Here is a 112371-nt window from a genome sequence, read left to right as displayed (position 1 = left end):
ATCTGTGATTTTTGCATGCCCCAATTGTTCCCACATGCCAAATGATTCGATCAAGCAACTATGCCACCAAAATTTAGCACTCACTCATCCCAGAAACTAGAAACACACTTTTTCTTCCATTAGAACAAATGGGGACTAGCCTAATCTCAAACAGCAGTGAATCAACTTATACATCAGGTTTTCGACAGATTTTCTTATAATTTTTTCACAAGAGACAATATCAAATTTTAGCCAAATTTGCATATTTATGATAGAATAACTCTAGCATTTTCTTTATTGCCGAGTCCTATTTCAAGTGGTAAAATAACTCTAGCATTTTCTTTATTGTCAAGTCTTATTTCAAGTATGTTACTATATCGGGTATAATGCTCGAATTAGGATTAGGGAATCATATCCTATATATAGTTTATAAAGGATAGTCTTTTGAGATATTAAAAAAATTAAAGAATTTTCTCTACCAAATGAAGGATTTTTTTTTTCAAATCAATTTCCTTTTATTTGCATGTTGATTCTCGAAGCATAACTTCATCGATCAAATTGTTCCTTCTTTCCCACTGCATCCGATTGTGTGCAAAACTTGTACTAGGGAGTTTTGTAATTGTGCCTGAAATTCTTATATTATTGCTTTATAGTAGAAATCTCGTTGTTGGCAATAAAGAACAAATTTAGAGAACAGTGCTGCTTGTTGACAAGCAGAATTGCTAGAGATGGTGGGCCGACACTGTTGATGTGCTCCCACACTAAATGAATTTGTAAAGATGAGCATTCATCATCATCTGGTACCATATTATGTTGTTTTCAGCTACACTATCCTGATTCTGCAATGATATCTGATGCGGAGAAAGATATCACATGACTGACGTATGCATGAAAGGAGGCTAAGAAGTCTCAAGGTGAATACATCTTTTTTATGGAAGAGTAATCCAAAGGGTGTAAGTTGTGAAAAACATAGTTGTGAAAAACATGGATTTGAGTCTGGTGGTGAACTAATGAGCAGCTAATTCTTGAACTCATAAAGATCGGACATGAGCCAGACCATTAGAGGGAACAAAGCTGCATCTTTTTGCAAACCTCTTCATCGCTGGATTCTCATCATTTTTTTCTACATAATCCATCATTATCTCTGTTCTATCCGCTTTTGGCTGTTCATTCTACTTGCAGTGTTGTGAGCTGCATTGTTTTTTTTTTTTTTTTCCAGTCACGCCAACGTCATATCAGCCTTGTTCCATTTTGTCCACCTGGATCACTACTTCACCTCCTTTTTTCCTTTTTTTTTTTTCTTTTTCTTTTTCTTTTGGTATACGGTACTTCACTTTGAAGTCATGCTTCGAGCTTCTAAAGAGCTTGTATGGCTTTCTACAAAAAATAATAATAATAATAACTTGCAGGGCCTAGTCCCTGGCCTACAGGGAAGCTACTTTAGTCTCATCGGGTTTCCTCTACCAGTAGACGAAAATCACCGGACGCATTAAGCCATGCCACAATTTCCAAACAATCTGAGAGCTTCTTTGACTGCTAGGCAGAAAATTTTTTCATTAAAATATTTTTTCTACGAGTTGATATCTGAGCATATAATATCTTAAAAAATAATTTTGATATATTAAATTAATCATAAAAAAATAATATATTTCAAAATATTTTATATTTAATTGAGCATCTATTTTTCTAAAAAAATTATATAAAATATCTATTATATCTTTAATAAAAAATCTTTATGTCATTTTGGATATTTTTGAATAAAAAAGATCCCTTTTTTTTTATGAAAAAACTAACAATCTATATCATATGATTTTTTATAAAATATAAAAAATTTATTTTTATAAAAATATCACTTCTCAATTTTTATTGTTTGAAACTTCAACCAAATAAGAAAGGTTCCTCCAATTTCTCACTGGCCATACTTTTCCTCCTACTCCCATCAACCAAACTAGTACATTGTGCTTACATTAATCCAACCATCTTCATATATATAACTTCTACATCCCTTCCTATCATCTCACTGGAGGACATCCTCTGACCACGATCATTTCTACTTAATTTGTAATTATTAATTAATCCATCCGAAATGATAAACCTGAGTACTAATCTGGTGTGTTTGACCAGCTTCGATTATTACCGATTTTGAAACATCATTAAAAAAAAGAACGTAGTGGTGGACAAGGCCCCGTGACCACCAATAGAGATAGTGGGATTACATAGCTAAGATAATGAGAGCATGGCAAGCTGCAGAGGTGGATCACACTAAGAAACCAGGATAAGCGCATGGTGTCACTGATGGAGCGTGAGTGATTTAGTGGGGAGGGGGTGTGGGTGTTGAGAGAGAGAGAGAGAGCCATCCACATGCACGCGGAGGGATGAAGTGCAGTGCAAGCTATGCCTCCAATTCCATTCCCACCACCCCTCCACCTTTCCCTGTCTCTCACTGCTGCCAAGCTCTCCCCATGATTGCTACCACAACCACTGCCACCACTGTGCTGTTATAAAAGAAAGAGATGGGGAGTGTTCGTGGCTCCAAGGAAGTATCACGAGCTAATCAAAGGAAGAGGTAATAGATTGGATTAGGAGAGGACTAAGAGAGGGTCAATGGGGGTCTCCTCTCAGACGACCCCTTGGTGGGGTTTTGTCTTTGCTGCAGCTGCTGCCTCCCTTCTGGTGGTCCGTGCTGCTGCCGCTCGTGTGGAAGAGAGATCATCATTCCATCATAGCAATAACACTGTCGCTACCACCATCAGAAGCAGCAGCCTTGACATGGGAATTGGAGCTCAATCAAACAGTGCAGTCGATTCCAAGTTCGGTGGTCATAACCAACGTGGTGGTGGTAATGGTGGGGGTGGGGGTGGTGGTGGAGAAAATGGAGGCGGAGGTGGCGGTGGAGGTGGTGGGGGTTATGGATGGGGATGGGGCAGCGGGCGTGGTGGTGGTGGCGGAGGTGGTGGCGGGAGGGGTGGCGGCGGCGGCGGCGGCGGTAATGGCAATGGTGGTGGAGGAGGTGGTGGTAGTGGTGGTAGGGGTGGTGGTGGTCATGGTGGCAGTGGGGGAGGCGGAGGTAGTGCTGGTGGTGGAGGCAAAGGCGGCGGCAATGGCAAAGGTGGTGGTGGTGGAAGAGGAAATGGAGGCAGTGGTAGTGGTGGTGGTGCTAATGGTAATGGTAATGGCAAAAGAGGAGGAGGTGGTAGCGGTAGTGGCAGTGGTGGTGGCACTGGTAAAGAAGATGGCAGCAACCATGGTAGTGGCAATGGTAGTGAGGGTGGTAGTGGTGGCCGAGGTGGTAACGGCAAAGAGGGTGGTGGCGGCGGTGGAAATAGTAGCGGTGGTGGTCATGGTAAATATGGTGGCGGTGGCCGTCACAGAGGTAGGAGAGGTCATTATGGGATCAGCAGAAAAACAAGGAGTGGCGGTCGAATTCACACAAATGGACAATTCTGAAATCATTTGCATGGCCAATAAAGTCTGGTTGACGTCGAGGGTAAGTAAAACCATATAGATAATAGAGGTAAAAATCTCTGTTTTGTGGTGTGGAATTATGTTGTCTTCCTCAGTGTTAGAAGGTGGGTATTTGGTTTTGTCGGTTTGGTTTGAAGGGCAGTGTTGCCTCGTGTTTCCACATATATTGTCATGTCTTCATTCAAATTTCCAAGGGATTGGCTACGAAGATTGTAGCTGGAAAAAGAGGGTGTCTTTCCGTTAATTAATTGTAGCTGGAAAATTTATAATAAAAGTGATTTTCAAAGAAAAGATCTCGTAATGAAATGAATTACTCGTTGCACTTTATTCATTTATTAATAATCTATTTATTGTTCAAAAGGATAGCTAGTCTATCAAGCAATCAGAGGACCGATAACCCAAGACTGACAATTAAAGATCAATCTCCTGGTTCTCCCAAACTGGTTATCCACTCAGCAGCTGCATTAGCTTCTGTATTTTGTGAAGTATATTTTAACTAATAGATGCATGAAGCTATGAGGCGTAAAAGCTTTGAAAGATTAGGAAAGATAAGGATCCACGTTCTGGATGCTAGAGAGAATGCTTCTAGACTCATAATCTGACAATAACTAGAAAGAAAAAAAAAAAAAGAGGACTCCTTGCTTTGCAAGACTTTCATGCATGAACTTTTACTGAAGGATGTTCATATAATATCTGGTTTGAGACAATTGGCCAGAAAGCCAGGTTTTGAAGTATTCAAACGAAAAGTTCTTGTTAATTGCTCGACAGATGATAATTACAAGGCTACTGAAAACAGTGAGCAAAAACAAGCCACTGATGGACTTGATTGATTTGCAAAGACAACAGGAATTCGGACATAGGACAAGCTAAATTTTTACAGGGTGTATGTGCCTGATTTCTGCTGGCTTGTGTCTACTAAATTTGCATTCCACTCTCCCAAGCTCTCAGCTCACCACCGCCGCCCTCACTTCGTTTCCAAAGCAAAACGATGTGAAATTTTGGAGGAAGCAAGAAGGGTGCCCTTCCCATTTTGTATCTGTTCCATTAGATTTTCCAGCAACTGAGGTAATCCCTCCTAATATCCTAGAGGCTTACACTGGAGTTCTGCCCTGGGAAAGGAGAGCAAGTAACATCGAAGTCTAGTTCCTTTCTCTGGTGGGCATGGACCATTGTTAGATATATATTCCAACAAGATTCAGTAGCTAATTACCGAGTGCCGGTGAGCTGCTACTGTGTATAGAGCTGCTCTCTATAACACCATATTTAAATACCGGCCAAAGAATTCTACCCCTGTTAACTCCTTTAAATATAATAAAGCTTTGCTCCTTATTCTACCAAAAAAACAAAAGTACAGACCTACTCTCCTTCATAAACTTCATACCATACCGACCCTGCAATTTTACTCCCCCCCACGACTTTTCTCATCCCCCTCATCTCTCATTTTCTTTCTTTTACGTTCCTGAAGGCTTATGATGGTTCACATTAAGTTAATAAGCTGCTCTACTTATCCCATGCATCAGCGATGCCCACAAAGAATTGCCATTCCTCGATGTAGTTTCTAAATCCACCTACTGTATCCTTACACTCGTTTGTCATTAGAAATACCGGTTAGGCCTTCCGATTTAGGGTCTCTGGACTCCAAATGCAGAGAAGAGGAGAGGAGGTTCTCTAAACTGGACGCAGCAACCAACATTGTACTTTGAAGACAAGGGGATTAGACCTGGCAAGAGATTGACCGATATGCGAGCTGGGAAGGAAGCATCCTCCCAAGGGTATAGAAACCTTCTACATTATATGCTAGCATATATCTATATCTTGTTCGATATTGTATTTCAAAAAACAGTAGAAAAAGGAAAAGCAAAAGGTACTATAGCATATATCCAAAATGAAAGCTTGCGTAGAACTCCCTACACAACGTATGAACACCAATATTAATGATAATAATATTAATATATGCGACCATGCGACCATCATTAAAATTTTATATTTTCTATTTATATTTCACACACACACACACACACACACGGATACACACACTCCAGTTGTATAGAGCTTTACATATGGCATGTAAACATCAATATTAATGATGTTTGCATTAATATACTCCATCATCAATAAAAATTTAATGTTTCACATGTAATGAATATTAATGAAATCAGCATTAATGTACTCAACTATCAAAGCTTATTGCTTAATATATAACACAAATTAGACTATTGAAACATTTTATTTATTACAATTTGTTACATTATCATTTCAAGGACAATCAGAAAAGAAGGAAGAAAATCATACCCAACATTTTATTTATACATAGCTAGGGCAGAGCAAATAATCGAAATCCGAAGAAACCCACCCAATCCGACCTAATAAATATTGGTTTCAATCAGTTAAAAAAAAATAAATCGGATGGAATCGGGTTGTGATTTATAAAAAATCGATTATTTATAGTCGGATTCAATTCATATATTTTTAATCCATATGAAACCGAACCCGACCAATATAGTATTTCACAAACTCACTTTCATTTTGGGACGGTACCATTTAAACTTCAATACTTCATTCTAAAAAATATCCCGTCATCAATTTGGATTCATGAAAATATTAATGTTGAATTATTGATAGAAGCACGTCAATTTGAAATAATTCTGAAGTAAAAACTTTCAAATGTAGTTGCTTTCAAATAAATATTTTTTTTTATTTTTTTTGTTTTGTATAAGTTCAAAAATAAGTCCAAAATTTGTAACTTATAAAATTTAAATTTTTTTTTACATTAAATTGATAAAAATAATAAATAAGCTTAAGTGGATCGATATTGGACTTAAAATCAATATAGGATCAACATTGAAGTCCAAACTGACACAATCCATCCGAATCCGTTACAAACCGTTCACTTCAGTTTCAAACAGTTTATACATGATAAATGATCGACAGCGGATTGAATTTTCTTCAATCCAGTTGAGTTCGGTTGGATGAATTTTTTTCTCAATCCAGTCGAATCCGATCCATGCTCAGCCCTATACATAACTTTCTAACGCCAATATTAGTGATGCCAGTATTAACAAGAGAAATTTCTACTCAACTATTATTGAAGTTCATTACTTAAAGTACAACAAAAATTTAGCTACTAAAGTTTTCTACTTATTACATTGCTAAGAACAATCCAAAACAAAAAAAAAAAAGAAAAAGGAAAGACCATATCCCACGTATAGCACAAGGTATATGCTAGTTAGTCAAGCAAACTAATTTAGAAGAAATTGATCATTGTATAAATAGATGCATTTTTTCCCTTGAATTCGACCACTGGAGGGTTCATCCTAAATAGGAAAAGAAATAAGAATGAGTCGAGAAAATGGATTTAGAAGAAATTGATCATTATATTACATGTGATAACCCGGCCCACTGGGCCTAAAGCCACAAAGCCCACCCAAAAAAAAAAAAAAACAGAGAAGAAGACTCCCGATCGGAGTCTTCCCCTTCTCCGGTTTCGATCAAAAATCGGAGTCCTAGGGCCATTAAAAGACCCTAGGACGAGCCCTATAAGAACCCCCCTCCTCTCCTCTAAGAAAGGACATAATAGTCACCGACGATCGCCGGAGTTCTTCTCTGATTTTCTCGATTGAAGTCGCGGCCCCTCAACTCGTGCTCGCCGCGAGTTCACGTCGGTGGGGGTCATCGGAGGTTGTGGTAAGTCCTTCCTCCTCTTCCTCTCTTCTCTCTCTTCTTTTCCATGCCTGTGGACACGACCGCTGGCGACAGGAGCCGTCGGATTTTATCGGAGAAGAAAGTCCTGTTCTTCTCTCTCTTTTTCTGATTTTTTATGGCACCGACAGTCACCGCCGACTGCCGGCTTCGGCCTCCGAGCACGGGAGGGTCGTCCCTTGCCGCCGGCCACCGTCGGGCGGAGAATGGCCGTGATCGGCCGGTCAAAGGCATGGGGACCTCTAGGTCCCCTGTTTCGGCCAAAGAAGGTCACGAGAACAAGAAAAAGAAAAGAAAAAGAAAAAAGAAAAAGAAAAGAAAAAGAAAAAGAAAAGAAAAAGAAAAAGAAAAGAAAAAGAAAAAAAAAAGAAAAAGAAAAGAAAAAAGAAAAAATAATAATAATAATAATAAATATATGTGAGAGAAAGTTTCTCTCATCTCTCTCTCTTAAGTCTTTCTCTCTTTAGAATTGAATTTTCTCTCTCTAAATTCTTTCTCTATTTTCTCTCTCTAGAATTTTTATCTCTTTTTATATATTTTATCTCTCGAGGATCATTCTCTCTCTCTAATTGTATCACAGATCCTAGGATAAACTTGAGATAAAAATATGATAACCTGAAATTACTCCGAAATTCATGCAGAATTGGATCCCGATCCGATCTTTATTCGAAATTGATAACATCAATCATGGTTAATTCATATTAAGTCATCCTGATATGACTTCTGATGATCTCAATCATAATTGCCACTTTTGAAGGATACGAAGATTCTCTCTCCACTTTCTCTCTCATGATTGACTTTCTCTCTCTAAGAAGGTCTATGAATCCTGTATCAAGTCATGCCTTCATCTTTTAGGGGCTCATGTTGACTCTAACAAGATGATCCAAAGTTACTTTGATATTCGCGCTGTATGTCAACCTCATTTGATCATATCAAGGATCTTTCAAATTCATTATTAATGAACTCTATTGATTGATCTGGATCTAATCTATGCTTCACAATTTCTTGATCAAGTCACTTGAATCTGATCCTCAGATCAGAGATCCTGAATTACCCTGGTATCTGGATGGTCCGACACATCCGGTCAACAGTCTTCTTTCCTTATGATTTAATCTTGTTATATTTATGGAATAGAATTTGATAATGATTTGATATTTTAAATAGGATTAGCTGATTCTTCTAAGGAAGTCTGAAGATCTAAGATGAACGAGGTAAGTAGATCTTATGCTCTTTATTTATTTTTAAATGATCATGTTTTTATGCAAAGAATTGCTATTGATGAAATCATAATTTTTCATAAAATAAGAATCGACATATGTGATATGAAAAAGCATGTTTTATTATGAGCATTGATTTCATGAATATGTCTTATGAAAATAGCATGATTATGAAGCATGAATTTCATTATTTTTCCATCTATGTATATGTATGCTTTAAAAAAAAGATATAATGATTTCAAAGGCTCTCAGATGGCTATGAATGAATCTCTTCGGGAAGGTCGACATCCAGAGCTAGCATCCACACGAAACATGGCCCTGCCAGCGGGTATAAAGTTGGCACATGAATTAAGAACTCTATCGATTAAGAAATATGGCCCTGTCACGGATATAATAGTGACCTTAGCACGAATATCTATGAGCAATATTTTAAAACATGACATGAATACATGATGAAAATGATTTACGATTCATGATAGTGAAATATACATGATTTATGCATGCATGATGAGCTTATAACTTATTTTATTATATGCTCTATGAAATATTTATTTGTATAATAATTATTATTTGCTAAATGATGCATTATTATAGAAAACTTATGCTTGATCCGGTAAGAAAGCGGAAGTCTACTTACTGAGCTGGTGTAGCTCATATTCTTTTTGTTTTCTTTTTCATGTACAGAGAAATAAGGCTAGGACTAATGAAAAGGAAATTCAGACTTGGAGATCAGCAAAACAAACTTGAAAATTTTGCACTGAGAATTCAGTTTATGTTTATGGATTGTAATCATTATGAATTTTAAGACTTAGATTATTTCATCTTTGAATTTAGATGCTCTGAACCAGTTTTGGTTTAATTAAATATTTGAATTGAACTTTATTATTATATTTATTTATGATACACCTGTTATTATATTTAAGAAAATAAATTTTGACTTCGTGTTATCGTGAATCTATCTTTTGATAGCATGATCGTATTATGTTTCAAATTTGAGATGTGATGTTACACGAACATATTATGCAAATTTGATGATTTGAATAAAGACGGTAAACAGGAAAGAAATAAGACCACACGCTCTTATCACAAACATTTGCTCAAAAATGTAAGTGCCCAACCCTGCGGAATCTTCTCCCACTTTATTTCGTTTGTATTCGTGCGCGGGCCCCCGCGCGGGTGTGTACGGGTGTCGGGGCCGGGATGCGGAGATTTTTTGGGGGGTGGGGGGTATGTGGGGTGGGATTTACATCATCTCAAAATTTACAATAATACAAAATCGTAAAAACACCCCAAAGAATGTGATTTTTTATCTGCCATTTATCCCTATGCAAATTAGCGTCATCATCTCGTGTAACATCAAGACGAAAAAGTTTTAAAATTTACATCCTCTTTCATTTCTGGTCCGATTGAGGATGAACACGTGTCCAAAGTAGTGCCCACCGGGCAGCCTTTCGACCTCAACCACATATAATTTTAGTTAAGTTTCAGAAGGCCTATTTACATTTCCCGTGCCCCAGGCGTGTCCATCAGGACTAGTCATAAGTTATGGTTAAATAGCACAAAAACAAATAGCCCAACAACTAAAATAACAAGAAGCCTGTGTCGTCAAACCTAGAACGTGAGACACGTTTACGAAGAAACTAACCATGTTGCGGTTCAGGACAGCACCCAGGCGGTACCCTTCAGAAAAAACTGCTCGAAGGGAATTGTAAGGATTTGCAGCCCTTTACTGCCCAAGCAGTATGCCTTTCAAGTAAAGAACAACTCTTGTTGGCACACTGTACTTGCTTTATCAATGTTGATCCAGCCTCTTGGGAAGCAACGCCATTCCTTCAATCCCACACCCTTGGTTTGCAATACAGAAATACCATCCGCCAACCTAAAATTACATTGAAAAAAAAAAAATTGCAGCACAGACAAGAAAGACTCCTTCCTCGGACCACAATCAAACTGTTCAATTCTGATAGACCTCCAGTTTGATGTTGATATTTATTCTCAAAACTAGACTCTAATTAAGGTTATTCATCCTACTGTTATGACACCATCATCTAGCACATGACTGATCAAGCAGATATTCATCATATAGCATCTAACATTACATTGACCTCCCCTTCAACAGCCCCCAAGTCCAAAATTGACCGTCTTAGCACTGCTGTTAGTTAGAATAAATTTTATGGACACACAGCAAGTGCATTCTAACACAGATTAACCACAGGACCTACATACACTTGGTCCCCTGCCCTTCCATTCTTTGAGCTGTTTTCCTTCTTTTCCCCTCCCTCTAAATCCAAGGGGTGAGGCGCACTACAATCTTTCAAAGCAAACCCTTCCAAGATCAACAGTAACACAATCCCAGAGATCAGCAGATGTGCGGCACGTGCCTTGACCACAATAGACAGCCCTGTGTCAGGAAACCTGTCCCCTGAGCTGTTACTTCTTCAGCCATCTACAAATCTACCACTCTTAGGTAACAAACCAGAATACTTACAAATCAGAATGAACTTAAGATCACCTTTACTAGCTTATCTAGAAAAGATAAAATCAGGTTATGATCAGGAACTGCTGCATTTCAATGATTACCCAATAAAGGATCATACAGCAACACGTGATAACCAAATGACATGGACTAGAATCTGGTTACATTTTTCAGTGGATGACTACATGAAAGCTGTCTCAGGTCAGAGGCAGGTCCATACATATTTCTTCACCCTAACTGAGCTGCACTAGCAAGTTTCAGACTCAAAGATAAGGTTCATGAGTAGGAATCCACCACACTGTTGGATCAAACAAAATAGATTGTTCAAGTTTGTGCATGAACTCAAAATAGTATAAAAATCATCTCAGCAGCATGACAAGTTCAAAGGCCTGAGAAAAGAAAAGTTAGAAGTATTCAGAAAAAGGTATCCATTTAACATGTTGCAAGTATCAAAAATTATTTCTAACCAGGTTTCACACAAGTCAGAAGGCAAAACCTGCAGAACATCCTCACATGTTTGTTTCTATTTCTTCATTATATTAGACAGCGGGCTTTGGAAGTGAGACCAAGAGTGCTATAGATCTGACTGATCGAAGGGTGCACGTACAAACAGCTGGCCATGAAGGGTGACCACTGCTGAAGTCTGATGTGGATCAATTCGTGAAGGCAAAGTTATGACCTGCAATAGAAGTTCATTTCATTTACCAAAAATTGGTTAAAGTTATGGTCTAGATTGCCTGGAAATTATAAATATACCAACCTTTTTAAAGGGTGTAACACCCCAAGGATTATCAGGCTGCTCTGGTTCTCCAGATATGATTAAACGGCCAGCAGGATCTGATTGAACTTGTACCTGAGTTCATCCAAGAATGAGCTACGTCAAGAATTATAAGATCTGCTTGCAAGAGATTCAAGCAACAAATTCACAAATTTTTGTTCATACAAAATACTGTGGTAGTCTGTCTGTGTCATGACACATCAGTGAGATAGAACCTTTTTTTTTCCAAACCACAACAGCAATGCCAAAAAAAAAAAAAACCCTTAAAAAGTAGCAGAGAACAGTATTCATCCTTTACCTCTTCACGCAGAAGCCCAGGAACCAAAGCATAGACTTCAAAGCAATCTTTCTACACAACAATATATAGTTGCTTTGGATAAATAAAAGTTAATTGAAATCAAAAGTGCTGAGCATGCTCTTATTGTTAAGTAATAATTACAGATTGAGTGCAGAAAAATATGATCTATCCTGCAGTTCATGCAATAGAGTAAATATATATGGAAATCAGAAAAAATCGGAGTCCCGCTTTATATAAGCTAAACTTACAGTTTGCCGCACATTTATTTTCACCCAATCAGCAGGAGCCCCAACATCAACAACTGTTGTATCCGCTCTGCCAACAGAGAGCCCAAACTTATTATACTTGGTGAATGCAGCATCAATTGGTAAGGCAAGAGATTTCCAAACAACAGTATAATAAATAACATAATTCATAAAAACCATAAAAGCATTAACAAAAAAGTACGACAAACATGATGCCAAGAACTCTGTTGAGGATAGTACAAATATATGAATGCATTCCCCTCTCAACTATCAAAGAATTCAACCATAAGAACCCCAGCACAAGCTGTCTTTAGACAGCTTTTAAAAAAAAAAAAAAAAAAAAGTAATTATGATATTTATCTAAAGAGAAAAATGGGATTAGTTTAAAGGGAAAAATGTCAAAGAAGACAAAGTAGGAAATAAATGAATCGAGAAGATTTTGTCTTCGTGCCCAGATCAAGAACAATTTTGTCACTGCTCGCCCTCCTCAGCAATAATATCTGCTCCTTATTTGCAGCCTTATGGAGAACAAAGAAGATATTAACAACACCATCAACATCTTGACTAAGCAATATCCAAGGCAAACCACTGGCTAGGAAGCATGATAGGGTATATGGATATGCCAATATATCAAACCTTCAAAAACTAGGACATGATACAGCTAGGATAGCCTATATATATATATATATATATAGAGAGAGAGAGAGAGAGACTATGTATATATGTGTGTATAGACTATGTATGTCTGTATGTATGTATGTCTAGACTCTGTGTGTGTGTGTGTGTGTGTGTTTATATATTCATACATGTATATACACAAGTATCTATACATATGTATGTATGTAAAAATAGAAGAAGAAACATCTATAAAGCATAGTAAGCCATTACACGATAATATCAACCATTACAAGCTTATCATTTAATCATCATTCAAATTCTGACCTCAATCCCAACTTCATATTTAAATATTAAAACATCACAGACTACGAATTGATCATTCAATATTAAAAAGTTAACATCGACAAAAGAAAAGAAAGGAAAAGAAAAGCATCCTCTCCCTCATGTAAGACCTGTTAACATCCTCTCCATCATTAAAAAGTTAACATCAACATGAACCAGATGCCATCTGATTGGAAGGATAACAAAACCCAACCTAGTCTAGCTTAAATACGGAGAAATCTAGACCAAAAGTCTTACTACTACTACTCGGAAGCGAGAGTCAGACTCATGGTTCACCCGAACACATATCCAGCCATATGAAACCTTGAATAAGTAGAGACAAATGTGTTATATGAATTCCCATGCTAGGTCACAATCTTAAAAATTCAAGAAGAATGCTAACATAAAAAGACGAAGAACCTCATACTCAGACTAATGCTCAGGCAATGATATTGACATGGACAAATCTAGCTTGTCACTACTCTTCCCTGCTGTAAATACATGACTTGAGTTACATGGATATCAACTAATATAAAGAGAATATATATTACAGTAATACACAGTTCAGACATATTGCAAAAGGATAAACAGAATAATGATTTGAGAATATAAACCTTAAAAAAAATATGAGGTAGTAAATTTTTAACTACACTAGAAAACACTTTCTGGTGCCCTAAGTTATGACAATATTCTGAATATATTGAGGTTGAAAACATAGAGACGCCTTCGCTAAGTCTAAAACAAAAATATTGTATCTAGCTGTAACTGGCACAGCATCAAATTTATTTTAAAGATCTTTAATTATAAAAGGCATAGGCAACTAGTTCTTAAGTAAAAGGGAAGAAAAAGCCAATGAGCGGAAAGAAGGAGACTTAACTGTGTCTGAATATCCTTTATACGTGCAACTTTAGATTCAGGCTCCATGTTTGATGATTTTTTCCTCTTGTGTGCACCTAAACAAATTGTTAGCAACACGAATATACAAAGAAGCTACTGATATCAAGAGGTAGAATTCTTGAGAAGCCATACCGTTGCTTTTAAGATGTTTGTCCCGCTTCAGAAGAGAAATTGAACTCTTATCCTACACACAAACAACAAGATTTAATATATAAACAAATAAAAAAGCACATGGGCACAGATGCATTTGACAAATAAACGATTGTCGACACACCTTAATTATTGGGTCCCCCACTTCACCATTGCCAAGCAGTCGCTGAGAGTGCCAGCCCTGCATAGCACGAGCTGCAGCATCCCTTCTTGCCCTACCTGAGCCTGATGCCTGATTTACACCCCCCTGCAAAGATGACAAGAATCATAAAGCCAGATAAAATTCACCCATATCCTAAAATTCGCATTGAATTTATTTAATGTTAGTTTTTCCATTAGTATCATTATTGTGAACTGGGTCATTTTCCTCGACACAATCATGCCTATTCAACAAAATTTGTGATGCTAGATCCATGAGTTCTTTAGATAAGCCAAACTCATGGACTCATGGTTGTATGTTCTGCAATGACTACCCAGCACCAGAAAAGAAATTTTGAAGTGCTAGATTGAAATGATCCTCCTAGAGTACCTTCAAGAGTAATTTGTGTATATGCAAACAATGTTATGTATCCATGCCTGAGTGCCAATGTCAACAGAACATAGTATGATCACTAGGCAGATCCTCATGCAGATATGGCCATAACACAGTATTTTAAAATCATGCAATTTACAGGATTCTATTCATATTAAAAATTTTACTAATGATACCTTCACGAAGCAAAAGTGGCTAGAGAAAATACCATTCAATCCAACCACACTATCTACAACCTTAGATAATGTGTCTCTATTGGCAAAGGGAACAAAATAAATGATGAATACAACAAGGAAACAGATGCACTGAATGGAAAATGACACTTCCCAAAAGTCAATGTTAACGCATGAACAAAACATGTGATTAGAAGAATCATATTTGTAAGCAAGGTTCCTTTTCCAATACTAGAGCCCAGACCAGTCGGCTAGCGACATAGTTCAATACACCCTCTGTGCCATTCCATGCCGGACCAGAACCGACATAGCAAAGAGAGCGGAGGGAGAACAAAAGAGAGGAAAAAAGAGAGAGAGGGGAAGGAGAGGAAGAGAGGGCCATCGGAGAGTTGCCGTGCCTGTTGGAGGGCCGGAAGAGGGGCCCCACCCTCCTCCCGATCAGAATAGCCCCTATTTTGTTTTCTATTTTGGCAATTTCGAGTGAAGGCAGCAACACAACATTGTTGCCAAACTCACCTTCCTTTTTTATTTTGGCGATTTCAAGTGAAGTTGGCAATCGCCAAAATAAAAAAGGTAATAGAGATGGATGCCCCTGTTTTGATTGGGCGGGCAGCACCCCTCCTCCAGCCCTACAGGCATAGTAGCCCTCCAACGAGCTTGGTGGCCCTCTGGCGGCCTCTAGATGCCTCTCTCTCTCTCTCTCTCCTCTTTTCTCCCTCTCCACTGATTTCTCATTTCAATTGCCAAAACCATCCCAGTCCGCCACCGACACAACTCAACATGCCCTAAAGCAGGCAATTCAGCATCGTTCCACAATTCTTGTTTGTTAAGGATTATATTGTTGGGACAAGGTTTGGTGATTGTAGTGGGACCGTTCTATAACTGGAACAGAATCTATTCGTAATTTAGGTTGAGCAGGTAGTATCCTCACAATCAAAAAGGTTGAATTCTAACCAAAAGAGCATTCCTCAACATGGAACTAGAAAACTCTTCCATTGTGAGAGAGAGAGAGAGAGAGCAGAAATGGGAGCTTTGTCCAATTTTGCCACATAAAACTAATTATAATGAGGTTGTTCCCTTTTTCTTTCCGACTTATAATCAACAAAGACCATTCCCACACAATTACATTTAACTTATGATACATCAGCTGATTTTAAAGTAAATAGATGAACCAATAAGCTCTTTTGGTAACTAAAACAGTAGGCTCTTTGATATGTCTTTCTAGCAAATTATTTATGTGGTATTGCACGCATGTTAGATTAATTTACAAGGAATACACTATATAGATGGCAGCTTGACAAGTGAGCCCAACTTTGGAAATGCACAAGGATGTCACAATCTCAACATATCCTACAAACCATGCCGAAAAGGGGTACCATCTTTAAAACACCATGCAGATTTTATGTGAGCTAACATCACTTTGGCAAGCAGGGAAAAGCACTTCAGTCAAAAGAAACTTCCTTCACACCATTCACAACCAAAAAAATTCTGCAACCAAAGAACAAGTCCCAAACCTAAAAAATCAAGTTCAAAAAGCTTCTTTGACCAGGACAAGGGATGTGGCTTTACAAGTTTATCTCCTTAAGACTCAAGAACTAGACATTTTCCTAGGGTTGATAATTGTGTCATTTAAAGTTGACGGTATACATTACCTCTAATAAATGGCCTTAGTATGAATAGCTCTTTAGTGCCTCCAGTTTGCCTTCACTTTGTGAATTCGCAAATTTAACAAATTCTTTTTCCATCTATACCCTTTGATCAGCTTGCTCAACATATTCTCGTACATATGTTCTGCTCATTCTTTGTCCATAATAAAGCAAGCTACTTACAGCCTAGATGGGTGCTCAACTTCTTCAAAATTGAAGACAAGTTGAAAATAAGGACATTCTATCCTTGTTCCAACTGGTTCAGTTGGCTGCACTAAAAGGATATCATTATGCCTGCATATAAGCATAATTTAGTCAAACAACTAGGACTACCGTTCAACAACTACACATGTATAAGTACCATATGTGTACATGTTGTACCTAAATTACTTGCCTCAGAATGAATAAAATCCCCCCATTCTTATTTCAATAGCAGTAGGTACATCAGTCCTCAAGTGGTGGACTAATGGAAAAAAGGCACCTTAACAATGACTTAGAAATATTGTACCATGCCCTCGAATAATTTCACAAGATTTTTAAAATACAAGGTTATTCAGGTTATACCAAGTGGGTCAAAAACTCTTATCAGAGTTCTAATTGTATCCGGACATACATGTCATGATAAAATGCGAGTACACCAAAGTTCTATAGCTCATTAGCTCGTAATGATTTGTTTTTTTATAGAATTTACTTCTTCTTTGATTCAACTATGATACTTAAAATTTCTAAAGATTCAAATGATAGTTCAAGAACTAGATGCCAAGCTTCATTTTTAAGTCAGAGATACATGAAAGTCTCATTAAATTGTGACAATTCGATTGACAACCTTGAAGTTCAAGCCTAGACAGAAACACCTTCCATGCAGCTATTGACAATATAGGAAAAAAAAATGAAGAAACAATAGAAAGCCATTCTGAATGTCCAAACGAAGCCACCAGACAGTTTTGGAGGATCTTAAACATGGCCTTGATCTCATTTTCTGCTGAAATGATTCTTGCAGCAGACTGTATCTTTCATCTGATTGGATATACTAATATGTAAATGCTTGCCCAACCAGCCAACTAAAAATTTGGCCTGCTATTGTTACAGTATCCCACCCATATTAAGGGATATGAGGTGCAACATATGCAGATTAGCATTCCATGGAATCAGAAAAAAAAAATTAAAGGAAAAAAAGAAAAAAAAAAACAGAGAGAGAGAGAGAGAGAGAGATGCCAATTGCCAACAATTTTACATCGTGTGTATAATAAAGTGAAGAACATGAAATTACAGAAAACAATAAATGAACATGCCCAGACAGACTGCTTATAAGACCAAAAGAAATGGTTGAGCTATGTACAACAAAAGTGGATCTAAAAGTTGCTCTCAGGAAAAAGAACAATGGAAAACCAATTGAGATGATGAAGTCTCAACAGCAGCAATAAGAGATCCTGGTAAAATGAGGGGCTTGATTTGTTGAAATAAAAACAGAAAAGGAGAGAGAAGCCATGTTTCTCTGGATGAAAGCTAAAACATGAATAATTTGATGTGCCAAAAAGCCTAAGTTTTCCAAGAAATTTGCTGAAGAATGATCAATAAAGCTGACCTCACACTGATACAATGGCAATCATAAACAACAACAATAACAGTAGCACTTCGTACCCAAACATTGCAAAGGTGGATTCAAGCAATCGATAAGGAAAGAAATTCACCTGGTTATCAATAACCATAGCCTCAGGAAGATCAGATATAGGTATTTGGAGCTCGCCAGTACGAATTTTATGTTTTTCATACTCAAGTAGAGCCTGTAGAATAAGGACAAAATAGTTGTGAAAAGCAAAAACAAAATAAGCCATAAGAGGGTAATTATCAGAACACTGTAGGATCATAAAAAGGCAGAGCACAAGCTCCAGTACACTTAACAAACAAAAGGAGGATTAACACTAGTTATTGATAATCATTCAGTACCATATGATTCATATTGATGTTAAAGTTAAACAGACATTAGGGAGGAAAAATAACCACCTGAATTGAAAAACTATAAACTCAAATTCACAGGATAGATGACAACATGCAGTAACATTATACAGTCCAAATGTTGATTAAAAAATAAAATTAACAGATGGCTACATGATTCTACTGATTTGACAGTTTAGCACCTCTCTTAAAATTGAAATACAAGAATAAGTTATATCACTCTTTCCTCATATATGGAAGTTTGGTGGTGAATTGTCCCTTTTACCAGAGCTAAAATAGGGATATTCACTCATGAATCATAAAACACGAATGACCTTTGATGAGCCAAAGCCTCCAAAAGGCCCCTATCACAATTCTTTATGGATAAACATGAATGTCTAAATACAAGCCACAATTATTGACAGTAACAAAATCTTTTCTGCATAAGAAACTATAATAGTTTATAACTACATGCACTAATTATACAGCCTCTTAACCTCACAAATATGAGAAAGAACTCGTTGAATTCAATATATTTGCAAGTTATACTGAAAATGTCACGAAAAAAGCTTGAATACTTGGCATTGAAAAGCTTCAAACCTGTTCGACATTATGACTACCTAAAAGAAGGCAAGCCTATGCATTAAGCTTGTTCTTTCAAGCAAAGCCCAAGCCAGCTGTATGTATACCATCTTTGAGGTACAACCAAAAAAAGTGCCGGTTACAGTTTGCATAGATATGAATTCAGGGTGAATTCTAGTTCCAAGCATTTGGCAAAGCGGAGGGTGGGGTCTGAGAGTGACGTAGTCAGTCATGGACAATCACGGATTTGCAGCAGACAGTCATCCAAGAACAGCCATATATTGTTATGGATAAACATGCTTTCAAATTCTTACTATACAAACAAGAAGCTGTCTAGGTACTAAAAAACATTTGGTACACCTAGTGTAACATCACATTGACGTTGAGTCATGATTCACACATAATAAGAAACACTTATAACACCCTATGTTTCTCACTGAGTTAAGCCGAATTCTGTTTTCTTCAAAATTCCAATCATTTAATTAAATTTTCAACGGATCACTTCATCCTCACAGCAGAAAATAATGACTTTGACCACATCTTAAATATCAAGGGCATCTCAACAAGTTTGCTATCTAAGAATACTTTTATTGTATACAAGGTAAAGCAGATGAAAAAGATGAAAGGAAAAAGCACCTCAAACTTCGTATCTTGTATTACAAGGAAAGAGACGAAAGGAACATCGTGAGATATGTAATAATGAAAGGATGATACATAATATTTTAACATCTACTCAGAAATTCATTAAGTTTCAGAAACTACCTTCTCATAGAAACCTCGAAATGACCAAGAGACTGTTGTACAGGTCCTGCATTAACATTGCCATCCAAGAGGTCAGTCGAACATGACAACAGTCATAGCTAATGCTACTTCTTTGTTCAAGATTCTGACTGTTGATTGTCCCGTAGAGGACTTGAGCACAATGATCACATATGTTAGATATTACACATTGTCAAGCATGAGAAAACATAAATTACCATCCCTGTACAGATTTTCTTGGTTGGTTGACATGAAAACAAACAACTGCAATGGGTGAGAGTGGCCGGATTTCTCAACTAGTCTAGAGCTGTGTAACTAAAGCAGAAATGCAGAATTTTAAACGTAAACATTTTGTCCCGTTTTACCGAAAGTTAATTATTGAAAATCAGGTCAATCCACCCACTGTGGGATTTGAAAACAGAACTTTGCAGAACGATAAACTTGTGATGTCTACTAGAACAAGCAACCAAAGACCTAATTCTATCATCCTGTGCTTATGGAAGTCATTATATCTATGGTTGAGCCTTCATTTACTTAGTTACTTATAGGTCAAGCAACATACTAAAATCCATGAACTTCTGATGCTCATCCTTCTTGTTCCTTGTTGCTGCATTTGTTTATCCCCTCTTGAACATTTTTCTATTGATTAAATATCACATGAACAAGCAGTTTTTAGTATAAACATCCTATTGGTGAATAGTTCTACATATTGCTAATGTCATTTTTATTATGAACAACATTTTGTTTACGGTAATTTTTCATTTTTTGCCACTTGAATTATATTATGAATGCAACAATATTTCATATATCAAACATACTCAGTATTTTAGGACTTGTCCAGATTGTAATTGGTTTTACATATTGCTCATGTCATATTTACAATGAATTGTGTACCATAATTTTTGATAGTTTTTTGCCACTTGATTTACATTATATGAATGCTACAAAATTTCGAGTATCAAACACAGGTATGGTATTTTAGGACTGTTTCCAGATTATAGTTATACTTGTCGAAGCAAGAAGGATCTTTCACAAAAAGGGAAGAAACAATAACGTCACCCTTGCAATCTGCTCCTCCAGCCCAAGATCTTAGCAAATAATAACATGCTTGATTAACAAATCCTAGAAGCAACCAGTCTGATTTTTATCACTCTGATTGGCCTAAGAATTCTAATTTTATTGGTTCAACCAGTTAACAATAACTCACAAACAGTTTAGAGGATTTTATATGGAGAAAAATTATTTTAATCCTAACATAATTTTAAAAACTAAAAAGGCAGTTGGTTCAGTTCAGCTATTAATATGGTTTACATGATTCAGTTCAGCTTTATATTTAGAACATGAATATCTTAGGTGCATGCAAACATATGCACATGTGCAAAAAAAACAAAGAAAAATTATGGAGAAAGATACAAAATGAATAAAATCTTACTTTGGAGGTTTGAAGGACTCCCCAACTTGACGCCATAATTTGCATGATGTCACCTAGAGATACAATTTGAAGAAAATGGCATTAGCCAGAATTCACATACAGGGACTAAGTGCATGGAGATAAATCAAATATTGAAATTTCTATAGCAAGTAACAGGTCATATACGTCTCATGAACGTCATTTACCTTCCCAAATTTTCCATATTTGTTTGATGGTTCCTTTAAAATATAGATACATGATCACATTTGCACATGAAACACAATTGAAAAGAACACGGAAAGGAGGCAGGATTGTGCTAAAAAAAGAGGATGGCAATGAGAAGCATAGTGCTGCTACCTGGAGATGCGCAATGAATGCATGAGCAGTGGCTATAAATTGTGAATGTTCACAGAAAGAACACTTAAAACCAGTCATTGGCATCCAGCTAGCAGGAACGGACACATGCATATGCACTAATTATGTGTGTAAGCATCCAACTATGGATCATACCTAATCCCCCTTGGCATTCCATGAATTTCAGCCACAAAATCATGGTGCTAGATGTGTAAATCCAAACAAATACTCAAAAACTGTGAGTTCTTTCAAGATCAGGCAATTTACCTCTACCAATATATAAATCAATCGAAAGTAAACAAATTTAAAAATTCAAGAATTAATGGCATAGCACCAATTCAACAATAATTGGCTGCCAGTGTTTCACATAATCAATATGGAAAAAAGCACTACAACTCAAAGCTCCCACTGAAAAGAAAAAAGTTTTGAGGCAAAAGAAATCTCTTATACACAGCCACTGACACCCTAGTTAATTTGTATTCCACTCCAGAGTGGCATTTCCCACAAATATCATTAACATGCATATTCCTTGTGAGATTATATGCCATTGCTTCCAAAAATTATCATAAAGATAACCCATGTATCACCCTATACAAATACCTCAATCTCAGATGATGGATGATGATTGGTAGAAACTAAGTTATGCTGTACCTTCTACAGAAAATTTTTGTGGTAAAATGATAAATAGAAGAAACAGTAGCATGCTTACCCTGTCATAACCACCTAGTTTAGTTACTGCTCTCCACAACCTGACCAAAGAGAAGTTTGAAGAAACTTATGTCAGTGAAACCTTGGGCAAAGTTATTCAAAAGAAAGGCTGGAGGTAATTGTCAGAAACTTACTTGAGACAATTCAACCCTTCCCCGTAAAACTTAGGTGGCTTGAACTCCATGCTCCTCTCCCTAAAGAAATTCTCCAGCTCCTTCATGAAAGCAGCTTGTTCCTCCTCAGTCCCAGAATCATCCCCATCCAAGAAATAGTCAAATGTAAAAGACTGGTTAGAACTCTCGATGGGAGCTGGTTGTTCTCCTTCGGCTCTTTCCTTTTTCAAGGGGGTCTCAGTGCTGTAATTATTTTCTGAATGAGCTGCCTTCACATCTGACTCTAATGAATTACTGCCGTCGTCCAATGATGTGTTCATCATCTCACTCTCCATTTCATTCTTGACATCAAGAGCATCATTTCGTTCAGAATCATTCTCCGCCCGATTCATAAAGAATGGAACTTCATCACTGGTTTTTTCAGAATTGTTCTCTGTCTGATTCAGAGAAATAGGACCTCCATCACCAGTTTTTTCAGAATCACTCTGTGTCTGATTCATAAAAGCATGAAGTTCATCACCAGTTTTTTCAGAACCATTCTGTGTCTGATTCCTAAAAGCAGGAACTTCATCACTAGTTTTTTCAGAATCACTCTCTGTCTGATTCATAAACACAGTAATTTCATCACCAGGTTTTTCAGAATCATTCTGTGTCTGATTCATAGAAACAGGAACTTCATCCCCAGGTTTTTCAGAATCCTTATCTGTCTGATTCATAGAAATAGAAACTTCAGCACCAGTTTGCAATTCTGATGGTATGGCAGTCTCTTTGATGTTCTGCTTAGCTGAATCAGGTTCCAGAGGATTTCCTGAAAACCTAGAGTCGTTAATGAAATTAACCTCTGTTTGAAACTGAGAGCTTTGCTCAGCTACATGGTTTTGCAGCAGAGACTGAAGGTCGTCGTCTTCAACATCCGCACCTATGTGCTCCTTGCTAGGAACTTCCGGCATTTCTTGCTCCGGATCATTGTGATCTTTCGGCTCGCTCATGTTAAACACTAGACTCTTCAACAAGTCGAACCAAGAGATTAAGAACTTTATAGGAACTAATAAACCTGACAAGGGAAAAAGACAGCTTTTAAGAGGCACTAAGAAATTTGATCCCCGTTCCTCTTTCTCTTGCTTTCCACTCCTACAACCGGATTCGCTGCAAAAGCGTAACAGAGAATCTCTAACTTGTTTGATGAAACAGGGAAACGTTCAAAGATTTGGCCCAGAGGTATACTAAATTTCAACCACAACCCTAATTTTTCCCCATTCCAAACTACCCGCTTCCAAGACCGATAAAGCCCTAAGAGATCTTCCCACGGAACCAACTTTTTGAGATCGAAACAAATGCCTCCTACAGTAATAGAACGCTAACGTTTATTTCAATGAAAAACCCTAGCTCCCGAAAGAGAAGAAGAGGAAAGAACTTAGCTTTCTCGAGACGCCGTCCCTCGCGATGCTCTCAGCAGCCCCTCGGCCCCGAAGAAAGCTGGCTCTCGCTACTTTTGCAAGAAACAAAGCTCGTTCCGAGCTCCAATGGCGTTTAGGGTTTTGCTCCAAAAAACAACCCCCTTCCCTTCCGTCAAAATAGAGAGAGACCCACGAAGATAAAAACTAAAAAGGAACAGGCACCGATCCGGGCGCTTCACGGCCTTTGAATGCCGCAAAATGTGAAGGTCTGGTCACCATCCGGTAATCTGACCTCCTCGCTATGGTCGGTTGCTCCCCGCGATGAACCGGTCCGTTAAAGGCTTTATCTGAGTCCCCGACATGACTCATTCTGGCCGTGTTTTTCTGCTAAACGGCGTGGGGAGCGGAGAAGTGCGATGGTGAAGCCGGAAGGGTACTTCCGAACGCGAGTGACAATAACTACGTACGCCAAGGCGGCTCATGTAAATGGGGCCGCAACTGGCTCTGACTCGAGGGGCCGCACGGTCAAGTATGGGGCCCACACCTAGAGGCTGATCTCATGTGAACTTTGTGTTAAAAAAAGCATTGCTACCTTTTCATGGAAGTGGTTGCTGGTTGAACGAGATCGATCGTTTAGTTAATGGATCAATCCATTCATGGAGCAGCTGGTGGATCAGGTCGACCACTCAACTAGTAGACCATAATAACCACGAAACGACGCAAATGGAAAAATTAGAAAAAGGTATAATGCACACATTTTTATACATACTTTATCACAAAAAATCAAACCTTTCGTGAGGATAAAAAACTATACCATATTCCACATAACGATACACCATACTAACTGTTGGGATATACCGACCGATCGCTCTCACGTCGACTCACCATCGGATCCACCTAATCGGCGCCCGACTCTACCGACCGCACCAACCGACACCGTCCGACCGAAGATATGTCGGTCGGGAAGACCCGTCCCGTTCCCGACTGGCCGAACGACGCGGTCTGACCCCCGACTTTGGCAACACATCAGACTGGCCATCGGGGGTGGTGGCCGATGTCCGATCCCTGCGATGCACCGCTCCAGCCGACGGTGTCCCTAGGTCTTCACCCGACATCCTACGACCTAATGCCAACGTATGGTCAGTCGGCTCCTCCGAACACCGTACAACTGCTGAGGACCGCCGTCCTGACAAGGGCATGAGGCGTAGCCGCCCTGGGACATCGTCCCACCCAAGATATGGGTCAACCCTGGTGATTTGACAGCCCCACGGCGATTTGACAGTCCCCACGGTGACTCTGACAGCCTCCAACGATTTGACAACTCTCCCATTGTCTGCGTCATTAATGACGGTGCCATACCGCGCTCTACTATAAAAAGGGGGAAGGCAACAGTGCTAGAGGAAGTTTCTTCGAAATCCTTGGGCTTACTTTCTCTCTCTCTCTCTCACTGAGCTCCTTGATTCTTTCCTACTGTTGCCTAGTCTCCTCTCTGACTTGACCGTCGGAGGGTCCCCGCCAGAGTCACCTCCGGTCAATGTGGACTTCTTTTACAGGCGCTCGGTCCCGGCAACCAGGCGACGAGGGGATTGGCCGCAACAGGTTTGGCGCACCAGGTAGGGGGCAGTAGCAGCGGGGATCATGACCCCCACAGAACTCGAAACACCCTTTCGAAATGACAAGAACCAGGGCTCAACGATCGAGGGCCACCGGATCGGCGAGGCACTCTTCCCGCCGGGAAGAGGCCTCTCCTCCACCGTCCATGGCGGAACCTAGCTCTCCGCATCCTGTGGTGACCATGGAGATGCAGATCGCGGCGATCGTGCGGCAGATGACCGTACTGACGGACGCGGTCAAGAGCCTTCAACAACAATCAATTCGGTTGCCACACTCACCAGTGGAGCAACCAGTGGCACACCCGATGCTCTCCAGGAGCAGCCGCCGATGCCCGCGTCGGTCTCTGTCCCCTCCTCGGGAGCAGTTGTCACAACACTCCCACTAAGGGGAGGAAAGGCGGCCGCGGCATGATACCCATCGATCTCGACGACTGTCTCCTTCCCAGCTGGAACGAGCAAGGAAGGAGAAGCGGCCACGAACACTGTCCGCCTCCCTCTCAGATTCGTCGGGAGACTCCACCCCCGGGGTCTCTCAGCACCGACGGGCCGACGACTACGAACGCAGGTTCGAAAAAATCGACCGTCGGCTTGCCCAGCTGCAGGTGGATGGACAGAAGTCCTCGAACGACATCGACTTCCAGACCGCCCAACCTTTCTCCCGACTCATCCTCGACGAGCCGATCCCTAATCGGTTCAAGATGCCCCATGTGGAGCCCTATGACGGCTCCACCGACCCAGTTGACCATCTGGAGAGCTACAAGGCTCTCATGACAATTCAAGAGGCGACCGATGCTCTTCTCTGTATCGGCTTCCCCGCTACACTCCGCAAGGCCGTCAGGGCCTGGTACTCCGGCCTCCGCTCAGGAAGCATCCACTCCTTCGGACAGCTCGAACATGCTTCCGTGGCCCATTTCAGCACCAACCGAAAGCCTCCACAAACCTCCGACAGCCTTTTTTCCCTCAAGCAGGGAGAACGAGACGCTCCGATACTTCGTGACGCGATTCAACGCGGCCATGCTTGAGGTTCTGGATCTCAACGAGGACATGGCTATCTCAGCCATGAAGAGGGGACTAAGGGGGTCTCGATTTACATACTCCTTGGATAAGACCCTCCCCCGGACATACGCCGAACTGCTGGAGCACACGTACAAATACATGCGCGCAGACGAAGGAGCTTCCGACCGGTGCCTGACCGAAGCCAAGGGCCCGAAGGAGAATCGAAGGAAAGGTCGGGCCCCCATCGAGCCTAGCGGGGCCCCGACCAATACACATGTCTCACCTGAACGACGGAGCCCGAGACCACCTCGACGGCGGAGTCTGAGGCCGACGCATCCCAGGTATGACTCTTATACCCCTCTCTCTGCTCTTCGTGTGCAGATTTTGATGGAGATCGAAGGAGAAGAATATCTGCGACGGCCTCCGCCTTTGAAGGCAAAGGGCCTCGACCGGCGAAAGTACTGTCGATTTTATCGGGGCCACGGTCATAACACCGAGCAGTGCATCCAACTCAAGGATGAAATCGAGGCCCTCATACGTCGAGGATATCTAAAAAAATTTCGTAGGAACCCGCTGACTCGATCCGTCCCTGGCCGACGACTCCAACCGACTGAGGAGGCGACAAACAATCAGCCCACGGCGGGGGTCATCAACATGATCTCCAAACGAGTGGACCCAGGGACGACTGCTGGAGGGGAGCCGACGAAGAAGCTACGCTAAGATAATGTAATTACCTTCACAGATGAAGATGCTCGAAGAATCCAAACCCTCCATGACGATGCTGTTGTTGTCTCGACAACAATAGCAAATTATGATGTAAGAAGAATCTTTGTTGATAATGAAAGTTCGACCAATATTTTATTTTACTCGACCTTCTCTCGAATGCGACTGTCGGCTGATCGACTTGAAAGAGTCTCCACGCCCCTGGTGGGTTTCGTCGGGGAAACCATCATGGTGGAAGGAGAAGTTACTCTCCCCGTGACAGCTGAAACCGAACCCCGACAAAGCACCATTCACCTAACCTTTGCGGTCGTCCGAGTACCTTCGACCTACAATGCCATACTTGGAAGATCCGGACTAAACGCCCTCAAAGCTGTAGTCTCGACTTACCACTTGCTGGTTCGGTTTCCGACCAAAAATGGGGTCAGAGAGATGCGCGGAGATCAACAACTCGTTCAGCGATGCTTCCAAATCTCTGCTTGAAGTAATGAAGCGAAGGACTCCTTGACAGCCGACAAGCTGGACCAGCGGGGAGAGAAAGAATGGGGCGAACCGACCGAACAACTCGTTCCCATCCCGATAGCGGAGCATCCCGAACGAGTGGTCTGGGTCGGCTCTCAATTACCCGACCCCGAGCAACGACAGCTGGTGGAACTGCTGAAGGCCAACACCGACGTATTCGCTTGGTCGGCGGCGGATATGTCCGGCATCCCTCCGGAGATGATGACTCACCGACTCAACGTCAGCCCTGGAGTGAGGCCGGTGAGGCAGAAGAAGCAGACTTTTGCTCTCGAAAGACAGAAGGCCATCGACGAGGAAGTGGACAAGCTACTCGAGGCAGGCTTCATCAGAGAAATCACGTACCCCGATTGGCTCGTCAATGTTGTCATGGTGAAAAAAACCAATGAGAGCTGGAGAATCTGCATCGACTATACAGACCTAAACCGTATCTACCCGAAGGATAGCTTCCCACTTCCAAAAATCGATCAGCTAGTAGATGCGACGTCCGGCCATCGACTGCTCAGCTTCATGGATGCTTTTGTTGGATACAATCAGATCTGGATGGCGCCTGAAGACGAGGAGCACACAGCCTTTGTGACCGTGAATGGCCTTTACTGCTACAGGGTAATGCCTTTCGGACTGAAGAATGCCAGGGCCACCTACCAGCGACTCGTCAATAAGATCTTCAAGGACCAAATCGGATGCAACATGGAGGTGTACGTGGACGACATGCTGGTGAAAAGTGCGCAGACCTCAAACCATGTCCAAGACCTCAAAGAGACTTTTCGCACTCTTCGACGACATCGGATGAGGTTAAATCCGACTAAGTGCGCCTTCGGGGTGACTTTAGAAAAGTTTCTCAGGTTCTTCATTTCTCAACAAGGAATTGAGGCCAACCCTGAGAAGATAAAGGCAATCATCGACAAGCGGCACCCAGGCACCAAGAAGGAAGTCCAGCAGCTTAACGGAAGGATCATCGCACTCAGCCGATTCATCTCTCGATCGGCAGAGAGATGCCTCCCGTTCTTCGAGACCCTGAGACAAGCGAAGGACTTCTCTTGGCCGGACGAGTGCCGGCAGGCCTTTGAGGATCTGAAAAGATACCTGGCCTCCCCGTCGTTGCTTGTAAAGTCGGTAGTCGGAGAAATATTGTACCTCTATTTGGCAACCTCCCCAGAGGTGGTTAGCTCGGTGCTCGTCCGGGAGAATGAGAGCCGAGTTCACCAACCCATATATTACACCAGCAAAGTGCTCCACGAAGCTGAAGCCCGATACTCAAGGATGGAAAAAATGATATTCGTCTTGATTGTGTCTGTACAACGACTCCGTCCGTATTTTCAAGCGCATGCTATCGTGGTCCTCACCGACCAACCCCTGAGGGCGATCTTGCACCGCCCCGACACGTCAGGGCGACTGGTGAAATGGGCAATGAAGCTCAGTGAGTTCGACATTCAGTACCGACCACGACTGGCCTTGAAAGCCCAGGTCCTGGCCGACTTTATCACAGAGTGCCCGACGACCGACCAAGGATCGGAAGGCAGGAGCCCCGAGGAAGTTGCAATCTCCGAACCTGACCCCAGGTTTACCTGGGTGCTGCGCATCGACGGAGCTTCCAATGCTCGAGGGAGCGGGGCCAGGTTCCTGCTCACCAACTCGGAGGGAGTGGTCATCGAGTACGCCCTCCGGTTAGACTTTAAAGCCTCCAACAATCAAGCCGAGTATGAGACGCTCCTTGCTGGCTTGAGGATGGCAAAGGAGCTTGGGATCGATAGCCTCAAAGTCTTCTCCGACTCCCAGCTGATCGTAGGACAAGTTAAAGGTGACTTTGAGGTGCGAGACCCGACCATGGCGAGATATCTCCAGAAGGTGAGAGATCTCGTGGCAAACCTCAAGTATTTTGAGATCTCTCACATTCCCAGATCGGAGAACGCTCGGACCGATGCACTCTCCAGGCTTGCGACATCAGCCTACGATGCCTTGGGTCGGACATTGGTGGAGAGTCTTGAGCAGCCGAGCATCGATAGGGGCGAGGAGGTGCTGCAGTTAGCGGCCGAACCAAACTGGATGGATCCGATTGTTCGATATCTGACCGACGGAATCAGTCCTGAAGATCCCACGAAAGCCAAGCAACTCCGATGGGCGGCCTCTCAATATGTGATAATGGATGGCCGACTCTACAAAAGGTCATTTTTCCTCCCCTTGCTCAGGTGCTTGGGACCGACTGACACGGATTACGCACTCAGAAAAGTACATGAAGGGATTTGCGAAAACCACTTGGGGGGCAAATCCTTGACCTACAAAGTCCTACGATAAGGTTATTACTGGCCCACTATGAGAAAAGATGCGGTCGAGTTGGTCCGGAGGTGTAAACCGTGTCAAAGGTATGCTAACCTACAACATCGATCGGCCAACCAAATCACTCCTGTTGTCGCCCCATGGCCTTTCGCCCAGTGGGGGATCGACATACTCGGTCCTTTCCCTCTGGCATTTGGCCAAAGAAAGTTCATAGTCGTCGCAATTGACTACTTCACTAAATGGGTGGAAGTCGAACCTCTGGCGTAGATCACTGAGCGAAAAATGAAAGACTTCGTTCAGAAGTCTATCATCTTTAGGTTCGGACTACCGCATACCATTATTACCGACAATGGACGATAATTCGACAATCGAGACTTCCGAAAGTTCTGTGCAAGATTTCATATCACGCACCGACTGACCTCGGTCGGGCACCCACAGTCCAACGGCGAAGTCGAGGTCACCAACCAGACTATTCTGCATGGACTAAAGACCCGATTAATGAAGCCAAAGGCCTCTGGGTCGAAGAATTGAATTCCATCCTATAGGCGTACCGAACGACACCCCATGTCCCGACCAGAGAATCTCCTTTCAGCTTGATCTATGGGACGGAGATGATGATCCCGCTCGAGATCGGACTACCATCAACCAGAGTCGAGCAGTACAGCGAATCGGACAACTTCGAGTACCGGAGAGCCGACTTGGACCTCCTATCTGAGCTCCGGTGCGAGGCTCAACTCCGCATGGCTTCCTACCGACAGAGAGTAGCCCGATACTACAATGCTAAGGTTAAGCCGAAGCTTTTCAGGCCTGGGGACCTAGTCTTAAAAAAGGCAGAAGTTTCGAGGCCTCTAGACCAAAGAAAGCTGGCTCCAAACTAGGAAGGACCCTACAAGATAGTAGACGCCTATAGGCCGAGAGCTTACCGACTGGAGACTCTAGAAGGAAGCATCATTCTTCGAACTTGAAATGCCGACAATCTAAGGTTGTACCATCAGTAAATTCTGTGTGCCCTTGTTCGGAATACAAACTTAGCTTCAAAACTTCGAAGTCTACAATCTCGACTCTCCAACGGTGCGTCGGCGCTCGCTAGTAGTGCGAACCTCGATGCCACGACTTGGACCCAGCATTCTACTAGAAATCTATGGTCCAATCGCCGACGGTGCGTCAGGCTCTTACGATGACCGACACATCTGCTTTGGCGGAAGGCTGGCGACGGTGACGGGACCCCCCTGAGTCTGAGCCGCGCCACTTCCCCAGCCAGCACCCGAGCAAGGCGACTGGCCAACTTGCCGACTTGGCTCCGGCCAAAAAAGGCAAAAGGCCAATGCAACTAATGTCGCGTTCGCAACCCATCGACCAGATCACGGTCGGTCGAAGGGTATTCGGCTTACCACCGTTTACCACACGTCTCGACGCATACGCCCGACAGAGGATTAGGCAACAGATGACCGACTTGTGATCCACCAAACACATCGGACATTGTTCAACTATCGGACCTTACAATGCGGTCGGCTCAAAGAGCTATGCCCGACTCGACGAATATGTCCGACTCAGGCCTGGGCAACGGGCACTCGACTTAAACTCTCGACTATCGGGTTATACGACAGTCGGGAAGCTGATCGAAAATCAGGGTTCGCTCCACCTTTAAATGGCGCGCGCACTACCGACTGTCCCGACTAGCTATCTGGGACCTTACCTAGTGCGTCGGGCCTACGACTTATACGTTCAAAGGTGTTTCGACGAGACATACATTCCAAACACACTAAGCAATTCAAGTAAGAAAGAAAGTTAGGAAAATATATTTTTGATTTCATTCAGACTTAAAATTGAGATTACAAAAATAGATCGAAGCCCGACTATAAGTACATCAAACAAAAACAAAACTCCGACTATTCACCGGAGTCGGCTTCTTCCATCGGGAGAAGATTGGGGGCGATCGGCGTATCCGCTCGGGTCGGGGTAGCTTCAGGGGTCAGCGTCGCCTGACCATCGCCAGCTTGGTCTGCGTCGGCCTCCACCACGGTGGTGCGATCTCCCGACGATGGGTCGGCCATCTCTCCCATGGCTTGGGTCTCCGACTCTGGCGGGATGATGCTACCGAGATCGAGCTCTGGATACAGGCCCCGGACGGCTTCCCGAGCGTCCTCGTACTCCAGTCGGTATGAGAGGAAGCCGCTCTCCAGAAATTCTTCCCGGTATTCCTCGGAGTCGCAGAAGTCCTCCACGGCCCGACCCATGGCTTCTTTCGCCGACTCCACCTCCGCCCTTGCTATGTCCGCGTCGGCTTGAGCGGTGGACAGGTTCTCTTCGGCCTTAGCGAGATTCCCTAAGCTTATTCGGAGCTGCTCGCGTTTGGCCTTGAGTTCCTTGGTGAAGTCGTCCTGCTCGCGATGCAGCTGACGAACAGTGTGGGACTTTCGCTTGGCATCCTCGTGAGCAGACTGCAGCTCGGTCTCCGAAGCGGCCAAAGCGCCGTTAAGTCGGGAGACCTCCTCGGTGAGGCGGGAGATCTCCCCCTCAAGTCGGGCCTCCTGATCGACCGACTGCCTCAGCTGGTCGACCAATATCACCTTATCAGCCTCGACAACCATGGCCTTATCTTTCCAGGCCACACACAGATCGTCGAATCTCCGATATTCGGCCTCCAACTCGGATATATTATAAATCAGCTGCAAAAAACAAAGCCGACCGTCAGAAGACCGAACTTATGAAAAATGATAAAAACGAAAAGGAGAGAGACTTATCCGAATCATAGTCGAGTAGAAAGAGGACAGCATATCAGACACCTGCTGATTCTTCATGACCTCAATGTCGGTCGGGAGGATGACCGCCTAGCATAGCCTCCTAGCCAAATCATGGTTGGCCAGGGCCGACGCTCCTTCGAAAAATGGGGAGTCGATTGACGCTCCACCGCTGGCTGACCTCCTGTCGTCGCTAGGAGCCATCGGGGCCTTCCCTCGTGCGGACACCCAGGCCCTGACATCAGAAAGGGAGGGTATGCTTGAGCCCGACTGGGTCCCTCCCGAAGGAACGACAGCCACCGACGCAGGTTGTTCGGGCTCGCGCGCCTCTGCCCGAACCTCTTCTGCTGGCTGAGCGACCGGCACATCCTCGATCGATTCCTCGACCGTCCGTCCCTCGGATGGAGCTGCTCCCTCGGTCGATCGTTTCTTGGATGGGGCTTCAATGGGCACTGTCGGCACCGACAGTGCGATGATCGGCTCCCGGTCCGACTCCGCTCCCGCTACCGCCGGCTCGCTCGGCGATGCTACTTGAGGCCTCTTGGAAGGCCGTGATGGTTCGGCTCCAGGCACCGGCCTCTTTCGAGCCACGTGTTACCGAATGTCGGCTTCCGTCAACCTCACCCTCGACGGCATGTCTGCAATATCAACAGCGAATCAGCACCAAAAAATAGAGAAAATGAGAAAGAAGAAAAATAGACCTAGGCGAGGAACCGAGCTCAGACCGGCGTCGTACAGGGCTTGCTCGATGACAAGCTCCTTCTACTTCGGCACCGAGATATCCTTCAGACAATGGAAGTCTTCTCGGTCCCCAGCCTCCACCCAACTGTTCTCATTTGGTTGGGTTCGGGGGTCCCTCCAGCGGGAAGGGAACCCCCAGGGAATGAGAGAAGAGACGAAGAAAAACTGGTTCTTCCATCCATTAATCGACGATGGAAGACCAGTGATAAAGGAGAGACCCTTTCGAGGGTTGAAATACCACCACCCTCGGACTTTAGAGTGGGGTCGGAGAACAAAAAAAGCTCGAAAGAGCGAAATACGAGGATTGGTCGGCAAAAGCCGACACAATAAAGCAAAGCTGACTACCAGTCGGATCGAGTTCGGCGCAAGCTGCGCCGGACACAACCCGTAGTAGTCCAGCACATTCCGGACAAACTCTGGAGCTGAAAAGCGAAGACCGACCCAGAGGTCCTCGATGTAGAAGGCCACCTGGCCCGCAGGCGTGTTGTTGACCCGACCATCGGCTCCAAGGGTGAACAGCTGAAACTGCTCTGGGATGCAGTACTGCTCCCGGAGCCGATCAACGTTCGGCCCCGAAAGTGAAGAGACCTCCACCTCCGGGGTCGATCGAGAATCATCCGTCGGGTTCTCCGACCAACTTTCTCGTGGAGATGTTCTAGCCATTACGCTAGAACCGAAGCCAAAGAATGAGAAGAAGAAGGAAGAGAACTATGAGAAAATGAGGAGAAGACGAAGGACGACGATGAAGGCTCCTAGGGAAAAAGACTTTCCTAGGGAGAAAACGGGGATGATTACCTGAGGCAAGGGACCACACGGCCAGGGTCTCGGCAACAGATTTGAAAGGTAGGGTTTTGGATGCTGGTGGCCCTGTATATATAGCGCTCCTCAAAGGTTGAGATGAAAGCACGACTAGCGAGGATCTCCCAGATCGTGATACGTGGCGGCATCTGGGCCTTCCTTCGGCCCGACGATTCGATGCACCGGCCACAGATCAGGCCACGTCGCCTTCATCCGCCTGAAATAATCCGACCCAATGGCCTCCTGCCATGCGGCGGAGAGGTCGTGGCGGTTTGAGTTTTCGAAGAGACGGCAAAAACGGCGGTTTCTATTTCTGATGGGATGCCTGACACCGATGGGATGCCTGACACCGACGGGATGTCTGACACCGACGAGTCGCCTGACATCCATAAGACGTCTGGCGCCGGACCGAACGTTGATACGATCGTCAGAGTCAGAGCATAATGCGATGGATATCCACTCCTTTCGCCCGACGCCACCGCCCACGCAAGGACGCTGGCCAACACGCCATCCGACTCAGAAGTGGGGGGGCAACTGTTGGAATATACCGACCGGTCGCTCTCATGCTGACTCACTGTCGGGCCCACCTAACCGGTGCCCGACTCTACCGATCGCACTAACCGACATCGTTCGATCGAAGGTATGTCGGTCGGGAAGACCCTTCCCATTCTCGATTGGCCGAACGACGTGGCCCGACCCCCGACTTTGGCAACACATCAGACTGGCCATGGGGGGTGGTGGCCGATGTCCGATCCCTGCGATGCACCGCTCCAGCCGACGGTGTCCCTAGGTCTTCACCCGACATCCTACGACCTAATACTGACGTATGGTCGGTCGGCTCCTCCGAACACCGTACAATTGTTGAGGGCCGCCATCTTGACAAGGGCATGCGACGTAGCCGCCCTAGGACATCGTCCCACCCAAGACATGGGTCAACCCTGGTGATTTGACAGCTCCACGATGATTTGACAGCCCCCACGGTGACTCTGACAACCTCCGACGATTTGACAACTCTCCCATTGTCTGCGCCATTAATGACGGTGCCATACCGCGCTCTACTATAAAAAGGGAGAAGGCAACAGTGCTGGAGGAGGTTCCTTCGAAACTCTTGTGCTTACTCTCTCTCTCTCGCTGAGCTCCTTGATTCTTTCCTACTGTTGCTTAGTCTCCTCTCTGACTTGACCGTCGGAGGGTCCCCGCCGGAGTCACTTCCGGTCAGTGCGGACTTCTTTTGTAGGCGTTCGTTTCCGACGATCAGACGATGAGGGGATTGGCCACAACACTAATCATACGTGCATGTTCCTATAAGCCAATGGCTAAGACAAGCATATATGATTGGCCTACAAGAACGCATGTATGTAATTGATATGGTGCATGGTAGTATAGTACAAGATATAATTTCTTCCATGGGAATAGATCCAAAATCTTGGGCTGAATATTTTTATAATATTTTTTAATTTCAAAATTATATTTTTATCATTTCTCAAATAATCATGAGTCTGTGACTTGTCTCCAACCACGACATCAACAAGAGCAATGTGGATTTTTTTTTGGTGAGAGAGCAATGGGGATTGAAGGTGACTGGAGAGCATTGTTGGTGCGGACACCAGAGCCATCAAAAATCGACAACATAATTTAAGTTCGATTTGGATCGAAGAAGCCTCATTAAATTGATTCTACTTCAGTTATTTATTTTCAGTCAATAAATTTTAATGCATTTGGCTTTGGATCCATAGGGCCATACTTGGATTTGTCCACGTCACCTTTGGAGCCACCACTCTCCACATGCCAAGAGAAGAAATATGCATGCCAGCATGTGCCGTGCTCATGCCAAGTTGTGTCAAGCATCAAGCACCCACATGAAATTCCATTTCTTCCTTAGAATTCTTTAAGAGTTCTTGGCTACTTACTTATTTTGTTGAAGGCTGATTTCTTTCCTATGGTAGATTATAATGCTTTACTTTTTTGTGGAGGGTTGATTTCTTCCTTGTAAAAATAAGAGATTCCTAAACAAATAGGACCCTTAGAGTCCTATATAAATCCTTGTATCTTTCATGAAAAAAATAATGAATGATTTTACAAACTCCACAAATACTTGTGTCAATCGCTCCGAGAGGGAGAGGGTGTGAGACCCAAAATCGCCCCACAAGGGGAGGGTGTGAGGCCCACTTTCTATCCTATTCCTTCTACTTAAGATTCAGTGTTCCTGCGACTCTGATCGACTCCACCATCTACCCACGCAAGCCTATTCCGTCAAGAGAAGATCTGTCTCCTCCAGAATTTTTATCTGTCGTGCTGAGAGAATGAGTGATTTCTTATTCTACAGATCATATGCTGTCAAGGACCTTCGTTCCTTAACAGTTGATCTTTGATTTTTTTTTTTAATCCGATGTTGGTAAAGACCTAGTTCTTTATCGATGGATCTGTTTGGTTAAAAGATTAAGAACCCTAATCAGAGTAGTTTCTTAACTACCACGATCCGAATTCTTATCATCTTCTTGGATTTTCTCACGGGTTTAATGTTTTATTTTCTCTCGTTCCATTCTTATTTCTTTTTTTTGCATCTACTCGTGAGCATGTTTAATTTCTGCTATCTGTTTATAAAATTTTCTATTACTAATTGTTTACTGATCTCTCGAATGGCATTCGTCTGTATCATTTAGATTGATCTCGCTTTAGTCTCGTATCAATCAATCACACCTCCTGAGCAGAGTATAGGCAACTATACTGTCTGTCCTGAGAATAATGAGCCCCTGGCCGGATGTGATTTGTTGTTGATGAACAGAAGAGAGCTTGATTATTAGGATTGATTTTCTTTTTAGGATTGTCCCGCATCAATTTGGTATCAGAGCAGGTTGATTAGGGCTTTAGTTTAAATTCAGCAATTTAAATTTTCGCAAGTTAAATTTTCGCACTCTAAATTTCGTACTTTACTTTCAAGCATTTTAATTTTATTGCACCTTATTTCTGCATCTTAGAGTTGCATGACCACTAGATCAGGTACCTGGTACCAACATCCTACTTCCCCACCCAATACCAATATGGATCCCAATATAGCAGCCATCATTAATGCTCTGACTGAAAAGTTTGATGACATGAAAAATTTTATGAAAGCCATGGATGAGAGAATAGTGGTATTAGAAGAAGCTAGACAGAAACAACCTGAACCTGAGTCTCTCCGACTACCTATAGGACAAAGAGGTAGGAATCTAGAACTTGATCGACCTATAGGGGCACGTCCGCACCATAACCAGTTCGATCAAGATGAGCATATTCTTAGGAATATGAAAGTCGAAGCCCCAAGTTTTGATGGTTGTCTAGATCCGAGAGAGTACCTAGATTGGGAATCAGGTATGGACCACTATTTTGGATGGTATGAAATGTCTGAAGCAAGGAGAGTTAGATTTGCTAGGATGAAATTGATGAGGCAAGCCCGACTTTATTGGGAAAGTGTAGAGCGTCTTCTCAATCAGAGAAGACAAGATCCGATAGAAACCTGGGATGAGATGAAAGAAAAACTCAGAGAGAAGTACCTCCCCATCTCTTACCAACAAAGACTTTTAGATCAATGGCAGAGGCTTACTCAAGGGAATAGATCAGTCACCGAGTATATCATGAGATTTGATGAATACCTCATGAGATGTGGAGTAGCCGAAGATAGAGTTGTTACCTTATCTCGATTTAGAGCTGGATTACGAGAGGATATTCAGCGTGAGCTCTTTCTGCGAGAGGTAACCACGTTGGAACAAGCTTATCAACTTGCCTTAGATTTTGAAAGATTTTCTAGATATTCGACTCTCCGTCGTCCTGAACCCAACCGAGTAACCCCTTCTGGATCGAGACCTAATATTAATCAAACTCCTAGTAACAGACCTCCACTTACAAATCCTATTGGGAGAAAAGAAGATAAAGGAAAAGAAACTATAGGAGAGTTATCAAAAGGAAGTAGTTCTCGATCTCATTGCTTCAAGTGCCATGGTTACGGTCACTTTGCTGCACAATGCCCCAACCGATCATTATTCGTAGAAGAATTAGAAGGAGAAACTCTAGAAAATATTGAGGAGAAAGTTTATGAAGCTGATCCAGATTTAGCCGAGCAATTTGAGAGTACTGAGGACATCCTAGGTTATGCCACACCTGAGTCAGACCTTAGGCTTGGAGTCGTTAGGTATGTCCTAGCCCAAACTAAGGAAAGTGAAGACTGGCGTAGGATCTCTATTTTCCATACCTTCATAAAATTTGGCGATAAAATTTGTAAGGTGATCATTGATAGCGGTAGCTGTATCAACGCCATCTCCACCGACACGGTTAAGCGATTAGGATTAACTCCTGTAGATCATCCTAGTCCATACCGTGTGTCTTGGATTGATTCCTCCTCTATTCCCATCAAATTTAGATGTCGTGTGCCCATCCAGCTTCATTCCTATCAGGATCATGTGTGGTGCGATGTCTTACCCATGGAAGTCGAAAGTATCATATTAGGTCAGCTTTGGCTATTCGACAATGATGTTACGATTTATGGCCGTACCAACTCCTGCAGCTTTACTCATCAGGGTAAGAAGATCACGATTAATCCTTCCCCACCTAAGGCTACTAATAGAAAGATAGGCGATGGACCAAAAGAAAATCTTAAGAAGAAAAGCCTCAATCTGATAGGTGCTAAAGAATTAGAGACGATCATGAGTGAAGGATCACCAGTTTGGATGCTTGTTGCTAGAGAAGTTCGTGAGGATTCTAAGGTGGATTATCCTAAGGAAGTAGCTAGCCTTCTTGCTGAGTTTCATGATGTCTTTCCTGAGGATCTTCCAGATTACTTACCGCCTATGAGAAACATTCAACATGCCATTGATTTAGTTCCTGGATCTACCCTACCCAACTTGCCCCACTATAGGTTGAACCCTAATGAGCATGCTGAGCTACAAAGACAAGTTGGAGAGCTGATAAAAAAAGGATTTGTGAGGGAGAGTTTGAGTCCTTGTGCGGTTCCTGCACTACTGACTCCAAAGAAGGATGGTACATGGAGGATGTGCATAGATAGCCGTGCCATTAATAAGATCACCATTAAGTACCGCTTTCCCATCCCTATGTTAGATGACATGTTAGATATGATGGCCGGATCCACTATCTTTTCTAAGATCGATCTTAAGAGTGGTTACCATCAAGTAAGGATTAGACCGGGAGATGAGTGGAAAACTGCTTTCAAGACAAAAAATGGTTTATATGAGTGGATGATGATGCCATTTGGATTATCTAATGCCCCTAGTACCTTCATGAGGTTGATGACCCAAGTACTACGACCATTTATAGGAGTATTTGTAGTCGTATATTTTGATGACATTTTGATCTATAGTCGAACTAGAAAAGATCATTTAGATCACCTCCAAAGAATGTGTCAAGTTCTTAAAACAGAAAGCTTGTATGCTAATCCTAAGAAGTGCGCTTTTATGACAGACCATATCATCTTTTTAGGTTTTGTTGTTACCCCCAATGGTGTATCTGCTGATCCTGAAAAGATTAGAGCAATAGTTGAATGGCCGGTGCCCAAGAGTGTGCATGACGTGCGGAGTTTTCATAGATTAGCAACTTTTTATCGTAGGTTCATAAAAGGGTTTAGCACCATAGTCGCTCCCATCACTGACTGCATTAGAAAGGAAAATTTTGAATGGACTAGGGCAGCCAATAGAGCCTTTCTAGACATTAAGGACAAGATGACTCATGCCCCAATCTTACATCTCCCTGATTTTTCTAAGGTTTTTGAAGTAGCGTGCGATGCGTCAGGAGTTGGGATTGGTGGTGTCCTTAGTCAAGAAGGTCATCCGGTAGCATACTTTAGCGAGAAACTTAACGATTCTAAACTCAAGTATTCTACCTATGATAAGGAGTTTTATGCGGTAATTCAAGCTTTAAGATATTGGAGGCATTACCTGCTACCGCAAGAATTTATTTTGTACTCTGACCATGAGGCCCTTAGATTCCTGAATTCTCAAAAGAAATTGAATCATAGACACGGTAGGTGGGTCGAGTTTTTGCAAGCCTATACTTTTGTTTTGAAACACCGTGCAGGTGTAGAGAATCGTGCTGCTGATGCCCTGAGTCGTCGTCATACTTTGCTGTCCACCGTTAGTATAGAAGTTGTTGGTTTTGATAAGATTAAAGAAAATTATGAGGAGTGTCCAGATTTTGGTGACATACTTACCGCTTTACGTAAGGGGCCATCTAGAGAACGTAGTGAATATACCCTTCAGGATGGTTACCTATTTAGAGAAACTAGGCTGTGTATCCCCCGTACATCTTTGAGAGATTTTTTAGTTTGGGAATTACATGCTGGAGGATTAGCTGGACACTTTGGTAGGAATAAAACTATAGAGTTGGTAGAAGCCCAGTTCTTTTGGCCAAGCTTGAAAAGAGATGTCGCCCGAATTGTTGTCCAATGTAGAACATGTGCCGTGGCCAAGCAGAGAAAACAAAACACCGGCTTATATACACCCTTACCTATACCAGACTGTCCTTGGCAAGATGTTAGTATGGATTTTGTTTTGGGATTACCTAGGACAGCCAGGAAGCATGATTCCATTCTAGTGGTTGTAGATAGATTTTCAAAAATGGCCCATTTCTTGCCCTGTTGCCAAACGTCTGATGCGTCGAAAGTTGCAAGGATATACTTTGATGAGATTGTTAGACTACATGGATTGCCTAAAACTATTATTTCTGATAGGGATGTTAGATTTATGAGCTACTTTTGGAAAACCCTATGGCATCTTTTAGGCACAAAACTAAAATTTTCTTCTGCCTATCATCCGCAAACAGACGGTCAGACCGAAGTGGTTAATAGGAGTCTTGGAAATCTTTTGCGTTGCTTGATTGGGGAACATATGGGTAACTGGGATCTTTTGCTGCCCCGAGCCGAATTTGCATATAATAGCTCTGTTAATAGGTCCATTGGCATGAGTCCTTTTGAAGTAGTTCATGGATATCAACCTAGAAAACCAATAGACCTCATCCCACTACCCATGCATGCTAGGATTTTCGAATCTGCAGAGTCATTTGCACAGCATGTCAAGAGTCTGCATAAAGAGATCAGTAAAAAAATTAGTATGAGTAATAAAGTTTATAAACAGAATGCAGATTCTCATCGACGTGTTCAAGAGTTTGCAGAGGGAGACTATGTGATGGTTTGATTGAGGCCTGAACGGTTTCCTTCCGGAACCGTGAAGAAGTTACATGCCCGAGGAGCAGGTCCGTTTAAGATCATAAAAAAAATCAGATCAAATACGTATGTTGTGGACCTACCTTCTGATTTTGGAATTAGCTCTACTTTTAACATTACAGATCTTGTCGCCTATAAAAAACCAACTCGGATACCTAGTGAGCCATTTGAGCCTGAACCAACCTTTGAGAGCGAACCTATCTCTGAGTGTCCACCAGCCAAAATGTCAGCAAAACACGATCAGATTGAGAGAATTTTGGATGAGCAGATCCTTTCCACCCGGAGTCGAGGCTATCAGCGGTATCTGGTCAGATGGCGAGGTCGACCGGAGTCTGAAGATACCTGGATCACTCGAGAAGAGCTGCAACGCATTGATCCCGATCTACTTGAGCGTCACCAGAGCGAAATCGACCCACACTCGACAGGGTCAAGTTTTTCCCACCTCGAGAGAATTGGTGCGGACACCAGAGCCATCAAAAATCGGCAACATAATTTAAGTTCGATTTGGATCGAAGAAGCCTCATTAAATTGATTCTACTTCAGTTATTTATTTTCAGTCAATAAATTTTAATGCATTTGGCTTTGGGTCCATAGGGCATACTTGGATTTGTCCACGTCACCTTTGGAGCCACCACTCTCCACATGCCAAGAGAAGAAATATGCATGCCAGCATGTGTCGTGCTCATGCCAAATTGTGTCAAGCATCAAGCACCCACATGAAATTCCATTTCTTCCTTAGAATTCCTTAAGAGTTCTTGGCTACTTACTTATTTTGTTGAAGGCTGATTTCTTTCCTATGGTAGATTATAATGCTTTACTTTTTTGTGGAGGGTTGATTTCTTCCTTGTAAAAATAAGAGATTCCTAAACAAATAGGACCCTTAGAGTCCTATATAAATCCTTGTATCTTTCATGAAAAAAATAATGAATGATTTTACAAACTCCACAAATACTTGTGTCAATCGCTCCGAGAGGGAGAGGGTGTGAGACCCAAAATCGCCCCACAAGGGGAGGGTGTGAGGTCCACTTTCTATCCTATTCCTTCTACTTAAGATTCAGTGTTCCTGCGACTCTAATCGACTCCACCATCTACCCACGCAAGCCTATTCCGTCAAGAGAAGATCTGTCTCCTCCAGAATTTTCATCTGTCGTGCTGAGAGAAGGAGTGATTTCTTATTCTACAGATCATATGCTGTCAAGGACCTTCGTTCCTTAACAGTTGATCTTTGATTTTTTTTTTTAATCCGATGTTGGTAAAGACCTAGTTCTTTATCGATGGATCTGTTTGGCTAAAAGATTAAGAACCCTAATCAGAGTAGTTTCTTAACTACCACGATCCGGATTTTTATCATCTTCTTGGATTTTCTCACGGGTTTAATGTTTTATTTTCTCTCGTTCCATTCTTATTTCTTTTTTTTGCATCTACTCGTGAGCATGTTTAATTTCTGCTATCTATTTATGAAATTTTTTATTACTAATTGTTTACTGATCTCTCGAATGGCATTCGTCTGTATCATTTAGATTGATCTCGCTTTAGTCTCGTATCAATCAATCACGCCTTCTGAGCAGAGTATAGGCAACTATACTGTCTGTCCTGGGAATAATGAGCCCCTGACCGGACGTGATTTGTTGTTGATGAACAGAAGAGAGCTTGATTATTAGGATTGATTTTCTTTTTAGGATTGTCCCGCATCAATTGTGTCCAGACCAGGGCATCAATAAATCATTCGATAGTTTTGAGTAATCATTCGGTAGTTTTGAGCTTGAAGAATTTGTGGTTATCCGGATATTTATGATAGAGATTCATCTTATCATATATAAAATATTGTTTGTATCTTTTTTGGATAATCAAAAATATGTCTTTGCATCGTACAAAATAAGGGATAGAGACCTTAAAATAAATCTTATTTGATTTACACTAAATACATGGAGGAAATTGAGCGTGGGGCAACACAAAAAAAGAGCTCTGAAAATGACCACAAAAGTTGATAGGGAGGACATCCCATTGCCAAGAATTTGTGGCTATTTTGATATTTATGGTAGAGATTCATTTTATCATAAATAAAATATTATTTATATCTTTTTCGGACAATCAAGAACATGTCTTTGCATCATACAAAACAAGGGATGGAGACCTTAAAACAAATCCTATTTGATTTACACTAAATACATGGAGGAAATTGAGCGAGGGGCGACACAAGAAAAAGAGCTCTGGAAATGATCACAAAAGTTGATAGGAAGGACATCCCATTGCCAAGAATTTGTGGCTATCCGGATATTTATGGTAGAGATTCATTTTATCATAAATAAAATATTATTTATATCTTTCTCGGACAATCAAGAACATGTCTTTGCATCATATAAAACAAGGGATGGAGATCTTAAAACAAATCTTATTTGATTTACACTAAATACATGGAGGAAATTGAGCGAGGGGTGACACAAGAAAAAGAGCTCTAGAAATGACCACAAAAGTTGATGGGGAGGACACCCCATTGCCGCGCCTTGGAAACTATCTTTACTAACCATGCTGATGTTTCTTCATGTATCAATCATGATAGGTTATACTTCTGCTATATGCATCACATATGCCCAATATTATATATTATGACAGTTCATGTTTTTTTGACACACCCCTTTCACGAAAAACAAGAAGTACGAGATGAAGAACAAAGAATAACAATACTGTCTGTTAGGACAATCAAATCTACTCTTCATTGATTCACTATTATTTTTCTGACTATATATCGATAATAGATGATGGACTGTCAAAATCGAACCGTCAAAAGAGATACGGTTCGACTACAATGTCTATAAGGCTCATCACCCAACGTTCTATCGATGCTATAGATACGGACAATCAACTATCAATCGATAAGCCGACCGACTGTCGATAACTTTCAATCGACTTTTCTGATGGCTATAAACCAACTATAACGACTCGATCGACTATATGATCGATGATCAGTTGGTATATCAGAGTCACTGACTGATAGTTAGTTGGTATATCAAAAGCATCGACATAAAATCGGTATGCCAAGATCACCGACAAACAGTCCGTATAACAGAATCTACCGTTATGATACTATAATCGTGAGAAACTACTCCACACCATGATTATTTAGTTGGTATAAACCACCTACTAATTTCATAATCATGGTCCGATAATGGGGGTTAACTATCCTTTTGTGCCACAATAAGCAGGATCTCACGTGTTCGACGGTTACACCCAAATTGCCTATAAAGAGAAGATAAAGGAGACAACATTGGTAAGACACATTTGGACTAAAATTCTATCGAATTCTACACTAAATATCATATTCATTACTCTCTGCTGACTTAGGCATCGAAGAATTTATGCCAAACATAATTCCGACCAGTGGACTTGTTTTGTAAGTTGCTTTTCATCAGAGTCAGATGCACTCAGAGATTAGTCACAATAGATTGGCATGCCAGATAGGGGAGAAAATTCAATCATCATAGTAAAAATGAGAGCCCATAACGTTTCCACCAGCTCCGTCCGACAATCTTTGAGCCAGAAAAATCTTCCACCTCCATTGGTAGAGTCCAAATCCTCACGTTCAGTCATCATCATGGATGCTTAGCAATTCACTATCTTAGTGCAGCAAAAAAAGACACTGACGAAGGCAGTTCATAGCCTTCAGTAAACACAGCCAACAATCGATGGTGACCAACCTCGATGACAGTCTCATCGATGGGATGAGCCATACCGCTCAGCCCATCACTCACAATGTGACCGACGGAGGTAGTTCATAGCATCCAGTAAATATAGTCAACAATCGATGGTGGCGCAACCTCGACAACAGTCTCATCGACGGGATGGACCATACCACTCAACTCATCACTCTCAACACATCAATTACCATCTATTTTTTCCCCACAAAGTTGATAAGGGAAAACGACGATATTCTTTTTCCTTTATCTAATGAAAGTTCTACTCCTAGGTACTCTCTCCGAGAGGATTCCCAGCATATGGACATCTACGAGCAGAAACTTCAGTAGCTAGATCGCCAAATCAAAAGGCTACAAAATGACTAAGTGATGAGACTTTTGGAAGCAAATGATTCAGAAAATTTCTCCAAACAATGAATTGATCTTGATCTATAATTCGAAAAGCTTCTTTAAATGACGAATCAATCATGATCTATGATTTTGAAAGCTCTTTCCAAACAACGACTATGTTCTTCTATAACGGAACGACCTACGATAATGTTTCAATCCAACAAAACAATGTTCCTCTACGATAGAACGACTATCTCTTGGATGTAGAATGCCGACAATCTACGAATATTTTCAGTAAAGTTGTCCTTATAATATATTCAAAATGGCATGATCAGCATTCAACTTTCAACTATACTTAGCTATCTACGAATATGATGTTTGACTGACGACCTATCGATTAAATCTACAAACTGACTCCAATCAATCAAATCTACATACCGACACAGGTCAGATGACTATATATGAAGATCTAATTATGATCGGGTAGAATAATATGCCGATCTGACTACGATCGAACGAAATGAAAAAATATCGATCCGACTACAATCGGATGGAATAAAATATCGATTCAACTATGGTTAGATGAAACAATATACCAATCTGACTACGGTCGAATGAAATGAAATGCCGACTTGATTATAATCAGACGAAATAATATGCCGACCCAACTACAGTCAGACGAAATGAAATGGCGAACCGACTACGGTCAGACAGAACGAAATGCCTATGGTTGAGCTGAACATGTCGACTCGACTATAGTCGAGTGCAATAATGTGCCGAAGGATGTTCGACAATCTCTACAACAATAACTACCGATTGATATTCGTCTACATTAGCAACAATTATCTACTACGAATAATGATCATATTCCAAAAGTTCAACATTTTTAGGAAAAAATTCTTTCATTTATCTAACCAAAGATTATAAAAATTGAACTAAAATTCGGTTGCAAAGGAAAGAAATTTCATTGCTAAGAGCTACAAAAATCAGACTTAAGTTTGATAACAAAAGAGAACACCTATCTACACCAACTACTGTTCGATTGCACCAGTCGATCGCAGCTGCTGCTTTGACCACCGTCACTGCTTTGGACTCTCTTACTTCGATAATAGTCGGCTTTGCTTCAATTGACTCTAACGCAACTTCTTCAGTGGCTGGAGCAGTCTCCACGACTGTCAGAGCTGCTTCTACTATCTGTTCTTTAGGAGTCGAGACGATGATGCTACTCAAATTAAGGTCTGGATAAAGATCGCCAACGGCATTTCTGCCATCCCCATATCCAACCCAGTAAGCTTCATCATTGCCTTCGAGGACTTCATTTTTGAAATCTTTGAATTTTTTATAGTCCTCGATAGCCCAAATAAGGGTCTCTTGAGCCCGACTAAGGGCATCCTGTGCAGTCTTCGCCTCCTCTTTGACGGACACTGACTCTGCATCGATCAGTGCCAACTTTAACTTAGTGGCCCAATATCTCTGTGGCTCACCCTCCAGCTCGCGGTAGCAGTCATCGCGTTCCCCTCGGAGTCAGCTGATGGTATTTTTCTTCTGTTGAATGCAGGTATCATGGGAGGCAATTTTCTCTGGTGCTGACGATAATTCAACCTTCAGTCGGGAGATATCTTCTTTGTATTTCCTCTTTCGATCTTCCACCACCTTTAGGAGCTCATCGACGATCTCCTTATCAGCTTTGGCAATCATAACTTGATCCGTCCATATTCGATCGAGCTCCATCAGCCCGTCGAACCTATTCTCTACGGCTGACATATCATGCACCAGTTGAAAAAGATAATACTCAATAGTTAATATCACAAAGCAAGCAAACAAAAAATAAGAAGATAATGAAACGCCAACTTATGCTGAGGATGATGGGATAGAAGGATGAGAAGATGTCGGGTATGGTTTGATTCTTCCTATTCTCCCTGTCAGTTCGGAGAAGCATAGCCTCCAAAAGCTGCTTAGCCAGCTTCGGATTTGTCAATGCCGACTCACCAATGAAAACTCAAATATCGCAGTACTCCGTAAAATCTTTCGGAGCCTCACCATCGAGCGAAACTTATGGTGCTTTCCCTCGATCCTGAGTAGATGGCTGATCGACTGGAGCTTCCATCCATTCGGATGTTGGAGGTGCCTGAGACACTATTGGCGCCATGCTAGTAGGTGGTGAATCAACAATCATGATGCCGTCATGATCGCTCGATTGCGCAACTGACGGAGATGCTTCGAGTGGTGGAAGGACCACTGGCGCCGACAATGCAACGATCGATCTAGTGCTGGCCTCAGTGACGACCATCGATGGTGCATCGGGCCGATTCTTCTTCGGACCACGAGAGGGACTGGCACCGACAGCGGGCCTTTTTTGGATAGCAGCCCGTCGAATCTCATCTGCTGAAGGCTACATGGCTATAGATGGAAAATGACAGGCTTAGTAACAAATTTGAGATTTAGTAGAAAATGTTAAGTGAAAAATGAAAGACCGACTATGTTATACCTACGGCAAGTGTCGAACTAAGTCTGACATTGTATAAACTCTACTCCATCAGCAGCTTTCATTGCTAGGGAACTTTCATATCCTTCAAACAGAGGAAGTCATCTCTATTAGCAGCATCAACTTTGCTATTTTCATTTGGACTCATCCTCGAATTTCTCTAAGTGGAAGAAAAGTCCCATGGCAAAGAAGAAGAAACAAAGAAGAATTGATTCTTCCATCCATGGATGGAAGAAGATAGACCGATAATGAAAGATAGGCCTTTCACCACCAACACTCAATCTTAGAATGGTGGCGAAGTACAAAGAAGGATCGAAAAAGGGACACCCTAAAGGTGGTCGGAAGCATATGACATAACAAGACAAAACTGATAAGAAGTCGAATAAAATTCAGAGCAAGTTAGGCCGAACAAATTCTATAATAATCAAAAATATTTCAAACAAAATCCAGAATCGAAAAGCGAAGGCCGGCCCGAAGATTCTCTACATAGAAGGCTATTTGATCCGGAGGAGAAAAAACCACCCGACCATCCAGATTGGGTGCGGATAGCCGAAACTGTTTCGAGATATGATACTACTCTCGGAGGCATATAACGGCGAATTCGATCAAAGAGGAAGCCTCTATGGCCAGATCCAGACGAGGATTGTCAACCATAGTAGTTGATCGACTACCCCAAGAAGGTTTCGGACTGAAAATCCTATCTACAGGTCTTTCTTCTTCCCTAACCTTAACCTTTCCGTTTCTACTACTACTAGCCATTGACAAAAGCAGAAAAGAAATTGAAAGAAAAGTAAAAAAGGAAATGGGGGAAGGAGAAAGGGCCAACCTAAAAGCTAATGGAATCCTAGCGGCCATGAAAATGCAGAGAAGAAGAAGAAGATGCTCTCGACACCCACGAAAATCCTCTAATAGAGCTCTCGATACCCACAGGAATCACTCGGGCACTCAGAGTTACAGCAAAAGATCCAAACAAATCCAAATGGAGGAGGAAGACAACCCTTATATATAGCCCATCAACGATCGAGTAGGGATGGCAAAATATGATCCGACCCGCAGTCTAACCCGCATTCGACTCATCATAAGTAGGTTTGGATTTGGATTAAACAGGTTCGAATCATAAATGGATCGACATGTTTAATCTATTTATTAAATGGGTCAGATTTGGGTTTAAAGTTTTTCACCTGCCCAATCTATTTAACCTATTTAAAGTTTTTATTTATTTGGGCCTGTGGTCCTGTGGGCTTTTGGTCTATTCCCACGATGATCCACGAGGGCTTGAAGTGTGGAGCACGCGTGTTTATTTCCTCCAAATTTGCCTGTTCGTGCATTTATTTTCTCGCTCCGATAGACTTTAACCCCATCGCCCTCAAAACCCTCTCCCAATGATTCCTCCAGTCCCTCTCCCCTGACCTTGAACCTCAATGCCGCACGAAATCTTCCCTCTCCACTGTCGCTGCCTCATCCAACTTCACCCTCGTCGTCCTCAATCTTGTCGCCACTGACCCCATCGACGAGCAGATCTGCCTCGCTGTCATCGTCCACTTTAAGAACCACCTTCACTCTCGTTGGTCACCCTCCTCCTCTGATGACCTTCCCACTCCCTTTGTCACCTCACCCACTCAGCCCCTCCCTCTGCCTCACCTAGATCTATTCATCGGTGCCACTCCTGCAGAGTGAAGTAGTGAACCCCTCCTCCTACTATCCCGCATGTGCTCCGGCTCTGAAATGATGAGCCTGTCAGAGAAGATCTAGTCGTTCTCCTCCTCATCGCCATACACCTTCCTGTTGGAGTCTGGCATCCCCAAGAGAGAGGGCGCCGTGGCATAGCCCTATTGCGGATCTTTGTGGAAGCTGTAGCCCACGGGGATGTCCTCGATGGCTCCACCGTCGAAGTCTTCGACATCGCTGGAGCCGATCGAGAGCATGGGGGTGGAAGCTGGAGAGATGGTTGGGTGGAGATACGGCGAGGGTGAAGGCGGAGATGGTTGGCCACAAAGAGTCGAAGACAGAACATGTATTTTTGTATTATTTTTTTTATAAATGGGTGATTAAATGGGTTGAGTTTTATTTTTTTTAAAAGGGTTATAAATGGGTTGTAAACAGGTCGGGCCGAGTAACCTATTTATTAAGTGGGTTGGGTTCGAATTTTAGAATTTGATCTGTTTAAATAAACAGGTCGGGTCTGGATTCAGAGTTTTTTTATCCGATTCGTTTATACCTGATCCGATCCGTTTATACCTGATCTGATCTGATTGCCATCATTACGATCGAGATGTATTTATTCAAATCAAGACTTCCTAGATCTTGGCACTTGGTGGTATGAGGGCCGAACATCATTCGGATCTTTCGACATAATCTACCGTCTGATCATAATATGTCAGCACTATCCGCATGAGTCATCAAGAGCCAATTATCATTGGACATGTAGTGGAACTCGACTGGTTAAAATCAAATCAATCGAATCGTTCGGCAGTCTAACCGACTGTAATATTAATAACCGTCCCTTCGACTAGACGTCCTAATGTTGATCGCACAACCATCGAAACGATAAAATAGCTGGAAACTTTCGATTTTCAAAAAAATTATTAATACCTGTAGCAGAAATGACCGCAGAATTGGGGCTCAAAAAGACACATGGTAACTCCCATTGTCTAACGTGCTGAGCCACTTCGGACTTGGGAGTGGGGGCAACTATTGGGATAAACAAACCTACTCCTCCCGATTCGTTATCGGTCTCTCGACTATGTGTCGGCAATGGATGGTGGACCGTCAAGGCCGGACCACCAAAGGAGATGCGGTTTGACTACAGTATCTATAAAGCTCATCACCCGATGTTCTATCGGTGCCATTGATATGGACAGCCAACTATCAATTGATAAGCCGACGGACTGTCGGTAACTTCTAATCGACTTTTCTGATAGCTACAAACCAATCATAATGACTTGATCGACTACATGATTAATGGCCAGTCGGTATATTAGAGTCATCGACTGATAGTCAGTCGGTATATCAAAAACACCGACATTCAATCGGTACGTCAAAATTACCGACACACAGTCGGTATAACAGAATCTACAGTTATGATACTACAATCGTGGAAAACTACTCCACACTACGACTGTTAGTGGGCATAAACCGCTCATTAACTCTATGATCATAGTCCGATAATGGGGGTTAACTATTCTTTCGTACCACAATAAGCGGGATCCCACGTGTTCGATGACCACCTAAATTGCCTATAAAGAGGAGGTAAGGGGGATAGTGTTGGTAAAATACATCTGAACTAAAACTCTGCCGAATTCTATATTAAATATCATGTTCACCACTTTCCACTGACTTAAGCATCGGAGGGTCTCATCGGATATAATTCTGATCAGTGGATTTGTTTTGCAGATTGCTCTTCACTAGAGTCGGGCATACTTAGAGATTGACCACAATACCGTCTTTTAAGATTTGTTTGGATGATTGAGCTAAAAATCTTATTTGATTTGTTGGTTGGACCAATACAACTAATAAGATCATGAGATTATAAACCGAGTTAGATCTATTCTTATAAATACCAAAAAACAGCCTTGAAAAAACTAGATAACATGTGCTTTTGGCACTGATTTGCCACACAAAGACAAGTGTATTATTTCAGAAAACCAAGTCAAATGCATCAAACCACATTATTACATACACAGACCAACTTCAGTGTTTATTTTCGCTAGGCGGACTCATCTTCAGCATATCGTAATGCATAACCTCAAATATTTACATACACTACAAACTGACCCCAATATATCATAAGTACACGGAATCGGAGCTTGAGATCGAATCACTGCAGGAAAGGAGAACTTGAAGATGGGTCTGACAACTCTGTCGAGGCAGAACATAAACGCGGTGCGATGTTACATCGAGGTGGATCAGGCCTGAAATAGTGCTTCGCCATTGTCTTAACATATACACCGATGGCAGAAAGAAAACTACTGCTACTACGTCCATGAAATCCACCAAACCTGACACCCGTCTGGAAGTTGAAACGGAATGGGATACCCTCTTCTCGACCGTATGGTCCGTAAGTGGTCCGGTTGCTTTCTAACGTGAGTGATCGTACGACCGTAGGACCTTTGTGCTCGATGGGCCCATAATATCCAGTTAAGGATGTCAAATACTCCCACGATTCAAAATTGATCTGAAAATAAACAGATAAGCAGCATCAGAGTCTGAAAGTAAGCATCAATTGCGAGTTTTATTACATCAAACTTGGTTTGATTGTATGGATCCTACTTCACCATTTGTTAGAATTTCTCAGAATCCGGGTTCACCATTTGACCATTTGTAAAGTAGGACTCCAGATATATGTATGCATGCATGTATGTATTTATGTATATGTGTATTTAGATACAAATATTGGAATGACGGGAAGATGGAGGAATTTTTGTTGTTAGAAAAAGAAAAGGAGGCAGTCATAAATCAAGTTTTATGGTTTTAGTCCAAGGACTGTTTATGGCAGCTATTTCTTGAAATGGTTATGCATGGCATAAGCAAGTTTGAGGTATAGATATTAATTGCTAATGTCTGGTTTTCAGAAAGATGTTTGGCAAGTATAAGGCTAAATCCAAGCCTTATACCTGCTTTATTCCCAAACCGGACACTGTTCAAGATTGTAACCATCAGATTGTAAGAGGAGTCATCATAGAATTGGCAATCGATCGATATCCTGAAAGAGTTCAATTTGGTTTAATTGACAAATATTTAATTAATCTTGTATATCTAGTTATGAAATGCAAAATTCCCTCATCCTAAACTATTCTACGACGCACATAACAAATAAAAGCATTACTCATAAAAAATCGTCTCGCGACACTCTGCCGGATGAGAATAAACCTCATAAAAGTGAATGCATAAATTTCACCAGAAACTACTGAATAAAACAGCTAAAAGAAATGTGTAAGAGAATGTGAATATATGGATTACTCACACAGACAAAGTTATCTCCATCCCCTCCATGCCTGTGTGCAAGCGCTAAATTTCCATTGAAGTCATACAACATTTGAATGGAATTTATGGCATTTCCATGAGTTATAAAGATCTGCCTCACATTTCCATAACTTGATTCATCCCATTCTGTATTTCGGCTCAGAAAATCCCCTCGTGGCCCGACTTTAATAAGAATCGCATCATTCAATATTGAACTCTGTCAAGCACAAAAAATAAAAAATAAAAAATAAAATCCAAGAAACTTCAGGAGAACTGTCTGATTGTCTCAGTTTTGAAATTTTTTTTGAAGACAACATTCTATGCAAGTAAGACTCCCTCTAGTGACTCACCATCCTCAAGCTTAGCGGTTTGTTTGGCCCAAGATGCTAAGGACTGCAAATCTCCGACAGCTCTGACACCAAAGAGACACCAAAAACGATGTGAAGTGTTGGAGCACGTCATGTCTCTGTCACGGATAGCCCATTTTATAGTAGTAGTGTAATGGTTAATATACTTTTCTTCGTGAAAGCATCGAGGGCATTGCTTCTTTCCTGCCTGACCCCGTATGGCAAGGATTGGAGTACCAAAACAAGGGATTCTCTTATTCTATACCTTGGAGTTTCCTTTACAATAGCCCGTATTTGATCCTTGGCTTCACTAGCTGGCGACATTCAGCGCCATCACCCAGTTGATAACGTCTTCTAGTTTTGGATTCGAGGATATGTATCCGTTCACTAAAATGTAGACTTGGTTAGATATCTGATCTCCTACTCTTAGGGTATGCAGAAGGAATCGTTGATTATTGGACAGCCATAAGCACTAATTATATACTCATCCATCTGTTATTTGCCACCGAGATTTAAGCCATCTACTAAAGACAGCTAGAAATAAAAATGAACGGATGTCCGGCTTAGAATTGAGCCTCTGACTTTTATGAAGCTTATGTTTAAACCAGAAAAAAATTTGAACATTGCTTTATTAATAAATAAAGGAGATATTACTGTTCAAAAAAAGAGGAGGATATATTTTCACGCCTCCCGAAAAATATTTGGTTGGCTCTTAATTACAACACTCGGGATTGGTTCGTGATTTTATTTTATTTTTATTTTTAAATTTAAAGAAGCGACAATAACAATGATAACACTTGGGATTCGTTCATCAAAAGAAAAAAAAAAAATCTAGATTGAATTCTTTGGATATAGTCGATAAATAAAAAAAATAAAAATATCTAATGATTTTCAGTGCGGAAATCTTCTTGAGAAATAGTTAAAAGACTATGGATCCATTGTAGTAAGACATGCATTTAAGCTAATATACTACTTTTTGTCTCACCTGTCTAATTCTATTCAAATATCATCTACAATGAGCCTAACATTAAGCATATGCATATAACTTAAACGAGCTATGTATTTGAAGTGCGGTTATTTTGTCCGCAATACAAAAGTTTGGATCCTGATTCAACCTTTTTATTCTTTAGTTTTTGGTAGCTATTTGATGTTTTTGTTGGTAGTGGGAGAGCAATGCTAGGGGCTATAATTAAGCTCCTTTTAAGGATTGTAGTTTATATTGTTTGTGTGCAAGTATTTGTTAATGTGAATTATTTGAACTAATTAATGGGATTGGCACTGGCATATATAGATCTAAATTTAGATTTGATAATTTTTATGTTAACACGAGGACATGTATGTATAATTTATGCAACTTGAATTTTATGGATATTTTTATTGTACCATATCCATCAAAATAAAATTTAAATATGATTGTGGGATCTGAATCCGATGCAATAGTTTCTTGAGCCTTTTTATCAAATCCTGATCCTAAATTTTGAATAGAGAGAGTAAGCTATTAGAGCTAATCATGTTGGAAAATACAATCAAGAAAGAACAATATCACAAGCTCTTTTTGCCTCTTTGCATAATTAGATAGAATATCACAATAATTCACCAAATAACGTTAATAAAATCTGGATTTAATGGTCTTGGATCCCTGAAATGTGGATATCCAAGCTATATTCAATGAAATGTGGATCCATTGTTATAAAAAAAAAAAAGGCAATATTCATAGATTATCAAGATCCTCGACCAAATACACAGTTTGCAAAATTAGATATCATATCATTAAACCTATATCTATATATATATATATGTGTGTATATGTGTATGTATTATGTATAAGGATGAGCAAAATTCAAGATAGATAATGTCGAACCCGACAAAAAAATGTTCTGGAAATCAGCATGCACCCTTTGAACTTTCGACCGGGTTCAATTTGTTTTAGTCGCTCTCAACTTGCGAAATCGAGTCATAGCGGAATTCAATGGGACCAGGCCTAGTCGACTCAACTGGAGATGCACGCATAAATATTTTCATGCGATCTCGCTCGTTAGCCCATGGTGCCTCCCCACTCCCCTAGTCCCCGGGATGCACGGGTAACTGGGTAAGGTAGGCGTGGCCGTCGATGGACGTCCGCATAATAACGAGTTGACTTGCTGCGTCGGAACCCCCGAGCCTTTGCCCATCGTGTACATATAGCCTCCCTGTCACCTCGCGAGCTCAAAGCGAAGGTGAAATTTCCCCTTTTTTTTAAAAAAAGAGCGAAGGCGAGTACGAGATGGAGGAGAGTCGAAGGCCTCGAGCTGTTTTCATGGCCTTCGGCACCAAGGGCGACGTCTTTCCCATTGCGGTATTCTCTCTCTTTCTCCATCTCGATTCTTTCGAACACCTTTAGCTCCTTTTCGTTTCATCTCTCTCCTTCATTCTTCTTTGTAACGATATCACTGGATCAAGAAATCGATCAAGAACCTAGAAGTTCATCAAGAACCCTAGAAATCGATCAAGAACCCCAGAATTGCAACGCCTATTAGGTTCTCGGACAGGGTTCCGAGATTCTGGTGATGGGGTTCTTTTCTCCGGTCTTGCGTAGTATGGACTCTCAATAGTTTGAGTTCTAGTTTATTGAATAGATTAGGGACTTTCTTTGTTCCTTTTCTTTCTTTCTATTAAGGTTCCGGGTGGAGTTCTTCATTGTATCATGGGATTACAAGTGGTGTCAATGTCTTCTGGTTTGAATTTTAATTTGTTGAAAGTTTAGGTTCTATCTCACTATCCATTGCTGAGTGGTCTTTATTGTTTCGATTGTGCTTTGTTTGTTGAAAGGATTGGGTTCCGGGCAGAGTTCTCGGATTCTTGCGAGGAGTCTCTGTTTCAGAAGCTTGACAGGACCATGGGTTTGCAAGCAGTGTCAATGTCGTCTAGTTTGAATGCTACTTTGCTAGAAAGATTAGTTTCTCTCTCTATTGGATGATCTTTACTGTTTTAGTTCTGGTTTGTGTGAAAAGATTAGATGCTTTTTACTTTTCATTTTTTTAAACATAGGACAGAGTTCTTGGATTCTCGTGTGGTGTCTATGTTTTAGCACTTATTGCTAAGTTTTAAAACTGTTGGTTGAAAATATCTGGGTTGAAAAGATCAGCGTTTTTTGCCAGGGTTTCTGGCAGAGTATTCAGGTTCTTTGTTTCACAATCTTGATAAGATCATGGGATTGCTTGTGGTGTTAATGGTCTTATAGTTCGAACTCCAGTTTGTTGAAAATATTGACTTTTCTTTTTCTTCTCCTTTATATTGGGGTTCAGATAGACTCTCAGATTCTTCTGGGGCTTTCTGTTTCTCGATCTTGGTTAGCCTAGGATTTATTAGTGGTGGTAATGATCATTTAGTTTGCATTCCAGTTCTGTTGTCAAGAATATGGTTTTTCTTTTTGCTTTTTCTTTCTGTTAAGAGTATTAAACCTCATTTATTGGCTGTGCTATTGGAAATAAATTACTAGATTGTCTCAGGGGACCAGGATTATTGTTGTTTGGGTTTTGGATAGAACTTTTGGATGCAGGCAAGAACTCTATGTGCATTCATTTCATTTCTAATATGGCTTAATAACCTGCAGTTCCATATTTTTAATAGGCATGATATAATCAGTGAAGGCCATCTGACAAACAGATACTAGAGGATGAACTTCTGTGGTATAATCATGATTATGAAAAAATGGAGGACTCTTACTCTTGCCTAAGGAAAGAATGCAATACTTTGTGCTTTATTGATTTCATTTTCATCTATCATGTGCCATGTGCTGTTGCATAACTCTTTATTTGTCAAGACCTTTGCATTGATGCATTGGACATTATTAAAATGGAAAATGCTCAGTATTTGTGAATTTGTATGAGTTGTCGAAACTTGTTTTCAGAACAGCTATTTAAACAATGGCATTAGGTCTTGAAGCAATTTCAAAATGAGCTTCCAGCATGTAGAAGCTGTTCTGCACTTAAATACAAATTACCATCATAACCATCATTGAAATCCATTTCAATGGGGAAGTCTGTGCATCCTGAAGAGTGAAGACAATGGACACTTCAACTAATTGGCTTCTTTCTCTCTTTGTTTGTGGCTTTGGCTGCCACAAATGATTATTTTTAGTTTACCTAGCATGTCTATGAAGTAATAAGTAAAACTGAAACCCAGCTAGTTATTCTAACCAAAAAAAAAAAAAAAAAGAAAATCCCACTCACTATTTCATCAAAATGACATCATGCATAACCCAACATTACGCTTTAATTTGAAGGCTGATCCTTCCTTTTTGCCATCTGCAGTATTCGTGTTTGAAAAGTATCATTAAGTACATTGCTCATCTTTGTGGTGTACTAGAAAGTAATGATAGTAATTTTAGCTACTGAAAAGAAATCCTCATTTTTTAGTGATTTTTTTCAACTGGTAAGTACAGAAGCTAATTGTTTTTTGCCCCACAAAAGTTTATACATGTCTATGGCTTGTCGAGACTAGTAATCAGAAAATTACCAGTTATATAAGAAAAAAAATTAATTTAATAGATAGTACTATCTTGTTTGACAATACAAGCTGGCATAGACAAATAAATATGATACACAACAATACTTCTACTTATAAAAGCAATCGTTGCATCAAGGTCTGTCATACCAGTTGGTACTATAAATTAGGCTATAATGTGCATACTTTGCCATACGGACACCGAACTAGTATGTTGTACCATATCGTACCGACACTCGGTACACCAAGTTATACCATACCGAATGATGTACCGATATGCTAGTAGGATGGTATTGGTCTAAGGTTTGGTGTTGAGATGACAAACTTTGCTTTGTATTGTTTTAACAAATCTTTGACTCTGACTGGAAGGAGGTTTATAACACGTTTCTCATGCCAGTTGGCCAGTGGTATGATTTGGTACACCTCCGTACCATTACGTAACTGATCCGAACCGACATGAGAAAGTAAGTAGGGGAAAGAGAGAACTGGAGAGAGATAGAGAGAGAAAGGGAAGGAGAGGAACAGAAGGAGGGGGAGTGGGTGGGGAGGCCGGCGGTGTCCGTTGGAGGGCCACAAAGGCCCCCAAAGAGCGGGATTTTCCTCTTTGCCCTCTATCAAGTTGAAATAAGGGCAATCGCTCTTGTTTGGATATGATTCTATTTTTTTTATCACGACCCACAGTAAAATTGGCAACCCTATTGCGGGCTTCAAGTGAAGTCGCAATAGGGTTGCCAACTTCACTATGGATCGTGAAAAAAATAAAATAGATCGTGATCAAAACATGGGTGGTCGCCCCTATTTCAATCCAATGAAGGGTGGGGAGGAAGATCTCGCCCACTGGAAGCCTGTGTGGCTCTCCGACAGCCATCGCTAGCCTCCCCGCTCACTCCCTTTCCTTCCGTTCCTCTCACTCCCTCCCTCCCTCTCTCTATCTCTTTGTCTCCCTCTATTTTTCACTCTATAGAGGGTGGAGTTGTAGAGGCCTCGACGGGCCTCTCATGCCTTTCCTTCCCTCCCCGCATCTCTCTCTTTTCCTCTCCCTCCTCACTAGTGTGCCATTTTTGATGCTGGAACCATGCTGGTCAGTTGCCAATACAGTTTGGCATGCCTCAAATTGATCGGTTCGGGATGGTTCAATGAACATTGGTTTATACTTTGTACCACATCTTAAATTACTGAAATTGGAACATGCTGACTTATTTGTTAATTCTACTTTCAGAAGCAATGTTTGCGAAGTTCCATCCAATTATAGTACCAATTGAAAATAGTTCATAGCTGCATTGTAGTTTAGTGCTCTTAACATATTTTAATTTTTGAAGGGAGAGAAGGAATACAAATAGACAAGCTATCATTCTCTCAAAAAGGTAGATGTAGGTACTTCTTCTCAAAATAGTCATGTAACATACTCTGATAACTTGACATTTGACATGGACCTCATCTCAAGGATTTAAATATCGTGCGATGGGGTCATCCAGCTTTCTCTATGGAAGGGGACATGTGTCTTGGTCCATTTTTTGACTCATCCTAACACTCAGGATAGTGGGATGTCCCGCTATCCTATCTGCATATAAACCTTGTCTCATCTTGTAAATCATTTTGCTCTACCACTATCAGGAAGGTTGGCTTAGATGCTGGAATCAAGGGTCAGCATTTGTAGATTTAGACCTTCTACATTGTATTCTGACTTGCCCTTGGAATATCTATGCATTATATTTTTGTGCTCCAGTGGATTTTACCTCTATATATGAATGATCTGGAATAAAAACATCATTTCTGGCTTTCTAGTTTTTATGGTTCCAGTTTTTCCAAGGTGTTATACTGGAATTTTTTTCTAGTTTTTAGTTTTTATATATGAATTTTTCTAAGCTATTTAGGGATTCCATTTCAATTATAGTTTCTCGGATCATGACCAGCCTAACAGGTTTCTTTTCCATTCATACAAATGTAAAATCTGTGTTGGCTCATTGCAGATTTATAGTCAGAAAGTGGAATGCATAGGCTTCTAGTCCACAGTCATTGTAGTAATTTTGCAGGACATTCTGAATGTTCATTTCCAATGACTTGTATTTGGCAACAAAATTCTGTCCAGATGACCTATTTTCAAGCATTGGATCACATTTTAAGCAGCATATTGTTTTTTCTTGTAGGCCATTGCTACAGCTTTTGCTTGTGACCAACAATGGTACCACGTGCTGTTTATCACTCATTTGGCTCATCAGGTTTGTGCTTGATGACTTTACTCTCACAGCCCCAACTGTGATCTTGTTGAATGTCCATCTCCTGTGTTTGAATTTCTGTTAAATTGCAGAGTTTAGGTATGCACTTGGAAGCAAAAAATATCACCTATGTGCCAGTTTCCACTCCCCCTGTGCTTGCTGTTCATCAGGATGGGAATATCTCAGGTTAGATCCCAAGGAAGAACCTGACTGTCATCTTTGGATAAAATTTATAATTGGATACAGTCAATTTTAATGGCAGCTATAGGAAGAAACTTGTTGATAGCACTCTACCTGGGTGGTTTTGACGGTGCTTCTTTTTTGTCAGATTCTGACCAAGTGTTCTTTTCTCTACACAAAAAGATGATTCAACAAGAACACAGGAAAGAATGCTTATCTGCAATTGAAAGAGTTTTTGGAGATTGTCCGAGCATCGAGGGTGATTTTATAGTGATCAATTTCTTTTCGTTGGTATTGATTAAAAGAATAAAATGTGCACCTTTTGCCTTTTTTATTCTATCTTATTATATCTTGACTTGACATGCTGATCTGAGTTGAGATGTCTATATTGCTTCTGTTTACTAATAACCATTACTGTGCAGCTTGTTAATGATTTCATTTAACTTGATGTTCGTTCCAGGAGGGCTGGAATCTTGCAGAGCTTTTTCAAGTTCAATGTGTTATTGTTGCTCCTTATGTTGTTCCTTATAGGTATAAAGTCTTTTGCTTGTTCCTGGAAATGCTTCGTATGTGCTTCGCATGAAACAAATGCTGCATGCTTTATGGTACACTTGTATATTCTGCTGCAATCTTCCACCGTGTAGTATCTTCTATGATTATTCAGGCATGTTTTAGGTTTTTAATGTTTCTCCTTTCAACTCTATAATTCAATTAATATAGGAAGGAATACTTTAGGAATCTGTTTTGCTTACCTAACGAGAACTAGTGTCTGGCAAAGTGGTTGGCATGACATTGATGTGAGAAGAAATCACTTTATCATGCCATATTTATTGTATGGTTCTACTAATAGAAAAAAGTCTGCCTTAATGTGGAGTGCACTGGGAAGGTGTGGGAATTGCTGGTGTTGGGAAAAGAAATATTTGATATTGTTTTTTAAAAATTCAATTTTGGCTAGATTTGCTACCAAGGTTAACTTTTAACTACTAGGACTGGATTAGTGTTTGTCTGCGGCTTGCCGTTCTGATTAAAGTCATCCAGGGGTTGGGACTAGGCTTGAATCTTTCTAGCTTGAGATGCATTTTCACCATGCAAGTCTTCCCTTGACCCCAACCAGGTCTGGAATGAAGCTTGGGTTACATGAAATGAGATGAGATGATAGAGTATAATATAATGTCTCGTTGTGTTTTCTTAAATTAAAATCCCTAACCCTTACCTAACCCATGCCCTTTCCATTGTGGATCTCCACCTCTTGTTTCCTTTCCTCCTCCTCTTCTCTCCACGGCCTCCACATTGCCTGGATATTTCCAGTTGCCACATCTTCTCTTACCATGTAATGACCTTAACGGCCTCAATGCTTGTTCAATTGCAGCCCTAGGCCTATTTCTTTTGCGACTTCTGCCCCTAGTGTTTGCTGCAGCCCTAATTAGCCTAGGGCGCTGCTTGATGCGTAATTCTACCTCATGCCTGTAGTGTGCTTATTGATCTTCCCCTCCTTTAAGATGGTAAAGCACTCAAGTTGAGTGCTTGGCCATGGTCTTAGGAACGAGGGAATTAGCATGGCTTAGTCTTGGGCATGATTTGAATTTTTTATTGAGGTTATGTCTGTTTTGAGCATACTGTGGACAATTTGAATTAATCTTAGGCTACAGATGGACTAACTTTAGCCACCCAGCTTGTTACCAGCCCTGTTGGCCATGTAACTCATTAAAAACAGTACTGGTTTTGCTTATAGTATCTTTTCATATAATTATTGTTGTTGTGATATATTTCATGTGTTTCAGTATTTTGGTGATGAAAAGTAGTAGTACCACTGTGACATGGGACAACAAAGGCTTCACTTTTTGATATCAAAAGATCAAAGTAATCTTGGGTGACAAACATATGAAATGACTAATTTTTAAATTTGTTCACAGTCTTTCATTTCTTTCAACTCTGGCAGATGGACATTGTAGGAGGTTTGTGGGACTAACCAAAGCGGCCATATATATTATGAGTGGAAAGCTAATTCCAATTGTAATTTTATGTCTCTCTCTTTGCTAGATGATAAAATTGATAATGGTTGACCTAATCCAAGAACTGGATGTCTATCAACATGATTTGCCCCAAGTAGACAGAATTTTGATGACAAATCAAGTTGATATCATAACCTTGACCATAATTAAAATGAGTTACATCCAAAGTTGACTTCAGGCTATTGATGAATGGTTGCAGCTAACAGTGGAAGAGGTGCCTTTTTTTAAAAAAAATTGATACCTATTTTTTTTTTCCTGAATTTCTTACTTGGGCACCTTGGCCCCTTTTTCTCATCATTAGACTTGTCAATCGGTTAGGTTCAGATAGGATTGTGGCTGATCCAAGTCCAACCAGAAATTAAAACTTTGTGTCAGTCTTGTTTGATAGCCTGATAGATCAGTGAAAAGAAAATCTGAATCCAACCAGGTTAAATATACTGTTTTCCCTAATCTTTTGGAGCCATATAAGATTTAACTGTTGCATCAATCTAACAGTGCCCTTAAATAAAAAGTATGAAAACTTTATAAACATAATCTATCTAATATACTTTCCTTTCTGGTCATTAACAAGTTGGTTCAAGCCAAACTGAGTTTGGTCTGATTGTGGAGTCAGCTTATTAGATTTGATTATTGGGTCATTGAACCTGATTGATTTGGTTGAGCCACTGATGCAGCTGAGATGTAACAATAATCATCAGGCTTTAAGGGTTTTAAAGAGCAGATCAAGTTGTAATGATCCATGTTAAATACTTTAATGCATAAGTTATCTCACTTGATGTGCTTTTCAATCCATTCAAGACTTCATCAAGATAGGGAACTTTTTACTTACTGAAGAGATGATGCCCTAGGCATTTTTTGTTAACCTCACTCAAAGTCTTTGTTATGTTGCTATGACCGTGAGCTGGAGGTTAAGGAGGAGAAGTACTTTTTTCTCTGTTTTGCTTTTTTTTTTTTTGTTTTTATCAGGGTTGTTATATGGGGTAAGCAGCAGCAACTCTGACAAAGGCGAATGATATCTAAGGTTTTTGATTCTTTTAATTTGGTTTGCATCTTGAACAGAGGTTTTTACTAAACATGTCTTGAACAGTGTTATCCAAGGCATATGCCTCTATTTCTTTCCAAACATTAGGTCTTATTTGTAACTTGATCTGATGTTTCAGTGAAGCCTTAACTTCTTAATGTTTCAAAATTTGATTGGGGCTGAAAGGACATTACATTAAATCTAAAATTGGATTTCTAGTTTGTCCTAGACTCCTAGTACTTTACAATATATCATGTTTGTTTCACGATTTAAATTATGTGGTTTTTTGATGCCGAAAAGATTCCTGCTTTGTTTTGTAGCTTTTTGGTGTACGCTAATGTGTGGTATACACTTTATTTTTCTTCATTTAGATATTATAGTGCACTATAGCATGTACAAGTTATCACCCATTCTTGCAGTCTTTAGAGGTGCATTTTGTACATGCTATCCTTTGTTTGGCTTCTTTTGCATAGCATGAGCTTAATTAAATTTTGTTTTATGCTATATAACTAGAGGCAGATGTTCTTGTGAACTTCCTTTATGAGCGTGAATCTTTGTTGCATTTTGTTACTTATTAGAAGGTGCTGGCTTGTTCTTGTTATATTGCAGAAATGTGTGCTTATTGGATGGATTATAAGTTTCGTCTTGTCATATTGTTAGTTTCACATGCATGTTCTCTAATTAATGAATTGATATCATTCTGGCTGAACTGTACTATTTATCATTTCAACTACTGAACAGTGCACATAATGTTTTTAACCAATCATCTCTAGACTATCATAAGAATTGTGTCCACCCATTATCTTCTTGTAGTCTTCCAAGTGTACTTATAGAACATCATTGATGCTACCTACTGGCTTCACTCATACTCTAATGTGGTCTGGTTTGGTTTTCCCTGTTTCATCTTTAATTTAAACTAAATTAAAGGTGCATTATTATATGGGCTTTGACATCCCTTGCAGATGCTCTTAGGGCCTCTTTTTAATTTTTCACTTATATTTTTATTTTAGTCTCTTTTGACCTTCTATCTTGTTTATTTGAATCCTAGTCATCATACATATGTTTCGTTCCTGTCAACTTTCTCCAAAACCTTTACAGAACTGTCCCTCGCTTACTCTTGCAGCTTGATTTCTACTGGTATGTCCATCTAGCAGACTCCGTTTCCTTTTAGAGGTGATTTGGAACATGTCAGCATTGTGGATTATAACTTTGAAATTGTATTGCAGCATAGTCATGAACATATAAAGCATGAATACATCCTTATGAGTGACAGTAGTGGGTACCTATCAGATATGGCTGATACATGTTGCATACTTCCTATAAGCATTGGTTTTAGTTTCAATTGGTAAAAGATGTGACATAGATAATTAGATATTATTCAGATACTTCCCAGGTATATCCTAGATACTTCCAGTTATGATTTATGTATGAATTTTACCTGTAATTTCATTCATCTTTAGTTCTTTATATTTTATACTTGTTTTGATGTTGTGTCAATGATAGCCTCTTTCTGAATGAATAAATTGGAATTCTCCTGTGATTAGTATTTATCACAAATTACAACTATGACAGAAGTTTCAGAGCTCTTACTAAACTGAGCAAAACTTATAATTTGTAATATATGAAAATAAAGTTATGTATAGAAATATTTAATTCCAAGTCTCCATGGGATTTCCTATCCCTTTTTTCCAATACATGCCCTATCATTGTGTCTGTGATCCTTTGTTGTGTCATATCCATATATCGCATTTATGTCCATGCTTATAATAGACAAAGTTTGGTGCTGACTATTTTTATAGTGTAATTTATGTGGGTTCTATGCAAAAGTGTTGTAGTTTCGGAGTCTTATTCTTAAGTTGAGTCTTCCATTTTATTCGTTTTGCATCTTGCCCTAATGGAAACATCTTCCCCTCTTTAAGTCTGCATTTTTTTGTTAGTTCTGAAAGGATTGCTTGTTTGAGAAAACCATGTTAACTTTTTGTTATTCTGAAAGGATTGTTACATGTCGTGTTTTGCATTTATGTTTGCCTTTTTGTTTTAACATCTTTCATATCATCTATAGTGCACCTTCATCATTTGAATGCCAATTCAAGCACAAACTTCCTCTTTTATACAAGTATTTTCAAGAACCTCCAGCAAACATGGTATGCCATTTCTGTTCTTTTAATTAGATGTAATTATTTATAGTTTTGTATTCCAGTTTGGATGTTACAGATGTTATAAGTTCAGTTCTTGTTTTTGTCATCCTTTCTTTTGATTTATATCAAAGCTTGTATGCTGTAATCTTGTTATGTGTTTTTTTGTTGGTTGGATGTGAATTACTGTAACATGTGCATATATGACTTTTATGCCTTGAGAAATTTGCTTTAGCAATTGCTCTATATGATGTCATAACGTAAATCATAGCTCGAGAATTTTTTGTAAGTGATCCTCATTATTGGAATATATCACCATGCCACAAGTGCTAGTAAGCCGTTTTTTAAATGAGAATTTTTTGATTATTGCTAAAATCTGGTTAACTAGATGATGGGTAGCAATAGTTAATAAATATGTATTTTCCAGCAGTTTTATTTAGGTCACTGACTTTCCATTTGATCATTATTTAACTAAAGTCTAGTCATGAAAGCTTTGTGCATACACTCCCAACCATGGTTTGCCATACCATCCCATACCGGACCGTATTTGTACAGTATATTGTACGATATCAATACTTGATATGCTGTCTCATACCATATTGAACCGTGTACTGATACTATAATAGGATGGTATAGGTACAAGATCCAGTACTAAGATGGTGAGCCTTGCTCCCAACCATTCCTGAGGGTTAGATGATGCTTTTGTGGCCTTCTTTGTTATTGTTGCTTCTTCTCCCAATGGTATCAAATATCAGCCAACTCAAGGATTTTAATATTATCAAAACAGGATGGTACCTTGTTATTGTGCCTTTCCAGTGCAAAGATCACTAAGATGGGTGTCGGGTCACCAAAACGAGCAAAATCGGGACCTATTGACTATCGGACTGGTACGATGGCAACATTTTGTTTTCAAATCATGAGCATGGGACAAAGCAGTCGTCCCAAGTGGTTTAGACCGATACGAGCCGATACCAAGCCTGTTGTAATCGCGACAACAATTTTTTATAGAAGGGTGAAGGGACATGTTGGCTAACCCATATTGAACTATGAAAGACAAAATGATCAAGAATTAAATCCAGTACAAAATCATACTAGAAATAGAATTATCTGACTCAATAATGAAAGGAAAAATGCTAAAATTATTCAACTGTATAAATATGGAAATCCAATGAAAATAATGCCATTTCTAATGGAAAATCTATAGAGCTTTTGACCAAAAATTATTCATCGGCCCACTCACTCATGGGATGGAAATAAGGATCTTGAAATTCTTGGCTCTGAATCATTTAGATTTTGCATCCATTTATTTAAATAGTTATAAGTTTTGACATAGGGACTATGGAACAAGATTTATTCCTTGTGCTAGTGGCAATTCACTGCAACAGTTGATTGTGCTACGAGACAACAAATGCCAATGAGATCAATACAATAGGTAATCATATGCATACTTCAAATCACAAAAAACAAAACAAGATCGACTTAAATATATCAAAAACCCAAAAAAATTGAAAAATCGAAAAGAAAACAAAAATGCTCCTCAAATTTGCGTATCGATAAGCTACCAGTATGCACCACTTATCCAAGAGTCATGTTAAGGGCCAGTGCCTTAGTATTCCTTGGAAAAATCGATACCACCCTTGGTACTGGTATTCAATCCTTGAGCCACCTCGTTTTGATTGTGATCATATGCTTTCATCCTTCTATGTTCCAACTATCTTATAGGCTTGTGCAAAGGTCAATTTTTTTTTTCACCATACTCCATCTGCATATATTATATCTTTTTTTTAGGTGGGTTTTTGATCTTGTCATTTCTGAAATTTCTATTGTATCAAACTACAATATGTGGTGGACTCCTCCGAAAATGGTACATTTAAGATGTAAAGAAGAATGCAAAAACAATCATGGAATCATTCAGGGGGTTGGGTGCATAGTCATATTGAAGTTGAGAGGCGGAGAAGCACTCCATAGGGTTTGCATTATATAATAGAGAAGATATTATCTCCAGGAGATGAATGACTTATGGTTGAGAAATCTGATGCACTCTAAGATAGGAAGTTACTCATTAATGGCATGAACACAACCATAGAATGGAATATGTATTGTAGCGAATATTGGTCAATATATGAAAAGGCTTCTCTACCCTAGAATGGCTTTGTTTGAACTTGGAACTCAGTTGTGGTTGCCTATAGGCCTAAACCCTGGTGTGCTGCTGTGCTTTAATATAGTAAATACAATTATCTTCCACAAAACCATTAAATAATTCTTAGATTAATCAACTAAAATTTGTTTTCTTTTTTCTGTTGTTATACTTCTCTATATCTTGTCAACCATGCGAAAAACTCAATCAATTTGTTGTATTAAATTATTGAGAGTGCCAGTTGTTTGCATGAAAGTGAATTCTCACCTTCATATATTGATAGGTTTGCTGGAAGGATGTCATCCACTGGATGTGGCCACTCTTCACAGAAGATTGGGGGTCGTGGAGAAGTGATTGTTTGAATCTTAGTCCTCTTCCTTTCACAGTGGGTGTAACCATGTAGTGACATGTTTGTCTGCTGAATATTTGTTCTTATACATAATTTTTCATTGGTTAGAGGGATGCATGTCTGGTTGGTTTTGAAAAAGTTTAAGTTGCTCTTGTGATGATTGCTTTTGTAACAATTGCAGGATCCAGTAACAAATCTCCCTATGTGGCATTCTCGGTTACCATCACCATTATTGCTGTAAGATTCACATACTTTTTCAACTTTAAGGAAACATTCTCTGACGACTACATTCTGATTAAAGAAGATATATTTGGTAACTTGACTTTTTATACTCTGAAATTAATGAACTGATTTGAGATGTTAATTTCCTTTAATTAAGATATTATAACCTAAGTTGTAACAATTATCTAAAGTTATCAATTAAAAGGGGTTCATTATAATCAATATTCTTCCCACCATTTCAAAGATTAAACTTGCATTTGGTAACTCAGTTATGGTCCAGATTATTTGAGAAATTCATCATACATAATTCACTGTTGGGAAAGGAGTAAATCTATCAGCTTTTCCTGCCACATTATTCATTCTGTGTATTTCCTGTTCATTATCTTGGGTCGTCAGTTTTTTTTAGCTTGCTCAAGGAAGTGTTTTGTTGGAAATTTTCTTACGTATCTAGTAGTGTTAGTATTCTTATTGTCATTATGGAGGGACTCCATTCTGCTCAAGGTGAATTTCAGGTTTATGAAAGTTGAGAGATGTTGAAATCACGCATTAACTTTCCAGGCCATTGTATTGTTTTCCAATGAGTTCCAAACTTCCTGTCCTTCTTAATTTGCCAGGTAGAAGGAAAAAAAGGAGAAAGTATTTAAACCTAGATGAAAGAATATAGAAAGGGAAATAGTGAACCAATTGGGTGACACTTTTATTTATTTATTTTTTAAATTCTAATTTGCAATGGCTGGATGGAAGAGTTGTTACCTTTAGAGCAGCACAACAGTCCAAGGAAATATTATTATTTAAGAATAGGATCATTAATAGGTGCTATAATTTCCTTCCGCAGTCAAATACTTCTTATGGACCCATCAGTGAAAATAATTTTCTATACTACTATATTTGTGTTGTTCTGTACCTACTTTGGTTCTCATGTGAGTTAGGCATGATTGCCATGATGATTCTTTCTACCTGGTAATGTAAAGAAAATACCTCTAGACAAAGTGAAGGATATTTTCCAAATTAAAGAAAGAAAGCTGATTGCTGCATCATTAATGGAAACATAGTTTTTAGATGGCACATTTGTCAGGGATTTACTCTTATGAATAATGAATAAAGTAAATGATAAGGACAAGATCCAAAATTTACTAGTTTATATGGAGATCAACATGCAATAATGGTGCTTTTTCTTACTACTTAGTCTCCTTATCCAATGGACTGAGCCATCATTTCTTGAAATCAGCTGTTTTGTTAGTGATGAAAATCAAGAGATATTAAGACTGGGAAAACTACATGGGATATGATAGCTCCAATGAATTTCCTTCTATAAAATAGTTTATTGAAGTTGAGGGAAAGGAACAAAAAAAATGCTTGTATCATTTTCATTCAGCGGGATCGTATATAACAACCATCAAAAAGGAGGGTTCAAATTGGAATATGCGTATACAGCATCTGTTATCATCGATTCTTATGTTGGGCTTTGTAAACAGGGCAGGCTTAAGATGAGCAGGGGTTGAGTTGAACCTACCAATCATTATAAATTACAATCTGGATTTGACCTGATAAACTTAAGGCTTTACTAAACCATTCTGCAAACCTAACTAGATAAATAGGTAGAGTTAGGGTCAGTTTGGGAATGGCCGCAAAAGCTGGGTATAGGGACCCGATCTGTCGAGTCATGTGGTCAGATGGGGAGAAGTTGTGGTGATTGGAGTTAAGGAGGGGTGGTGTGGACAGTGGGAGGAAAGAAGTAGATGGGGTGGATGAGGATTAGGAGCCTGTGTGTGTGTGAGAGAGTTGGGGGGGAGGGGGGCACTATGTTGGAGGCTCTTGGCAGTAGATGAGATCAAGTGAAAGCCAATGACAGATGTAGAGTGACTAGAGGTGGACAATAGGGGTTTTGATTGGAGAGAAGGTTATCCAGATAGCAGGACCATTGCAGATATACATGTATTTAGAGGTGGAGAAAAGAAAATTGCAGATTGGGAGAGAAGGGTTTCAGGAGAGCAGGACTATGGGAGATATACACACAAGTATTATATGATGCTTATTGTATAAAATATCAAATTTGGGTCAACCTAAACATGGCCATGTTGGTTTATTGAGTTGGGTCAGAGTTTTAATGCAGAATCAGGTTATGTTTAGAATCCAACCAAGTGACAAGCCTGCTCTTTATTTCTCTATAATAAAATTAAAGGATCAAGATTCCTTAATATTCAATAATTTTAAGCAAGGTCCGCTGTACTGGTATCCGTACCAGCATCAGGTTGGTACGGTACCGGTACCATACCGTATCGACAAACGGTACGTTTTGATGTACCGATTTGGTACTGGTACAATTTTTTTTTTTGTTTATGTTTTTTGAATTTTTAAGTTATTAATTCATAATTATAACCTCAAAATTATATTATATTGCATATTATTGACATATTTGGATTCAATTTTTGAATTCAGTAGCGGTACAGAGAATCTTGATCCAAAATTTTAAATATATATTTATTTATATTATATTATAACTCTATCATCTTAAAATTTAAAAAAATATATATAAATGTGCATTAAAATGTATCTAAATTTTTAAAGTACAAAGCACAAAAAATGATATACTAACCTCGAGATCTGCTCTGCATTTAATATCTCGTCAAGTGTCTGTGACACTCGTAGATATTTGGATCATTGGCATAGTCTGGAAGAACATCAGTCCATCCTTCTAACCAAGAAGCACTGCACTCCTGAATATTATCCCATAAGGCATCCTTTTTGGATTGTAAGACATCTCAGATCTCTCACTCAAATTCTGACTCTGAGAAGTATCTTCGAGATGATGGTATGGTTGTGGAGGAGTCCATCCAAATATGTCGGTAGCAAAATCTGATCCGTAAGATGCTCCAGGCTGCATAGGGTAGTAACCACTAGAAGACGATGCCTCAGATGCATCATATCTATATAAATCATAAGGTGACTACGGGTAATAGGATCCATAATGTGAGGATGATCCAGATACATCCATGAATCTTACTTCACATGCAAGATCGTCTGCAGCTATATCGTATGCTGGACGATTTCTAAGAGTCCATCGTCTATATGAAAGTAGCTCCCTATGGTCTCTACCGACTCGTCTACCATGGTTCCTATTTTATGTAGCCTGTGTAAACTGAAACTCATCGATGAATCGAATATCATCCTGCGGCTGTCTCATAAGCAGTGGTCTCCTGTCCTCTAGTTCTTTCCTAATCATCAGATCCATGACTATTACTACTAGTACCATCATCACTCTCTCTGATCTCCGAATCTGAGTCAGATAGTTCTTGTATTCTCGAAAGTGATGCACGTGCAACTACCTTTTCTTTTTTTCTCTTTGTGCCTCTCTGTGATTGAGTTTCTTGTGATTGAGAGGATGGATGTCTTGTTGTTGACCGTTGATATTGTCTAAATATTTCTCGCTCAAACCTCTGCGAGGATGTATTGGACATCGAGTCATGTGATGAATGAATCCTCTGTGTCTCCTTAGGCTGTGGTTGATCAGCTGGAACCTTATGTGGAATATTTCTTTCTGCCCATTGTTTTGGATCCATCCTGATCTTCCTAGCTACTGCACTGGCTGGTCATAGAGGGGACTCCGGCTCATCAAGCTCTAGCTCCTGTTGCTGATCTGCAAGCTATTCGATGATCGGATCGTCGTCTTCGTCAGCATAATCATCTAGTATCGGATTAGTGTATTTTAATTGTACTTCCTCCTGAATGTATTTTAGTCTCAATCTTAGATTATAGTGAACATATACAAGATCATTAAAGTACTTTTATGTCAGATGATTTCTCTGTTTGCTGTGGATAAGGACAAAAGTCGATCAATTGTGCTCACAGCCACTAGCAGAGATCGTTTGAGAAAGAATAGAGACAGCCACACCTCTCAAATGGTTTGCGGACATTCCAAAATGAATCTATCATTCAGCTGTAAAAGCAAAATTACATATCAAATTTCATGATATTATTAGGCATATGATGTCAATTTATGCTGCTCATTATTGATATATAATTTATCTGGATTCATCTGCTTTGTGTTTATGACAGCTGATGGGACTCCAAAGCTGTCTGATCCCTCTCTAAACTGTTTCGTCTGTAAAAAATATATTTATTAAATTTATAAATATATCGTTGAGTACAGATCGAATTCAGTTGAATAATCACATTTATTTTAAACTAGTATACCTCTTGCAGACATAAGGATGCGATTTTTGGATCGGACACCATCTTATATATTACATTACGAAGAGTAGCAAGAAGCTCGTTATCCATATCACAAAATTTTGACATAAATTTCTCTTATTTTCTTACTTCTTCGTTCTTATTTTTTTAGCCACAAAAATATAAAAAATAAAATATTTATTAAAAAAATAATACATTACATTACTCCCGATCGAAAATCAGCATCTTCTTGAAGAAGTGCTGCAACTTGATGGAATTTTTTCGGCTCGTGTCATGGAATGCTTGAGAGGTGAGAGCGCTTGGGAGTTCTCTGAGAGAGCTCTCGGGTTTCTCTCAGAGAAAGAATCTGTGCTGCCACTAAATGATAGCCCAGATCCCACCACACCCCCCCACACCCCCCACCCCCACATGTTATTGTCGGTACAGTTCGGTTCAATGCTGAACCGTATCGAACCGAGCCATACTGTTCGGTTTTGGGTGGTATGGCTCCGAACCGTGTCGGACTGCCCGGTTCGGTGTGGTTCAGGTATTGTTTCAGAAAAAATGGCTGAACTGGATCGGCTGGCTGCTGGTCCGATTTGGTACGCCCAGTACTGGGCGGTTCGGCCCGGTACGGCATTCTTTGGTTTTAAGTGATTAGATAGACTAGGGGGTGGATATAAAGTCTAGGAACAAGTAACTGCTGCAACACTGTAATCTGCTGTTTGGGTCTGACATGCATGTGAGTTCATGGGTGCATGTCACTTAATATTGGTCTCCTTTTTTGTGAATTTAAATGGTACATTTTATTCATGGGAGATAAAAGATTCGTCTTTCTTTGTAAAACCTCCTGGCATCTTGTTTTCTGACAATTAGTTTATCCTCACGTACTGTTGAAAACATCTATGAAGATTTAATAAAAGGCGCTCTTAGCAATGTTGTTTCTTTATTGAATCTCGTACTTCAGACTAATATCTTCTTTTACATTCATAGTCACTGAAATTTTAAGTATTTATCTTACGATAAACAGGTATGGATTCAGTAAAGAAATCGTGGAGTGGCCAGGTATTCCTTTTTTATTCTTTTACTGATCTTAGGTGATTGGTCTTTGATTATTTGATAGTAAGAAAATAAGACATGGACACATGATGCTTGGAAGGTCTTTGGATATATTAGCTAAATATATTGTATGACTACTATATGCCAATTCCTCCAGCTATATCGTTGTTTACAAGTCTTAGCCTATGAGATATGTTTTGAGTTGGCAGTGAAATGAGCTAGAGGTTGTTTTACAAAAGGTTGGAGTGAGCTTATTGGTAATTGGTTGGTCCCAAACAATCAATCTTGTTTTGATTTTTTAAAGGATTGATCCTAGGAGCTAACTCCTAACTTGTTTTTGACTGCAGTTGGGTGGGATACTGTGTGCGCAGACTGCAGAGTATTTATGAAGAGTTTATTTAGGTCCGTGTAAGACAAATATAAAAAGAGTGGGTTATATTGTTAACTTAAAAGATTGATCGTGCAAGATAGATGATGAAAGACTAATGAAAGAATTTGGAGACAATTTGTCTGTTGTCAGGTCATCTTTATTTTGATCAACAATGGCATCAGGTTTGCTTCTCAAAAGGAAGTTTGGATGTTTCACTTGCTTTCTAATGTTGTAAGAATATGAATATCATATTGATTAAGGGTCTGGTTGGATGTTTTGCATCCATGAGTGGTAATTAACTTACCATTTGCAGGAGGTTAGAAGGGTGGAAGCGAAACAATGAAAGGAAACTTCGAAGAAACCTGCCATTGGGCTGCCAGTGGAGGCTGTTAATCCCTATTTTTAAGGAATAGTATGATCCACCTGGGAGGTGATTTGTATATATTATCCCTAAAAAGTAGGGATTACTTATGATTGGTGGTTTTCCCACCCCGCTAACTTCCTGCTAGAAAATGTAATTGGGGTCCATTAAAATCACTATTGAAGAGAAATATAATTTCAATTCGCCACCAAAAAATGATCTTATCAGGTGATAAGATCATCTGTGTCCAAACACCCCCTTAAAAAACAGCTCACGATTGATATTTTGCACAAAAAAAAAAAAAAAATTGTTTTCCTCAAATAGGTTTTGTTAGCACCCAATAGCTGCCTGAATCAAGTATATGTGCAGAAGCAGGAAGCAGAACTTTATTTTATTTTATTTTATTTTTTTTTAAAGTTTTCGAAATGCCTAAGAAGCATTTGTACAAAATAATATTCTATTATAAAGAACATACTCGTCACAGTTTGATAATGATGTTAGAGGCATTTTGCAATCATGCCATGAAATCATTTTGCCGGTATTAACCAGAATTCCACTAATAGTTGAATTGAATTTCTTGCTGTTTCCCAAGATGTTTTAGAAATAGGACACTTTCATAGCCATATGCAGTTCAACAAGACCAATGTGTAGATGGTTGATTCTTGTTTCATTTGGTTTATCCTTATAACAAAGGGACAGCTGACTCTTGATCAAAATCATGCTATTTTAATTGGGCTAATAATTTATTTATTTTTTGTTAATTCTGTTACTGTAAAAGATATTTATTCTGGCTATTGCTTGACCCGAACTGGTTTATACTCTGTTTTTCTATTGCTACTGATTGATGATTATTTTGTTATTTAAGTTTTTGCTCTCTGGCCTTTTTATTTTTTATTTCTTCTTTCATGAAAAGTACCAGGGCATACAAGTCATTCTATACTGTATTGTTAAGGTACTGACACTCATAGGCCCCTTGGTACCACCCATATGGACACATGGTACAACTTAGTTCTGTGCTGGCACGAACAGGTTGGAATGGTACATTGCCATACTGACACCAGTTTGTTAGACATTATTTTCTGATGTTCTTTTCTATTCATAACTTAATTTCTTTCCTATTTTGTCAAATTTGGTCTCTGTTATATGTCCGTATTGGCTTATGGGTTTAAAAATGAAATTGGTGCAGCTCCTTTTATATCCTTTTGTCTTAGCTGCTTAAACAAATGGTCAAATCAATTTAATAATGACAAGCTTGTTTCTAGTAATGTTCTATATGCTGGGACCTGTGGAGAGTATGCATATGGATTTGGACCACATATGCCTGTCTTGATATATTTGGACCACTACACATGGATTTGAAATCAGAGTGAATAGGTGTAAATTGCTTCTTTGCTGGACTACCAGAATGCAACTTATTGTGAGTCTGTGACAATTAACCTCATCTTCTACAATATTTAATCACTCTTGATATGTTTTGCTCTTTCAAAAATTAACATATAGGAAGCTGGACTTGATTATACTAGTACTGTTAATTAAAATGATCAGCCAGTTCTTTGATTCTTTATTGTATATGGATTTTTTTCCTGATTAATTCTCGGCCTTTAAAGACCAATTTGCTTCAGTGGCTTCTTTACTGGACAAATTAGTCTGACGCTGCTTGTTTCTTTTTGTCTTGATCTATCCCCCTATATTGAAGTATTCTCTTTAAATGTTTAGAGAAATATGAAGTCAAAAGTTTGTTGGACTTCAGCATTTCTTATCATATACGAACAACAAGCTTTCAAACTTATAACATCAGAAGGTAAGGATGGAGCTATGCTGGTTTAAACATTCTATACAACATCATCATGTGTGAGTGAAACTTCAGAAAATCTTGAATAGGGCATAAGTATTTCATGAATAAAATCTCAGACACGAGGTTCCATTCACAAACATGTTGTAAGTTAAGGTTGATGTAGAACCAAATATATCAGTTGTAGCTTTAAATCATTATCTATATGGATAGAGCAGATCCTTGGTTGAATAAATTGAAAGATCGGGTATGTGGAACCATATATCTATAAAGGATATGATTCTTTGAAGAAATGATGTTAGCCATGTGTAAATGATAAAAGATAGCCAGCACTAGTTGGAAGAAAGATTTTCAGTTATTATTGTGAGTGTCCATTGAAAGTTAAAACTTTGTTTATTTCTTATCTTTTGACATGAATGTGCCATCTTTGAGGACATCTAATATTACAAAATTAACTTTGGTCAGCTCAAAGTTACTGTTAACTAGAGTATGACATGTTCAGTCAGTATTTTATTCTTTTTTTTTTTAGAAAAAAAGAGGATCAAGATCCATCTGAATAAATGAAAAATCTAGAGCAGTGAATTGAATCTTGAACCTTATTAACAGCCACATGCTCTAACCAACTGAGCTACCCTCTGCATGTGCCTTTAAAACCGGAGATGTGGGGCAGGTAAATGCGAAAATGTGATGGGGCAGGGACAGGCATATGCGGCGACGGAAAATGTAGATGGTTGGATATGCCTCACGAACAGGAACTTTGAGTGAGTTGGCAGTATATGATAGAATAAATGTGATCTAATTCAAGAGAATGATAAAACTCTTGTATGTTACTTCAAAAAAAAGATAAAACTCTTGTATGAGTAGGTCCTATTTTCTTGATGGTTATGAGAATTCAGGAACATCCGTGTGCCTTTATCTTATGAGCTGTTGGTACATTCTTTAAGTCTCTTATTTTCAGAGAACTCCATAATTTCGATAGTTGCTGTATCATTGTTATTTTCTTGTTAATTTCAATTCATGTGGCCAATGTTGTTTCAGCAATTAACCCTTGTTTCTTTTTAGAGGTCTAGTCAAATTCTCGCTCTGATATAGTCAGGCAACTTGTCTGGAAATGAAATTGGGAATCCAGTGCTTCTCTCTCCATATGCCTCCACTCCCCTTGTATCTTAAAGATCATCATCCTCCAGTCTTTTTTATTTTGACTGGTTTGTTTCATCCATCCATCCAACCCCTTTTCTCCAGTAAAAGAGAATGACCCTACTCAACTCTCGTTACACCTCCCTGCCAATCTTTCGCCCTGCACCAAAATGAAACGGGTTGCAGACATACTAACCGCAGCATTGGAGAGAATGGTTTTTGCCTTTTGCGAGATTTATTTCTTTTAGTTTGGTTTTTGATTTGGTTTGTTAGTTTAAGATGTAATAAATCTGATGTGTGGCAGAAATTAGGAAACATGGACTTTGGTGGTAAAGTGAGAAGAAGGCAGTGTACCACAATTCCAAGAATGCATTGGAATGGTGCAAATTTGCTTGGCCAGGGCATGTGCATATTTTTTCAACATATGCCTTCCAGTAGGCATCCCAAATAACAATTTGCTGATAGTTGCATCCTGGTAATGAAGGGTGTTCAAAGTCACATGAAAGGTTGTCTTCCAGAAAGTTGAGGTTGCGGTTGGTCTTTGTTGCTTCTGATTTCTTATCTAACAAATTTTTATAAACAATTTACTGGTATGATATTTGGCAATGTTGTTATACTTTAAGGTGTTAGTGTTGCTTTGCACACATGGTTTTTTAGCAGCATTTGTAGAATGGTATTGCATACAACCAGGAGCATAGTTTGTCAAATTCTTACAACTAGGATACAAAGCGATCATGAATGTTTTCATGGTATAAAGATTGCAGCTATTTATGTTGTCCTTCTCTTGAGTGAGTACATCTATTTCATTTATGTCCTTGGGGGAACAAGAAGTCACAAATTCGGCCTCAAATAATGGTAATTGGTTTGTTAGTTATGGTTCTGGTGTCTTTGTGCCCCCTTCTGCTTTTTCTTGTGTGATATTTTGCTGTCATCTTTTATTATTCCATTGCATTGATTTTTGTGATATTTGAGCAATCAATAATTAAGATATTTTGGATCAATTTGAGTAACAATAGTCGGTTGGCAGATTACTGGCCATCAAATGCTCACGTTTGTGGTTTTTGGTTTCTACCTATGGAGTGGCAATTTTCATGTACCAAATGCAGGGAGATATTGTCCCCAAATCCTTATACGTGTCTGGTTCAAAAGGACAACCTGTGCACAGATCATGCTGATCTACAGCATTTCCTCACAAAGAGCTCAAGTTCATGTTCACCAATATTTGTAGGGCTTAGTTCTATTGGAAGGTAATTTTATTACCACTACTTACTGTTGGATATTTTCAGTTGGAATTTTGTTATGTTATGCTGATATTGTTTTTATAATGTGGACATTGAATGTTATATTTTGACCATTCTTTTTGTATCATTCCTTATATTGTTTAAGATTGTGCTTTACCAAGAGATCTGATGCGATCAGTGAAAGTGCCAATGGATTGGAGTTTGACCCTATGTGGATCCAAATCAGAACCTAATAAGATGCGTTCAGATACAGACTTGGGTTAGAATCCATGAAGCTTAGAACCGGAACTAAAGCCAAATTTTGTTGATTAGAGATTCAAATCCACAAATAAGATCTTGCATATTTCTTTTTTTCCATTGAGAATCAGATTTTACATCTTTTTAATGCTCCAACTTTTTCAACTTGTATTAGTTTTATAGGCTGGATAACTTAGCATTTTGAAAGCAGATCCTCCAACATCTATCATGTCAGTGAATTATCCAAGATGCTTAGATAAGTATGCAGCAAAAATTTGTGATGAATCTAGGAAGGGAAAATTTCTAAGGGCCTGTTTGGACATTCCTGCAGGCTTGGGCTGAAAATCCTGCAGGAATCGGGCCTGGCTCATCTGGCATATCTTCTAAACTATGTGCATGGATTATGTCTAGTATTATAAAATATGAGGCCCGGCCCAGCTCATGTCAACTGGACTTCTTCCAATACATTCCTGTAGGAGGAAAAAACGACCAGGTGAAGTTATTTTTTCCTCCCTAAGCGATTCAGGCGGGTCCACTCTGAAAAAATTCCTTTGAATACCATGAATATGGGTCTGACTAGCCTGTATTCTTGTGAATCCTGTTGGATTGCACAGGATTATCCAAATGTGCCCTAAATTGATGAAAATTCTGGTACATTTTGGAGTTCAAAAAAGAAAAAGTTAAATGGTTATTTTAAGATCCATAATCACCCTACTTTATTGGATTATATTTTATTTTATAATACTGATTTCGTTGTTTATTTTGTCCAATAACGTGTATTAGAGGATATGATTTAAAGAAAAATATGAAGGGGATTTGTGATCCTTTTTCTTCCTTTTTGAAATGACACATTCGGATTAGAATTAGGCTAGTGGTCTAATAATCATGATGCAGCTGGCTGATGCTATTTTTGGAATCTCTTAAGGCTGTCTTTGTTGGGTCTTTCTAACTGCCTATCCTTGATTTTGCATTATTTTGCACGTTATACCTGATCTCCCCCCTTCATAAAAAAACAAACGAAGAAAAAAACCTCAAACGAAATGAGTCGTGTCACATATTGGAATTTAGTTTCTTGGAGTTTATATTTTGGAATGATGTCTTCCATCCATTGATCTCCTTCCATGGTTAATTGGATTTAACTGTGGGAAGGGGTTTGAATTGCCATACCTGGCAATTATATAACAAAAAGATGGTGGATGAGATCCCACACCACCTGTCTATCACACTTGTTCCCAACACAAATGAGGAATGGTGTGATACATGGAGGCAAGGATTCAGGTCTCTGCGGGACATCTCGTGGGAATGGGATATTGGGGCGAGGTACCATCCTGTGTGTTAGGATAAGGCCGTCCCACTAGCGTCCCAGCATCCTGATCGGGATGTCTTGGGACATCCTCTGTCTCAAGATTGTGACGGAGTGGGACAGCGGTGCATCCCGTTTCATGAAAAAATCGAGATAGTCGCACGGGATTTATGACCTTGCATGGGGGCATCAGACCTCATTTGTGCTTCCCCCTCTATCCTACATTTCTTTTTTAATACGTGGCACTGGTGTTGAACTAATTTGCTTCCTTGACAGAATACCCATGCAATCTCCTAATAAGGGCTTATTGCTATGAAATACTAAGTTGTAGCGGAGAATAAAATGGTCACATATAATTTTGTCCTATTTTGACCTACCATCGTTAATTTTGAATGAAAAAAAAAGAATTCTGTCAAGAATACTGCTCGGCATTGGTTTGGACTTGCAAACAATGCATTCAATCATTATGTATTTGTTTTTTGATAACCCATTTTTTTCTTTAACATGCAATAAGAAATAATTTTTTTGAAGTTTTCTTTTCTTCTCTTGAAGCCACTAAGATGGAATTTGTCTTGTGCAGCATGGGCTTTATTAAAAATCCTCATGCATTTCTTATGGTACTCAAACTAGTTTTGGAGAGCACAAATTATAGTTTCATCCTTTTCTCGGCTGGTTATGAGCCATTACATGCTGCCATTCAGTTGATTTGTGGTGTATCATCAAAATCAACTGAGTTACAGAAATTTACCTGCAATGAAGATGGCATTCTACTTTTCAATGACCAGCTCTACTGCTTTTCTGGGTAAGCACTTACTAATGTACCCATGTAAGATGTTCTCTGTGGCCTATCTTGTTGCCATATTAGATTTATAGCTGTTTTGTTGCTTGATGTGATCAGTACCATCCCATACAGCTGGCTTTTTCCAAAATGTGCAGCTATAGTGCATCATGGAGGCAGGTGAGGGATGTCAAACACAGTTATCTCAATGTAATTAGTTTTTCAGGAGTAATGTGCTTCCCTCTAATGCTTGCCTTATTTTGCCAACAGTGGATCCACTGCTGCAGCACTACGAGCCGGAATCCCTCAGGTCATATTTAAGTGCATGAATTATCCCACTATCCCCTCGCTCACCAACAACCTCCCCCCCCCCCCCCCCCCCCCCCCCCAACCCAACCCAACCCCTCATCCATATTTAGTGGGAATTTTTGTGTATGAAATTTAGTGATGCTGGTATATCAGATCCAAATTGACTATCAACTGTGATTCAGGCAATACATGCAGGTTGTTGTATTAGCATATATGCAACTTGAGCTTCATATAATCTATACCGTAGGATAGATTAGATATAAGGTTCTAACTTCTAAGTGTTGCATGCACAATGCTGTGCCAGCATGGTATTGGTATGTGATGCTTCGTTGTGCCATGTCAGTGCTTGGCACACAGTGGTATGGTATGCAGCTGTGCCGTGTTTAGTCAGGTGCTGGCACTGTATAGGCTGACAGCCACTGCTGGAACTGGCTTAGTGAATTGTATACCTCCAAACTAATGCAATGTCTAAGGCTAGTTTGGTTTCACTTGGTGCTTCAAGCTTTTAGAAATATCAATGATCATCTTAACATGCAATGATATACAATGTCAACCATGCGATCATCTGGGTCTTTATCGGGCAGCCAATTACCCTCTATTAGAGGTTCTCTGTTGATATTTTGTGAGGTGCTTCAAAAGTACTAACATTTGTTTTACACTCATTTGAGGTGCTAAGTAGTGGTCGTATTAGGTGTATGCAGCACTATTATCAAAATTTATGTTATGATGTAAGATTTAGAGTATATGAATGTATTAATGCGGTGAAGGTCCATACTCATGTGGTTTGATAATGTGGTAGGGCCTAAATGCGCGACCCTGTGTGGACTTTGTTGCAACCCAAGTTAATTTTGTTTTCTTGTTGCTAGGCCTTTCACTGGCTGGCTGCTCTGTGTACAGCTGAGGGTAATGTCGTGTTTGGCATATTTTTCCCCAGCCCATCAGGGGTTTACATGCTTTTGTTTCATGGATCTTAAATGTAAAATTATGAAATACAAGCTTGATAACAATTGTATTTCAGATCGTACTTTTATCTGGCAATGCTTGTTGGTATTATGTAAAAGTGAACTGCATGTTTGATTATTATGTCTATTCCCTCGAAAACTACATGGTTAATGAAACACATTCTAGTGCTTCTAACCAATATGTACATGTGACGCAGCTTCATACCTATGTCATGGTTGTTCTATCTGTTTTGTGCATGCAGATTGTATGCCCCTTCCTATTGGACCAGTTTTACTGGGCAGAGAGACTCTGCTGGATAGGAGTAGCACCAGAACCATTACAAAAGCAACATCTAGTTCCAGAAAGAGATGATGCTGCAGACATCAATCAAGCTGCAGCTGCCCTGTCCAGGGCCATAAAACTGGCATTATGTCCTGAGATCAAAGCACGGGCATCAGAGATTGCTGAGACAATTGCTTCAGAGGTATGCAGGCCAATTTTGCGATACCAAGATTCGATAAAAAAGAACTTGGCTTCATTTTTCTTTTCTGTTGCCCTTTTTTAACTGCAAATGTTTGGACGGAATATCTCATTTGGATTACTATGTTTTTATGATTTCAAGGATGGCATTGGTGAAGCTCTGAGGATCTTAAAGGAAAAGGTAGTCCCGTCTAAGCTAGCCAAAGTGACCAATCATACATCATGATTGATATATATACATATATAGACACACACTGTTAATTTAGATCGTGCTGCCTTGTTGGACTGTAGATCCAGTTACTGTATCATATAGTTTTCTGCCCGACTTGATTCTTTTGTTTCCCTCTTTTCCAGGTGCTTATTAACACATAGCCTTTGCAATCTTGAGTGTTGATATTGTACTGAAAATGGTGATGAATAATTGTGTTGGTAAAGATGGTAGAATGAAATGATTACTTCAGCCACAGCCGATTTGTCATGTCAATCTTAACATCAGAAAAATCTTTGCATGTTTACATGCTTATGGAAGTAAAGCAACATAAACACAGAAAAGACACTTGTTGCTAAGACGTCGGTTGCAATGAGATATTGAAACATAAGAACACGTTTACAATGATTGTATACGAGGTATGACTAACTCGAAACCTGTGAGGAGCGGTTTGTTGGTATTTGTTGAATTGGTACAGAACGATCTTTGCATGCTATCTGGCGACCCAATCTCTGGCCGCTTCCTTTCTAGGCTCCCATTTATGCATGATCTGAAAGTATGATCCAGCTTATTGAAATGGAGCACAATTTTCATCCACCACCTGTTTTCAAGAAAGGATTCAAGTCTCTTGCATTAAAGTACTTATATTTTTTTGAATCCTGAGATGATGATGAGGACAAGAGTGACCAAATTTTGCTGATCATAAATGTCCTGTAATTCAAGAAGGCCATGAAGGGATTTAAATTATTGTAGATGGAAGCTAGATGCTGCACGAATGATGCTGCAATTTTGCTTAAGCTAAAGACCTACCTCTTCAAGCCTTACGTGGCCCATTCTTGCTTCGAAATCCTAATCTGTGATTATGGTTTTACAAGGATGGGAAATATAGTCACAATTATCTGATTTTAAGCTTAATGATTGGAAATTTTAAAATTTCCCAGTACCCATGTGACAAAGTAGTCTTCTTAGTTAGCTCCTTAAACCATGTATGCAGAAAAACCATCTTTGGTAATTTTTAGAAGTCGATAAAGTGATGCAAGGAGCTGACTCATGACAGAAGATTGATGGGTTTAATCAGGACTATTCTTCTTTTGTTCGTCTCATTTTTGAAAATGTCTTTTAAAAGAGAAAAAAGAGCACTTATTTCCACTGCAAATCTTTTCCGAAGTGAATTTCTCTTGTAAATCACGTGCTAGCATTGTCGGCTTAACCAGTCCAACAATAGGATTAAAACGTACCCGCCTTGGGCCAGCCAGCACCTGGGCGGCCGATGCAGCCCGTCTTGTAAATTAGGTTGGGTCTATTTTTACGGGTTTGGCTGAGATTGGTTCCCAGACCGTTGATCAAATAATCTTGCTAAACTTGGACCAGGAACCTAGTAACCCGGGTGAAGCCCAAGACCCCCCTCCCCATACAGAACGCGGTGCGATTTTACCGCCATTCATATCGTTAAGTGGAGCATTTTTTTTTATGGAAACCGGAAACAAATGGATTTAACAGAAGAAAGTAGATAACCCAAATCACAACTATATTAAACACCATTAAATCGATAAGCAACTCTCAATCTGATCTTCTCTGCAGAGCTTCTCTTTGAAACATTCTACTTTCAAAGCTTGTCCTTGATCCTGACGGGTTACAGACCGACTTTCATATACATTTCAGCAGAATGTTTTTGTATCAACATCACTCCCATCTTCCTACTTTACACGTTATGATGAGAAACTAATCAACTGCAACGAATTGCAGAAAAATTGGACTGGATTACACTATCAAATGGCTGTACAAGCTCCATGCCATCTACTATAGGCAAGCTACCTGTAGCAGCTAGTTCCCGTTTACCAGCATTTGGCGGCCCTGTCTTGAGGAGAAAATAATAACTCAAACAAAACATTGAATGGATCTCTACCAGGTAGGGCTCACAGATGGTCTGATTCTGGCGGGCATTCGAGAGGGTATGTGGAAGTTAGCAGCTGCAGGATATTGGAAGGCAGGCTTCGGAGTTATTGACATCTTGTTGATGGAGTATTCAAGATCATCCTCACTGTCAAGGTCGTTATTATCATTCCCTTCAAAGCTCCCCACATTGTCTGCAAAATCTGGTGCATCGAGATCGTCATACCCATCCTCATCTTCACTGTTGCAGTTACTGTATGTTGTCTTTACCATGGCCCAGAACTCAAAATTCGGTCGCATAAACCTTTGAAAAGAGAATAGTTGAATCAACATACAGCTTGAAGAAAGGGGCAAAATAATCAGTCGAAAAATTGCTAAAACATATGCCTTTTCTTTTGCAAGGTAATTAGACAAAACCATTGTGGAGATCAACCACTATGTTTTCCAAAGATATTTGCCAATTGTCTAATAATTGGAAGGATGAGAGAACAGACCTGTCGGATTCTTTTAGCAAATATGGATCAAATGGGAAGAACATGTCCAACCTCTCGATTCCCCCAATAGCCTTCGAGAATTCAGACTCAAGTAAGTTGTCATAGAGGGAAGGCACTGACATGCTAAACAATCTAGCAGCTTGGGCCTGCCTCAGGAACTCCTGCACTATTGAAGGCAAGCATACCTGTACAGGAACACAGGCAAACGATTCAGAATGACCTCAAGATTGACAAGGCCTACAAGTTATGTTGTTGATGCAGGAAATTTTGCAGGATTGTAACAATTTGTGCTGACAAAGTGGAAGAGACAAGAATAGACTTTCTGATCCCTGCAGAAGGTCTAGAAGATATTTACACAATCAATGTCGCTGGACTCCATCATATAAGCTACAGCCTACTTCATCAGAAACCTCATTTCTTGAGCATTCACAAAGTTGACATATTTCAGTTCAATATCTCATTCGTAGCAAGTACTTGGGGCATTCATAGAGATATATGCACATACTGTAACTATAACTTAAATAACGAGTCAATAGATGGAAACTTCCACTCACCTTTAGAGGATCCAAGGGATGACATAAGATCGAACTTAGAGGCATATGAAAAAGCAGTGATTTGAGATTGGGAACATCCATTATCGACCTCATGCGAAAGCAGAGGACATACATCACAGCCTACAGCAGAAAAAACAAACAGGAGAAAGATTTTAGGACTCGCAAAACACGTGGAACATGATGGCAAATAGAGAAACCAGATCCATAAAGCCATCAGCATAGTTGCAGAAGTGAAGCACAATCAACAATATACATACATCACAGCAGAATTACCAAGAAACAATTACTATATTTATTTAAAAGTACTTTGTATTCTAGTACTAATTCTCAAAAACAGCCAAAACTTCAAACAATGCCCATCATAACTGTCATGTAACGTAGGCTGAAAATGGGTTGGATAAAATCTGACTGCATCCATTTCCAAATCCGGATTAGATCAGATTCAGATAGAAATCTTGATATCCAATCAGATCCGAATCCAGATCCAAATTCGGTTACCCATCTATAAATCTTGCCATATCCCAATCCAAAATTGGATTTTAAAGATTTTCTGAATTCAGATCTGAATATCCAATAAAAAATTCACTAAAATTAATTGTATAATCAAGGATTGAAACTAGTGATCTCTGGTTTGAATGACAGGCCCTCAACTACCAGAAGACTACAACATGCGTTCTTATTTTGTATAAGCAGTTTATTTGCTTATTCACATTCAGGTTATTACATAATCATTTGATGTACTGTGATATTTCAAATTTTTATCATTATTTTTTTTATAAACAATCTTTTCCCCTTTGATAAAAATAAAAAATGAATATACTTTTTATCCTATTTTCAAAGCTTTAATGTTAAAAATATTTAAAATATTAATAACTTCTATGGATTCCTATATTTATATATAATTTTTCTTGCAAGCTCTCTAATATTAATGATTATTTTTATTTACTCTATAATTAAATAGTAATTATAGTATTTGAAGCAAAGATATTAATATTTTTATTATATTTTTAAAAATAATTTTTGATATTTTAAACAAACATGATTAGACAAGTGACTTGGACCTTTGACCAGATCGTTTTATGTGCAGATTTAATAACCATGCCTTAGATCCTTAGTCATCTGTGTCATGTGCAATCTACATAGTGAATTCTATTCCCATCTTTTATGATTATATAATTAATGTTATATTTCATCATTGAATTCCGCTAAAGTTTCGATTTATATCCGAATAATATCCAACTTATATATGTATAAGGATAGGAAAAATATGGATATAAATAAGATCCAACCTATATCCATATCCATTCAAAACAAATATGGACATCTTAATATTCAATTTATATTCGTATCCATTTAGAACAAATATGGATAATAATTCTGATATTTGTTTAATATCTATATCCATATCCATATTCATTAAAATATGAATGTAGATATGGATAATACCAATATCCAATCTATATCTGATCTGTTTTTAGCCCCAATGTAATGGCATTATAATGGTCATCATGTGTGCATAATATTATTTCAAAGGGAATCTTATGTATCTTAATGGTGTAACGAAGGTGCCCTACAGCTGTTACAATGGCCATTTGAAAATGGAAGCCACTATTTAAACCCTGGCTCTGCACTTAATCAAGTTATTGTGAAGGATATAGTACCAATCTTTATTTGTTTGATCGATATTCATCAAATGCTACAATTGGCCATTCAGAGAGCACACAGACTCCCTCAAACTATAAGACAGGATCCAGGAGGGCAGGTTGTTTGGATCAATATGATGAACATTGATATGTCATACATGGTGGAAAATATTAGTAAGACAAGGCCTTATTTGGCAAGTAACTTCAGAAAAGTTGGAGCAATTTAAGAGGCACCAAGGACACAATCCCAGATTTTTCAAATATTGAATGTCACCTTTTTGAATTTGTGCTATTCCAGACATGCAATTGGAGAGAAATTCCAACTCAAATACCACAATGCCACCTGATACGGTTACCACCTACCAGCTATCACTCCTATCTACATTTGTCAGATATCACAACAGGCATCCTACAACTCCAAAATGTCAAGATGATCAACAATGAGACCTTGCGATTTGTTTTTGGTGCAGGATAATATGAATTCCAAGCTAAGCACATATCTTGAGATCATCTAAACTGCTATATTTATAAATAATGTCTAATGATATATATAATTTACCTGAACTCCGGAATAGAAGACACGATGAGCTTCAGGCTTGACTATTTTATCCTGAATGCCATGTAGTTGGCAATACTCAAAACCCCAGTCCACCAATCTGATCAGGAATTGAATATGTGAAACCATGGATGATATAAAAATGAAAACCGAATGGACAAACAGGAATGAGCAAACAGAGAAACATACAAGAAGGGGGATGAATTGTACACCTACTAACCTTTTAAGTATACTTGCAACCATGACAGCAGAAATAAACTTAGCTCGGGACAAATAACTTGCAAGATATGAAACAGCACTCATTCTGCATTAAGATACACAAAACAAATCATGCACTGTGCTTTTTGGTATAATAATAGAAGATGAACCCAAATGTATCAGTTTTGATTTTAAGATGCCTCAATATTTTCATTTAACAAAGCAAGCGAACAGTGCAACCATCTTAAATTCTGAACATAATCAGAAAGAAGTAACATAGCAAATACATTTATTGCAATATCCAGCTCTCTGATGCTCGTATATTCTATGCTACACACCATTTATAAGATTGCCTGCATCTAATGACATACTGAGTTGTCCATTTTAGCTAATTGGCTCAAATATACAGATGCATGGCACACGTGCAGAAATACAAGTGCAAAACAGGATTGGCAGGATACTCTAATGTCCTACTCCTTATGTTGGAGAGGCATATACTGACAGGCACGTAGAAGGCAGCTGGAAAAAGCCAACAGATATGACATTCTATGTTTTAGCTTTTAAAATATATTATCAGGGAAAATTCTCAGTCACTCAGAAAGAACCAGGCGTTGATACACATCTGACACTATTAAGGCGAATAGATCAGTGTAAGAGTGGCAATTTTTGCAGTTTCAAAACTTATCCAGCGAGCAAGCATAAACTCAAAAATTTTTACTAGTCTGCATATAGTTGTGTGAGAAGCTGATGAAATAGTATTTACATATTCGATAGTCATTCGACAAGAAGGCAGCCATAAGCACTGAGAGATGATTGAATAATGGAAATGTGCATGTCAAACTAGGTCAGGGAATGCATACACTATAACAAGCACAAATACACTTGTGAAGTCCAGATAAGTGATACAATGCACCTTTGGAGAGAAAGGAACCTATCAGCCCCTAAACCATGAAGAACTACTTGTAAGGCATTAGAGGGTGAAACTGTATGCAGAATGAGAATTGACAACCCATCCACATGTTTCATGAAGTTTGACGGTATCTAGTGAAGAGACTCATTCCTGAAAACATCATGCATTTAGAAACCTTTTTTTCAGTAATTTGCACAATTTAAGTGGCTATGCTGAGAGAAATCCTTCCAATCTTGGCTCTGTCTCTCTTAACGAGTTTGATAACAGAAGCTGATAAACCTATGTGGTAGAGCTTAGAGGCACAAACTCTACCATAGAAGTTTAAATCAATGGAAGTCATTGTCAGATAGATGTGGTTGTTCTATAGAAATACCAAAGCATATAAGTTCATTTTAGATACTAAAGAAGAAAATCAGAGCTCCAGATTACACCATTATAAAATCAATTTGATAGCCCAAAGTAATATTGAGTATTACAGTCATTCTGGATTACCTGGACATTGGACTCTCTGTTTTTGAAACAAAAATATCTGTCAGCACAACAGCAAATTTCAGACCACAGATTTCAGGATCCAATGAACAGGCATAGAACATCACAAACTGCATAAAACAACCAAGTCAAAGAATAAGCATACAGCAAATGACAAACCAATGATTGTGTCATGACAAAATCAAGAACTTTTAAGTCATAATTGTTGTAGAAACAATGGAAATAACAAGGCTTACAGATACTATCATCTACAAAAGGAAATAGTAAGTAAAATCATGATAACCTGAGCAAACTTTGACTTGTGAGCATTCAGTACAGTTCTCCGAAAGATCTCTGTAAGCATTTCAAATACCTATCTCACCAAAGAAAATTAGGTTGAAGGAGACATGGTATTCAAAAAAATAAAACAATTTGCTTTAGCACATCAAGAAGAAGCCAGCAGGTAGGTCATCTAATCAGCTACTTTTTTCAGTAAGAAAACAACATGTAATAAAAACAAAAGTGTTGGTTAGCCTATGCAAGAAAGATTTTAAACCCTACTGCATGAACTGGAATATCATAGGGCCTCTACCATCAAAATTGCTCAAGCAAAATTTCTTTCTAAAATTTATAACAAGGAGCATGAGGGCAGCATGAATACTTCCACCGCATATTGCACATAAAATGAAAATTACTCAATCTTCTTTTAATGAATGAGCTGTGTTAAAGAATAATTACCAGAAAGCAACCAATACATGTATTTAGTAGAATAGTACTCTCAGAGTACACTAATCTAACATTTGACCAATTTCACATTTGACTACTGCCAGCACAGTAGCTCTACTAAACATCTTCATAAACGCCAATATGAACAAGGATTACTGATTTGTGGTATTAAGAGTGGGCAAGCATGTGCAAACCACTTGCCACAAGCTATTTGCAACAGCTGTTTATTAAAGGAAAATTCCATTTCTTTTTTTTTAAATTATTTTTTTTTTAGTAGCAAGGCATCTGACATGTGGAAACATATGACAGTTCACACCAGCACAGTAATAGGGGCTGCTTAAGCTATATACAGAAAGTAACAGAAATTTTCCAAGGGTGGCAGATTTTCTCCCGCGAGGACAATCTAATCCAGCCAGACCCAATTCTGCTGTGTATGAGCTGTAACCATTCTGTTAATGTGGCTTGAATTTTGGATATCTTTTATGGGCTCGAACTATGACCCAATCTGAAAAATCCGCGTTGCGACCTGAATGAAATATTTTGGGGGCGTGGTACGGACCAGTATAAATATTGTATTTTCTGCCAATCTCGGCAGTTTTGTGAGAAGTTTGGGAAATCAAATTGCAGCTAGGGTTTGGAGAGTTCTTGAGTGATTGTATCTCTCTTTTCATCATAGTGAAATTTTTCTCTCTTGTCTTGCCCGTGGACGTAGGCTTTTCAGCCGAACCACGTAAATCCTGTGTTTGTTTTTCCTTCTCTTCTCTATTTTGTGTGATTGTACGAATTTGTGTGTGCTCTATATTTGTGCTTGCTATAACACATTCTAACACAGGTCAAGTAAGAGACTAAGCTCGAGTCATCTAATCTAAAGTTGGATTGGGTTTGGGTCAGTAACCAACCCAATTCAGGGCAATGTTATTGATAATTTGCAACAGAAAGTGATGTTTTACCCATAACTAATCTGGAAAGAAACCAGAACAAAAGTCATTTATTTAGATTTAATTGTCTGCACAAACAATTCAGTGATCACATGATAACCCTTTTGCTCAAGATCCTATTGAACAGTGCCTTGATGAAAAATGAAATATTACCAGTAAAACTCACCTTCAACAAACGGCGACCATCTGCACATAATTTGAGATGCTCACACACAATCACCATCAAAACGTCCAATTTCTCAGCAAATACATTGCCACTGAGGACTCCATTAGCCTCTTCCAGGGGCTGAAAATGGGCAATGCAAACTCAGAACATATTTAAAGTTCAGAGAACAAATTAATAAATTTTAACAAGTAGACTATATTCTGCAAGCGGATGAGCCTTGATGAATGGTAAAGTTGCTCCATCGTGACCCAGGTGTCACATGTTCGAAACACGGAAACAGCCTCCCCACATGTAGGAGTAAGGTTGCATACATCTGCCCCTCACTACAACTCAAACGGCAGGAGCCTCATGTATTGGGCTGCCTTTTCAAGACTATATTCTGCAAGTTATTTTATAACACATGTAATGCAGACCTTTATGCCATCTTTCCCAGTGCTATTTGTATTTTCCTCCCACTCTTCGAGTTCCATGTCAAATATGCCTTTGTTATGGTCTTCCTGTAGAATGTCTTCCCAGCTTATATTTACCTGCAAAACTTGTAGATGAATTTGTAAGCTCATTAACTTATTGCAAGATATTCATTTTAATGTAATCACCAGCAAGATCATAACTAACATCTAAGTCTGTAAGCAGATCCATCGCCTTCGCAAGCAACATATTTCCAAGGAATTCCCCAATTTCATCACTTTCCAGTCCCAGCATGCATTCCACAAACACTACAATCACCTGCAGGCAGTAATTTAAAATATCATGAAGCTTTTAACAAGATTTACTTAAAAAAATTCATATAGCACCTTGGTTGCATCAGTATATGAAGAAAATTTAATGTCGATCCTAAAATGGTCGGCACATAATGATAGTAAGGTATAACTTCTGAGAAAAGCCATGTGTTCAGATGTTGAGATGGACAAGCTCATTCAGTTAAATAAGTAAACATTATACTTTCATTAAATGGACTTAAATGCACCAAATATAGCAAATAATGGTTGTCAAAATAGCATCTTATGCAGTGCTGCCAAGGTAACCAGACATAAGCAATGAGGATTAAGAAGTATCTAAATGCAGACATCGTAGGCAGCTCAGTAGGAGGTGCTCACCTCAGACATAATAAGTAAATAGTGGACATTATGCTAGGTGCTCAAGGGTACCTACAACCCAGCCACCTCAGTGACCTTGATACAGCCACATCCAACAACCCAAATCGGGCATTGACTTGTGAACGACAGACTGAGGTGCATCCTAATAATGTATGGACAGCTATGTGCACCTGATAAGATTGTATTACCATACCTAATCTATACAAAAAAGATCGAACACTCTGTACATGTAAGTAGTTCCTTGTGTAAATACTTCCTTTTCTTAGTCTATACTCCACAGGCAGCATATGGGTTCGCATACCTATTTTAAATGCAACTTTCATTCCTCAGTCATCCAGCAAGATACAATATTGCCATCAGTACCAGTCTTAGCAATAAGAACTCTCGAGTTTCACTAGAACTATAGAAACTTGTTCCCTTACCAAGACATGTACAAACTTTCTGATGTTTGCACCACCATCTAATGTCATTGCATTTAGCAACAATCTAAATTGCTTTAAATTTGACCAACTATATTACTTTTAAAGCTTTATGTTGACTTAGATAAATTGTACTAAAAAAAATATTTTATTTATCTTAAATATATCAATCAAGGCTTAGTAAGAATAAAAGTTGGTTTCAGAAGTTTCATAACTTACATCTTTGGGATCAGTATATCTAGGCATTCTTTTATCAATGACATCCTTCAGCTTCATCGGAGCAAGAGGCACCAAATCAGCAATATGATGCAATGCCATCTGCAGCTGACTATGAACTTCTTTCTTTCTTGTGAGTGATCGTGACTGGCTAATTGATTCTCGCAGCCTTCGAGGTGGCAGAAAATTGCCAACAAGCATGTGCAAACAACCATCGAGAAACTTGTCAGGTACAGCCGCCTGGTGTTAATATAACAAAAAATATTATATATTGAATAATGGATACTCAATCAGAACAATAAATGTAGATAATCTGTCATCAAGGTGCATACCAAGGTAGTGATTAATTCTAACAGTGCATTTCTAGCATCCAAGCCATAGTTCCAAACACACATTGAGAAAATCTGGAAAACATCCCTTATGAGTTTTAGAGGTTCATATTAGTGGGTGAAAGAAAATGAATCTACATTTGTACACCCCAGGTCATACATTATTCAACAGAGAGCCATGAAATACAGTGTCTATCTTGGAGACAGCTCCTGAAAGTGCCTTCAAAGCCGTCTGGAAAATCACCAGGGAAGAAAGTCAGGTACAAAAAAGAAGAAAGAAAGAAAGAAAGAAAGAAAAAACCTTTAGATGAATCATGAAAAGAATTACTCAGGCATAAATGACCTACCACCAGCAAAGCCTCCTCATCAGGACCCATTTTCTTAACTGGATCCACAATGCTAAGCAGATTGTCATACTGATCTCTGTCACTTTCAGCTATCAAATTTGGAGCCTAGAGGAACCCCAAAAAAAAAAGCCATGCACATTTATTAACACTTTGCAGATGCAATTCAACCATAATAAAGCTGTTATGCAGATGCAAGTTAATCTGCTTCTATGAAAAAAAATAAAGATACATGATATCAATGATGTGGACAGGTCAATCAGCAGTAAACAGTGTTCTCCAATGATAACACTATTAGCAAAAGACATGAATCACACAATCATTCTCCATAACTACATAAACCAGGCAAAGATAATGATGCATCTCACTTACTATAACGATATTGTATAATGGGAAAAAGAACCGGAAAACAAAAAAAACACATGGAACCATATAACCATATCCTTGATGCATATGCAGATCAAAACATGTAACCATATGCCATGCAGCTGGAAATTCGTTCCTAAATGTGCACTGTTTATGTTGTAGAATATTCAGCATCTTCCTCTAGAAAGAAAGGAAACTAGACCTTGATTTTGTCCCTTTCTCGGATGTCATCAAATTACCCCCTTATCGAGGTAGAGGGATATGTTACTTCTTTTTTTTCCCGTACTCTATATGAATGATATTCTCTTACTCTCCATAAAAATCAAACAAAGTTCTTACACAGTAGCCTCAGTAGAGAGTCAACAATTGCATAAAAGTTCATTGCAACATTTTAAGACAAATTAAGGCATGACTGTTCATCAAGTTTGCAGCTTTCAAGAATCTCCAAGCCTCTTACCATCCGAACACCGTCAAGGACTTGCATGACAGAGGAAAATGCCTCGGTATCACTGAGGTAGCCGTCCTCCATCTCATAAAAAGCCATGTCGTTGTTGCTCATCAATTCCACCCCCATATCCTCTTTCGAATTCGCTAGAGTTTCTTCGGTCCTCCCTGCACGTGCACAGAGGTTTAGCAACAAGAATTCTTCCAGAAAAAAGTTATAATTATGGCCACAAGAACAAGATTTCCAAATATCAAATTTAAGATATTAATAATCAGAAGGCAAAACCTTTCCTAGCTTGCAGAGATAAAAAGACCAAATATATAATGATTTAAACTAAAGCTTAGAAAAGGAAGAATTGGCGATCTAAGAAAAGAAAGTGAATTACTTGGAAGGCTGAGGTGGATCGCCGCGCAGCAAATCGCAACTGGACCAATAAAAACCGCCCGCCAACGCCCTGATTCGCCCTCCGCGGACGGACGAGAAGGGAGTTAATCGCCGCCTAGGAAGCGCGAAAGAGGTGGCAGGCATGTAAGAGACTTAGGGTTTTAAGACTTTTAATAAGGATGGCTTGGGCCGGGTGAGATTTTGGATTGGGTCAAGAGGACAAAAAAAAAAGAAAAAACTCAATTGGAACACGAGTCCATGAACCCGAATCCGGCCGCTGACCTGGAATCGTACGTGACGCACCGCCGATATCGACACGAGCCGCGATACGCCGATACACGGCTATTAAGTCCGATATGGAAGTCCGCAGGATTTAAAAATTGATCGAGATATTCCGATATGAAAAAAAAAAATTGCTAAAACTTAGCGACAGATATTTTATAATATCAGCTGAAATATTGAAAATAATAAGATTACATATACAGCATATGCATGATAAAATACATTAGAATGACTCCATGGATTTTTCAAGAATGTTGCCCGAAATCCTGAATAGAGCAGTCAATATTGGTTGACAAAGGCGGATATTTTATATGTTTGTATTAGTTGGTGCCTGTATCCTGTTAAGACGAAAATCTTGGTAGCCTGCTAGTGGTGTAACAGAGTCCATTTACATTTAGGATCCAATCCAAGGAAGATCTATACTCGTAAAAGATTCGCATTACTAGATTTGGATTTGGGTTTCTTTTACGAGGTTCTTATCAAGTTTGGAGTCTTAACTTGGTAATCCAAAGTCCATTCTCAAGCATCACAAAGATTTTCTCCATTTCAATTAATGGCATCGCCTGTTTTATTCATGAAGAGAAACAATTGAAAGTTACATCCATGGAAAGGGAAAATAAAAAATAATTTAGAACAAATAAGAAGAAGACCGGATAAAATCAGACATTTTCACGGGATAACATGAGGACATCCCTCACTCATCTTTAGTAGGATAAGAAGCCATCTTGTTTATTCCACAGAGCCCTTCAGGCTTCCCAGTATTCCTTTTCATCCTTATATATCCCTTCTCACCCCATCTCGGCCCCCACGAGTTCTTCACAATGATGTAATCCTGACCCCTGGATGTTCCGTACCCCACGGCTGCCACCCCATGATCCAGTTCATCTCCACAGTGCCCATCAAAAACACCCTGCAAACCATAACAAAATCTCTTCTTAGCTCCCATGGAAGGAAAGTTGCATATAATCACAAACAAATGAGGCAAGACATACCCCACTGTAGAACTGGAAGTCTCTGCCGGAAGCCTCAATACCAACGCTGACAGGCTGGTGGGCTAGTGCCTTCAAGAGGCTCTCTTCGCTGTTCTCCGGCACATCTTCGTAGCCAGTAATGGTGACAGCCTCAAGTTTAGCCTAGAAACAAAATATTAGAGAAGGAAGAACCAATGACCATTAGGCTCTTTGGAGTGTGTTTTTCCAAGAAGATGTAGGAGTTTCACTGGTTAGTAGACCTTGGTGAGGAGGGGTGATGCTTCAAAGTGTAACAAAAAAAATGGAGGTCTAGATAATCTAATTAAAGCTAGCATGTATGAGAGTGAGAAAGGATTTGAATAGGCTAGTAGCAACGCTGGTGACAATTATTAGCCCTTATATTTAGTTAAATAAAGATTCTAAATTGACCAACCAAAAAATTCAGTCAAAACTTGATGGTTGTGGTTAAGTCTGAGCTTGCAATTGTTTACCCTTTTCTCTTCACAAGTGCCTTCTTTCATGAGATAAGGGTAGTCCTCTTCTGTGTGAAGTCCACCATTGGAGACTATGAAAGAGAATGCGTAATCCATCAACCCTCCATTGCAGCCATTGTTGTCTGTATTGCAGTCAATCAGCTCCTGCTCAGATAGTGATGTCAAGTTCCCTGTCACGATCTGGTTTATGCCCTCCACAGCTGCTACTGTCGAGAATGCCCAGCAGCTACCTGCAACCAATCCATGTCTAAGTACATGCCAATGCCTTCAAATTTGCCTTGGTCTATTAGAACAAATTAAGTCTTGTGAGCATAGTAGCAACCAAAGCAGTGGGTGATTGGAGAGAACAAATGAGCTAAACGATAAAAAAAACTCAATGTCTGGATTTATAAGACATGGTTGTTTTGCAATGAGCCCGTACCGCATTGGCCTTGGTTCTTCACGTGGGTCACTGCTCCTTTTTTCCTCCAATCCACTGACTTGGGCAAGTCCGTAGAATCTTCATACCTGAAGTTGGAACTGGCATCCCTCCTCTCTGGCAAGGCAGTCCTCAGTCCAAGGTACGTTGCCTTGAATTCCTCATGGCTTAGGTCGGCAAACTCATTGAGTCCAAGCCAGTAGCTGCTCTTCTTCTTGTTTGTCTCATCGATGTGCTTCAAGTTATCCTTGAAGACCTCAAACCTCCTCAGCTTCTCTTCAAAGCTCTTATAGACCTTGCTGTGCTTCGACATCCAGGACTCAAAAAGCTCGATCAGCCTGTCATGGGAGCTCAAGTCATCTTCCGAGTAGCCGATGATGGAGAAGTCTCGAGGGAGAGCCAAGCAAGTAATAAGGCACATTGAAAGAAGGGAGAGAGTGATGATGGAGGCGGCCATTACTATGAGGTCAGGATATTGTGAGATAATTGTTGTTTCTTCTTGTCTGAGAAACGGAGAGAGTTGGGGCGTCTATATATAGGTTTTGTCTCCCATATTGCTTCCAAGCAAAGTTCTTAAAATTGTTGGAGCAATTGGGGTCAAGAATGCGAATGCTTGAAGCTTGGTTCAGCGAAGCTTTACGTTCGAGCTTGCCAAGCAGAATGATTTATCTTGCGCAGTTACCTGTACCAAGTGTTGAAGGCAATTGTACCACAATCTAGCTGTCAAGATCTACAGCATGCCAAAGCCTCAAGGTTTCAATAATTTCGCCTTCGATCAAACAAACCCTGTGGTTTCATCAGCCACAGATGAAGCAGCAGCGTAAATATCCTCGGCATAAGAAGAAATTTGAAGAACAATCCATTGCCGTCTCTTTTTTTCTCAATGCAGGCCGAACCTGATGTATTTATTATAAATAGGACAGAAATTCAGATACAAACCCAAACAGTTTATTAAATAGAAAATCCAATATCCAATTCACGTAAACGGATCAAATCAAATTAAATAAATTTTAAATAAATTAAATAAATTTGAATGTGTTAAACAAGTTAAGCGAATTGAGCTAAATATGACAGAAACAAATTACGTTGATTTTAAATAGATTAAATAAATCTAAAAATAATTAAATGAATTAGGTTGTAATCCAATCTAATTGTTAAATGCATCAAAACGGATTAAATGGATCCAAAATCTGAAACTAAATTCAATCATTTTGAAAGATAAATTGATTCATTTATGATTTAAATTTATTTATATCAAATCCAAACCTATTTAAAATTGATTGTTTACCGATTGCGGTGACTAGTCTAGTTATTAATTGCCATCCTTGTAATTTAGAAAAATTGTTAAGCCACTATTGGAGCATGACTTCACAGACTGAAGGATAGAGAGGGGGATATTTTTGTTTGGTTTTTGAAATATATCTGTCAAAGATAACTAAGGCAATCATCTTGTTGAATCAATTTGCAACAGCTTCTGTTCCCTGTGCATTGAAGTAGTTTAGCGACAGACATTCTCGACACATTAAAACTAGATGCTTTGTACAACTTTCACGACAAATTTGGCATTGATTTGGATCAATTGAAGGCAAAAATTGTAATGGATATGGAAATATTGTCAACCTTTTATTCAAAAAAAAAAAGGAAAGAAATTGATACGGCAGTATCATAAAAAAAAAAAAAAAAGGCATTTGAAACAATGCATGTGAAACAATTGGCAGATAATTTGTTCTCATAAACAAGAAATTTATTCGAGGAAAAATATTAATTAAAAAAAAAAAACACTGCATTGGCTGTCAAGCTCTTATTTGGTTGAGGTCTATAAAATTCTCTGAAAAAATCTTGTCACATCACACCAAACAGTATGTCACATAAATGCTCCTTGGGTCTGAACACTAAAATAATAATTTTCACTCTCACAGCTAATTATAAGTAAAAAGATCGCTCCGTGCACGATCTAAAAGGGGCTGGCTATACAAAAACTCCAGATCACAGTGAAACAATTTTCCTACCGCACCACAGCTCACCTTCACATTTATACTAAAAAATATTTGGGATAAATCCGTATTTGATTTGTGGCCTTTGAGAGACCAGATTACATTTGTGTTCAGATGCACGTGTGTCAAACAGTTCTGGAGAATATCATAATAATGACTCGAGCAGTGATGGAGTGTTTTATCCTGTAAAAGACCCAGTCCAGAATAGAAGCCCATCACTTCAATTTCAAAGCCGTACCATTTCTATACGGTAAAAATCCAGTGAGCACATATGCACTCAACAAGAGCCCTTTTCCAAAATAATTCAAAAAAAAAACTTAAATATCAAAATATATCAAAACAAAATTTATTTACCAAACTAATGCAAAAAAAAAAACACCATTTTAAATGACGTTTTTTCCCCTTCCACGTCACCCCCCATTTCCACGGTGGCATCGTCCAAAAAAAAAAAAAAAAAGAAGAAACGCCATTTGGAATGGCGTCTTTAAAAACGCCATTTTGAATGGCGTTTTTAAAAACGCCATTCAAAATGACGTTTTCAAATTTTCCCACAAAAAAAAAAAAAAATCGTGAAAAAATGAAAAAATTGATTTTTTAAAATTTGAAATTAATTAATAAATTAAAATTATAATTTTGATTGAAATTAAAAATATAAAGATTTGAATTTGTAATTCATTAAAAAATTAATTTAAAATTTTTATTAAAAATATTTTTTAAAAGATGTCAAAAAAAATCTTAAGAAATAAAAAGAAAATTATCATAGAAAATAAAAAAAAGAGAAAGAAATATGAAAGAAATAAAAATATGAAATTTAATTGAAAAACATCATTCGAAATACTTGTCCTAAAAATTTTTAAAAAAATTATAAATTTTAAAATTTTTAAAAAATCAAAAAAAAAAGAATTATAATGTAAAAATTTTAAAAAATAAAATTTTAAAGATTAATTGAAATTAAAATATTATTTCAAATTACTTTCTCAAATTAAAAATAATTAATTTAAAAAAGATTCAAAAAATTTTGAAGAATAGGATAAAATTTTTTTATAAAAATATAAAGAATTGAAAAAAAAATAGAAATTATAATTGTAATTGAATAACAAATTTTATAATTTTTAATTTTAAGAAATTAGAATTATAATTGTAAATGAAATTAAAAATTATATTTTAAATAACCAAATTAATTTAAATATAAATTTTTAAAAAATATTATAAATAAAAGAAAAAAAATACGTAATAGAATATCAAAAAGATAAAAATGAAAAAAAAACTAAAATTAAAATTTAAAATTATAAAAATTATAAATTAGATTAAAAAAAATATATCATAAAAGAATAAAATTAAATTAAATTAATTACAATTTCTTTTTTAGGGTATTTTATAAATGTGACTTAAAAAAATTAAATTTGAATCTTTTTTAAATTAATTATTTTTAATTTGAGAAAGTAATTTGAAATAATATTTTAATTTCAATTAATCTTTAAAATTTTATTTTTTTAAATTCTTACATTATAATTTTTTTTTTTACAAAATTTTAAATTTATAATTTTTTTAAAAATTTTTAGGACAAGTATTTCGAATTATGTTTTTCAATTAAATTTTAAATTTTTATTTCTTTCAAATTTCTTTCTCTTTTTTTTTTCCTATAATAATTTTTTTTATTTCTTAAGATTTTTTTTGACATCTTTTAAAAAATATTTTTAATAAAAATTCTAAATTAATTTTTTTAATGAATTACAAATTCAAATCTTTATATTTTTAATTTCAATCAAAATTACAATTTTAATTTATTAATTATTTTTAAATTTTAAAAAATCAATTTTCTATTTTTTTCACGATTTTTTTTCTTTTTTTTTGGTGAAAAAATTTGAAAACGCCATTTTGAATGGCGTTTTTAAAAATGCCAAAATGGCGTTTTTAGAAACGTCATTCCAAATAGCGTTTCTTCTTTTTTTTTTTTTTTGGACGATGACACAGTGGAAAAGGGGGTGATGTGGCAGGGTAAAAAACGCCATTTAAAATGACGTTTTCTCCTTTTGCATTAGTTTGATAAATAAGTTTCTTTTTGATATATTTTGGTATTTAAATTTTTTTTTTGAATTATTTTGAAAAAGAGCTCCACTCAACAAAGTTGGGGTCCAAAAGAACGTGCATCATTACATTCTGAGTACAGTCAATTTTGAGACAATGATACAGCAGTCAAAGAATCCATATACCGCACCATGTAAGCATTGCCTTCCTTTGTCTAATTAAAATTCCAAGCCAGTGGTTCTGAATGTCATCAGCCAGCGGGGGAACATCAATGGCCAAGAGCCTGAAAAGAACCAGCATTTACTGCAAGATTACAAGGACCTAACTCTGGCTTTCTTCGCGACCACTTGTACCAATTACTTTGATGAATTAAGAATTGATATGAAGGAAGGTCTAGATTCGATTTTATGCATGTGATGACACTGCCATTAGCACCAACAGCTTCTGTAATGCTGTTTGGCCTTCTGAAACCAATCCCAGTTCCACCGAGATAAGGATATTTAAGATAAGGTAGAAAGAGTTCTGTTCAACCTCCAAGATCTGCACAAAAAAACTCATTTTTGTGCTTGTGGCTTCCCAATAGAGTGTAGATATATCGAGATCGAAACAACCCTGAAAGAAAACATGCAATTAACTTCAACACAAGTGTAAATTTTGGATTTGGGTCCGGTAACAAGGTTGGAGATAGTTTCTATACAGTTTGCACCCTGAGGTTTTCAGAATCTCTCTCCTCAGTCAAAATGAAAAACTAGGGTATCTAATGAAAATGAGGATCTGGAGTTCAGATGCTTACGTAGATCCAAGAAAGAAGGCAAGGGAAAGATGGAAGCCAAACAGAAACACTGATACAACAGCTGTCAGAAGCATTGCCACTGAAGTTGAATAGACCTGTAAATAATGCAAGCACATAACAGTCAGGAAAAACGAAAAAACAAAATTCAAGCAGAGATACATAATTGGAGTCATATTCACTCCTTCGAATAGCTTCTTCTATAGTTCAAAAGTGAGTAAGATAATGTTCTAAGTCAGATGGCTTATGTTAGCTGAACTGCAGGCATATCACCTCTTGCATTTACAGTATAAGGTTTAATAGTGTCACCATTTTGCTGACAAAATGTCGGACCAGCTTGCTGGGGGAGGAAGTTTGATAGATGACATTTTCTGTTTAAACCTTTTTTTTTTTTTTTTGTTCCTTTCCAACTGAAAGAAGCTCATGCTTCTGCAATTATCCATTTTTTCTAATTTTCACACATTAAGAACTATTATCAACCAAAAAGAAAGAAGCATCCAAACTTATCTATACCTATGAGAAATCATTTGGACCACAGATCAGGTATAATATCTTAAATGAAAATTGAAACTTTGCACCAGTGAGTTCGTGAAAAGTGAAAACTAATTTTGTAGAATATTACCAGAGGATTGTTAGCTTGATTTTGAGAAGCAATGGTGCACCTATCTTTAAAGTATGTGAGTGGAACTCCATAAACTACACCTATCTTGGTTTTGCAAGTATGTGAAGGATTTTTATCAGTGAAATAAAGCCAAACAGTCCAAATCTTATCATTAAGCACATAGCATAATCCATTGTTCATTCTGCACATCAGAAAGCAAGCCACTGACCGGAAGGTCAGGGTCATTTTTTTTAAGAGGACAAGGAAGCCCATCAATCCATCCTTTAAATCGATAAGCTTGTGAATCAACTATGAAAAGATGGCATCTTCCATGTGTTTGGGATGCAAAGCTCTACAAGCCTACATAATTAATATAATAGTTTTACTTGATACATAATAGAATGCAGCTTCCGATGTTTTTTACCTTAACAATGTTGTTGGCATACTTCATAACCATTGATACAGCAATGCCACTGCATATAAACCAAGAGAACTCAGATAACTGCAAAATATAGAAACTACATTCTTAATCTTTTGATACAAAATACCTGAGCGCATGATTGAAGATCATGCAAACTGTGATAAATGAATAGCCATGGAAGAAACCTCTGTATGGCAAGGCATAATCAGGTCTAGCAAATTCAAGATAATTGCATGCATTTTAAGATTTAATGATGAATTATAAAAATGCATGAAAGGTTTCTGAATGCTCACTTGTTCATGACTTCATCATAATCCTGAATGCAAATTGCAATCAGATTAAAAACCATACCGAAGATGTACAGCCAGAAGTTCTGCACATTAATATTTCTTGAAGGACGCTTTTTAATAATAGCCTGCATAGAAGTACATTAATATATCGTAGTTGGCCAATGATGGAGACTGAACACAGTTTTTCACACAATATGACAAGAGAAGCAAAGATGCAATCCCATATCCACCTTATTGAGCATACCTCTGTGTATACCCCAGCAAAGCCACTCAGAAGTGCCATGACCTGGTAAAGAAATTTTTGATATTACTATTATAAAGTCCAAATAATTAGGTAAGAGAATTCCTCAAGTAGAAAAAAGTGCTCCATAATATCTATAACTCACAATGGCCATCACCCAACCTTGTAAAGGAGTCTGAAGAACATGATCAGAACTGCATGAAAAATAATGTCTGAGGTTATGGAGTTGACAAACCCAAAATTTGAAGAATAATCACAAGGATATTAGAGTTAATGTGTGTGTGTGTGTGAGAGAGAGAGAGAGAGAGCTTTTGAGACTGGCTACAATTATCATTTAAGTCTAAGAGTAGCTAGAGGACCAATGGATCATAGCAAACCCATGAAGAAATAATATATTATGCTTACGAAGGGTTGAGTTGAGCTGTTGTGCACCCTGCACATAAAAGAATAAAAGCTGCCCACTGGATTTCGCTTAACCTGAAATAAAACAATTGAACAATGGAGCATGCTTAGCATTCGAACTTAAAGGTTTAACAGTTGGTCAGAAAACAGATCACCTAGCAACAGGACAGAAACATTACAAGAAGCAGCAAAAGTAAAGGAAAATCATTGATCAACACAAATCAGAACAGTTTTTTTTTTTTTTTTTTTTAAAGAAAGCTCATGTACTAAAATTTCTGCATATTCATCAAACATGAGAGAAAATAAGAAGGTTTATAACCAAGCCCTACTAATGAAGGTTGCGTACAGGGTAAGTGCATGAGATTTCATTTTATCAGTTCAAAATCTCATCTTGATATGTAGAAATTACTCCGTGTACATGAAACTACATTAACTTCGTCATCGATTGATCTCCCTGAAACCTCAATCAAAACTTCATAAATTTTTAAAATTCTTCAGCCTTCCTGAATCCAAAATGGGGGTTAGAAACCATAAAAGAATGCATGTACAGCTAATAACATTTAACCAAGGAATTTTGGAAAAGGGCAGTAACAACATATAAAATGGAGGATGCTATATACTATGATGATAACAATAACAATACTAATCGAATACCAGTTACCAATACCCATACTGGTTGGGGACTAGTACAACATGATACTAACACATAATGTCCTATATTGATGCATGGTATGTTAGTTGGTGCCGACATAGCAAAGATGACACCAACTACCATATGTCGGTACAATATGGTATCAAAAGGTGTATTGGGTTCCCTACCAGTACAGTATGCCCAGTATGGACTGATTCAAAATTGATACTTCAACCCTTGAATGCTAGGCTGATTGATGTCAACCTTCCCACAAGTTATAGCTATGATGCAGATACTCTCGTAACAGTATGTTCAATGAAATAAATCAAGATTCCATGATGTTTGTCACATAGAAATTCTTGTGGAGGGGCTCCAATTCCCACACCAGTAAATGAAACATCAGAGAAACCAGATGGCATCGGCGATAACAACAACAAAAATTAAAATAAAACCACTTCTATGCATAATATGCAAGAATTATTCAGTAGCCCGAGTTACAATTTCTCCACAGGAGATAAGCAACTGCAGTCACCCATCAGATAAATAAATAACTACATCCCGTTAGACAATAAAGTTCTTACTTCTTCTTTAGGATGATACGGTATAACACACCGGTGCTGATAATATTTAGGTTCTTCAATATCTGGTAAGCAGGGGCATCCACATATGCAAAGATGTAATACTGGTAGCAATAAAATAAAAATTGGTCATGGCGTTTGTTACTGCAAATTATTATTTTTTTAATCATCAGAAGCATCTGTAAAATAGTTTACCTGTAGTAAGTTCTTAATGAGGTAAAGTATTGCGGGAATAGGATAAACACTAACTTCATCAAAAGATGTACTTAACCTGAAAATTACAAGATGGTAAACATAAATCCAATATGGTTAATTTAATAAAGACATGATGTTACATTTAATCTAACTTCTAAACTAGTCAAAAATGCATGGTTGGACACTAGATCGGAATGTTAATTTGTAAGGTTAATATGTATAAAGAATCCAGTAAAATATTAGCAAGCAGACCAACATATCAATTAAAGACAACTTTAATGTGCCAAAGGAGAGGTCTATCCAAATTTTCATTTAAACCAAAGATGAATATAGTAATCCTCCCCCCACCCCCCAAAAAAAAAGTCCCATAGATACCACATGTTTACAAAAAAGAAAAAGGTAGAATCATAGCTAAGGTTAGTCGAACCATCTTGAATTGAGCGATCCAAGGTATATCAAACCAAACTGGCTAGGAATGGATGGTTTAGGCTCTTAAAATGGGGCAAGGGGTGAATCGGTTAGAACCAGGCCAAACCAATCAATTCTGCTCGGTTTCAAGTGATTCTAACTCAATCACCTAGCCAAACCAACCCCTCCTCATAAAGGAAGGTTCAGGGCCATCCAGAATCCTCGTCCCAATGCTTCATCCCCGCTCCTTTTCAAAACCCTACTGCACTTCACTGCCCACTTGCATTGTCACGCCACCTCTCTCATCAATGATTGCCTCCCCAATCTCGGCTCCCCCTATTGCCTGACCCCATCATTGATGACCTTGGCATCCCTTACCTCTTCTCCTTTGATGCCCTCAGCTTCACTGCTCTCCTCTTCTGCATAGTCGCTGCCATTGACGCTCACCTTAGCTTTAGTCTTGCTACTCTTCTCCTCCATGTTGTCACCATCATCAACACCCTCTGGCCTAGCTATCGGCCTCGCTGCTCTCCTCTTTTTTTTTTCTCTCTTTTTATTTTTTTGCTTTTTCCATCCAAAAAGCACCAGGCACCCATGTTAACCTGACCGGTATGCAACTGCATATCATGTGTCGACACCATATGGTATTGTACCATTACGTACTAACCCAGTACTTGACTGGTTTGGGTCACAATACTGATACCTTGATCATAATAATAGCTATAACAAGTTAATTGCTTTCAAAATGAGATGTATTAAAATCTTGCTTATGAAAGTACTTAATTGTCTCAATAGAGCTTAGTGAGAATGCTACAATTTAATAGGATAGACTAAGTATTCTTTATGGTAAAACCTGAATGCTACTTCCGTGCTTAGAATGCTACGTTCTTAGCGAGCATGGCACATCACTATCAGTTTGTTTCTCTTATCACTTCATTCAACTAAACCAAAAATTACTATGGTCAAAACAATTAATTATCATTTGCAGCATATTGTAAGAATTTTAAGTTTCATATAAAACTTAAAAAAAAAAAATTCATGAGATGCTTTAGTAAGTTAAACAACGTTTAACAATCTTGATAAATAATATATAAAAATGTTAAGGCCCTAAGATTAAATAAAATAGCAAGATGTTTCATTCTTATAGGTGGTTTCTACGCAATGTTTTTTTCTTTAATCTTAAATTGTTAAAGAAAATGAACATGTAATCAGGAAAAGGACAACAACTTTCAGTAATAGACGAGCTTACTTGTTGTCTTCCGTGACACCTTGACTTTTCCAGATTCTAGCAAGGGCTACAAGAGAAAATGCACATTTTAAAGCCTCCACCTAGTCAACAAGAATGGAAACGGATAGAACAGTCAAAAAGGGCGGTAAAGACTTCCAAATTCACTACTCTCTCTCACGCACGCATGTGTACACACATAAAAGCAGATATAATTGCCATCCAACATCTCTTCAATTTGAAAGAACTAGTCAACTAGGTGTTGCAGCTTTATTCATTTAACAGCACTGTTATTCGCACCGAAAAGTTTGCTGTTGTCACACTGTATTCATACTTTCCAGCTCTTTTGGACCACACAATCAGTATTGCCTGTGAACTTGTCAGCAATGTTAATGCAAGCGTAACAATTGACCTGCCAAAGAAATAAGTACAACAAGAAAATCACTTTAGATGGCCACTTTATTTCTTTCATCATATAATTTAGACATTCTGCAGTGGTCTTACTTTAGCTTCCAACTAGACTTGTTGTTCAAGCCACCTACAGAGCTAGGCATGCTGTTAGTTACCACTGCAGAAACAAATGCAATTGCATGGTTCAAAAGAATAAGGACATGCAGCTGGAAACCAAAACAGGTATTAACCTATCAAGTGTGGCTTCAGAAATACAGCTTGAACAAAACAATACCACCAGAGAGAGGCTTCCCATGTAGACTCTCTATATCATTTTGAGATGCATCCTCATAGTTTTCCTATAAATATCATAGCAAAAAATTTTTTTTAATGTTTAGGATCAACAAAAAATTACTTATAAAGCCCTCGTAACTATATAGCAGAAAATGAAAAAGCTTCAGTTTGATAGTAAAATCATGACTTGTGGTTACTAGAGGATAGGATTATAATAATCATCGTGATCTTTCTTAGAAGAATGTCTCAAAAGAAACCCAAAATTCAAATAAATAAGGACTTTTTACAGTATTTTGACTTAATATCTGAAAAGAAACCCAAAATTGAAATAAATAAGGACTTTGTAGCAGTATTTTGACTTTATATCTACTAATCTACTGGTACAGACATGTCATTCAAAATGTGTAACCCTGCAATCAAACCCATCCTCCATTGGAAGAACAATCCATTAGAGGGTCCCAGAAACATGTTGAAAATGATTAACAAAAGAAATCTCAACTAAGAATTTGAGCAGATGTTAGAGATTCTCCAGATTGAAGCACAGATTTTGTCTCTTCAATTTATATGCATCGCAAAAATATTCTCCAAAAGCTAAGAAATCAACAAATTATTTCACACTCTTTCCTTGGTTGAGTGACTCACCAGATTATTCGATCAAACTGATCAAGAATTGTTTAATTATTCATAAACCTTATGATTTTTTATGAACAATGCATGATCCTTCCATGGAACATGTCCATTACAAACTAATAATGATAATCATTTGTAATGGTGGTATTAACAATTGTTTATCATTGCTGTGTTTTTCATGTTTATTTTTACTTGAATATATCAATAATCCTACATTATTTATTTTCTTTCAATTTTTTGATTGACAGAATTCGTTATATTTTTTAAGAAATGCTAAGTATTACTTTCAAACTCCAACTATTTAGACTAGCTGATTTGTTCCCAAATGCCAACCTTATGATGATGCTAATCTGCAACAATTTATTCTTAGATTATCAAGAGGTTTAAATGGGAACTGAAAGAAAAGAATGTACAAGAAAAACTGCTGAATTCAATTTGACCAGTTGGTAGTTGCAAAAACGCCAAACATCAACTAACATACATTTTGTGCTACTCGAACAAACAACCAATCCATCATACTCAAACCAATGAACCACCATTTTGCCTCAAAAAGGTTTATATCCCATACGAAAAATTTAAGAGGGCCTATATACCAGCATGGTCATGAATGTATGTTTATATATTTGTGCATATACATCCATGTATATAAATGTGTATCTCTACATAGTAAGTATAAATATACGTATATCTATATCTATATCTATAACTCTACATGCCACCTCCCCCCCCCCCCACCCCCCACCCCCAGCAGCCACACATACACAAATATACATATCATGAAGTAGCACTCGTACCATCTTACCCTAGTCATTTCTCCATCATGGCTCCCCCTGTCCCCCCCTCTGTTACCAAATATGTTTTATCTCCACATATCTCTCTCCACTCATCTATCTGACTCTCCTAAATCTCTCTTAAAAATAAAAACTGATATTAGTAGTCTATATCCTTTACACCAAAAACATGCCTAGATGACAAGTATCATACAAATGATAATTACTGCAAAAATCATGGGACATGAACTTAACCAACACGGGAATTAGTGTATTAAAAAAAGCAAAAAAAAAAAAATCTGAAAACATAAGAAGACAAGACGAAGACGGGTAGTCTATATCCTTTACATCAAAAAATGCCTAGACGACAAGTATCATAGAAATGAATAATTTCTGCAAAAATCATAGGACATGAATTTAACCAACAGGAGAATTAATGTATTAAAAAACGCAAAAAAAAAAAAAAGAAATCTGAAAACATAGGAAGACAAGATGAAGACAGGTATCAACTTCAGAATGAACAAACGAAAATCACTATGAAAGGATAGCAAAGCTTTAACCAAGACAGTTACATAATTCTACAACTATTCCAAGAATCTAAGAACAACAAACTACACTGTGCATGTACAAGTGAAAGATCGTCAGCTCATTACAGATTTCATGACTTCATCTTTCTCCATGGAACAGTATTCCTATGTTAATGGAGGTTCTTCTCTACTCAGATTTCATGCTTACAGGTCTCCGAAGCATATGTTTTGTTTTTTCATACACCGCATAGTGCTTGATTTTACTCTGACAACATTACAGAACTACAGCAACATATTTACCATCTCTACTAGGATCTATACTACAGAGAGCGGCAAAAAGTTCATTAACCTCTTAGACTTTTACAGATGTCTATACTGCAACACTACAGACAGATCTACAACTGAAACATCCTTGATGTTCATGGATTACATATCAATACTGATTTTGGGTTCTGTATTGTTCTATATATTACCAATTGTTTGTTCCAATACTTGGTTACTATGTATATTATTACATCTTTTGGGTTTGTATTTGCTATCTGAGCCTGCTTTTGCTCTTGCTGGCTCCAGTCATGTCCTGTTTCTTGTAAATATCACTTTTGGTGAATAAAAGTTTCACTTACTACCAAAAAAAAAAAAAAGATCGTCAGCTCAACCTAAAATCTATATAGACTGCAAATTACAAGGAAAAAAAAAACAAAGGATGAAAAATGCCTATATTCAAGTAAAATACATCATTGAGTTCGAGTATTACTTAGATTTTATTTGAATAAATCAAAGGTAAAAAAAAAAAAAGAGTATGTAGTCCGAATTTTCTACAGAAAAATGCTTCAAATAAACAACTAGCACCACACAACATCTATTGCCCAACAAATAAACCAAGGAATAACTAATAAACAAATCGAATGCATCGTTCAAGCAAATAAACAAAATAGAATTCCGAATTTGTCCCTAGTTAATCAAAGAAAAGGCCAACCAACCAAAAAACGTAGACGTCCATTCCAAGCGGAGAAAACGAAATCAAACACAAACCCTAGATATGCAAACTATTGAAAACAAGAAACTCCAAAAAACACAACTAAACAAATTCCATCTCTTTAACAGCCTAATAAATGCCTCACATCAACAAACCAAAGCAACTCCAATACTCGTATCAAGAAACTGACAAGAAACACTGATGGCAATTCAAGAAGTTCCAACAAGAGGAGCTTAAGAAGCGCCATTTCTTCACCCAAGAAACCGTCTCTTGGCTCATCAAAAAAATGAAAAGAAAAAGGAAAAATAGGGCCTCCAAGCCACTTTCTTGAATCGCATTCTTGGCATTTGATGCCAAAATATAAGAAACTTAGAAGAAGGGGGGCGTCATATCTCTCTTTTACCTGATCTTTGATTTTTCGGTACTCCATCTCTCGGCGAGTGCGGAGGGAGGAGGCGGAGGGATCTGAGGGCTCACTCTTCTCTTCTCTTCTCTTCACGGGGCTCTCTCTTCTCTTCTCATCACGGCCCGCTGGGCTTCCCACCCCTTTTTAACCCCACCTCGCCGACGGATCCTCGATGGCAATCAAAATATTTATTTTTTCTATAAAATCGGAGCCACATCGGCTGTAAAACACAAAATATAAAAAAAATATGTATCTTCCGCGCGAAAGAAGGATTCACCTTCATTCTTGCCCATCCACCATTGGATCTTCCACTGTCACTTTAGATCTGTGGACTGAGTGATCCGACGGTGGATGGGCGCGAAGGAGGGTGAAATTTATTTATTTTTTAAGCGCGCTGCGTTCCGACGCGGCACGTAGCTCACAGAATCGGACAGGTCTCAGGGCCACCACCTGATGACTTGACGAGAGCATTTGAACGGAAAGATGAATAAAAACAAAAAAGGGTGCATGGTTATCCGATGGGGTGAAATTGGATTTTCTTCGACCTACTCAAATTGGATCCTACAAATAATGAGAAGAAATAAGAGAATTGTAAAAGCAAAATTCTAGTTCCTTTTTATTAATTAGATAATTGATTATAATCTTTCTATTTACACCACTCAAGCACATCTTTACGGTCTGATCAATTTCGTCTTCTACTTGGGAGAGGTTACAGCTTGTTCCAAATAACAATAAAGATTGAAACTAAGTATGAAAAAATAGAATCCTTTTAGTTTTAGATCTCAATCTTGTCTTTAATTATTTTATTTAATTTTTCTTAAATTATGAATTATGTTAGATCAAAATCTTTTCCAAAAGATCATTTTTTTTATTTTGATACCTTATTTTGAGACTTAAATATCATTATATGCCTTCAATTACCGCACGCACCAAATCATTTAGATTGCATGAGAAAGTTATGGTCTCTAGAAATTTTGATATGCAATTCAATTCCTAATATAACAAATCTTACTCCTATTTTCCATTTAAATCTAATTTAACAAAGGAGATGCTATTCCATATCCTAGCAAGTTACTTTAATTTAACTAAGGTGAAATTGATAGAATAACATTTAAATTTACTAAAACTCTTTGAAATAGCCAATAACATCCCACGGAACTTGACCGTGAGTACAAGGCAGAACTTGTGAACTTCTATAGGAAATAAAAGATGAAGCAGGGGAACATAATCTTATCTCAGTCCAAAGTCTAACATAACTTGATATCATTAATATGCATTTTTGAAATGGATGGATGGGTGTGAGCTCTTGGTTAATCACATTGACTGCGGATTGCTAGTCACAAGTCAGTGTGTGATATTGTGGATAGCCTCGCGATGGGTAAGAATATGATATCATCGATTATCTTACCACGGATGGAAAAAATATTTATTACCTATCATAAAAAATATGATCGTGATTAATCTAAAGTTGAAGATAAAATATTGAACATATACATGTGTACCTAGTTGGTGAGCGTGGACTATGGGATGACAACGTTATTATTGAATGCCCCATTACAGGTAAAAAATATGATACTATCAATTATCTCATCACAAATAAAAAATATGATCAGTATTAACCCAAAATTGAAAGATAATTATTATTGAATTCGGATCATGTAGATCAGAATGTGACAAATATGTTATTTGAAATCACTATTGAATTTGTTGTTGCATAAAATATCATTGGTGAATGGAATGATTATTTTGATATATGAGGTATATGCATGTTTTCTGGTTTATTCGAGCTGTGGTGAATGGTTGATATATGATTTTATGATAATTGTATATATTTTGTATTGATTATTTATTATTTTCTACCTTTTAATTATTTATGTGGGTATATGTCTGGGAATTTCTACTAAGCCGTTAATTCGTATCATTTCTTCGCTTTTTTAT

At 38.8% G+C, this 112371-nt stretch overlaps 6 protein-coding genes across 12 annotated transcripts; 1 reads left to right on the top strand and 5 right to left on the bottom strand.

Annotated features, from left to right (window-relative positions):
• Positions 1 to 10906: 10906 nt before the first annotated feature.
• LOC105050466 (AT-rich interactive domain-containing protein 6) lies at positions 10907 to 23932 on the bottom strand. 2 transcript variants are annotated; one of them, XM_010930495.4, is made up of 13 exons: positions 22378 to 23932; positions 22245 to 22284; positions 21203 to 21255; positions 19774 to 19819; positions 18186 to 18278; positions 14268 to 14390; positions 14126 to 14177; positions 13974 to 14049; positions 12161 to 12227; positions 11913 to 11963; positions 11597 to 11689; positions 11333 to 11515; positions 10907 to 11225 (listed from the first exon to the last, which is right to left on the bottom strand). In XM_010930495.4, exons 1-12 carry the CDS (start codon positions 23343 to 23345, stop codon positions 11411 to 11413), a joined length of 1767 nt encoding a protein of 588 aa, XP_010928797.1. In that variant the 5' UTR covers positions 23346 to 23932; the 3' UTR covers positions 10907 to 11225; positions 11333 to 11410. The 2 variants fall into 2 exon arrangements, with proteins under 2 accessions (XP_010928797.1, XP_010928798.1); XM_010930496.4 differs by having other exon boundaries at positions 10983 to 11225; positions 11350 to 11515; positions 22378 to 23608.
• A 27536-nt stretch (positions 23933 to 51468) lies between these two features.
• Positions 51469 to 53286, bottom strand: LOC105050467 (jacalin-related lectin 19). Its single transcript, XM_010930497.3, has 3 exons — positions 53185 to 53286; positions 52836 to 53051; positions 51469 to 52046 (listed from the first exon to the last, which is right to left on the bottom strand). Exons 1-3 carry the CDS (start codon positions 53185 to 53187, stop codon positions 51690 to 51692), a joined length of 576 nt encoding a protein of 191 aa, XP_010928799.1. The 5' UTR covers positions 53188 to 53286; the 3' UTR covers positions 51469 to 51689.
• Positions 53287 to 55327: 2041 nt separating this feature from the next.
• Positions 55328 to 82583, top strand: LOC105050468 (sterol 3-beta-glucosyltransferase UGT80B1). Of its 2 annotated transcripts, XM_010930499.4 has the most exons (16): positions 55328 to 55516; positions 59814 to 59885; positions 59975 to 60068; positions 60211 to 60353; positions 60523 to 60593; positions 65158 to 65239; positions 67651 to 67752; positions 67898 to 67953; positions 73139 to 73173; positions 77855 to 78074; positions 80189 to 80410; positions 80507 to 80566; positions 80657 to 80696; positions 81900 to 82121; positions 82260 to 82298; positions 82472 to 82583. In XM_010930499.4, the coding sequence occupies exons 1-16, from the start codon at positions 55445 to 55447 to the stop codon at positions 82487 to 82489; spliced, it is 1548 nt and encodes a 515-aa protein (XP_010928801.1). In that variant the 5' UTR covers positions 55328 to 55444; the 3' UTR covers positions 82490 to 82583. The 2 variants fall into 2 exon arrangements, with proteins under 2 accessions (XP_010928801.1, XP_010928800.1); XM_010930498.4 differs by having other exon boundaries at positions 82260 to 82583.
• Positions 82584 to 83836: 1253 nt separating this feature from the next.
• Positions 83837 to 94615, bottom strand: LOC105050469 (uncharacterized). 2 transcript variants are annotated; one of them, XM_010930500.3, is made up of 16 exons: positions 94473 to 94615; positions 94100 to 94254; positions 93280 to 93384; positions 93093 to 93164; positions 92936 to 93007; positions 92607 to 92843; positions 91487 to 91597; positions 91285 to 91398; positions 90872 to 90991; positions 89346 to 89414; positions 89066 to 89172; positions 87686 to 87769; positions 87469 to 87565; positions 85267 to 85386; positions 84713 to 84897; positions 83837 to 84522 (listed from the first exon to the last, which is right to left on the bottom strand). In XM_010930500.3, exons 2-16 carry the CDS (start codon positions 94214 to 94216, stop codon positions 84228 to 84230), a joined length of 1905 nt encoding a protein of 634 aa, XP_010928802.1. In that variant the 5' UTR covers positions 94217 to 94254; positions 94473 to 94615; the 3' UTR covers positions 83837 to 84227. The 2 variants fall into 2 exon arrangements, with proteins under 2 accessions (XP_010928802.1, XP_010928803.1); XM_010930501.3 differs by lacking the exon at positions 92936 to 93007 and having other exon boundaries at positions 83957 to 84522.
• Positions 94616 to 95288: 673 nt separating this feature from the next.
• Positions 95289 to 97160, bottom strand: LOC105050471 (cysteine protease XCP1). Its single transcript, XM_010930502.4, has 4 exons — positions 96640 to 97160; positions 96216 to 96448; positions 95746 to 95886; positions 95289 to 95663 (listed from the first exon to the last, which is right to left on the bottom strand). The coding sequence occupies exons 1-4, from the start codon at positions 97091 to 97093 to the stop codon at positions 95448 to 95450; spliced, it is 1044 nt and encodes a 347-aa protein (XP_010928804.1). The 5' UTR covers positions 97094 to 97160; the 3' UTR covers positions 95289 to 95447.
• Positions 97161 to 100694: 3534 nt separating this feature from the next.
• LOC105050472 (CMP-sialic acid transporter 2) lies at positions 100695 to 110610 on the bottom strand. Of its 4 annotated transcripts, XM_010930503.4 has the most exons (15): positions 110431 to 110577; positions 107126 to 107189; positions 106945 to 107008; positions 106741 to 106852; positions 106465 to 106544; positions 104808 to 104883; positions 104616 to 104716; positions 103407 to 103478; positions 103147 to 103195; positions 103005 to 103046; positions 102764 to 102885; positions 102598 to 102657; positions 102474 to 102522; positions 101452 to 101546; positions 100696 to 101270 (listed from the first exon to the last, which is right to left on the bottom strand). In XM_010930503.4, exons 1-15 carry the CDS (start codon positions 110455 to 110457, stop codon positions 101213 to 101215), a joined length of 1071 nt encoding a protein of 356 aa, XP_010928805.1. In that variant the 5' UTR covers positions 110458 to 110577; the 3' UTR covers positions 100696 to 101212. The 4 variants fall into 4 exon arrangements, with proteins under 4 accessions (XP_010928806.1, XP_010928805.1, XP_073118408.1 ...); XM_010930504.4 differs by lacking the exon at positions 106945 to 107008 and having other exon boundaries at positions 100695 to 101270; positions 107082 to 107189; positions 110431 to 110610; XM_073262307.1 differs by lacking the exon at positions 107126 to 107189 and having other exon boundaries at positions 110431 to 110608.
• Positions 110611 to 112371: the final 1761 nt, after the last annotated feature.

The sequence above is a fragment of the Elaeis guineensis genome, chromosome 8, assembly GCF_000442705.2.
Source record: "Elaeis guineensis isolate ETL-2024a chromosome 8, EG11, whole genome shotgun sequence".
NCBI classification, from domain to species: Eukaryota; Viridiplantae; Streptophyta; class Magnoliopsida; order Arecales; family Arecaceae; genus Elaeis; species Elaeis guineensis.
The sequence above is the reverse complement of the archived record's forward strand: the minus strand, read 5'-3'. Positions and strand labels throughout refer to the sequence as shown.

What these genes read in the sequence shown, in the direction of transcription:
- LOC105050468 (XM_010930498.4), top strand. Translation starts at nt 55,445, where the DNA reads ATGGAGGAGAGTCGAAGGCCTCGAGCTGTTTTCATGGCCTTCGGCACC. An exon ending in TGATCAATTTCTTTTCGTTG is followed by an intron (nt 60,354 to 60,522) that starts GTATTGATTAAA and finishes TGTTCGTTCCAG; the next exon opens with GAGGGCTGGAATCTTGCAGA. An exon ending in AAGAACCTCCAGCAAACATG is followed by an intron (nt 65,240 to 67,650) that starts GTATGCCATTTC and finishes ATATATTGATAG; the next exon opens with GTTTGCTGGAAGGATGTCAT.
- LOC105050472 (XM_010930503.4), bottom strand. Translation starts at nt 110,457, where the DNA reads ATGGAGTACCGAAAAATCAAAGATCAG. An exon ending in GGTGTCACGGAAGACAACAA is followed by an intron (nt 104,884 to 106,464) that starts GTAAGCTCGTCT and finishes TGTAATTTTCAG; the next exon opens with GTTAAGTACATCTTTTGATG. An exon ending in AAGGTTGGGTGATGGCCATT is followed by an intron (nt 103,047 to 103,146) that starts GTGAGTTATAGA and finishes TTTCTTTACCAG; the next exon opens with GTCATGGCACTTCTGAGTGG.
- LOC105050469 (XM_010930500.3), bottom strand. Translation starts at nt 94,216, where the DNA reads ATGGGGGTGGAATTGATGAGCAACAACGACATGGCTTTTTATGAGATG. An exon ending in ATCTGCTTACAGACTTAGAT is followed by an intron (nt 91,399 to 91,486) that starts GTTAGTTATGAT and finishes CAAGTTTTGCAG; the next exon opens with GTAAATATAAGCTGGGAAGA. An exon ending in ATGGTCGCCGTTTGTTGAAG is followed by an intron (nt 89,415 to 90,871) that starts GTGAGTTTTACT and finishes TTGGTGAGATAG; the next exon opens with GTATTTGAAATGCTTACAGA.
- LOC105050467 (XM_010930497.3), bottom strand. An exon ending in ATGGAGATAACTTTGTCTGT is followed by an intron (nt 52,047 to 52,835) that starts GTGAGTAATCCA and finishes GTTTATTTTCAG; the next exon opens with ATCAATTTTGAATCGTGGGA.
- LOC105050466 (XM_010930495.4), bottom strand. Translation starts at nt 23,345, where the DNA reads ATGAGCGAGCCGAAAGATCACAATGATCCGGAGCAAGAAATGCCGGAA. An exon ending in TTCGAGGTTTCTATGAGAAG is followed by an intron (nt 18,279 to 19,773) that starts GTAGTTTCTGAA and finishes CTTATTCTACAG; the next exon opens with GCTCTACTTGAGTATGAAAA. An exon ending in CAAACATCTTAAAAGCAACG is followed by an intron (nt 14,050 to 14,125) that starts GTATGGCTTCTC and finishes CAATTTGTTTAG; the next exon opens with GTGCACACAAGAGGAAAAAA.
- LOC105050471 (XM_010930502.4), bottom strand. Translation starts at nt 97,093, where the DNA reads ATGGCCGCCTCCATCATCACTCTCTCCCTTCTTTCAATGTGCCTTATT. An exon ending in GCACTTGTGAAGAGAAAAGG is followed by an intron (nt 95,887 to 96,215) that starts GTAAACAATTGC and finishes TTTTGTTTCTAG; the next exon opens with GCTAAACTTGAGGCTGTCAC. An exon ending in ACTTCCAGTTCTACAGTGGG is followed by an intron (nt 95,664 to 95,745) that starts GTATGTCTTGCC and finishes TATGGTTTGCAG; the next exon opens with GGTGTTTTTGATGGGCACTG.